Source organism: Ambystoma mexicanum, chromosome 13 (assembly GCF_040938575.1).
Source record: "Ambystoma mexicanum isolate Mex_15411 chromosome 13, UKY_AmexF1_1, whole genome shotgun sequence".
NCBI classification, from domain to species: Eukaryota; Metazoa; Chordata; class Amphibia; order Caudata; family Ambystomatidae; genus Ambystoma; species Ambystoma mexicanum.
The window spans coordinates 826,298,109-826,442,287 of NC_090938.1; positions in this window are offsets into that span (position 1 = coordinate 826,298,109).

The following is a 144,179-nucleotide window of genomic DNA, read 5'->3' on the forward strand; positions in this document are numbered from 1 at the left end:
CAGGTTTGATCCCGGGTCTGTGCTTCGAAACCTGTGGGTATTAAGCACGTTATAAATAACCAATTACAATTATAATTACAAGCGTCGGGTTTCACAAGCTTCCGTTTGGGGAGTTGGCAGTGATTCAGTCTCCTTACTCAGAACTTGGGATTCGCAGCCCTCCTGGTTTCGGTGGCGTTCCACGGGCTCTCCGACCTACCACATATGGGAGGTGGTCCAGCGGCTCCTCTCCTCCAGGTTAGGGTCTCTGCCTTTTTAGGCCTCTCCTGGTAACGAGAAACACCAGACGATTGGCCCTCTGGGTCAAACCTCTAGGAGGGGCCAGCAGCACAACTAAGCACAGTTGAAGGTCCCCCTACATTATCATTATATTCAGTCCTCATAGCCACTGAAACTACTTGGGACACGTACACTAAGGGAGATGGTGTAGATGTGTGTAGTGGGGAGGCTGTGTCCCCTAAGGAGGGGTCACCCCCAGTGAGATTCCGCTCTGTTCCCTAGAGAGTGTTTTGAGTGTTGGGTTCACCTTCCTAGTCTCAAAGGGTGCGGCTCCCCCTAGGGGAGAAAGAAGGAATTCCGTGGATTATTCACAATGCATGCAGTGTAGTAGCACCACCCACGCGGCAGAGCACTGCTAACACAAGGAAAAAGCGCAGGTGTTCAGAAGCAGGACCTGTTTGATAAGCTAAGTGGACATGCTAAGGCGTGAATTTGCCAAATCGAACATGCTATTTCTTGTGTCCCTGGATGATATAAACCAAAGCATGGCTGTTTTCCATGATTTTCGCATTCAGCGCGTGCTTTCATCCTGTACTGGCGTACTGATCCTTCCTTGGCCTTCTCGCCCACTCCTGTATCCCTCACATCACGGGGGAACCCCAGAGCAAGTGGGGGCCCCTGATGCTGGCCACTCACACAGAATGCACTGCAGGGGCCCCACCATTTCTACAGTCTGGCCATTTACATCGTTTTCAGCACGTGCTTTAGGACCTTTTTCCTAAAGGAATTCGAGCTTTCTTCCATAAAAATGAAAGTGAGCCTGAATTGCCTTAGAAAGAGCCCCAAAACAAGTGCGACCCCTCAACAATAATGAGAGGGGGTTAATATTTGAAACCAGGACTGCAAGAAGACCCCAAAGCACCAGCATGTAAAGGTGAGTAAAAAAAGTGTTTGTATCTATGTATGTAGTAACAAAAAAAAAAGGGTTTGTATGCGTACACATGCATTTTATAATGCAATTCAAGCTGAGTGTGTGTGTATGTGTTAGTGATTCTCTGTGTGTGAGCTGGTCGGGCTGTGAGTGTGTGTGTCCTGTCTCTCCCTCTGCCCCTCTCTCTTTTCATGTCCTATCACACTTACCACGTTCTGTCCTTGAACTGTAACACTCTTCCATATTCTCTCCTTCTGCTGTCACACTCTCCTTCTCCCTGCGCTCACATGCTCCCTGTGCTGTCACACTCTGTTGCACTCTTTTCTTGCACTGTCAGTCTCTCTCTCCTTGCACTGACACATTCTCCCATACTCTCTCCTTGAACTGTCCCTTCATCTCACTCTCCTCGCATTTTCTGCATCTCATGAGTGATGACAAACGCCACGAGGGGATTCAGTTATGCAGTGCGAACTATGCCAGTAGTTTAACTCACTCGCCCACAGACCCGTTTCTTGGGGTGAGTGGGAGGGCGACTGCCTGGAGAACCAAACTAAATAGTTTGTGGGGAGGGTGGGCGCAGGAAGCGACCCACACAGGCAGGTGTCTCGGAGCTCGCTGGAGAAAAAGTTAAGCATTCCCTGGTTACAAACAAAGGAATGCATATTCTGCAGCAGCCTCGGAGAGGCTCTGGAGACACACTCTCTGTGCCCCTTGCCTTTTGTGTTGACAGAGCCTTTCAAGTGGGGCACTTTATAAGTGATGGCTCACTTCCAAACCATTGTTTTTACACAGTATGTGCTTAACATGTCAGTGTTAAGAACGGAACATGGGGCATTTTTGTTCTTGAGGATTGCACAAAGCATCAGTCAGCTGTCCAAACCTAGACATACTTCCAAGATAATTAATGTGCTACACAGAAAAAGTGTTAAACTATGTTTTTCATTTTCAATTTTTTTTTTTGACACACCAAAACTTTTTTTGGTGTGTTTCGTGGTAAAAGACGCCATGAAAAAACATCCCGCGATGAAAGGACGTCGTACCATCTATGTGGTCCTCTATGTAACGGCACATACGACTGTTTTTGTCTGATGTGTCACAGTTAGAAATTGGAAGCTAAAGCATGGAAGTGAATCGAACAAGGGGTTTGGCTGGCTCTGCACCAAGAGGTCAAGGCCACCTTGGGCCTGAATGTGCATACAATGGTTACAGAAGTGTGAAAGAACAGAACTCCTGTCTTAAGTGAGGATCGAGAACATTGAAGACATAAGAGGTTCATCATTAAATAGTATTTTTAAATGCAGCAAGACTCGAAAACATGGTCTGTAGTCACGTGGTTGGATGAGAATAGATACTAAGACAAGCTGTATCGAAACCGAGAAGACAGAGTATGCTGTACTGTTACGCTCACCTGGCTCCCACAAAGGCGTCGATCTGAACTGGACAGCTGCGGTCTCCACCAACATGACGCGTAGGGCCGAGATGATGGACTGGACTGGCCCACCTAACTTTGTTTGCTTGGCCCATAGGAATATTCTTCTGCAAATGGAGAAAGGGAGTTAACCACCCGTGGAGTTGAGCGTAAATCCCCCCACCCCCGTTGTTCTCCCCACTGATCACATTTGATGTCCCCTCTTATAGTCTCACCTGATGGTTTGAAAAGAGGAGCTCTCCATCTTGCATTGAGTGCAGGGGCGCATAGATTAACCAGTTGCTTCACTGGCTCGAAGGAATTGGTGAGTTCCAGAACAATATTGACTCTGAGATTCCTGGCAAGACGCCGTAAGTGGTGGTCGGTCAAAATACCGAAAATAAAATCTCGAACTGCAAAAATCTCGAATACAAAATCTCGAAAAACAAAAATATCGAATTATTTATTTATTTATTTATATGTGTTTTTGGGGTCAGGTAAGTAAAAAAAAGGGTTAAAATAAAAAAAAAATAGAAAAAGGGGGGTTGGGGGGAACCCCCCATTTCGAGAAAAAAAACGTCATAAAAAACAATTCGATATTTTTTTTTTCGGCCTTTTGTTTTCGAGATTTTTGGTTTCGAGATTTTTTTATTCGGTATTATCACTATAAACCACCGTAAGTATGTAGTTCGTAAGAGTTCAAATGCCTGACTTTTACTCTTCTCCGATTTCTTGCAGGTTGCAGCTTGACCCTAGTGAAGAGTTCCTCGTGACAACCGGTAATATTCTGGTAAGGATTTGTATTATCCACACAGTTCGATAAAATAATGTCAATATGTAACCTGTTGCTTTCTCCCTTGTTCAGGCGCTGAAAGTATGAAGACTCGGGGAATAATGCCTCCGGCGGTAAAAGCAGGTAAGTCTATTGTGGTGAAGAGGGTTCCCCTTGTTAGTCCCTTTGTTTCAACTTGCTGTCTTTTTGTTTCCCCTTAGGGGCCGGGGTTTGGCGAAGATGCAGTGGAAGCTGCGCCGACCCTTGAAGAGGAATAGTACCCCCGGTGGTAAAATCAGGTAAGTCTGTGGGGGGTAACTAATATTGCCTCTGTGTATTCCCTTGGCTCACCTTGCTGTTCTTTTCTTTTCCTTAGGTGCCGGAGTGCAGTGAAACATGCAGGATGATGCAGTGGAATGTGAAGATGCTGTGAAGGCCGGTGAGTTCAGCGCGGCGGCTGCAGCAGACGAGGCGACGCGCATAAAATAACTTCTTTCTTCCAGCTCGAAGACGCAATGGATCGGAAATTCAGGTAAGGATCAAAGGTATTGCTCTTGTTCTAACCTTTTCTCCTTCTTTCTCCCTTTTTCTAGGAGCTGCAAACTCGAGGTGGGCGTGGCAGAAGGCTGGATGCAGACTTGCAGGCACGGTGAGCGTTACGCTGCTGGATGCAGAATAAAGCGAAGCGTGTGCTGCTCTTTGGGCGTGGTTTAAATAGCCTCCAAAGTAGTCCCAGGCAAGTATTCCTCCCCAGCCCCACCCGAGTAAAAAATTAGTCCCTAAGTAAAGTAGTCCCTTCCAAGCCTCGTTTGGCTTGGAGCTCTTGCAGCATGGTCTGCATCAGGTAAGTTTGCAGCATGGTCTGCATCAGGTAAGTTTTAATCTATGAGCCTGGCGCCTATGGCACCAGGACTGACTCTCCATATGAGCCCGGCGCCACAGGCGCCAGGACTGGACCCAAATAGCCCCTAGCAGGGGTTGTTGGGCTTGCTTGGGATGACTTGATGCCTGCTTCCGGGGTTGCTGGGCTTGGTCTGGGTCCCTGGGGGTAGGCATCATGACAGCACTCCCCCCCAAGGCCCCTCCTAAAGTCGTTCTTCCCTGTGGTTTTGGTTTGTCTGGGAAATTTCAGTGGAATTTTTTCACCTATCGGGGTGCATGAACATGGTCACTAGGTTCCCATGACCTTTCCTATGGTCCGTAACCTTTCCAGTCGATTAAATAAAAAAGTTTTGACTTTATCAGCTTGGAGTCCAGGATGTTCTTAACTTCAAATTGGGGTTCTCCGTCTACAAGGATGGGGTCTGGTGGCTTGGTTAGTCTTGTCCCTGGCTGTACTGGCTTCAAAAGTGACACATGAAAGACGGGGTGAATTTGCATATTAGCAGGTAAATCCAACTTGACAGCCACCGGGTTGATAATGGCCTTAATAGAGTAAGGTCCCAAATATCTGGGGTTAAAGGTCCGTGTTCCCTTTAGAGGTATATGTTTTGTGGCTAACCATATTTGGTCCCCTATCTGGTATTGTGGAGTATCACTTCTATGACGATCAGCATCTTTCTTGTATTTTTCTTTCGCCTTTTTTAAATATGTAGTTGCTTCCTTAAAGGCTTGTGTAAACGTAACGTGCAGATGGTCCACTGCAGGCATTTCTAAGTGTTGGGGTGAGTCAAGGTCTGAGGTTCGAGGATGGTGCCCATATAAGATATAAAAGGGGCTTTGTCCAGTTCCAGAGTGTACTGAATTATTGTATGCATATTCGGCGATCCAAAGAATGTCTTTCTAATTACTCTCAGTCTGATGTAACATACAATGCAGGTATTGTTCGAGAGTCTGGTTGGTCCTCTCCGTTTGACCATCGGTCTGGGGGTGGTGACTGGTCGATAACCTCACATCGATTTGCGCCAATTGACAGCATTTTTTCAAAAAATGTGAAATGAATTGACTGTCCCGGGCAGAGACGAATACGGACGGAAATCCGTGTATGCGAACATTGTTTTCGAGGACCTCCTTGGCCAGCATTGAAGCTGAAGGTAATCCCTTTAAAGGAATAAAGTGGTCCATCTTGGAAAAAAGATCCACAGTAACTAGAATGGTGTTAAATCCATTGCAAGTGGGTAGATCAGTAATAAAATCTAACGATAAGGTGGGCCATGGTGTAGGCGGAATGTCTAAAGGTTGTAAGAGTCCAGCTGGTTTTTTCTTTTGACTTTTGTTTTGGGCACAAATGCTGGAAGACATCACAAATGATTTAATATCCTTTCGCCAGGTGGGCCACCAGAATTGTCTTTTAATTTTAGCTTTGGTTTTTGCAATACCTGGGTGCCCCTCCATTAGGGTATCATGATAACGGGAAATGACTAGCTCTTGTAGTTCTTTGTGTGGCAGAAATAGCCGCCCTTGGTAATGAGGCAGATCATTGGTGACAGAGTAGTCCGGGCCTTTCTTTACCCAGTCCTGCAGGGCTGTAGGATCAAAGAGTTGCTGGATCTTTACCTGAATGTCCTCTAGTGTCTGTAGAGTAGTCATGCCAAGAATCCTTTGATCGGAAATTATAGGTACTGGTTCTGGGTTCACTTCGGCCTCTCCCATCCCTACTAGGGATAAGGCGTCTGCCTTACCATTCTTACAACCTGGTCGATAGGTTATCACGAAATCGAACTCGACAAAGAACAATGCCCATCGGAGTTGACGTGACGATTGGGCCTTGGCTGTCTTTAAATACTGTAAGTTTCGGTGATCACAGTAATGGTATGCCTGGCACCGAGAAGATAGTGCCGCCAAGCCTTGAAGGTGGATTTAATGGCTAATAACTCCTTATCGGTAACCGCATAGTTTAACTCGGGTGCTGAGAACTTTCTGGACCAAAATGCTACTGGGTGAAGCTGGCCAGTTTCAGGGTCCTTTTGAGACAGGACAGCTCCCATGGCTAGACTGGATGCATCAGTTTCCACTATGTATGGAAGTTCAGGGCGCGGGTGCTTTAATACAGGTGCAGACGTGAATTTCGCTTTCAGCTCTTGGAAGGCATTTTCAGCTTCTTCAGTCCACATAAAGCGTTTATTTTTTCGCAAGAGTGCTGTGATGGGATGTACAACATGTGAAAAATCTGGGATGAATCTGCGGTAGATATTGGCAAAGCCGAGCATGCTGTGTACTCCTTTAACTGAACTTGGTGATGGCCACTTAAGGATTGCGTCCACCTTTCGTGAGTCCATTCGGACTCCCTTTGGGGTCAGGATAAATCCCAGGAATTCAACTTCTGTGGCATGAAAAACGCATTTTTCCAGCTTTGCATACAGTTTGTGCTGGCGCAAATTCTCAACGACTGCTCGGACGTGCTTCACATGGTCAGATTCTGAAGATGAGTATACTAGAATATCATCCATATATACGACAACACAAACGTCAATGAGTTCACGAAGGACATCGTTCATGAAGTATTGGAAGGCTGCTGGTGCATTGCACAACCCGAAAGGCATCACCTGGTATTCGAATAACCCATACTTAGTGCGGAAAGCAGTCTTCCATTTGTCGCCCTCTTTTACACGTACCAGATGGTATGCCCCCCGGAGATCTAATTTAGTGTATTTGCAAGCGTCCTTCACTTGGTCTAGTAGTTCAGGGATCAGAGGCAATGGGTATCGGTTCTTAACAGTTATCTGGTTCAATGCGTGGTAGTTTATGCACGTTCTGAGGTCACCTTCCTTTTTGGGCACGAAGAACAAAGCTGAAGATGCAGGGGACTTGGATGGGCGAATAAAGCCATTGGCAAGGTACTGGTCTAAGTATTGTCATAGGTGAAGGTTCTCTGGTTCCGCAAGGGCATAGATCCTGCTACAAGGGGGTTGTGCACAGGGTATGAGATTGATTTGACAATCGTACGATCTGTGAGGAGGTAAGGTGTTTGCCTGTTCTTTTTGGAAGACATCCTGGAATTCTTGGTATTCAGGAGGTAGTTGCATGACTGCTGTGGTTACTGTGGCCAGGCCTGCGTTCAGATTTTTCTTTGGGTAACAGGTTTGTGCACAATCCGGGAAGGTTATTCTCTTCTCTTGCCAGTCAATACAAGGATTATGTGTTTCGAACCAAGGTATCCCTAGTATTATTTGGAACTGTGGGGCTTTGATTAGATCAAACACAATAGTCTCTCGATGCCCATCCTGACCCAATAGTGTCATCTCTGCGGTGGAATGAGTTACAGGCCCAGAGGCAATTTCAGTTCCATCAACTGTGGTGATGACATCTGAGGTGGTTTTTCGGCAGAGAGGTAGATTCATCCTGGAAGCCAATTCGTAGTCCACATAGTTTCCTATGGCCCGCTATCAATGTATGCCCTTACTGCGTGCATACGCGATGGCTGGCCTGGATATACGAGGACCATTGGTATGATGAAATGCGAGGTCTGAGTATCCTTCTTCAAGCTCGGCAAGCGGACCTCTACGCTTGTCGGGCATGGTCGTTTCCCGAGTCTGACTCCATATGGTTTTTATCAGCAGCTCCTACCACCTTCTTGGGTGGTTTTACAGGGCAATCCCGTAGAAAATGCCCAAAAGTTCCACAATATAGACACAATTGCATTTGCCTTCTCCTTTCTCTTTCCTTCTGGGTTAAGGGTCCTTTAGCCCCTCCAATTTGCATGGGTTCTGAAGCATCTGCTCCTTTGGGGTTAGCGTGGGTTTTGACCAACACCCGATTCTCAAACTTGGCTCGATCAGCCTTTCTGTTCTGAAGTCTGTGATCTAACTGGACCACTAAGTCTATATATTCGGCGCAGTCTTGAGGTGGGTTCACGACTTGAGCCAAGACATCCTTGAGTTCTCCTCGAAGCCCTCGATGAAATAACGTGATTCGTTTTACCTCAGGCCATCCAGTTTCCACTATCAACCTATTGAAGGTCGCGATGTAGGATAGAAGGTCCTGGTTACCCTGTCGTAGGGACAAAAGTTTGTTATCCAGGGCCTGTCCTTGGGTGTGCCTGGGCAAATAGTCTTTCCATGCTCGTTTAAAAGCCCTGAAAATCCCGAAGAATTGGGTCATCCTGAGTAACAAGTGGAATTGACCAATCAGCTGCACTACCGCTGAGATATGACAATACAAAGACTACCTTGGCTTGATCGTTTGGGAAGGATCCAGGTCTGCATAAAAAGTGCAAGTGGCATTGGTTCATAAACACAGTGAACCTTTTGGGATCTCCGGCAAAGTGTTCGGTGGAGATAATGGAATATTTCCTGGTAGGTTTATTTGCACAGGGTTGCTTGATAACACGGGAGCTGTATTCCCCCCAGAACCAGGTAGGGGTGCTTGTCCAGCCTGGCTTTGCAATGGTTGCCTAGCAAGGTCATCAGTTCGCTCTTTTGACAAAATCAGTTCTCTCCTAAGAGCATTGGTTTCTTGGCGGGCAGAATGCACTTCAGCCCTCAGTTCCCCTAGTAATTGGGCCAATTGGTCAGTCTCTGAGGTATCCATAACGCCCGGGTGGGAATTTGTAGGTAGGCTTTGCGTTCTGTTACGCTCACCTGGCTCCCACAGAGGCATTGATCTGAACTGGACAGCTGCGGTCTCCACCAACATGACGCGTAGGGCCGAGATGATGTACTGGACTGGCCCACCTAGCTTCGTTTGCTTGGCCCGTAGGAATATTCTTCTGCAAATGGAGAAAGGGAATTAACCACCCGTGGAGTTGAGCATAAATCCATCCACCCCCGTTGTTCTCCCCACTGATCACCTTTGATGTCCCCTCTTATAGTCTCAGCTGATGGTTTGAAAAGATGAGCTCCCCATCCTGCATTGAGCGCAGGTGTGCATAGATTAACCAGTTGCTTCACTGGCTCGAAGGAATTAGTGAGTTCCAGAACAATATTGGCTCCGAGATTCCCGGCAAGACGCCGTAAGTATGTGGTTCGTAAGAGTTCAAATGCCTGACTTTCACTCTTGTCCGATTCCTTGCAGGTTGCAGCTTGACCCTAGTGAAGAGTTCCTCGTGGCATCCGGTAATATTCTGGTAAGGATTTGTATTATCCAACACAGTTCGATAAAATAATGTCAATATGTAACCTGTTGCGTTCTCCCTTATTCAGGCGCTGAGAGAAAGTATGAAGTCTCGGGGATTAATGCCTCCGGCGTTAAAAGCAGGTAAGTCTATTGTGGTGAAGAGTGTTCCCCTTGTTAGTCCCTTTGTTTCACCTTGCTGTCCTTTTGTTTCCCCTTAGGGGCCGGGGTTTGGCGAAGATGCAGTGGAAGCTGCGCCGACCCGTGAAGAGGAATAGTACCCCCGGTGGTAAAATCAGGTAAGTCTATGGGGGGTAACTAATATTCTTCTGTGTGTTCCCTTGGCTCACCTTGCTGTTCTTGTCTTCCCCTTAGGTGCCGGAGTGCGGTGGGAACATGCAGAAGGATGTGGTGGAATGTGAAGATGCTGTGAAGGCCGGTGAGTTCAGCGCGACGCTGCAGCAGGCGAGGCGACGAGCATAAAATAACTTCTTCCTTCCAGCTCGAAGACGCGATGGATCGGGAATTCAGGTAACGATCAAAGGTATTGCTCTTGTTCTGACCTTTTCTCCTTCTTTCTCCCTTTTTCTAGGAGCTCCAAACTCAAGGCAGGCGTGGCAGAATACTGGATGCAGACTTGCAGGCACAATGAGCGTTACGCTGCTGGATGCAGAATAATGTGAAGCATGTGCTGCTCTTCGGGCGTGGTTTAAATAGCCTCCAAAGTAGTCCCAGGTAAGTATTCCTCCCCAGCCCCACCCGAGTAAAAAAATAGTATAGTCCCTAGGTAAAATAGTCCCTTCCAAGCCTCTTTTGGCTTGGAGCTCTTGCAGCATGGTCTGCATCAGGTAAGTTTTAATCTATGAGCCTGGCGCCTATGGCGCCAGGACGGACTTTCCATATGAGCCTGGCGCCATACGCGCCAGGACTGCACCCAAATAGCCCCTAGCAGGGGTTGTTGGGCTTGCTTGGGATGACTTGATGCCTGCTCCGGGGTTGCTGGGCTTGGTCTGGGTCCCCGGGGGTAGGCATCATGACATATACTCCCTCATATTCTCCAGCAGAGAACATTTTCAAGGCTACTTTCAAAGCTTAATTGACTGGCGGACTGTAAGGGTGTTGATAGATGACAGGGCTAATTGGTGGAAAGCTATGGTTATGACCAGTCCACTAGCACCTGGATGTTAGCATGCGTGGTGCTTGCATAGGTGGAATATTACAGATGGGTACAAGGGTGCCAACCAATTATAGAGGGCCATGTAATAGAGAGCCAACAGGATGTTGTGTATTTGATGACGTATGAAGAAACCTGCACTGAGGAAGGGCTTAGTTGCTCCACCTGATGTTAGAGGCCCAATCACTTTCCGGACCAGTTTGGAACGTATACCTAGATGTTCCTTGTAAGCCGATCACCATTCCAAATAGGTTTTTTTAGTTTGCAACGTAGGTATAAAAGTTTTTTTTAAATGTGTTGCTTTGAGTGTGAAGAACGAGCAGAGGTGTTGATGTTCGTTGTAACTCCCTGTTTTAAATAATTTATATTAAAACAGAGGCACTTTGCCAACTTCCTAGCCCTAACAAAAACTTGGCTTCATGAGGCGTCCGGACCTCATTTATCGTTAGCCATCCCGGACAAATACTCTATCCTCAGAGCTGATAGACCTAACACTAGAGGTGGAGGTGTAGCGATCATTTCCAAAGCCTCCCTAGACCTCAGATTAGCTTCTACAGTCTCACTCACATCCTGCGAGATACTCACAGCCAAACTACAAACATCCCCCACAACCACGATCACCCTCCACCTCATATACAGACCCCCAGGTACCCCCGGAGTCTTTGAAGAAGACATCACATCTATCATCACTGAAAACTCCAAACCATCAGCACAAATCATGATCCTCGGGGACTTCAACCTCGGTTACCAGGACCCTCACGATGCACATGCTGCATCCCTAGCCAACGTCCTAACAGATCATAACTTCACACAACTCATTGTACTACCCACCCACCTAAAGGGCAGAACCCTCGACTGGGTAGCAACTTACAATTGCAATACAACCTGCAATGAGCCCCAACCTCTGGCATGGACTGACCACCACATGATTCCTCTTGCGATCAACACTAAGCAGATACTGCCCAATAGATACTCCCTGGCACCAGCCTGTCCCACTAGGAATAAATGCAACATCACTGCTGAATCCCTACTACCACTGATCCTACCCACCCTCAATGCTCTCCCTACCAATGCTGACTTAAACCTGCTGGTCGACACCTTCAATAATTCCATGGCTAGAACAGTGGATACCGTTGCCCCCCTGAAGCTACGAAAAGACAAACCCAAAGCTCATCTGAACTCGTGGTACAGCCCTGAGCTCAAATCACTCAGAAAAAAGAAAGCCAAGGCACAACACACCTGGAAAACTAACCCCACCGCGGAAAATAAATCCAACCTCACTAACCTATCCTCACTGTACAAAAACGAGATAATTTGCACCAAAAAAGAGGTATACAACACCAGGATTGCTCAGGCAGGATCCTCCACCAAAGAATTATTTCAAATTCTAAAGGAACTAGAAAACCCTATTCCACCCCCAGGCACCTGCTTGAAAGACACATCCTGGTGCCACCAGCATCCAAAACGCCCTCAACAACAAAATCTCAGGACTCCAAACCAAAATTGAGGACAAGCGCCAACAACTCTCCAATAGAAATATCACCAACCCCAGCCCACCTATGCCCGAACACCAATTTGGCCTTCACGTTTAAGAAAGTTACCACTACGGAAGTTCAAAAAATCATCGCATCCTTAAAACCTTCAAACTGCAAAGGAGACAGCTGCCCCGCCCAGATCATAAAAGATGCAGCTAGAGAGCTTTCCCCCTTCATCACCAAACTAATTAACCTATCCTTCACCAATAATTCCATACCCAGCAACCTAAAACAATCATGGGTTCTCACACTTTTGAAAAAACAATCCCTTGATCCAGTCATACCCACCAACTACAGGCCCATCACCACAGTCCCATTTATCCTAAAAATCCTGGACAGAGTCGCCTACATCCAAATTCAGGAATACCTGGAATCCAACCAATTACTAGGAATACGTCAATCTGGCTTCAGACCTCAACACGGAACAGAAACTGCCCTTGTTGATCTCAAAAGCCAGATTGATGAAATTAAAGATAAAGGCAATGCCACAATTCTACTCCTCCTAGACCTCTCAGAGGCCTTTGACCTGGTCAGCCACAAAATCCTCTGCAGTCACCTAGCCACCGCAGCCCACTTCTCCCCTTTTGCCATCACATGGATACAAGCCTTCCTGGCAAACAGAACCATGCGGGTGTTCTCAACAACATTTGCAGCAGATCCCATCCCCATCACATGCGGAGTCCCACAGGGATCCTGTGTATCACCCACTTTGTACAATATATTTACAAAGCCTCTATTTGACCAACTGGACCATCTGGGTGTCACCTACACAAACCACGCAGATGACACAGGCGATTACCAAGCAGACGTCGCCCGGATCAACGAAATATTCTCCATCATTCAGGCTTGGATGGCCTCACATAGCCTCTGCCTGAACGATGAGAAGACAGAGCTCCTTATCGTTGGCTCCCCTAACACCCTAACCAAACTCAATCCCAGCTACAATAACATCACGATCGATGGTCACACCATCCCTATTGCCAAAAGCGTGAAAACTCTCGGCTTCTATCTGGATGCCAACACCAACCTTTCCAAACAAACCAATATGATCGCCTCAGCCTCTGCCTACACCGGCAAGCTCATTAGGGCCAGCAGACCTTTCCTATCACCCAACAGCTGCCTCGCCAGAGCCCTCATACAATCCAGAATGGACTACTGCAACAGCCTGTACCTAGGTGCCAACCAATCCATACTCAACAAACTACAAGTACTACAGAATAACGCTCTGCGCGCAGCCCTCAACATTCCCAGACGAGAGCATATTTCCACTACTAGGAAAGCCTGCAAATGGCTCTCCATATGCCAGAAAATTGATTTAAAAAGAATCTGCCTCACGTACAAGTTCCTCAAGCACCTAGCACCATCATATCTAGCTAACAAATTTACCATGAAACCAGCACCAGAACCACCAGATCCTCCAACACTCTATGCTTGACAGTGCCCAGATTCCACCTAAAAAGATCTGGAGGGGCCAGCTTCACAGTACTTGCCTCCCAACTCTGGAACACCCTACCTCTCAACATGAAAACTATCGAGTCCTTCCAGATCTTCAGGAAGCAGGTCATCAGTTGGCTCCTAAACAAAGAGTAGCTTCACTAACACCCATCCTCACACCCCTGCTCGGTAATTGCCTCATGTATTGTATAAGACTGCACATGGAAACTGTATATTGATAATTGTATGCTATTCAAACTGTAAACTGTACTCCATTTTGTTATATATGTATTATAAGTATGTATGTACGAAGTATGCAACTCCAAGATACTTCTCAAAGTTGTAACCATCTTCTTAAGCGCCCTTCTACCCCTTGGTCTGGAGCGCTATACAAATAAAATAAACAAACAAACAAACAAACAAACAAAACTTCCTGAGTCAGTTTGATTATTGATGTTTGAGTGTATTCTGTATCTCCATCCGTCTCTAAGTATTGCTATCGCGCCTTAAAGGGCTGGGTCGCATATCCCAGTTCATGTGCATTACAGATGCCTGGATATATGCATAAATATGCCACTGTGCTTTGAATATTTTCAGCTCCACAGTGTTTTGCATAAGTTGTTTTCTCACATGCTGCATGTCTCATTAAATGTCCCGATATAGAATCACAGTCGTTCATCTATAACATGCAATTTGAAGTTGAATACTCTCCAAATCTTTATCAATTGGATTAATTTATCAAATAGTGTTATATTGCAATACATTTATGAGTTATAAACACAATCGTCAGAAATACATCTCTGGCTGTTGGCATCAGCTTGGACTTGTGGGCAGATCACCGACCCCTAGGCCTGTGTGCTTATTAGTGTCACATCAAGGGTTAACCTCCTATGTAGAAGTAGACTCCCGGGGTGGCACTGCAGCTGAGAACACTTGTGGCATGAAATTGCCTAAATCCCAGCCACACTTTGATTTGTTTTCTGCAGCTGCTGTCACCAAGAGATCCCTCGTTCTTTCATGCCCACCTTACAGCAAGAGCAGGTGGGCTACTGCTGCACGGTGTGCTGGGGGGCCTGGCCGCTGCTCATGTCATGCCCCCCATCACTACCAGTGTTCTTTCCACTGCCATTATTCTTCATGCACATTCCCCCAATCACCGAGCATTGCATTCCATAAGTGCCTAGGTCTGGACTGAGGGTAGTGCCTATGGAGCGCATGCGATGGGTCCTGTGCAAAGCACTTCAAGAGACTCAGTCCATGAGGGGAACGGAATGGTTGTTATTTAAACTCTGTGAGCCATTTAGGGAAACAGGGTGATGTCCTCTGCTCAAGCCTCACATTCAACGGCTGATGCGGTTGAAATTAATATATACGCTGCATATTTTGCAGAGATCTTAGTGTTAGGGTGAGTGCTGTGACAAATGATTGAGCAGAGAGCTCAGTGTGCAGCACATGCTCAGGAGGGTTTCATAACTGAATCACTATTACAGATATATCTAAAAAATAAAATTCTGTGAATATTCTTATCTTACTAAAATACTCTTTGATTCTATGCAAAATGACAGACAACCACATTGGTGCTATTTGTCCCCTTTCTACCAGAAGATTTATTTACAGATTGAGGGTGATTTATTGACTCACTGATTGTATTGTCTGTTCACTGAGTGTGAGAGCGATTAATGAGCAAACCCCAATGAAATTAATTTGCAATCTGCAGACTGGATGAACACATACCAAATGAGACCACTTTGAGTGGCCTACAGTACATGGTGTATAGTTTAGGTCAGGCAGTGCCCCCTTTAGGCCATACACATCACTAGGCGATGCCCAACACTCAGGCCATGCCTCCTTGATAGAACCACCCTTTGCTTTCTCATCCCACTTAAAACACTGCCTCACTGCTATGTTCACTGTCACACAACTTCAGAGAGAGGAGTATATGCCTGTTAGTGTATAGCGTAGAGTGGTAATAGAGAGGGGCTTGTATTTTTTGCTTTCTCCTCCACCCTCCCTCGCTCTATGCATGCTGCCGCCTGATCTAGTGCAGGCAGACGCATATGGTCCTTTTTTGTTGTTGTCTCCCATTCAGCTATCTCACCACCCACCCTGACACCCCCATAACACACACATCACCGCCCTGCCACTTCACCAACACCACCAGTTCACCTTCCCACACTCTACCACCAATAACACTTCCTCACCAACTGTTTGGTATTGGACATGCCTTGACGACCATTATAGACAACTTTTCATATGGACACTTGTGAAAATTATGACGCCAGGCAGACAAGACTCCAACGGGAGTTTATTAATTAAGACAAGCGTGACAGCAGGCACCTAACCGAGCGGCAGCTCCAACTGAACTGAGACTCCTGCACCAGTCCAGGCACATCAAATCAAACATTCCTAGAACCCTATGACTCATAATAGAGTTGCTCTGTACGAAATACACACCACACAGTACTCTCGGGAATCCACATACACGAATATGTAAACACATAATAGTGCTGTGCACTTTGCCCATCACAACAACACTCCAGCCCATCACACATTTCGGAACATGAGGTTCAAATCTACAAGAGATCTTTTGATAGTGCATGCATGTGATGGCCACTTTCTACATGATTTATGGTGTTCGTTGCTTTCAACCCCAACTGGACATTTCGCTAATCGGGACATCGACCAACATTCTCCTCCCTCCATAATAACCACATTGCCCCTTATAGCAGATATCTTTTTAGGACCAATATATCTGCTTTCCATATACTTGGACGCAAGTCTGGGATTCTTAATGAGTACCAGATCCCCACTTTCCAAGTGTTCACCTTGGTCTTCATGTCCTCATCAAACCTCCCTTTGTACACATCCTGTGCCTCCTTGATGAGCGTCATGATTTTTCCACGGTCAACATTGGCACTTTTAGCCAAGTCCAGCCAACCTGGACAAAACTTTGTGCCAGGTTGTCTTCCTTTAAAGACATGAATGGAGAAATGTTTGTAACTGAGTGTGGAGTAGTACAATAGTTCCATATCATTTCCTTCAAAATACAAGACCATTTCAAACCTGAAGCCATAGCTGGTTGTAGACCACCCTTTACACACCTATTAGCTCTCTCCACAAGGCCATTAGCCCTGGGGTGATACAAAGCTGTTTTAATGTGCTTGATGCAGAATATTTTCAAATAATTTAGCATTTTCTCAGAACAAAATTGCACCCCATTATCAGTGACCAACTCTGCCGGGAAACCCTCTCTGTAAAACACTTCTTCGAAAAATAGCACCATTTCAGCAGTGGTAGCCTCACGCAGAGGCTTCCATTCAATCCATTTGGAATGGTAATCTACTAACACTACGAAATATTTGTATGCATCACCAAGATTCTGCATTGGCCCAATCAGATCAACCGCAACTTTTTGCAAGGGCTCACTAGGTACTTTGACAGGCGTAATTGGCGCTTCTCTAACAATCCTGGTCTTTTCACTTTTCTCACACTCTCTACAGCCTCTGACACACTTTTCTGCATCACTATCAATCCCCGGCCACCAAAAAGATTGCAGCAAGTACCTCTTCGTTCCCCCCATACCTAGATGTCCCTGATGCGCTATGTTTACTAAATGAGATCTAACCCCACTGGGGGGTACTATCCTGCTTCCTTTCCTGAGTTTGCACCCATACTCGGACAAACTTAACTCATCCCTCACCACAAAAAACCTCTCATATTCCTTCCCAATCACATTCTTGTGAGGCCATCCTTCTTTAGTCCACACCTTGACTTGTTTCAATATCGAGTCCTCCTCATCAGCACTTACCCATCTCTCTTTATCAATGGCATCATATTCAATCTCAGCAATACTAAAGTTTATATATTCCGGCATCTCACCACTTTCACCATCTCTTACCAGCAACCTAGACAAACAATCCGCAACCACATTCTCTCTCCTAGGAATGTAGCACACTCTGAAGTTATAGCTCATGAGTTCCACCATCCACCTCAAAATCCTAGGAGACCATTTGGCCCACTCAGAACTATTCATCATTTGAACCAAGGGCTTGTGATCTGTTCTGACAAGGAAAGCACGACCCCACCAAAAGAATCTAAAGTGTGTGATGGCGCATAAGACGGCCAAAGCCTCTCTTTCGATAACAGAATAATTCCTTTCTGCTCCTCTGAGTGGCCTGGAGGCAAATGCAATGACATGTTCAATCTTACCTGAATCAAACTGAGTCAAGGTAGCTCCCAATCCATACTTGCATCAACTGAAAGCAGGGTCTTCCTACCTGATATAAATCCCCCTAATGACGGTGCCTTGACAATCCCTTCCTTGATCTGCTGAAATGCCTCTTGACACTCTTTGGACCACTCGTACCTCACCCCTTTCTTTAATAAATCTCTCAAAGGGGATGAGATGGATGCAAGTCCACCCACAAATTTATGGTAATATTCAGCTAATTCCATGAAAGAACGTAATTGATCCTTGTCCTGAGGCTGGGGAGCATTACTGATACTTTCCACTGGCAACCTCTTGGGAGAAATGCCTTCTTTAGAAATCCTGTGTCCCAGGTATTCCACTTCCCCAACAGCTATCCTACATCTGCTCCTCTGGACTGTCAACCCCGCTTCTCTTAGCTTACATAACACAGCCCTAAGTGCCTTGTCATGCTCTGACTCATCACTCGCAAATATCAAAATATCATCTTGAAATACTGTTACGTTTTCCAGACCCTTAAACACCTCCTCCATCACCTTTTGGACCACGGAAGCAGCTGAAGCTAACCCAAAGGGCATGCAATTGTATTTGAACGTGCCTTCGGGTGTGATAAAGGCTGTAAGGTGTTGTGACTCTCTGGACAGAGGAACCTGGTGATAGGCAGCAGAGAGGTCAATGACCGAAAACACTTTGGGCTCACCAAGGGTGGATAGTGTTTCTGAAATATTGGGCAAAGGATGCCTTTCCACTAATATATTATGATTAAGACTCCGTAGGTCTACACACAACCTCAATTTCCCATTGTTTTTAGCCATAAGCACTATAGGTGACAACCACTCCGTAGCCGCCACAGGCTCAATCACACCTTTGCAAACTAAATCATCCAGTTCACTGCGCAGTTGCGCTCTCATGTTTAACGACACTTGCCTCACTTTATGATCAATAGGTTGGGCATCCCTCTTCAGTTTTATATGATGCTCAAAATGCCTGAGCATGCCCAGGTTTTCAGAGAAAACCTCTGGAAACTCCTTGCACCATACATCATAAATCTCCCCAATAGTAACGGGTTCAAGAGCACTGGCCTGCACCCTGACTCTCACATTTTTCTGTTCCTCCCAACCCAATAGGGAGGCACCCTTCTTTGCAACCAGAATGTTAGACTTGCATTCCTTCCCCTTATATGCAACTCTTGCAGAAAATTGACCCAGAATCTCAATTGGAGACTCTCCATAACCACAGGGTTGAATGTCAGGTGGGTTCAGAATTGTTTCATCCCTCTTCAGGGTTCTCTTCAAGGTGTCTTTCGATATGATGGTCCAGGGAGAGCATGTGTCTACTTTCATAACTATTTCTTGACCATCAATCATGAACACATCCACCGGCCCCTTCTTCTCTCCTCCAATGGTTGATACTTGAAACACATGCCTGGGACTTGAGTCCTGTGCAGTGGACACTTCCTGTATATTGTAACTCAAACGAACACTTTCCTCGTTATCGTTCCTGGATTCCAGGAGATTTATCGATGAGCCACTGCAAACATTAGCAAAGTGTCCCTTGCCTCTGCACTTGAAGCATTCAGCAAATTTCGCCGGGCAAGAAGGGTAATTTGATCCATGTCTGAAACTGCCACATCTGGTACATTTCATGCTCGACGCTCCCTTTCGGTTCATGTTGACACTCGGCTTCCTCTTTTGATCAACAGCACACACGGTTTGGGCACTTTGTCAACTCTCAGTTCCTTAACATATTTTGACGTTTGCTCTATACTACTGGCTAAATTCACAGCCTCCTCCAGCTTCATGTCCTTGGTTAGCAACTTTTCTTGGATTCTGACATTGTTCGTACACCTCACCAGCTGATCCCTGATGAGTGAGTCAGAGAGGTGTTTGAATTCGCAAGAGTGACTTAGAGTCCTCAAGGAGGCTATGTATGATTCTAATGACTCTGATGGCTCCTGCACACGCTGGAAGAACCTGTGCCTCTCAAAAGTCACATTCTTTCTCGGTTCAAAGTGATTCTCCAATTGTTTGAGCGCGAAATTATACTCATCCACATCTTCGGCTTCAGCGCTATGACCTCTGCTTAGTCCATTAAACACAGAGCGCCCTTCTATTCCCAAATTATGAAGCAACAATGCCTTTTTTCGAGCCGCACTGAACCTCTCTCCACCCATCGCTACCAAGTAGCTCTCGAATATGTTCTTCCACCTGTCCCACCTGATGGAGGGACGGCCAGGCTCGTTCAGGAAAGGCACAGGTGGGGGTATCGTTTCCACCATGTCGCGGCAGACAACAGAGGCTAACTGTGTGAGGCAACAGTGTAGAGAATGGAGCCTTCAATAGATTGCAGGGTCCTTCAGTAATTCATTGAGAGTGCGTCATAATGCCCCTTCAGGAAGGCAGGGAGATTTCAATGGAAGGGTGTTGCTCGGCAACCTAATAACAGTGTCAGAATGGAAGAGGAGCTCTTTCCACGTCAGAGGGACACATCCACTTCCTCACAGGTGCGCGAGCTCAGGAGACTGCAGGCGCGTGGATTAGCTTGCGTTCAGTCTCGAGCATGGCTGCAACAACGTTGCAAGCACGCGCTGAATTGGGAAGCGCAGCGCAAAGGCACACCAGGCCCCCACCCTCCAGGGTACGCCTCCTGACCTTGTCTTGATCCTGCTTCCACTGGGACTCGATCCGCTCTGCCTGCTGTCACGCACGGAAGCAGGATGAACAGGCGTTGATCCGACGCAGCCCCGGCAGGGGAAAGAAAACGAGCCAGTAGCACGACAATCCTGGTCGCCAATGTGAAAATAATGACGCCAGGCAGACAAGACTCCAACGGGAGTTTATTAATTAAGACAAGCGTGACAGCAGGCACCTAACCGAGCGGCAGCTCCAACTGAACTGTGACTCCCGCACCGGTCCAGGCACATCAAATCCAAACATTCCTAGAACACTATGACTCATAATAGAGTTGCTCTGTAAGAAATACACACCACACAGTACTCTCGTGAATCAACATACAAGAATATGTAAACACATAATAGTGCTGTGCACTTTGCCCATCACAACAACACTCCAGCCCATCACACATTTCGGAACATGAGGTTCAAATCTACAAGAGATCTTTTGATAGTGCATGCATGTGATGGCCACTTTCTACATGATTTAAGGTGTGTGCAGTGCCCGGGAGGGACCATGATCCTCTGATATCCACATCAATCCTCGACCATAATCATACATTTGAATCTCGGGTGGTCCCTGATCAATTTCATCTCAGCCGGAGGAATCCGATTAAATGGGCAAATATTGACAAGAACATGTTGGAAGGATGTAATCAGTGCAACCTGCCTTGCCAGCTGCAGTACAGATCTGGTGCCAACACAAGCCTTCAATGGTATATTAGAAATCGCTAGAAAACTTTTAATATCTTTTGCCTCACACCCTCAGGTGGAGAAATATTGTCACCCCTAAAAACAAAAGTCTCCTTCCGTGTGTAACTCATTACACACATCCTCACTGTTTCCCAAACCGTGCCTTTACATACACACTCAATCTTCAACTCGCCATCCAATTCCTCCTTCGATCCCTCATCGTAGCAGTGCACCACTCCTCCATGTTCACTTTATCTCGTCCAACATCCAGTAATTGATCATCATTCTCGTGACAGCCAATCAGCTGCAATCCGCAAGTATGTGATGCCAAAAAGTCCTTGATGATGTTGTGTCTTAAATGAGGCTTTGCTTGTCACCATAGTCTAATCCCAAATGTGAAAAATGTGATGCTAATTAGCTCGCTTACGTAATCCAGTCCTAATTCTTGATGAATGAAATAAGTCAGAGCGCTTTTAGCATCTCCAAAAAGATGTTGCAGGAAGTTATTTTCCTTAGTCGGAATTACTGACGCTGGGGAAAATACCCACATCTCGGCCCCATGGACACCAATTGCTATGGGTCTGGCCCTATAGATAGTGAGGACCATATCAGTAGTTAGACCTCCCATGTCTCTGCCTAACTTGCTGATTGTGCCACTGGCCTGTGCAAATGTTAGTGTCGCACCATTGGTGTGATCGTTCCAGGTAACTCCACGAATAAATACTCTGCCAAGATAAACATATTCTGAGGCCCTTCTAAAATGCCTGGTTGGTTACTACTAGATGGACCCACACACATACGGTTAGATGTGTCCACATTCAGCGACAGATCTCTCCGGCGGCGGCCCGTGTATCACATATACCCAGCAATGAGTTTCTGGAGATCTCATGGGATACGGGCCAGTCAAACAACGTCGTCTCCGTAAGAGAGGACACCTATATTTCCTCCCACAATTCTAGGCATGTCCTCTGAGATGTTATTTAGCTCGAATGCTAGGGTAGCAACATAGAGATGAAATAATAACAGTGCCAGCAAGAAGCCTTGCCGCACCCCAAGGGATACACTGAAGGGCGGTGTGACGTTGCCCTGACTGTCCAATCTCACCACTGTTTTTAAGATAATTGTGCAGGGAGAGGAACAGGCTTAGAAGGGGTGCAGGCAAGGCCAAAGAGCATAGTGAGTTCCACAGCTTATGACAGGTTACCTGGTCGAAGCGTAACTCAGGGCCATAAACCCCAAGTAAATTGGACTTCCGTAACCTCGAACATACTTGTCCAGTGTCAACTCGAGGTTAAGGCCTGCTCGACCGCTCCTACTCCTGCTCTCAACACACATTATTCTTCAGGTAAAATGTTATTGGTTGATGGCCTTTAAATTATAGGATAATAGGCTACCTTAGCTAGCCATTTCACTGAAGAATCAATCAACGATATTGGGCGATACCAACTTGGGTTAAGCCTGTCGCCTTTTTTTAAAAAAGAATGGTCTTATTCTTGATCCTTTGCCACTGCAGCATTGAACATTTTGGTGAAGACCAGCATCCAGATCTCATGATTTAGTCAGAAAACGTCCAGTGCAATCTCCTCCGCCCTGGAGGTTTCCCAGAGGGAGTATGGAACCATGCGTTCCCGAGTTCTTCTGCCTCGAGTTACTGTGGGGGTAACTTCAAGGCAACGTTCCCCTGCACGCGGAGTTTGCCAACATTAAGTTGCCACCATCACTAGCATCTTTGTACAGCTTTGTGAAAGGGTTAACCCAGGTTGCGGACAAAGGACATACGTTCCATTCCTTGGGGGCGCTCGATATCCCCTAGGCGCGATCTCCCAATATTCACCGTTCTTACCATTTTCTGCAGCTGCTTCCAGCCGCTGCCATGACTTTTGCTTCCAAAGGTCTTTGGTTTTTCTTAGTGTACATTTGTATAACTGTTTCTGCTTACCCAGACTAGCTTTTTGTTGGCTTGGATCCTTAATATGTTCAGAAGCCTGGACTGTATTTTTTCTGCCTTCCCGATGAGTTATTATAAGCTTGGCAGGGCCTAATGGTGGAGGACCAATGCAGCCTAGCGATTTCTAATATACAATTAAAGGCTTGTGTTGGCACCAGATCTGTACTGCAGCTGGCAAGGCAGGTTGCACTGATTACATCCTTCCAACATGTTCTTGTCAATATTTGCCCATTTAATCGGATTCCTCCGGCTGAGATGAAATTGATCAGGGACCACCCGAGATTCAAATGTATGATTATGGTCGAGGATTGCTGTGGATATCAGAGGATCATGGTCCCTCCCGGGCACTGCACACACCCTAAATCATGTAGAAAGTGGCCATCACATGTAGATTTGTACCTTGTGTGTGAATGGCTGGAGTGTCCGATGGGGACATCTCATATTAAGGGCAAGGTCCACTCCGACACACTAGGAACAATCAGCGAGCCTTAAATTAAAATCACCCCAATGATTAACAAGGGGGTGGTCACTGTAGTTCGTTACGTGATTGCCCCCAAGCTTGTCAAGGGCTTTCAATGGAACCTCAGTATCAGGGTTCATGATTAATCCTTGTGATGCGTTGTACAAGTTTAGGATTGACACAGACTTTTCTGTACCAATGCTAACGAGGACCCTCAACACCTTACAGGAAATCATTTGAGGGCAACGGGTGATGACTAGGTTGGCATTCATGCAAGTATTCCTACTACTGTCACTGTTTAGGGCCGGGTCATAAGGCCTGTGATAATGAATGAACTTAAGTAGCGTTAACTCCCAGGACTCCTGGAATATTACTACATGGAAGGAGGGTATAAGGCAATAGACCCAGCAGTACCCCTGAGCTGGCATTTAGGCCTGCTACCTTACAGGAGACTATTCTTGAGACCCTCGTGCGGGGCTGACCAGTACTAGAAGAGATTTTCTTTCTCGAGTAGAGTGACCAGGTACATGCCCCATAGGTTTCTTGTGGCATACATTTCATTGGCAGTACTAGAGTCCCCCCAACCCCTCTGGTAGATGAAAACATTTGCATTTTGTTGACTGGGTCCCTTGCCCGCACAGACAGTTCCAGTCTCAGAGGGCCATTCTGAGCCCTCTCAAGGGCAACGAGAGTCATACCCATTATCTCCAGGGAGCCTAAAGAGGCCACTGGACCCGTGCTTGCTGCAGGCACCGTGTGATTGCTTTCCCGTGGGGTATTTCCTCCCTTAATCAGCGCAAGGGCTGGCAAAATGCCAGTGCTCCTGAAGATAGCACTGCTAAGTAAACCTCTGTGCCCCGGTCAGACAACCTCTCGCTGACCTCAAAAACCTATCGTGAATGCTTGCATCCTACACTAAAACCAACGAAACACATACAGTCTGACAATATGCGTAATCGGGGTAACATCTGAGCTGAGTTCCCAATAATCCTCAGTTGCTCTGGAAGCACTTTTTCAAGTCTCGTTCTATAGGCGTTCCTGTTGCCATGGAAGCATCCTTTCAAAGCACCAATAAGATGTTCTGGTCTCCAGCTTCCGGTTGGATCTCATTGGGTGCTTGTGCTGGAGTCCAGCGGCCAGCAGGTGGCACCCTCCTGGGACGCCATGTTGGTGCAGGGTGCACATGATAAAAAGACTTCCATACAGCAGAGCGAAGAGAAGGGCTGCTGTTATCTTCCTACAAGCAACACTTTGCAGGCATATTTGGAATGACTTCCTAAGTAGAGGCCATGTTTTTATCACATTCTTAGCTATGAAGCTAAAATGCCTTAAATAACCGCACAGGCCAAAACTATTGCCTTTGCCAATCCTTGCATCATTCTATTGTTTTATGCAATGTTCAGGATAAGGGTGGCCTCGTTAATCCAGCGAGCCCATCTATTGCACCCTGTCAGGACCTGGCACTGCACCGCGGCACTGGTGAACTAACGGTGGCAGCACTCAGCAAGTATCCGGAGCAGCACTTTCAGCTTTGATATGATATGATATGGCATTTATAACGCACCTATACACAAGTGTTTCAAGGCGCGACGAGGCAAGGGAGGGGCGCAAAGTGAGGACAGACAACGATCCTACTAGGCCAAGTGACATTGGGATTGTGCAAGTGCAGGGGAGGGGCAGAAGGGGAGAAGTGCGAGGGGGAGGCAGGAGGGGAAGTGCAGTCATAGGGTAACAGTAAATAAATAAAAAACAATAAATAAGAACAACAATAAGAAGTGCGGCCAGCTGGTAAGTGCAGACATCAGATGTCAAGTGCTGGTAGGGGGGTGTAGGGATACAGAAACAGCCCCAAGTGCAAGGGTTGCCAGGGGGCAGTGCAGGTGTGCAACTGGCAGGGAGGGGACCGGGGTCCGAGAACAGAGGGTAGCCAGGTGATCAGTGCCGTTTCGACCAGTAGTACAGCAGGGGAGAGGAGAGAAAGCAGAAGCAAATAGGAAGGTCTCAGGGACGTCATTTCACCAAAATGCCAGGGGTAGCAGAAGTGACATCACACAACCTTTGACCCCTGATAACATTACAGGAAGTGATGTCATTTGACCCCGCCCTGAAGTGATATCGCGGGAAGCAATGGAACACGACCTTTCACCCGTTGACAAAACAGGAAGTGGCATCACATAGCATTGTACATGACGAAAAATATTGCTACGATATCACTATAATGTGATGTACATTTCATATAAGAATGGATCGCCATATATATCTATTTATTTATTTATTAATGTGTTAACAGCTTAACATAAGCTTTTCACATATAAATCAATAAAACATTTTATAGAATAAAATTCTATTTACATAAAACAAGGATAATATCATTAATCCGTATCTAGTAATAATATAATTTATGTAGAATAGACGTTCAAGCTATATTTTAAGACTTGGGTGTCAATATCTCTTGTAAACCCTAACTAATACTAACAGCCATGTGACTAGTTGTATTCACAAAAATAAAAATAAATAAAATATCTCTATATAGCTATTTCTAGTAATTTTTCAATTGTTAGCCATACGTTATATACAGCAATATAGAGCTTCATTCCTGAGACATTGAGCGCCCTAAGCCAAAAATCTTCGCTGCAGATATGGTCCAAATGATGGACAAAGTCCCCGTAACAAATTGCATAGGTTTTTTGCATGGCCGAGCATCTAGTTAATACATGTTTTCCTGATTCAATCGCCATATTATTCTTGCATAACCGGCAGGATCGTTCTATCCTGGTGAGATTACTCATAATCCCGCTGATAGCCAATACCGGCAATTGGTCCATCCGCAGTAATAAAATAAATCGTCTTAATCGCGGAGAAGGTCACAAAGAAAGATATGGAACCGGTTTCTTGAAAATGTATCTCGTATGCTGGACAAATTTATATCGTTTCAGCTCTTCCAAGTGTGCATAGTTTTCAATCCAATCGTATAATTCTGATTTTTTAGATAAAGCAAACAAGGTAGAAGTTCGAATGCTGTTGTGCCTATTTGACCAACTAATCTTTTCCAGATATTCCTCCATTTGTTTCTTCATGAGAGGGAATGAAGACGATTTGTTTATTTCATTATGCAATGTGTTCAGGAGAGGATTTTCTGCAACTGGTGACATCTTTAAGTATAGTTCAGCTCTTTTTCTGAGACCTTGTGCTTTTAAAGATATCAGGCCCAATTCAAGTCTTAAGATAGCCATTGGTATACAGTTTGGGAGGCCAAGTATTTTCTTCCAGAATTTCCCTTCTAATATCTGGAGCCACCCCAAATCCATGAGCTGCAGGGCTTCCAATCCATAAATAATCATAGGGGTTAATACCTGTAGATACAATTGTCGTGCAGCCCAGACTGTGTATCCACAGTGAGAAGTGGAAAAACGATATATTAAAGCACTAATTTGTGCCGCTCTCGTAATTTGAACTTGCTTGCACATCGCATAATGACCCTTTGGTTCTATTTCAATTCCCAGATATCTATAGAAGGGAGTATATTGAATTCTGGACCCTTGTATTTGTAGACTCACTCTGGCGATTTTCTTGTTGTTGATGACCATCATCTGGGTTTTGTCTAGGTTAATAGTAAGGCCATTCCTATTGGCATAGCTCCATAATGCTTCTGCAGAATTTCGAAGACCTTTGATAGTATGGTCCATAATAACTATATCATCAGCATAGGCTAGAACTGCACAGTGAGCAGGGCCAATCTTAGGTGGACAATTGTTGACTTCAGATAAGGCTTTAGGGATGTCATGTATTGTTAATATCAGTGTGTATAGGCCCATATTACCAAAATACTGTGAATGCAAGCAGACGTCCATGACCAAATGATAATGATGTGTTATTATATAGCACTTACGCTTAAGCGCTTTATATAGAAAAAATATACACCCAATATCACCCAACCTGTGTTGGTACTCATTTATCGACCTCACAAGGATCAAAGGCTGAGTTGAGGGGTTCAAGAACAGACTAAATCAGTGACTCACCCTCTGAAGTGTGCCTGAAATAAACCTTTACTGAGTCTAGAAATTATTGTATAGAATTCCAGAAAGACACATTATTTGGTATTCCTATTCTTTCTTATTTAGGGTCAGTGCTGAAAGTGTTAGACTTGTGGCACTCCAGTTCTTATTTTACTTCTTTTTTTTAGGAGGCCTGAACAAGAAAGCCAGCCACTCCAGAAGTAAAGAGCCACATGGTGCTGGCCACAGCCCAGGAGCTTGCATTACAAAAACAAAAACAAAAAAGATGTTTTTTTTGAGGTCGCAAGGGAGACCTCAGTGGTCGCATTGCGACCTCTGGTGACCCCTAAATGATGTCCCTGGAAGGTCTTGAGGTGCTTCCGAAACCGTAGATGGTTCTCCTCAATTTTCAGATAGGCAAGGAGGCTGTTCCAGAGGGAGGCACCAGCCGAAGAAAGAGATCTACCACCAACTCGTTGCCCGGAGAAGCAACTGCCCCTGAGGGAGTTGGAGGCGGATGAGCAAAGAGATCGAGAAGGAAGATATTTAGGAAGAGAGAGTTGAATGTATTTAGGACCCAGAAGTCCTTGTGGACAATGCAGAGGGCTTTGAACTTCATCCTCACAGCCACTGGGAAGCAGTGCAGAGATTTCAGTCTTGGGGAGATACGATCCCAGGGCTTGAGGCCAAGGACAAGTCTTGCAGTCCTCTTTTGGATGGGTTGCAGGGGGCGGAGAGTAGAGGCAGGCACATTTAGAAAGAGGCAGTTGCAGTAGTCCAGCCTAGAGAGAACCAGTGCTCTGGAGACAGTGAGCCTCTGGGGAAGCAGAGGAAAGGAAGAATGCCTCTGAGGAGGTCCAGCTGGTAGTGTGACTTCTAAGAGATGTCAGAGATGTGAGGAGAGAAGGAGAGTGTGGAGTTGAAGATGACCCTGAGGTTTTAAGCCTCACAGGTGGGAGCAGGAAGAGGGCTAACAGAGTCCAGCCAGAGAGTGACAGGAAAGGAGGGATTGGATGTGTCGATGAGGAGAATCTCAGTCTTACTGGCATTGAGGCAGAGATCATTGGTGGCACACCACTCCTGGGTAGAAGACAGACAGTCAGAGATGAGAGAAGGAGAAGAGGTGGCTGAAGGGAGTCTGAAAATGAGCTGAGTGTCATCCGCATAGCACTGAAAGTTGGGGTAGAGAACGGCAATACGGTGGGCAAGAAGTGCCAGGTATTGGTTGAACAGCCAGGGAGAGAGGTTAGACCCCTGGGGGACACCACAGGTAGAGATAAAGATAGAGGTGAGGAAGGACCCAAGTTGGGCCTTGGAGGGTCGATCGGAGAGGAAAGAAGTCAGCCAAGCCAGAGCCTGACCAGGGATACCCATGCTATCATGGAGACGGTTGAGCAGGATGGCATGGTTGACCATGTCAAAGGTAGAAGGGAGATCAAGTAAGATAAGGACACAAGGGGTGTTGGAATCAAGGTTGGAGAGCAGGTCTTCACGGATGTTCAGGAGAGAAGTTTCCATGCTTCTGGCCGCTCTGAAGCCAGACTGATGGCCGTGGAGACAACCAACATATTCAGTGTGGAGATTGAGCTGAGAGATGGACAGCTTTTCCAGAAGTTTGTCAAGGAAGGGAGTGATGGAGATTGGGCGATAGTTAGCCGGGCAGGACGGGTCGGTAGAGGTTTACATAAGAAGAGGGTACACAAGGGAGTTGTTCAGGGGGATTCACTTTCAATTCTTCTGTGAGGGGATTCACTTTCAATTTTTCTGTGGAGAGAACATGGTGTTAATTATTGGGAGCGGCTCAACACGGTCTAATAAATACATGATGACCATCATTTAGTCAATGTTACTTCCTCCCGGATGTATCACCCAGATTCGTTTCTTATTTTCTTATTTTTCATATCCCAAATCATTTCAACAAAAACATGATTCACAACTTTAGGCACTTTTTCAGCACTTTCTCAAGACTGCAATACAAAAAATGAAACATTCTAATAATAATGGTGAAAGGAGTCAAGTCATCAAAAGCAAACTTGTATTCATTGTGGACATATTAAATGCCAGCCACTGGCTGCTGATTGGCTGTAAGATCAATGTGTGCCCATCAGAGTATCAATGGCACGGCACAGTATAGAGGAGCAGCTGTGTGCCTCTGCTAGAGATCCCGCCCCCCTACCTCCCGTGTATTGGAGACATGAAATCGTGCCATGCCTAACACCGGCCAAAATACCAATACTGCAGCGAATGTTTGAAAGAAGATACCCATTGAGAGAACCCTACTGAATGTATCCTCGACGTGATTCTGCACGAGGAAAATCCTGAAGGAGTGTGAAAAGAAGCTAACCAATGAATTAATGACGTCATTAGAAGTGTGGACGGCGTCTCGAGATACTGGCTAAAGAGGATGTATAGATCGGGAAGAAACTAATGGTGAAGTAAAGAATCGAGTGACTTTCACAATATAGAAAAGGAAAATTACACGTGCACGAAGTGCTGCAGAAAATCAACCGTTCAATAAATGTACAGATGCTGAAATGCAAGATAGATTTAGTCATCATAGAAGCTGGCTATACGTAGTGAATAGAAAACAGGCGAAGCCGCTATTGTATGGAAAGTGGAAATTGGTATCATGGATTTAGTAAGCCAGAACCCTTGAAGCAGGAATAGAAATCTGTGTCGCACCAAGAATAATAGGCCCGTGAAGCTGAAGGGCAAGGCTGTCTGGCCTGGAGACAAGATTCAAGAAGCAAGGTCAGCTCTCTATTCTGAAGAAGAACGAGTGTGCAGAGGATGAACCTTCTCGCATTAACGTGTGAGATAGAACACAAAGGATGCCAAACTTTAATCCATTTAGAGCATCTAAAAGCTGCAAAATGGATCGAATTGTGGTCTCCTGTCATGTGAGCCAAAGATGGAAATAGAGCTTGGACTTGGACATCTTTGGACATCCCGACACGATATCGAGCATTCCCAAAGAATTGGATATTCTGCAAGGCCAAGTACAAAGACAATGGCATGGGTGATGAGAGATGCTGGGCTAATTGGGTGGTGAGGTAGCTTCATGTCCTATCTCTCTGCACCTGGGTCTGGGCTTACGTGCTGCAAAATGAACCGAATGTTCCAGACATAGCACAAGCGTGCCAACCAATTATGTAAATCCATATAACGAAGACCTTTTAGTTCAAAGACCAATGAGAAACTGCGTGCCTAATGTTTCGGAAATTGCATGTTTTTTAAAGGTAGGCATACATTGTCCACCTGATAATGGACAGGCAGTAACAATCCTAGCTCCTATGGAAAAGTATTCTTAGATGTCTACCTTAACCAATCCCGACCACTACAGGTTTTTTCAGTATTGCCACGTAGTATGACATCACTCTGACACAGTTTTTGGTATATAATCTATATTTTGTGTGAAGATCATTGAGAGACTGAGCATACGTCCATTGACATTCATTGTAACTCCCTGTTTTGGATAATTGTTCATAAAGCAACACTTGGCCATCTTCCTGATTTGGTTCAATTATTCTGTGTGATCCCACCCATTACATGCACGTTCCTAGAGGGTCATATGCGCACGCATTCCCTGTTAAAAAGATAATTTCAGAAGAAATAGTCTTTTTAATTAATACTCAGCAATACAGCAGCTACAGATTTATTGTATACTACCTTTGTTCAAGACAGATATATGTCTCTGAAAAACATGTAACATAAGAAACATATCCCTCTATTTCTATTTTTGAAACCTCCTCTTTGTTTGTTCAAATAATGATTGAACTCCACATTGACCTTTTGCTAAGTTTACTAAATTAATAAAGCATGTTCGATTCATTATGTTCTGCTCACCATTAAACATGATGCCGGCTGAACAGCTGTGCTATCTCACCATCTTCACATGGTGTAACTTGCTAGATGTGCTTCACCATTTAATTATATGACTTACAAACAACATATTATAGTATGAACATTTATATCAAATACATCTACACTTTGCCTTTGACAACGTATCCAGAGCAGCAAGCCCCGGGATCGTATCTCTCCAGCCCTAATATCTCTGCACTGGCTCGCTCTGGCTGCAGGGATCAAGTTCAAGACCCCCTAACCACTTAGGGACTGTATCTGCAACCCTACAGTTCCCTGACTCTCTGCACTGGCTCGCTCTGGCTGCAGGGATCAAGTTCAAGACCCCCTAACCACTTAGGGACTGTATCTGCAACCCTACAGTTCCCTGACTCTCTGCACTGGCTCGCTCTGGCTGCAGGGATCAAGTTCAAGACCCCCTAACCACTTAGGGACTGTATCTGCAACCCTACAGTTCCCTGACTCTCTGCACTGGCTCGCTCTGGCTGCAGGGATCAAGTTCAAGACCCCCTAACCACTTAGGGACTGTATCTGCAACCCTACAGTTCCCTGACTCTCTGCACTTGAGAGCCACCTTCTGGCTGCACTTACTAGTTACTTGCACTCTCACCCCCATCTTTTTTCCCCTCTCTTCCCCCACACTGGCACGATCTGAATGACACAAGGCCTAGTAAGATCATTGTTTTGTCCTCCCTCTGTCTCCCTTTCCTTGTCTTGTCAGGCCTAGAAACACTTGTATACAGGCGCGGTATAAAGGCCACATCACATCATATCATATCATATCATATCATATGAAATAAATGAATATGTTCATAAACCTAATTCACAGCGCCTCGTTTCTGTCTTTCTTGCCCTATCTTTGACGAAGCCTGTGGCGGGTCGCTGCCATCTACCCTTGTGCTTTCATCCAGTGCCACCTAGGTTTGGGTCGGTGATTAGATGCTGCGCCTCCTTAATGATCATTTTTATGATGGATACCTGTGATTAGCTCCTTGTCATGTCCAGATAACCCAGACTGGTGACACCTTTAACACTGCAGCCCCACTAGTAACATGAACGCTACTTTTTCCATCATTCCTTTTTTGCATTGCCAGTTGTTCTCTACTGTCCTCACTGCCGGCCATGCTGGATAAGTGACTCTTCTCTAGATCAGAATCAACGCCCATTTAGACATGTAATTCACGCCTTACGAGTGGAGGACACGTGGTGGTCCCAGCACTCAAAGAGAGTGCCAGACTGACCAAGCTAATGAACACCTATAGACTGTGTCATTCCTGTGCCACATCTCACCTATACCAATAACAATGAAATGCCTAACAACGGAGCATGAATGTATTTGGCAGGCTTATAAAACATATAGGGTCTCGGGTTTGAGTGGCTGGCAGTGCAAGTGAAGGTGGCCAAACCTGGCAAGAAAGGGTTATGCTAGGTTTAAAGCCACATTATGCGCCACAGCCGATTTCAAAATTGTTTGCAGTTGGAGTGATATAATGTGATATGATGTGGGATATATAACACGCCTGTACACGAGTGTGTCCATGTCTGCACTAGGTGTCTAGTGCAGACATGGAACAGGGTGTCTGTTTCCTCTAGGTGCGCCCGCTCCGTCTGAAGAAGGCAAATGGTATTACGCCAGCATGACCAGTCCAGGTTGCTGTGAAGTAATTGGATTCCTTTTGCAGCGGCCTGGTAACACTGGGTGCTTTCCACATGAATCCATTGCAAATGGCCCCCACGAGTGTACATGGTGGGAGGCATTTGAACTAAAACAAGTGTTGCAGTCATTCTGCCTGTTTCAACAGAGTGTATGTACTTCATAGCGCAAATTATGTCAATTGTAAAGAAAGGGCAGAATTGGATGAAAGTGCAATGTATTTCATCCTCTCCTAACAATTGTGACTTTTGGTAGAGCGTGTGTCATGCTGACTGAGGCAGTGTCTCGTTTCTGAAAAATTACATTTAATTTCAGAACATCTAACAATATAAAAAAAAGGCCAGATGTATGTTTGTCTGATGAAGTCACAGCTCTGCCTGCTCCCACCACTAGAGGGAGCTGTTGCCTTAGAATATAAAGAGACAATGGCAATTTGCATAGCCTTGCCTGTTCCCACCCCTAGAGGGAGCTGTTGCCTTAGGATACACAGAGACAATGCCAATCCACATAGCTTGGTCTGCTGTCACCACTAGAGGGAGCTGTTGCCTAAAGATATACAGAAACAACGCCAATTTGCATAGCTTCACCTCTTGTCGCCATCAGGGGGAGGTGTTGCTTTAGTATATATAGAGACAGTGCCAATTCACATAGCTTCTGCTCTTGTCGCCGCCAGAGGGAGCTGTTGCTTTAATATATATAGAGACAATGCGAATTTGCTTAGCATTGCCTGTTGTCGCCGCTAGAGAGAGCTGTTGGCTTATGATTTATAGAAACAATGCCAATTTCCATAGCTCTGTCTGCTGTCACAGCTAGAGGGAGCAGTTGCCACAGGATACATTGAAACAACGCCAATTCACATAGCTTCACCTGTTGTCACCACTAGAGGGAGCTGTCGCCTTAGGATATACAGAGACAATGCCAATACGTATAGCTTTGCCTGCTGACACCACTAGAGGGAGCTGTTGCCTTAGGTGGATATATAGAAACAATACCAATTCGCATATCTCCACCTGTTGTCACCACTAGAGGGAGCTGTTGCTTTAGGATATATAGAGACAATGCCAATTCCCATAGCTTCGCCCGTGTCACCGCTGGGGGGAGCTGTTGCTTTAGGATATATAGAGACAATGCCAATTTGCATAGCTTCGCCCTTGTCACTGCTGGGGGGAGCTGTTGCGTTAGGATACACAGAGACAATGCCAATACGTATAGCTTCGCCTGCTGTCACCGCTAGAGGGAGCTGTTGCCTTAGTATATACAGTGGTCCTACTGTGTTAATGAAAACCCTGAATATCTCTTAATGTGTAATCTCTGCGAATTTTTCACAGATCTTAATGATGAAAAGCAGAAAATGGTTCAGGGATTCTCTCTCCAGGCCCCAGGCTGGACACGTTCCGGTGCCATTCATTACCTTTTCAGCGTACTCACAGAACGCAGCGAGAAAGCTACAAATACGATAGCATATATTGTGGATGTGGATAATGTATTTAATTGGTATTTTATAACGCGCCTAATACCGTACTTGAGTTTGGTTTCTAAGCACGGATCCAGGATTGAAATCTCTATTGCTCTGTGCAGAATTGCTTCGAAGAACAGTGCTTTTCCCCTGTGCTATCCGCCGTTCACAGTCACCAAGAAGGTGTCCCTATCCAGACAGACTGACCTTATAAGTGAGTATGGTTTTCAAGTAGTGCTTCTATTAGAGAGAAAACATATGCGTGGCTGTGGTGTGCAATATATCAAGGTTCCAGGCACAGAGTCCCAGTCTGCCCCAGTCTGTACTCTGTTTTCTTTACGTGAGGAGCTGCGGCAACAGTGTTACTTGTCCTGTCCTGTTTCTACTTCCACACCAATATAAACAGCTTTCCCGCGCGGAGTCCCAGTCTGCCCCAGTCCACCGCGGGTCGCAGCGGCGAGCAATGGCTGACTCACCCAAGACTGACCCCCTGAACGCGGCATAAGACGCTGCAACAGCGCCGCATGATCAATCCTTGAACCGCAGCAAAATCGTCAGGAGAAAGTCATGGCAATGTAAGCAAACAAACTGCTACTCTGCCGTTGCTTAAATCAGTCAACACTCCTGCAACATCTTCTTTACGCTCTCCCTTAACGCTGATGACAAATCTTGTGACTTGCGATCAAGAGCGTAATATTGAAACTAATAACCTTCATTTGCGTGTCCCTGTGACACACGCAACACATGCTCTCTTTGACTGATCTTGAACCAGTATCTGCCCGGATTCTTGGCGAGCTAAGCAAGCCGGCAAGCGCCGACACCTCAGATGTTTATTTCCCGCCTTTTGACATTACCGACGCTGATTTAATGGGCGTTCCGAACATCGATGACTTGACTTGCTCGAGAACCCGGAATTCTCCAATCTGCATTGGTGGAAGCGACCCCTCTGAACTCGGGAGACTTGTGCAGCCGGTGATCTCTGAGAGCCCTAGTTTGAAGATTCCACCAAATGTTCCAAAAACAGGGACTTCTCTCGAAACGGACGTTCCTGATATTTCGGCTAATTCGAATACTGGGCACATGGCATGACCTCTGAGTCTGCCAACCTGCTCATGACTTCAGCCCCACTGCTGTCTGTCTGTCTGTCACCCAGCACAGAATGTTTGCCCATACGGCCACGGAGGCGGCTGACAATAAAACAATAAACGGATGTCTCCATGGAACCCATTACTTCAACGCATCAAGCCGGTGAGACGGACATTGCCTCTTTGCACACAACCAATGGTCGCTGACCCTGGGCGTGGCTGCCTGTGATTCTATTCCACTCCTGATTGAGTCACAAAATGCTTCCTCTTCGGTTTCTCCAAAGAGCACGACACAGATAGTGGGCCTCCAGTTTTCCCTGGATGCCAAGCAGTGGAGGAAAATAACTCGGAGCAACCAATAAAGTGGGTCGTGCCGTGCCCACCCATTGCATCCAACATTGTTCCTTCTAAACTCAAAAACGGCCATCTGCCAATGCCGGCCAGCCTGCTCCTGTTATTGTCGCCTCTCAAATGACCAGATTTCACAAAAGACAATGCAAGCACTCCGCTTATGAGTGGTCCCAAAGCGGCTCACAAAAGACTCGGGTCCCTCAACTTGCAAGGTCTAACGCCTGCAACACTTGCATCAAATGAAGGTCATATTGACATTTCTGTTGTGGACCCCGAACGGCCATCCAATGCATGCTCAAGGTCTAGCCTTTCTGATGCAGCGTCTAATTAGGTTCACAATAATGTTCTTGCTGCTTCGTCCCTAGCCATGATTCCTTTTGTAAAACTTTACGAATCATTAAATCAGGCCATTCATGACCAAGGTGCCATGTTGTTAAATCTGTTCGCGAAAATTGATCAAATTGACAAATTTAACTGTTTTCTTCAACATCAGATTCAAACCGAAGCTGACCTAACAGTACAGTGGCAGCAGCGGATGTGTGATCTAGCCGCAGGTCATCATTGTCAAAATGACAAGCTAGCCGAAGGCCTGCTTGACGCAGTTAAGTGGATGCATCATAACACCAGAATTGTGTCCAATGTGAACGTTGGCACCAATGAACGACCAGGATTTTCAGGCGATCTTAATTTAGCCACTTGTGTACCTGTGTCGACTCCGACCATAAACGCGTTCACACATGAAGCTGAGTCCAATCAAAGTCAGACTATCAAGCTATCAACTATGCCTCAGCCTATTCTTGCAAACCATGCCCTTGTGAAACCAACAACTCTTACACAGGTGGCTAAATGTGGTGAATCATCAACTATTTCAATTGCAAATGAAAATAATGTTGCTGGATCGGCCGTTGGTGAAGGTGAAGTCCTTATCGATTCTCAAGCCTCTACTCAGGCTCCCATGGATAGACCTGAGAATCATTTCACCTCCTTTGGTATCTTTACTGGTGCTGCAAAACCAGCCACAAGCATCGAGACTGTCAAGTTCGAAGTTGCCACAAAGGCACCGGTTGAAAAAGTGCTTCCAAAAAGACCATCTAATAGAAGCAAGATCTCAGGGCATTCAATAGCCAAACAATTCATCCGGAATCTCTCATCGCCTCCTAAAATCAGTCTGTTTAATCAAACTGGCAACACAAATCCTACAATCACAGTCTCGGCTGCCAATGATGCACCAACATCAACTACCGCGAAGGGCAAGCCAAAACCTCCAAACAAAAGAAGACGAATAATCTCTGAAGAAGAATCGACTTCCTCAACATCTTCTTCTTCCCCCATCAACCTTTGCGGTCTGTCAACCTATTTGCATCATGACAAATCATTAGGTGGCAACAGTGCACCGACAGACCTCAGCCATCATGTACCAGCTCTACAAACCTTGTTCAATCAGCTGCCAAACAAGGCTAAACCACAAATCCTGAAGCTCAGAACTGACACGGCAGCTGGAAAAAAAGCTGTGGTGGCCAACAGAGACACAATGCCTCAAGCTGTCTCAAGTTTAAATCCCAAATTGACTACTAAACAGCAAAACTACTGTGTACACTTTAAATCAAGGGTCCACTGGAATAAGAACCAACTCTCATTTGGAAATTACGCCTTCAAAACATTCAAGCCAATGACAATGAAGTCAACTTAAACCGGACTAACGTAATGAAGTTATTCAAGTGTGTGCCGTCACTTCGCACCATCAACTCTGACATCAAGATTGTTGAATATGCCACTGAAAAATCATCAGATCAAGTTTTACTGTATATTCAGTCTGCCAGAGTTCGTAACACGATCTTGAAGGCTGCCGATGACCTACTCTTTTTTGGTTTTAAAACTATGCTCGAACCAGATCGTGACAGTACGTGATTAACAAATCAGTCCTCAAAAGTGACTGAAAACTTAACTGTCGAACACAGACCTTCATCATTAAGGAAAGCATTGAACTGCTCTCAGAATGTGCTCCAAACTCAGATAAACCAAGTTTACCCGCCCCCAACCAAAGACCATCGCAGGGGGCGATGGCCACAACATTAGCCATGATTGGAGGTGCAGGAATGCCAGTGTAGAATCCTATCATGGAACACACGTGGCTTCAGGCACCTATTCAACGATTTTGAGGCTTCTCTAGATGATGTACTTGTAATCTGTCTTCAGGAAACATGGCTATGTGAAACCTCAATGTGTAATGACTTCACTACCTTTCTCAATCCAGCAGTAAAAAATCCCAAGGTCGCCCACACTCAGGCTTATTAACAATGATACAAATAACTCAATGGTGCTCATTTCTAGCTTCAGGGAATCTGAATCCTTTTGGTCAAGGTACAATCATATATACCAACGATGACGGAATACAAAACCGGAAACACTTATTGATTATAAATGGATATTGGAACCCTGTGAAAATCAGCACTAAGAAATGTGTAAATTCTATCATGCAGCTAATTGATCAAGCAACTTTAGCCTATAACAACTTATCAGTTATCTGCTGTGCCGACTTAAACTGTTCCTGGTTCCACTGTGACATTGACCCTCATATCTATAGGCGCATTCCAAATCATGCAGTCTCGGTCAGAGGACAGATGTGGGCCACAGTGATGTCAACTCGTAACGGCACGATGCTGAATGGGAATGTGAAAGGCAACGTGCCACCACAGGCTACTTGGCATCATGACGAGAGCCAGAGCATACTTTTTTTTTTATAACATATTTTATTGGTATTTAAAAAAAAATAAACAGTTAAACAGACAATACATGCACACTGTTGGTAAGGGTCAATGGCTGTCTCTGATCGATTTACACTTCTATTGCAAATTGGGTCAATTTATCTCAACCCGGGAACAACATTTAGTTTCTCTATTTTGCGGGCACCATGGGTATCAGGGGGGGGCGCCTTGGCATATCGCAATGACCATTTATCCTGCGTTAGCCCTCATTGGGCGTGTTCCCATTTCTGCCATACTTTTATCGCTTTAGCCGGGCATCCTCTGGCTGAGTATACCCTGTGTTCCATCGCGACACAAATGTCCACATCTGTCCTCCATTGTTCATAGCTCGGTGTTTGATCCGATCCCCATTTTTGGGCAATGTTCCTTTTCAGAAGTGCGGTAGTGGTGAACAAAAGCAGTTTTTCATATCTAGATAAATCAAGTTCATCATCCATTCCCAGTAGTAATAACTTAGGGGCCGATTCATGGAACAAACGTGCGCCGAAAATCTACGCGCAAGCAGGCGCAAGTGGAAAAAAAGAGGCGCACGCGCACGCGTGCGATTCATGGAAGTCCCTGCGCGTGTCTTCCTCGGGATGTGCGCCAAACCCGTGCATGGCGCACACGTCACTGCAACATCGCGAAAGGCGTGCGCGACGCGCACAGTGAAAGCGCACAACCGCAGCGCACACACCAGAAAGTGGGCGGGACATGGGGCGTAACGCGCGGAATGGGGAACAACACGCGAAAATAAGGGCGTAACTGGGGATGTACTGCAGGGAAGCAGACGGAACGCCCACACGCACTCGAACCACACGTATTCATGGAATCGAATAGGGCAAAGCCACGCACAGCCAAAGACACGCACAAGCTGAAACATGGCCGCCACACGAAGGCAGGCGGTAGAGTCCCAGCGCATCAAAAAAGTGGCGCGCGGGAAGTTAAATACGCGATTGAGCGGGGTACGTGGATTTCAGGGGTGCGCGAGAAATTCTACACGCGATTGGCCTGGGTACGTGTATTACAGGGGTGCGCGAGAAAATCTACACGCGATTGGCCTGGGTACGTGGATTTCAGGGGTGCGCGAGAAAATCTACACGCGATTGGCCTGGGTACGTGGATTTCAGGGGTGCGCGAGAAATGCTACACGCGATTGGCCTGGGTACGTGTATTACAGGGATGCGCGAGAAAATCTACATGCGATTGGCCTGAGTACGTGGATTTCAGGGGTGCGCGAGAAATGCTACACGCGATTGGCCTGGGTACGTGTTTACAGGGGTGCGCGAGAAAATCTACGCGCGATTGGCCTGGGTACGTGTATTACAGGGGTGCGCGAGAAATGCTACACGCGATTGGCCTGGGTACGTGGATTTCAGGGGTGCGCGAGAAAATCTACACGCGATTGGCCTGGGTACGTGTATTACAGGGGTGCGCGAGAAAATCTACACACGATTGGCCTGGGTACGTGGATTTCAGGGATGCGCGAGAAATGCTACACGCGATTGGCCTGGGTACGTGGATTTCAGGGGTGCGCGAGAAAATCTACACACGATTGGCCTGGGTACGGGGTACGTGTATTACAGGGGTGCGCGAGAAATCCTACACGCGATTGGGCCTGTGCGAGTGGGGCAGTGTATTACTTGGGTGTGCGGGAAGTTGAAGAGGTGAATTGCCAGTGTGGGTCCTCCCAGGTCTCCCCTCTACCCCCTCCATGACCTCTGCAGGCAGCCCACACCACAGGGGACTACCCTGCACCCCTGGTCATGTCCCGCAGGCAGCCCATCCACCATGGGCATGCCCCCCAGCCAAGCCACATGTCCCCTTGCACCCGCACCCCCCAGCACCGTGGGGCACCTGCCAGCAGGCCCCCAACCATGTCCCACTCATGTCCCCTTGCACCCCCAGCCCCGAGTCACCAGGGGCAGCCTCCACCAGGCCCCCACCCATGTCTCACACCACTCCCACCCCTCCAGTCACCAGGGGCAGCCTCCACCAGGCCCCCACCCATGTCTCCCACCACCCCCACCCCCCAGTCACCAGGGGCAGCCTCCACAAGGCCCCCACCCATGTCTCACACCACCCCCACCACCCAGTCACCAGGGGCAGCCTCCACAAGGCCCCCACCCATGTCTCACACCACCCCCACCCCTCCAGTCACCAGGGGCAGCCTCCACCAGGCCCCCATCCATGTCTCCCACCACCCCACCCCTCCAGTCACCAGGGGCAGCCTCCAAAAGGCCCCCACCCATGTCTCCCACCACCCCCACCCCTCCAGTCACCAGGGGCAGCCTCCACCAGGCCCCCACCCATGTCTCCCACCACCCCCTCCTCTCCAGTCACCAGGGGCAGCCTCCACAAGGCCCCCACCCATGTCTCCCACCACCCCCACCCCTCCAGTCACCAGGGGCAGCCTCCACCAGGCCCCCACCCATGTCTCCCACCACCCCCACCCCTCCAGTCACCAGGGGCAGCCTCCACCAGGCCCCCACCCATGTCTCCCACCACCCCCACCCCTCCAGTCACCAGGGGCAGCCTCCACCAGGCCCCCAACCATGTCTCCCACCACCCCCACCCCCCAGCAGGCCCCCACTCATGTCCCCCTGCACCCCCACCCCCCAGCACTGTGGGGCACCTGCCAGCAGGCCCCCAACCATGTCCCACTCATGTCCCCTTGCACCCCCACCCCCCAGTCACCAGGGGCACCTGCCAGCAGGCCCCCAACCATGTCCCACTCATGTCCCCTTGCAACCCCACCCCCAGCACTGTGGGGCACCTGCCAGCAGGCCCCCAACCATGTCCCACTCATGTCCCCTTGCACCCCCACCCCCCAGTCACCAGGGGCACCTGCCAGCAGGCCCCCAAACCATGTCCCACTCATGTCCCCTTGCACCCCCACCCCCCAGCACTGTGGGGCACCTGCCAGCAGGCCCCCAACCATGTCCCACTCATGTCCCCTTGCACCCCCACCCCCCAGTCACCAGGGGCAGCCTCCACCAGGCCCCCACCCATGTCTCACACCACCCCCACCCCTCCAGTCACCAGGGGCAGCCTCCACCAGGCCCCCACCCATGTCTCCCACCACCCCCACCCCCCTGTCACCAGGGGCAGCCTCCACAAGGCCCCCACCCATGTCTCACACCACCCCCACCACCCAGTCACCAGGGGCAGCCTCCACAAGGCCCCCACCCATGTCTCACACCACCCCCACCCCTCCAGTCACCAGGGGCAGCCTCCACCAGGCCCCCACCCATGTCTCCCACCACCCCCACCCCTCCAGTCACCAGGGGCAGCCTCCACCAGGCCCCCACCCATGTCTCCCACCACCCCCACCCCTCCAGTCACCAGGGGCAGCCTCCACCAGGCCCCCAACCATGTCTCACACCACCCCCACCCCTCCAGTCACCAGAGGCAGACTCCACCAGGCCCCCAACCATGTCTCCCACCACCCCCACCCCCCAGCAGGCCCCCACTCATGTCCCCCTGCACCCCCACCCCCCAGCACTGTGGGGCACCTGCCAGCAGGCCCCCAACCATGTCCCACTCATGTCCCCTTGCACCCCCACCCCCCAGCACTGTGGGGCACCTGCCAGCAGGCCCCCAACCATGTCCCCTTGCACCCCCACTCCCCAGCAGGCCCCCACTCATGTCCCCCTGCACCCCCACCCCCCAGTACTGTGGGGCACCTGCCAGCAGGCCCCCAACCATGTCCCACTCATGTCCCCTTGCACCCCCACCCCCCAGCACTGTGGGGCACTTGCCAGCAGGCCCCCAACCATGTCCCCTTGCACCCCCACCCCCCAGCAGGCCCCCACTCATGTCCCCCTGCACCCCCACCCTCCAGCACTGTGGGGCACCTGCCAGCAGGCCCCCAACCATGTCCCACTCATGTCCCCTTGCACCCCCACCCCCTAGCAGGCCCCCACTCATGTCCCCTTGCACCCCCACCCCCCAGCACTGTGGGGCACCTGCCAGCAGGCCCCCAACCATGTCCCCTTGCACCCCCACCCCCCAGCAGGCCCCCACTCATGTCCCCCTGCACCCCCACCCCCCAGCACTGTGGGGCACCTGCCAGCAGGCCCCCAACCATGTCCCCTTGCACCCCCCACCCCCCAGCAGGCCCCCACTCATGCCCCCCTGCACCCCCACCCCCCAGCACTGTGGGGCACCTGCCAGCAGGCCCCCAACCATGTCCCCTTGCACCCCCACCCCCAGCAGGCCCCCACTCATGTCCCCCTGCACCCCCACCCCCCAGCACTGTGGGGCACCTGCCAGCAGGCCCCCAACCATGTCCCACTCATGTCCCCTTGCACCCCCACCCCCCAGCAGGCCCCCACTCATGTCCCCCTGCACCCCCACCCCCCAGCACTGTGGGGCACCTGCCAGCAGGCCCCCAACCATGTCCCCTTGCACCCCCACCCCCCAGCAGGCCCCCACTCATGTCCCCCTGCCCCCAGGTCCTGACGAAACGCAATCATGGCAGTAATGGGCAGCATACCCAACACAAACACCCAGCCAAGGATTGCATCCACCCACATAGTAGATGCAATTACATGATACAACCCCAATGGCAAGTATGTAAATGAACACATGTCCCTCACACACACATACACAATGGGTGCAAGTGAATGTCAAAACCCATATCATGACATGCATGAAACCAATGAGAAAATACCACAAATGTAAGTAATAAATAGATGTATTAAAGATGAAAATGAAGTAAAGAAATAAAACACACAACAATGGGGATGACAAAACAAATGGTCCATGTCCGAGAACTAATAGAAAAAATCAAAAAACAAAGGAATCCAAAAACTAATGTAGTCCAAAGAAAAATAATGGGGGGAAAAAATAAGGAAAAACCATTGCCTCATGGTGAACACAAATATAAATCCAACAAATGTTTTCCAAACATCAAACTATGTACAAGAACATCCCAGGGTCCATGAGCCCAACATCATAAATTAAACCTACTACTACTAACTAATAATAAAAATATATACAGAAAAGTGGCCATTGTCCGAGCGGTCCAAAAAAAAGTTAAAAAATAAAGGAAACCTAACACTAACTAACTAAAGAACTATATACAATGGCAGCGGGCAAGTCCTGCGGCTCACTCTGTGATGTTGCCGGCCAGGGCATCCTCGAACTCCATGTCGATGTCCCGGAGGCGGGACTCTGTCCTGGCCCCGAGGTCTCGCAGGGACAACCCCGTGTCCACCTCAAACTCCCTGCGAGCTTCCTCGAGGCACTCAGCCTGCCTCAACGCCCGACGCATGGAGAACTCCGCCCTGACCATGGTGAGCCGCTCCTCTTCCGCCCGCTGCCGCTCCGCACCTATCCGCTGGACCAACTGCTCCCACACGGAAGACACTGCCATCCCAGGGTTCTCCTGCCCTCCGGCCGATGCCTGCCCCTCTGATCTTGATGGCCCCGAGCCATGATGCCTCCCACGTCGAGCCTGCTGCTGCCTCCGACGCCACTGCCTCTGCCAGCACGACGGCATCCAGGCTGATGGAATCCACCGATGCCGTCGTGCACGTGCCCTGCCAGATGATGCCGGCACATCCTCCATCTGCAGGGGGACAGTTGCTGGTGTGTCCACCCCTGCTGGACCTTCGACTCCCGACTGTGGCAGGGATGGGGTCCCCACTGAGCTGGCTGTGTTGGTCGGGGCAGGTCCACAGGGGGCCCTGGTGGCATCTGGGCCGGAAGACGGCATGGAGCATGACTGGCGCATAGCCACCACAGAGGAGGAGAGGGTCGCCAGAAGGCCACACACATGTAGGAAACCCCGACCATGGCGGCTCCCAAATGGTTCACGTACGCACGGTGCTCTTCGTGATGATGTGCATGCTCCTCCCGGGAAGCATGCACCTCATCACGAATGCCAGCCGTGCGCAACGCGACACCAATCAGGACCCTCTCCACACGGCCAGGGGTCCCCTCGTCCGCAGGTAGAGGAGTGTCAGATGACATGGACATCTCCCCTACCTGCGGACGGGCCTGGGATGGGGCATCCCTGCTGGTGCATGGTGGTGCAGTCACAGTGTCAGGGACAGTGACATGCACAGGCACCTCCACGGCGACCTGTGCTGCCTCCTGCCCCTGGCCCTGGACTGCACCATTTGCACCAGGCCCCATGTGTGGCTCAGTAGCGGCCTCCTCCCCCTCTGTGGAAACCACCAACCTGGATGTCTCCATGCCGTCTTCCGCCGGTGCAAGCCCCTGTGGGGGCTCACCCACCCCTTCCGCTGCAGCCGTGGTGGCATCCCCGCCGCTCTGCTCCACAGCGCCTTCTCCGCCCTCTTCTTCACTTGCCACTGTGTAGAGGGAGACATAGAACACAAGCATCAGGGTACTGTACAATGGTCCCCTAGACAGGAAGCAACAGCAGATGAGTGGCACTGTCATACATCACTTCCATCATGTCCCTCCACAACACATGGGTCAGTGCAGGCAAAACACATACAGTAACAGGCATGGCGCATGCCATGGACATTGGCATACATGACCAGGGGACTCATGATTCATACAATGTTGGTTTTAAACTCACATGCATCATGGGTCTTGCCATCACATGCACACACCTCACCGTAGTTCCATCCATCTGGCCTCGTACACCACAGACGCAGTGGATACAAGGATGACTAGGCTGCATCAGTGAATCTGAACATTGTCACAGACATGTGTCATGCATCCATGGCAGTTACAAGTCACAGACACACAGGTCAGACACACACACATGGACACCATACGTGTACATGGGACCAGCACCCATCCCTCACCCCCACCCATGTCCAGGAACAGAGACTGCCATGCTTCCATGTGTCCATTCCGCACAGAGCCCCCCATGTTGCAATAGAACACATGCACCAACCATGTGGTTCACACATCACTGTACTCACATGCCTGACCATGATGTCCCTGCACACACACATACGTACATGGCCTATGTCACACATACAGGCAGGTATCAGACAACCAGCACACTGCAACATGCCCTGTCTCACACAGTAATGCTTGACCACTTACCGGCCAACTCCAGATCGGTCTGCCTCCGAAGGATCTGGGCGTGGAGCGCTGGGTCTACGCGTTCCAGGACCCTCATCTGGATGTCACTCAGGCGTGCCCGGCCCCCCTCCGCGAGGCGCCGGGCCTTATTGAGGGTCCTGGACCTCAAGTCCTCCCAGCGCTTCTTGATGTGCTTGATGTCGCGGGTTGCCACCCCCTCCGCGTTGATGGCAACCACTACATCGTCCCAGATCCTCTCCCGTCCTTCCTTGTTGGCGCGTGGTCTTCCGAAGAGGGCATCATAATGCCCCAGGACATGCTCCACCAGGACACCAACTTCCTTCTCACTGAAGCTGGTGGCCCTCTGCCTCTCTGGCTGGGGGTCGCCACTGGTCTCAGATGGTGCTTGCCCCGACATGGCGACCCCCGAGGCAGGCGTGGGTGGGCAACTGGGTCCTGGGGCTGGGCTGTGGAGCGATGGTATCCCAGTCGGGAGTCTACTGTTCCAGCAGGGGTCGACACAGCAACTGGACCCCTGCAGATGGCTGATGTGCAGGCACCAAATGGCAGGGTACGGTGGCAGCAGGCAGGCAGGCAGGCAGGCAGGCAGGCAGCAGCAGATGGCACGTGGGAGGCTGCTCGGGGCACTGGGGGGCAGTGATTCGGCCTTCAGGGCAGGAGCGTGGTCTTCCGTGTGTATTCGCATGGCCAGCTTGATACGGAGTGATTTGGCACGTGAAAAATCTGCACGTCAGCGTGTAATTCGAGGAAAGGCCCTTAGCGCGTAAGCGCGTCTGCACGCATACGCATTTTCATTGGACCAAAGGCCCTCAGCGCGTGAGCGCGTCTGTGACGTGTCGTGCGAGGGTGTATCCCTCATTGCACGTGATGACAGAACACACGTGGATTTCAACCAATCGCGTGTGAAAGTTCACGGCACCCCGGAACACACGTACCCAGGCCAATCGCGTGTAGATTTTCTCGCGCACCCCTGTAATACACGTACCCAGGCCAATCGCTTGTGGAACTACCCACGCACCTGGAAACACACGTACCCAGGCTAATCGCGCGTGTAATGCGCGTAATCGCGCGTGAAAAACTGCACGTCCGCATGTGATGTGACGCGCGCGTGCGTTTCCCTCAGCACGGGTTAAAGGTGAGCGGGCCCAGCAGTTCGCTGTACGTGCCTTCCGTGGAGACCGACGTGTGTTGCTGCTTCCAGTTGTTTCGCGCGCCATCTACTTCACAGCTCTCAAGGACGTATCTCTTCTTTTGGCGGGGGTATTGGCTACGCGTGTTTTTCTGCATCGCGCTAGTCAGACGGTGAGTCGCAAACGCTCCTTTTCCCACTGCGGGTGCCCCTGTGTATTGCACCCATTTTCGATGTCATCGTAGCCTGCGTGTCCCACGCGTACGCGTTATTCGTGTTACTGGGTGCCACCGCGTACTGCGGGAGGTTAAATCCACGCACGTAGGCTGCAGGGTTGCGTGCACGGTTTTACTGCAGTTTTGGGGTGCCTGAGCGTTGCGTGACCCGTCACCACATCACCGGGGTCACATACAGCCTTGCAGGTGCAGGGGGGCTGTTAACATCTTGCTTCCCACCCCCTTCACCCCAATTGCCCAGGTCAATTGTGCTGTACACCTCCCATTGGCACCACTCCATCTGTGCCAGCACTATTACATCTGTGCCATGGTTGGGAGGCCACCAAAGGTGAGGGGCGCCTCAGCTGGGCGTACTCCTCGTGGCGGGCGTGGTCGGGGACGTGGCCGTGGTGACCAGGGAGTAGGGGGACTCCAGGGTGTCCAGGGCAGCCACAGAGGGGGAAGAGGCAGGGGTGCGCCACTTGAGCACAATGTTGTGCCATGTGTTGGTGCAGCCATGCCACCACCCCCTGTGGTTCCGGGGGATTCAGCTCCTGCATCTGGCACTGGCACCCGTATGACCCGGCAGTCTGTTCCATCGACTGCCACGGGCCCAAGGGTAGCGGTAGCTGCAGGTGCAGCTGTGGACACCGCCACCCAGGCTCAGGGTCTGCCAGCGCAGGCTGCGTTGGCACTTGAAGAGCCCTTGGTAGATCTCCAACAGGCCAGGGGGGAAACCATAGGGGCACGCAGGGCTGCTCAGACCAAGACACGTGTCCCTGGGGCAGTCATGTCATCTGCTGCCCCGAACAGCCGGGTGTTGGCAAGTGCAGGGGCAGATGCACCCAACAGCACCCCGGTTGTGAGTCTGCCAACCAGGACCGTTGCGGTCAATGACCCTGCCACAGCTGATGTTGCTGCGCAGGGTCCATTAGTGGGCACCCAGCTGCCACTGACACAAGTCAGGCCTTTGGTCATCCCTCCACCTGCCACTCCCTCGGCTCAATCCACCGAACCCACTGGCCATACTGGTCAGGGCGGCATTAGCCAGCCAGGGTCTGCGCCACAGTCCAAGAGGAGGAAGGTTGCACCTGCAGCACAGGCTGGGACCCCACACACAGCCACAACCTCCTGCACGTCGAGGAAGAAGCCTTTCTGTAAGCAGGAACTGGACTTCCTTGTGGACTACGTGCGGGGACACAGCTGTGACATGCTAGTGGGTGCCAATAGTCAGACTACGGTTGCCCAACGTGACACCCACTGGAAGCATGTTGCGGAACATGTCAGTTCATTCGGCCATGAGGTGCGCACGGCGCAGGAGTGCAAAAAGCGCTGGAATGACATCAAGCGCAGCACTAAGGCTAAGCGTGCCTCAAATTACAACTTGACTCTGGTGACTGGCGGTGGGCCTGCACCAGAGGAGGAAGAACTCACTCCGCATGAGGCTCTCGTTGCGGAGTTCATACCACCAGAATTGGTCGAAGGTGTGGGAGAGATGCTGGACTTTGATGCCCAGTCCAGTGAGTGTTGATGCGTAGTTGTTGAGGACGTGTGTGTTTCACTTGTGGGATGTGTTGTGCATGATTGCTGCTACATGTGACGTGTACATGGTTCTGATGTGTAAATAATGCAATGCTACCGTCATGCATGTCTCCTCTGCCTGCATGCGGGACTCCATGTGGGCATGCTCCCTTGCCCCTCCTCCGCCACTCTGCACCCCAGTTCCACCTTTGCACTGGTCTGCTACATTCTTGCCAATGTGTAGTTTCTTGTTCATGTGTCCTGTGTAGATGCTAACTTCCAGCTTATAAACTGCCTGACATATGCCGTGTGGTACAGCCTTAGTACTCGATGCAGGGTATCCCACTTGTACTGTGCATGGGTCAGATGTCCCGCAGGGACATGAGTGCCCATTCATGCTCCATGTGCATTGCACGCATGCCCCTATGTGTCCTTGACTGGATGATCACTGTAATATGAGTCCTTGGTTACATACATTGCCTGCCATATTATCGGCCTCCCCATGTCAACTGTGGCTCAGTCCTGCGTTGCACACATGTTTAGGCTCTGACAATCTGTGTGGCTCACAGGCCTCAGCCTGTTCAATGGCCAATGACTCTGTCCAACTCTTGTCGTGTCTTCTTCACACGTGGCTGGCCTCTGGATCTTCCATCATGTGTCCTGCCCACTGTCCCAGCATCATTTGCAGTGTTGTAATTTGAATCACATTAAGCTGTTGATGCCAGTCAACACTGCTTGTCAATACACAGGTGTATGGGCAGCCTTTTGATACCATGCTAGGCATCCCTGCTTTGGTACTGGGGTGGAGGGGTGCTTGGCTGCTAGACATGGTACACATTGAATACACAATGCACGTGATGTCTGAATTTGACATTGCACTGCCTTCACATTTCCTGGCACACACCATGGAGTGCTTGTATATGTAGGTAGTGAGTGGCGTACACATTTTCAGCACTGCATAGACCCACTTCCATGCAAACTGCCACCTTTCAACAGGTCTGATCACAGTAGCTATTCAAAGTAGACCCAGCATGCATGCCAGGTCATATGTTGTGTGTCACATGTCTGCCGGATGCCTTTGCTGTCGGTGTGTGTGTGTGTTGTGTGCTTCTGACATGTGTAGTGACCTTTTCCTCTCTATTTTTCAGGTGATGACGCAATGGATGCAGAGGATGGTGTTGTCATGCCAGACACAGGGTTGGTAAGACCACATCAACCCGGCACTAGTGGGGGTCGTGGGGTGGTAGGCCACGAAAACCCCCAAGTGCTGCAGTCCATCCTGTCTCTGGCTGCCTATGAGTCCAGCCTTGATGACGACTCTGACGTCCATGTTGAGTTGGATGAGCATCAAGTCCATGTGTCAGGGGTGAGTGATTCTGATGTGGACACTCCTCTGTCTGCGACACCTGCACTGAGGGATCAGACAGTCTTGGTTCCTCCGCCCGTGGTGGATCGGGACGCAGGGTCACCCTCCACACCAGTCACTGATGTGCCTGGGACATCACGTCGACGGGGGCATGTAGTCGTGCAGCCGCAGGATGTGCCAACACAGCGAGGACCTCCGGTCCTTGGGTCCCGCAGGGGTCAAGCCCGGCAACGCGGTCGCCGCGTGCAACCGCAGTATACTGAGTGGGAGCAAGACATGACTGCCAATTCCGAACGGCAGGGGGCAGCAATGGAGAACATCGCTGACAGCATGGAGCGTGTGGCCCGATCTGTGCTCCCCCCTGCTAGGCAGGTGCTTCTCCAGCAGCAGGCGGCACGGACCACGGCCCGCTCGCTCAGGCTGGGCATGGCGGCCTCAGACAGGGCACGCCAGGCTGAAATGTCGTCTCTGCGTCAAGCAATTGCTGCTCACGCAGAGGCGCACATGGATGCCCTGAGGGAGGAGTATGCCTCCCTCAGATCCACTCTGGGTGTCCTTATGATGTCCCAGAGGCAGCAGGCAGAGGAGAGGTTTGCACAGCTTGAGCGCACCATCTCGGCTGAGCTACAGGCTTGCCGGTAGGTGCAGCGGTTGTCCAGCCAGGCCTTGCAGGAGGAACTCCGTGTTACACGTGCTACCTTGCAAGAGGAAGCACGTGTATCACGTGAGGTTCTGCATGCAGACCTATGTAACATCGCCACACAGAACCAGGCTCACCTGTCCGGCAGACTTGCTGCCGACGAGGGGCAAGCTGCGGCTAGGCGTGGCCAGGCTATCTCCCACATAGGTCGTGCTGTGCAGGCGTTGAGCCCATGGAGGTATTTTTTTTTGGCTCAGCATCATCGCATGTGGATGTTGAGCAGCACCCTGTACCTCCCCCCTCCTGGGTGCCTCCCCTCCCCCCCGGGTCGTATGTGGCCATTTTTGATTTTTCGTTTAGTTTAGTTAGTTAAGTTTCTGTTTGATAGTTAGTTTAAATAGGTAATGTAGGTTTTCCATAGTTAGTGTAATTAGTTAATAGTTGAGTTAGTTTAAAATTTGTAGTCTATTGTGCTTTCATGTGACAGTGCGGTGCCTTGTGGTTTTTGAAGGCATCCACTGTCTGTTCCAGCTGGGCCCTTCATGGTTGTCTTGTGTATGTGTTTGCTGCTTGGGTTCCTTGACTCACATATGCCACTCCTGCCTCCCTTATCCATGGGCTCGCAAGGATGGTTCGGTGTTACAGAATTTTACACAAGGGCTTTGGACTGTCATATCTGTGGCATGTCTGGTGCTTTGTGACTTGTGTTGACACCCCTAGTGGGGATGATTTAGGTGTAATTGTCCACTGTTCAGCTTTTGCTAGATGGGGTGTGTCATGATTAATGTGGACATTGATTGCTATGCATTGTGTATTATGTCTCATTTCTTACCTGTACACGTGCCTGTTGCAATTCATGCTGTAGATAGTGTTCCACACTTTGGAAGTCAAAGACGGACTGATGGTGTGATTTGTGATGTGACTCTCTGACATGGTCAAGTAATGAGATGCCTGATGAGACACACACAGATCACTTTGATGCATTAATCATTTGTTTCATGCACTTTCTGCAGGGGGATGAGGCACCAGAGCACCTTTGCCAGCAGACATGGCCCATTGGACGACAGATTTCCTGACCCGTTTGTTGGTGCCCACATGCACATGTGTGCACGAGCAGAGCCACAGTGATTGCAGACCCACATCCTAGAACTGCTGACATGTTCCAAGGAACTCCAGGCAAGGTGAGCATCACAGGGGGGCCACGACACAGCAAAGCTTGCACCAGGCGAGTTGCACATGCAGGCTTAGTCACAGCACTGAGGGTGAGCTTAGACGAATATTGGTGTTGAAGCACACAATGCAGCTCAGATGTGTTTGTGGACTGATGGCTGTTGATAGTAGGGTTGTCTGGGACACATGCAGGGGCAGTGGCACATACCCTGCGGTACACCAAGGTTCATTGAGGCACTTGTATCAACCATGTAGCCTTCCGAGACATGGAAAGGGACAGCTCACAGGGACATACAGCAAGGGACATACTTGGGTGCAGTGCATGTCTATTCCACGTACTTCATGATAAATGCACTGCCAACTTTGTTTTGGTCATGGTGGTACGCAACTTGCTCTGTAGTCATGGCTTGCCATATGGGTCTGTCTGCTTACCCAGGGAACATTGCATGTTGTGTGAATTGTGACACATTGGTGTTCCATTTGCCACGCACCCACCAGCGCCTGACTTACTGCATTGACTGTGTATGACCCGTCACAGGGGTGATGTTATATATGGGTACGAAGCATCGAGCATAGATTGTCTGTTTGTAGAGTAGTTTGTTGCTATGGGGCATGTTTGGTGTTGTGTTTTCGTGTAATTGGCACATACAGGTTGTTGACTGTGTCTCTCTTTGCAGCATTGGAGTGCTCCTGTAACCGGCCCTGAGAGTGCGCAGGCAGGAGGCCAGCACTCAAAACCAGAGCTAAGTGTCTTGTTGTTTTCCTTACAAACTGCCCTGCATAGGCTTGCTGGGGAGTGTACTGATGCATGGATGTATGTGTGGTCCTATTTGGTATGTTTTTTTCCCTATTCACCCGTGATCCTATGCAATTATGAAACCTGTACCCTCTACCCGGTGTTCCTGCTTCCCGTGCCTATCCAAGCAACGTTCCCTGACCCTCTTTCCCCACTGGGGTTGCGGATGCCTGTGTAAGCCCCGAACTTGCAGGCGCCAAAACCCTAGAGGGGGTGGTTGGTTCGTACCACTCCTGAGCCTGGACTGCAGAAGGCCATGACAATGATGTCCAAGTTTGTTTGGATTGTGTATGTGTTCATGCAGGTTGTAAATTTTCGTGCATTCCCTAGTTTCATGTGTCATTCCTCCTCCCCTCACCTGCCACTCATTCCAGTCATCCAGTGTGTATACTGGAGGGGTGGGGGTGGTGGGAGACATGGGTGGGGGCCTTGTGGAGGCTGCCCCTGGTGACTGGAGGGGTGGGGGTGGTGGGAGACATGGTTGGGGGCCTGCTGGCAGGTGCCCCACAGTGCTGGGTGGTGGGGGTGCAAGGGGACATGTTTGGGGGCCTGCTGGCAGGTGCCCCACAGTGCTGGGGGGTGGGGGTGCAGGGGGACATGAGTGGGGGCCTGCTGGGGGGTGGGGGTGCAAGGGGACATGATTGGGGGCCTGCTGGCAGGTGCCCCACAGTGCTGGGGGGTGGGGGTGCAGGGGGACATGAGTAGGGGCCTGCTGGGGGGTGGGGGTGCAAGGGGACATGAGTGGGACATGGTTTGGGGCCTGCTGGCAGGTGCCCCACAGTGCTGGGGGGTGGGGGTGCAAGGGGACATGGTTGGGGGCCTGCTGGCAGGTGCCCCACAGTGCTGGGGGGTGGGGGTGTAGGGGGACATGAGTGTGGGCCTGCTGGGGGGGTGGGGGTGCAAGGGGACATGGTTGGGGGCCTGCTGGCAGGTGCCCCACAGTGCTGGGGGGTGGGGGTGCAGGGGGACATGAGTGGGGGCCTGCTGGGGGGTGGGGGTGCAAGGGGACATGGTTGGGGGCCTGCTGGCAGGTGCCCCACAGTGCTGGGGGGTAGGGGTGCAGGGGGACATGAGTGGGGGCCTGCTGGGGGGTGGGGGTGCAAGGGGACATGGTTGGGGGCCTGCTGGCAGGTGCCCCACAGTGCTGGGGGGTGGGGGTGCAGGGGGACATGAGTGGGGGCCTGCTGGGGGGTGGGGGTGCAAGGGGACATGGTTGGGGGCCTGCTGGCAGGTGCCCCACAGTGCTGGGGGGTGGGGGTGCAAGGGGACATGAGTGGGGGCCTGCTGGGGGGTGGGGGTGCAAGGGGACATGAGTGGGACATGGTTGGGGGCCTGCTGGCAGGTGCCCCACAGTGCTGGGGGGTGGGGGTGCAGGGGGACATGAGTGGGGGCCTGCTGGGGGGTGGGGGTGCAAGGGGACATGGTTGGGGGCCTGCTGGCAGGTGCCCCACAGTGCTGGGGGGTGGGGGTGCAAGGGGACATGAGTGGGACATGGTTGGGGGCCTGCTGGCAGGTGACCCACAGTGCTGGGGGGTGGGGGTGCAGGGGGACATGAGTGGGGGCCTGCTGGGGGGTGGGGGTGCAAGGGGACATGGTTGGGGGCCTGCTGGCAGGTGCCCCACAGTGCTGGGGGGTGGGGGTGCAAGGGGACATGATTGGGACATGGTTGGGGGCCTGCTGGCAGGTGCCCCACAGTGCTGGGGGGTGGGGGTGCAGGGGGACATGAGTGGGGGCCTGCTGGCAGGTGCCCCACAGTGCTGGGGGGTGGGGGTGCAGGGGGACATGAGTGGGGGCCTGCTGGGGGGTGGGGGTGCAAGGGGACATGGTTGGGGGCCTGCTGGCAGATGCCCCACAGTGCTGGGGGGTGGGGGTGCAGGGGGACATGAGTAGGGGCCTGCTGGGGGGTGGGGGTGCAAGGGGACATGAGTGGGGGCCTGCTGGGGGTGGGGGTGGTGGGAGACATGGGTGGGGGCCTGGTGGAGGCTGCCCCTGGTGACTGGGGGGTGGGGGTGGTGTGAGACATGGGTGGGGGCCTTGTGGAGGCTGCCCCTGGTGACTGGGGGGTGGGGGTGGTGGGAGACATGGGTGGGGGCCTTGTGGAGGCTGCCCCTGGTGACTGGAGGGGTGGGGGTGGTGGGAGACATGGGTGGGGGCCTGGTGGAGGCTGTCCCTGGTGACTGGGGGAGTGGGGGTGGTGGGAGACATGGGTGGGTGCCTTGTGGAGGCTGCCCCTGGTGACTGGGGGGTGGGGGTGGTGGTAGACATGGGTGGGGGCCTGGTGGAGGCTGCCCCTGGAGACTGGGGGAGTGGGGGTGGTGGGAGACATGGGTGTGGGCCTGCTGGCAGGTGCCCCACAGTGCTGGGGGGTGGGGGTGGTGGGAGACATGGGTGGCGGCCTTGTGGAGGCTGCCCCTGGTGACTGGGGGAGTGGGGGTGGTGGGAGACATGGGTGGGGGCCTTGTGGAGGCTGCCCCTGGTGACTGGAGGGGTGGGGGTGGTGGGAGACATGGGTGGGGGCCTGGTGGAGGCTGCCCCTGGTGACTGGGGGGTGGGGGTGGTGGGAGACATGGGTGGGGGCCTGGTGGAGGCTGCCCCTGGTGACTGGGGGAGTGGGGGTGGTGGGAGACATGGGTGGGGGCCTTGTGGAGGCGGCCCCTGGTGACTGGAGGGGTGGGGGTGGTGGGAGACATGGGTGGGGGCCTGGTGGAGGCTGCCCCTGGTGACTGGAGGGGTGGGGGTGCTGGGAGACATGGTTGGGGGCCTTGTGGAGGCTGCCCCTGGTGACTGGGGAGTGGGGGTGGAGGGAGACATGGGTGGGGGCCTTGTGGAGGCTGCCCCTGGTGACTGGGGGGTGGGGGTGGTGGGAGACATGGGTGGGGGCCTTGTGGAGGCTGCCCCTGGTGACTGGGGAGTGGGGGTGGTGGGAGACATGGCTGGGGGCCTGGTGGAGGCTGCCCCTGGTGACTGGGGGGTGGGGGTGGTGGGAGACATGGTTGGGGGCCTGCTGGCAGGTGCCCCACAGTGCTGGGGGGTGGGGGTGGTGGGAGACATGGGTGGGGGCCTTGTGGAGGCTGCCCCTGGTGACTGGAGGGGTGGGGGTGGTGGGAGACATGGGTGGGGGCCTGGTGGAGGCTTCCCCTGGTGACTGGAGGGGTGGGGGTGCAAGGGGACATGAGTGGACATGGTTGGGGGCCTGCTGGCAGGTGCCCCACGGTGCTGGGGGCTGGGGGTGCAAGGGGACATGTGGCTTGGCTGGGGGGCATGCCCATGGTGGATGGGCTGCCTGCGGGACATGACCAGGGGTGCAGGGTAGTCCCCTGTGGTGTGGGCTGCCTGCAGAGGTCGTGGAGGGGGTAGAGGGGAGACCTGGGAGGACCCACACTGGCAATTCACCTCTTCAACTTCCCGCACACCTACGTAATACACTGCCCCACTCGCACAGGCCCAATCGCGTGTAGGATTTCTCGCGCACCCCTGAAATCCACGTACCCAGCCCAATCGCGTGTAGATTTTCTTGCGCACCCCTGAAATCCACGTACCCAGGCCAATCGCGTGTAGAATTTCTCGCGCACCCCTGAAATCCACGTACCCAGCCCAATCGCGTGTAGATTTTCTCGCGCACCCCTGAAATCCACGTACCCAGGCCAATCGTGTGTAGAATTTCTCGCGCACCCCTGAAATCCACGTACCCAGGCCAATCGCGTGTAGAATTTCTCGCGCACCCCTGAAATCCACGTACCCAGCCCAATCGCGTGTAGATTTTCTCGCGCACCCCTGAAATCCACGTACCCCGGCCAATCGCGTGTAGAATTTCTCGCGCACCCCTGAAATCCACGTACCCAGCCCAATCGCGTGTAGAATTTCTCGCGCACCCCTGAAATCCACGTACCCAGCCCAATCGCGTGTAGATTTTCTCGCGCACCCCTGAAATCCACGTACCCAGCCCAATCGCGTGTAGATTTTCTCGCGCACCCCTGAAATCCACGTACCCAGGCCAATCGCGTGTAGAATTTCTCGCGCACCCCTGAAATCCACGTACCCAGCCCAATCGCGTGTGGAATTTCTCGCGCACCCCTGAAATCCACGTACCCAGGCCAATCGCGTGTAGATTTTCTCGCGCACCCCTGAAATCCACGTACCCAGGCCAATCGCGTGTAGAATTTCTCGCGCACCCCTGAAATCCACGTACCCAGCCCAATCGCGTGTAGATTTTCTCGCGCACCCCTGAAATCCACGTACCCAGCCCAATCGCGTGTAGATTTTCTCGCGCACCCCTGTAATACACATACCCAGGCCAATCGCGTGTAGATTTTCTCGCGCACCCCTGAAATCCACGTACCCAGCCCAATCGCGTGTAGATTTTCTCGCGCACCCCTGTAATACACGTACCCAGGCCTATCGCGTGTGGGGACACCCGCACACCCCTGAAATACACGCTCCCCGCTCTGCGTTTGCTGCTGCCCTTTGCGCTGGATTGGGGATTTTGATGGCTTTTTCCTGCGCAAGGGGCGTTCTTGGGGGCGTAACTGACGCTGCTGCAGGGTCGCTGCGCCACTCTGCGCCACGGCTGGTTGTGGATGTTGGAATCCATGAATACGCTGTGCGCCTGAATGTGTTTCGGCGCACGCGGCTGGCGCAGACTACCGCATGCGCACACTGTGCGCCAGCCGTGTGTGCCACTTGTGCGCCGAATTCTATGAATTGGCCCCTTAGGGTCTCTAGGAATTGTTTTACCCATGACCCTGGAGCGTTCCGCACAACATGCCTCCCAGAGTAGTTGGATGAATGTGCAATCCCACAGGATGTGGAAGAAAGTGCCTTCTTCTGTTTTGCATCGTAGGCAATTTGGGTCATTTATCCTTCCCCATTTGTATAGGGCCACCCTAGGATAGTATACTCTGTGTAGTATCTTCAACTGAATCAGCCTAAGCCTTGATGATATGGCTATCTCCCTGGGGAACATTAATGCCTTAACCCATTTCTCCGGTAGTATAGCACCCACTTCCGACTCCCATTTGGTCCGCAATGACAGCAGATCTGGTGTGCCAAAGGAGCTTATGGCACTGTACAAAACTGATGTCACCTTATGGGTGATTCGTTCCGGGAATACATTTCTTTCGATGGGGTGAATTCCGGCAGAGAGATCACTTCGGGGAGGATGTTTTGCAATGCGTGTTGTAGTTGGGTATAGTGATAAAGTTCAGTTTGGGGAAGTCCGAAGCGGAGTGCCAGCTCCGTGAATGGGAATATAATGTCTTCTTTCACAACATCGCCCAATGTGAGCGATCCATGCCGAGACCAAATCGGCCATTTGGGGAGCGTGTATACACCGGGAAGGTTTCTATTATTCCACAGAGGTTGTGCCTGTGATAGTTTGTCGCCCCATCCCACAAATTTATGTGCATCTGTCCAGATTTGTGTTATCTGTGCTCGCATGTTGGGAGTGGTTGTACGGGCTCTTTTCTTGTAGAGGTATTGCATAATGGATTTCTCGGGAGTGTCGACTTCTATAGATCTATTATGTGGCGCAGCTGTGTCCCTGTGTAATTGGTCATTCACTTTCATCAATTGGCTGGCCCAATAGTACGTCTGCATTCGGGGTAGCCCTATTCCGCCCTCCCAAACGGATCCTTGGAGCGTGGCGAGTGCTATGCGCGGTTGACTGTCACTCCATAGCAATTTTCGGAGTGTTTGATCTATTTTCCTGAATATGTTTGGGGGAATATATAGTGGGGCGTTCTGTAAAATATATAGGAGTCGGGGCAGGGACATCATTTTGAAGAGCGCAGCTCTACCTAGTAGTGTCAGAGGAAGGGATGACCAGTGTCGGGTGTCCTCCGCAAATATTGTCATAGCTGGGTAGATTTCTGGGAACATAATCGTTCAAATTGTTTGTTATTAATATGCCTAGATATTTGAATTGTTCCCTTTCCACCTGGTAGGGACATTGGGGCAGGATCGGTTCTTCCTCTTGTCTAAGAGGGAACAGAGTAGATTTAGTCCAGTTTACCCTTAGGCCGCTGAAGGAGCCGTATTTCTGGAGTAAGTCGGTCACTATGGGGCAGGATCTGACCGGATCATTCAGGTATACCAACAAGTCGTCTGCATATAGGGACACTTTGTCCTCCCAGGCTTCTGACCATCGGAATCCCTTCCATGTTTCGTTGGTTCTTAGCAGTATTGCGAGCGGTTCGATTGCTATTGCAAATATCATAGCTGACAGTGGGCATCCTTGTCTGGTTCCTTTACCGATTTCAAAGGGGTTTGATACGTGGCCATTTACTTTTGTGACGGCTAGTGGAGATTTATACAGTAATTTAACCCAACTCATAAATTGGGGCCCGAATCCCATTCTATGCATTATTTCCCAGACCGCCTCCCACCTGACCGAATCAAAGGCCTTCTCAAAGTCCACCGCCAACAGGGCTAATGGGCCCCGGATAGTAGTCGCATTTTCTATCGCTGTGAATAATCAATGTATGTTCATCCGCGTGGATCTTTGCGGCATGAAGCCACATTGATCTGGATGGATTAAGGAGGGTATGACTTGCTGGAGTCTATTGGCTAATGTTTTCGCTAGGATTTTGGTTTCGGTGTTGATGAGGGAAATGGGTCTATACGAGCTGCAACAATCTGGGGGTTTGTCAGTTTTAGGTATTACCACTATGGTGGCTTGTCTCAGGTCTTGTGGGAGGAACCCTATGCTGCGAGAGTTTTCATACATTTTCAGTAAGTGTGGTGTAATTACGTTTGTGCCTATTTTTTTCCACACCTCAACGGGGAAACCGTTGGGTCCCGGGGTTTTCCCGGGTTGGAGGTCCGCTATGGCTGCGGACAGTTCATCCTCCGTCATGTCAGTTTCTAGCAGGGCTCTTTGATCGGGTGTCAAAGAGGGGAGGGTAATTTCGGAAATGGCCGTGATATCAATGGGGGAGGTTGGTGCTTTATAAAGTTCCCTATAATAAGCTGCAAACCCTTCTGCTATGTCTCGGTCCACTGTTATTAATGTATCCTCCTGTGATCTAATTGCTCTGACATGTCGGAGCCCCTCATCTCGCTTTTCCAGCCATGCCAGCATTCTGCCCGCCTTATCCCCGGTCTCGTACACTCTGGCACGCATCGCTGCGTGTGCCTGTTTGGCATTGTCCAGGGCGACGTTCTGTAGCTGTTTCTGCGCTAGTTGTAACTTGCAGTGAGATACTGGGAGGCCCTGGGATAGATGAGCTACTTCTGCCCCTTGCACTCGCACTTCGGCTGCCCGGATTGCTGCGATCTGCTTCCTCTTATGGGCTGTGATCCGGGAGATGAGTTCCCCCCTCAGTACTGGTTTATATGCCTCCCACAGTGTTACAGGGCTATCCACGGAGGTTGTATTCAATTCAAAGTATGATTCTGTCGTATTTTTGACATGCTCCACTAAATTGGGGAAGCCCAGGTAGTAGTTATTTAGCCTCCATGTAGGCGGGGGGACCGGTCTGTGGGTATTAAGCTCTAACATGAGCGGGGAGTGGTCTGATATACCTCTGGGTAGAAGGTGCGCATCAATTGCTAGATGTAGTTCGGAAGCCGGGAGAAAGAAATAATCGAGCCTGGATAGTGAGGCATGTGCTCGGGAGAGAAAAGAGTATTCTCTTGTGTCGGGGTGTAAATGTCTCCACACATCCTTTAGGCCCATTGCGTTAACAAATGTGGCCAATTTGGTGTGCGTGGAGGGATTTCTCGAACGGATATGCGTACGGTCAAGTTCCAAATTCATGACGTCATTGAAGTCTCCCCCCACCACTACAAAATTCGAGGAATCTGCCGCTATCATAGGCGTTATATCATTAAGTAGTGCGGTAAGCAGGGTAGTCGCTTGTGTATCAGGATCAATACTCCTCTGGCTCCCATGGAGAAACCTGAGTGTAGCGCAATGCGGTAATTGGTTCGCTTAAAGAGATTACAGTTTGTGCCCGCCAAGTGTGTTTCGGTTAAGAAGGCCACATCGGGCGCATATCGATTCAGATATTGTAGTACAAGGCGCCTCTTAATGCTGCTGCCCAGCCCATTCACATTCCAAGTCATTATCTTAATGGATTTGGTCTTACTTTCGTTGGTGTATTCTGTCATGGTGGTTGGGAATTGGGTGTGCCGAGTTGTGCTGTAAGTGTCCCTGGATGGTGACCTCTATCTGCCCGATGGGAGCCAGACCCCAGCCCAAAGCGTGCATCATTCCTAAAACAGTGAACTAAACAAACAAATTCTGTCATGAGAACAAAGTCCCCTACCCCCTCCCCATACTCCACCCCAACTTGAAGTACCTGTCGCCCGAACATTAGTCCGAGCTTGACCAGGGTCTGCTCAGACTGAACAATTGCATCAATCCTAAAACAGTGAACTAAACAAACAAATTCTGTAGTCAATACATTTGGTGTCTTTCGCTATCTCAGCGATCTGAATGCTACGTGGGACAGTCGTATAACTTGTTCGTGTTTCTCTCGCTGTTATTTTGACGCCTTTCTTATCACTTTTGTCAGGGGAGGCCTGTTTGAGCCACCGTTTCTTTGTTTTGTGTGGGAAATCTGACGGTGTGTTGTTAATAGGTATCTTAGTTTTAAGGTTCGTTGCAGATTTCGGAGGTTATGTTGCTGTCTACATATGCCTATTCGCCTCAATCGGCTTCTCTTGGCGGTCGTTCGTCTTGGTCTTGCGGTAGTTGTGCATTCGGGAGTCTGTCAGGGCATGGTCTGATCCGTTCACGTTCCCTTCTGTTTAATGGGCCCCAGTCTCCCTCCAGGTTATTCTCTGCCCAATTCCTCGCATCTTTTGGATCGTTAAAGTGCACAGTTATGCCGTTATGATAAATTTTCAGCTGTGCCGGGAACAGGAGGCCATATTTGACGTTTTGTATCTGTAGTCTTTTCTTAAGATGAACAAAGGATTGGCGTGCTCTTTGCACTTCCCTGGTGAAGTCCGGGAAGAAGGCAATTTTGGAGCCGTTATAGGTCATGGAGCCTTTGGATCTTGCCATTTGCAGTACTGTGTCGCGGTCCCTGTAATTTAGGATTTTGGCAATCACTGTGCGGGGTGGGGCCCCAGGCGTTGGTCTGCCTGTTGGGACTCGATGGGCCCGTTCAATGCAAAAGAGTTTTGAGAACTTCTTCGGGGCGTATAGATCCATGAGCAATTGTTCAAGGAATAGTTCCATGGAGGGGCCTTCACTTTTCTCAGGTAGCCCCAAAATTTGTATATTATTTCGCCTAGAGCATCCCTCCCCCTCCTCCACTTGTTCTTCTAGAGTTTTAACACGTTGCAATACTCTGGTCATCTGTTGACTTAAGTTTCGGAGGCCATCTTCCGTGTTAGATATGCGAGTTTCCGCCTCTGCCGTGAGAGACGTTAGTTTCTGCAAAACATGGCGTAGGAGGGACACTTCTGTGCTGATGCCATCTATTTTAATCTCCATGGAGGTTCTGGAATTGGCTATGGCATTCATGATGTCTTTAAGAGAGGGTTTGGGTTCCTCATCTTCGGTAGATATGGTTTTCTCCTGTGTCGGCTCTATGGCCAGTGTGGGCACTGCATATTGCTCCATTTTGCTTTGTGTCGTGCCTCTTCTGCCCTTGTCTTTACCCATATCCGTTTCTGTCCTTGATCCAGCACTTGGTGAGGGATCGTCTGCCACTTTCAGTGTCTCCCTTGTTTTAAATGTGTTATATGTTAACCGGGACACAGATTTGACTTCTCTGGGTTGTTGTTCAAGGAAGGGGTGATTCACATCCGTGGTGCCCTCAGCACACTTTGATAGTTCAGTTATTGAAGGGGGCGATTTTCCCTTCCCTGTCCCCCACTTTCCTCCCTCCTCAGTGGGGTCGCCCACTTGCCTTGAGGGTTTCCTTTTCTCCCCCTATATGTAGAGGTTGTAAGCTTGTGCCCAACAGAGTTATGTTGGCCCATTCAACTCGGGTCTTCTTTCCGTGTATCTGGGGTGGTTTGCCAATTTTTGTTGTTTTATGAAATTACCTCTGTGGTTTGCCACACTCCTTGAGGGGGGGTCTCAATGTTAATGTGCCGCCTAGTTTCCCTCCCTAGAGACGAGGGCCTCTGGTTATTATGCCGGATCCAGGCAACAAGGATCTTTGTTGCACTCTCCTGCACTATGAGGGTGATGTTTTGTCTTGCTCCGCCTGAGCGCTGCCTCCGTGTGTTTATGGCACTTCAAGCGCCCTTCTCGGGCGAAATTTCGTCCTTTGAGGGGGTGTAGGTGGGACCCAGCAGCGGTTCCTTGCACGCAGTGAGAATCGGGGGACACGTCCCCTCAGGAGGGTCTCTGTCGAGAGGTGTCACGGAGGTTTGCTGGCGGAGAGCGGGCAAGCGGGAAGGGACCTCCGGGTAGCCCGCTCAAAATCGCCGCCTCCCACACACCCTTCTCCTTACCGCCTCGCGTGCCTGGTTACGCAATTTTCGGTCCTCTACATCGACGCCCGCCGCTCTGGAGCGGCAGGCGCTCAACGCAGAGCGGAGTGCCTGCGGCCACGCAGCACGCCTGGGCTCGAGGATGGTGCTGGCGTACTTGTGGAGAGAGTCGCCAGAGGGGGAGGGAAAGACCGCGTCCTCGTAGTGGGGCTCAGTCTTGTGAGCCTCGGCGCCGAGGACCGCCCGCTCAGTGCCGGTGTCTTTATGCCTCCGGGCGGGGCCACGGCTTTCCCGTTGGGTGTTCTCCATCTCTCGTGGGCCGCTACTCCTCGCGCTGGGAATGATCAGTGGGCTATTCCATGCCGCCGTCGGCCATCTTTAATTGTTTTCGGCGGCAGCCGCACTCCCTCCTCTCCCGCTGCAGCTATCTCCGCTTCTGTTCTCTGTTACAGTTTCGGAGTTGCTGCAGTGCGTTGCGCTGTGTTTCCCCCAACTTTTCGTTGTTTTTGCAAGGGTGCTTCAAGTCGAATTCCCCCAGGATTTACCAGGATATATTGGCGGCGCCCAGAGGGCTCACGTCTTCATCGACTGCTCGCTGGCCATGTCCCCAAGCCAGAGAATACTTGACTATATCTGTGTTTCTCGTAATTTCGAAGAAAAGGTTATGGACCTTCAAATCCAATGGACTAAGTATAGTGACCCCAACCTCCTGTGACTGCGTTGCCTGTTGGAATGGGCCCCTTTTGCTTCAAGTTACCATCAGCCAGTCACACCAACGCTGGTGGAAATCGGCTCAGACTCAACGCTATGCAAATCCAGACTCTTGATTCCAGGTTCATAAACTCTGACCATAGTCAGGGAGCAGACTACATACCCCGGCTTTCCGTTCACATTATTCGTCCAGACCCTTTTCGACAACCTGCGCATTCCCATAAGCATTCATATAGTAATGTCATCCCCGATGCAAAAAAAGCACTGAGAAACAGGAAAGATGCGTATGAAACAGTCAAGAGCAGAAGGACACACTATCACAACTGGGCCAAATCTCACACCATCATAATCGATCAAGACCGTGCCAAACTAATGATGAAACTATTGGTATTAAAAAACACAAGAGAAATTTGGCAGATCTTGAGCGCCAGTCACTCTAATTGTCCTTCTGTCATTGCCAACATGACACGATCTCAGGCATTGACTGGGCAAGGCCTTTCACCACAGTGTTCATGAACCCTCAAGCAGAGCCCCCTGTGACAATTAACTCGGACGGCGTCCCTTGGGCAGTGGAAAAGTCGTCAGAAGAGATTGAACTAGTCATCCATGGCTTAAAAAAACTCACGTGCCGCTGGCCCAGACCTGATAACGAATGTTATGCTTAAAAAACACCCGAAAGACTGGGCTTTCTTCATTGAAAAGGAGAGTTATCTGACTCTATAAAAACAGCTAAGGGCATCACACAAGGGTGCCCACTGGCCGCTGACTTGTTTAAAATATTTGTGGCCGACTTGCCAGCACATCTCGACCTAGTGCAATGTTTTCTCCCAAAAATAAACAACACGCCAGTAAAATGCATCATTTATGCAGACGATCTGGTCCTGATGGACCGCACTCTGATCGGACTCCATCGTTTGCTCAAGAAGCTACATGAGTGTCTAGCTGAAAAATGACCTTTCAATAAACACATCTAAAACTAAAATTCGGACAATTGGCAGCTTGGTCACAATGAAGGACAAATCTTTTAGGTGGTCGCTAGCCGGAGAAATCCTTAGCTCAGTGACCTCCATAAAGTACTTAGGGATCCAATTCAACAACTCTATTTGTGAGCATCACTGGATCGTTGAGCTAAAAACCCGGATGACAAGGCTTGCCTTGCAAGGCGCCAAGATCAATAAAGATTATGGGAAGTTTACCTTGGCTCCCGTCCTGACTTTCTACCTTCAAAAGGTAGTTCCAGTTATCGTTTTCGGTGCAGAGGCTGGTTGGAATATAAAAGAACATGTCTGGCAGATGCTGGAGGGTTGGTTTTGGCGCTACGTGCTGATATTGCCACAGTCCACTTCCATGACAATGCTAAGATATGAACTGTCATTGAATTCTCTTCACACCAGAGTTGTGTGGACATCATTTACCGTATTGCGAAAAATGCTTCTGTCCATGCCGACCCCTGCTTATCAGATCTTTGCAAGTAAGAATAATGGTACTCAACCTAGTCTATTAAAAACGTGGGCTAAACAACTACTTGCAATTCTGACTGCTGCCGACATCAACCACCTTGAACTGTTAAACCGGCCACAATGCGCAAAGAAGGTGTTTGAGTCTTGGCCATGGATAATTAACCAACAAAGACATGCAAGCCTGCACTCTGCCATCTCTTTGGGCTTCAGCCCAAAAAAACGAAATGTGCAACCTCGATATCTACTTCACTGCCACTCACGCCATCACCGAGAACAATTTCTAAAATTTCGAATTAACTCATTGAGAACGAAAGAAACTCTTTGGCAAAGACGCGATAAAGCAGTGAATGATAAACATCTGCTGGTTTTTTTGGATCAATATTGAATCTTCCAAACATCTAATAATTGGCTGAGAACGAACTCGTAGCCAACATACCCTGCATCTAGGGAACTTTCCACATTGTGATGAAGACATGGAAGCCTGGTGGTCTCAGATCATCGCAGGGAATAACATTAAACTCTGCTGTGCAGTGGTAGACTATGTGGACATCATATTGAAAACTGAAGTTTGATGAATATTTATTTCACTGATGATACCTGAAATCTACTCAACTTAACATGAACAGGTGTCAATCCATATAGTCTAGCCTTTGCTGTACTTGGAAAATCTGAAATATTAATGTGTCTGGTTATTGGACAAACAGGCTACATTTTGTTTTTTTAAACAAAAGTTTGAACCTTTTGATTTTAACCGCAGTTTTTCAATAAAATAAAAAGAATATATATATCAAGGTTTGCTATTATTATAGCGGGAGCAATGGTATAGCACGAGTGAGGCTTTTCTGAAGATCATACCCTGAGAACAAAATCACTCTGAAGGGCTGACAATTCTGAAAGGTTTAGAGACTGGCAATTTTGACAAATTAGGCAATACAAGATTAAATGAGAAGCCTTGGATCACACATTGGTTAAGAGGTGAAACTGTGCACACACTCAGCAATGTCTGCCCTTTAACACTTTATTTTCTAGCACTGACAACAAACTAAAATGATCACATTTTATAGAACGCACTTGAAAAGCATATAAATCACATTGATTGATTGATATTTTATTTCTATCACGCTCGTACACAAGTGTTTCAGCACGCGGCAAGGGAGGGGAGCAGGGGAGAACAAAACAGCGATCTTACTAGGCCCAGTGACATGGAGAATGCGCAAGTGCATGGGAGAGGGGGAGGGGAAAAGTGCATGGGAGGGGGGAGAGGTGGAAAGTGCGAAGCAGAGGAGAAACAGATAAATAGCAATACATAAATAATAAAGGCAACAAACAGTGGTAGTGCAGCCAGCAATTTGCAAGTGCTAGGTTTAAGGCAGCAGACAGGGTAGGTCTGATAAGTGTAGGAAGAAAAAGGGGGGGCTGGATGGGTACAGAAATAGACCCCAGTGCAAGGGGTGGCCTGGAGGCAGTGTGGGGGGGTGGCAGGGTGAGCAGGTACCTGGGCCCAAAAGGACAGAGGGTGGCCAGGTGCACGGTGCCAAGAGAGAACAGATCAGCAGGGGAGAGGGGGAGCGAAGGCAGAAGAAACGTGGAAGGTTTTGAGGTGCATCCAGAACCGGAGATGGTTCTCCTCAAGTTTAAGAGTGGCAGGGAGGCTGTTCCAGAGGGAGGCCCCAGCCGAAGACAGAGATCTACCCTCAGCTCATTTCTTTGAAAAACGACTGACGCTGAGGGAGTTGGAGGTAGAGGAGCGAAGAGCTTGAGAGTAGAGGTATTTACGGAGGGATAGCTGAAGGTATTTTGGACCCAGGCCCCAGAAAGCCTTGTGGACAAAGCAGAGGGTTTTGAATTTAGTCCTTGCATCCACTGGGAGCCAGTGGAGAGATTTCAGAGCTGGAGAGATACGATCCCAGGGCTTGAGGCCAAGGACAAGTCTCGCAGTCCTGTTCTGGATTAGTTGCAGAGGGCGGAGAGTAGAGGCAGGTAGATTTAGAAAGAGGCTGTTACAATAGTCCAAGCTAGAGAGAACCAGAGCTTGGGATACCATAAGCTTCTGGGGGAAGGAGAGGAAAGGCAGAGTACCTCTGAGGAGGTGCAGTCAGAAATTTGACTCTTTAGAAACCTCAAAGATGTGGGCAGAGAAGGAAAGGGTGGAGTCAAAGATGACCCTAAGGTTCTTAGCCTCGCAGGTGGGGGTAGGAGGAGGGCCAAGGGAGGCCGGCCAGAGAGTGAGGGGAAAGGATGGTGAAGGTGTGCGATGAGGAGGATCTCCGTCTTGCTGGCATTCAGACAAAGATCAATGGCGGCCCACCAATCTTGGATGGCAGTTAGGCAATCAAAGATGAGAGAGGGAGAGGAGGTGGCAGAGGGAGCCTGAAAATGAGTTGAGTGTCGTCAGCGTAGCACTGGAAATTTGAGCAGAAAGTGGCAATGCAGTGGGCGAGAGTTGCCAGGTATTGGTTGAAAAGCCAGGGCGAGAGGTTAGACCCCTGGGGAACACCACAGGTAGAACTGGTAGAGAGGAAGATAGATGAAAGGAAGGACCCAAGTTGGACCTGGGAGGGTCGATCTGGGAGGAAGGACATGACACAACATGACAATTAAAAAAGTATAAGTTACAGAGGCATATTATGCAAAATGGGAATGATTCTAGCTTCATTGTTTCCATCCTCCAGTGCAGTATATACGTGCCAGCATACTAACCAATGTGATTTCAAAAGATTTCATCTGGGCTTCTCTTTTGTATTGTAAAGCTCTAAATACACGTAAAACACAGGCCTGTGAGATAATTTAGAAACGTGCAGAACAACCTTTGAATTGTACATAAAAACAAACCGTTTCTGTGTCACAGAAGCAGACTTAAAAATATGTCAGCCCAAGGCCTGCAATATCCTGTCTGCTTTTTTCTGTCTAGAGCCCCCTTCCACTCAAATGGCCTCCAAAGAAAGGAAGATTAGGTCATGGGCTAAACAATAACAGCAGAAAGAGAGAAGCACACCGTTTCACATAGGACAGCACTGTCAGTGATAGAGGGGGATTTGCACCAGATCACTGTATCATCTGCTGGCAAAGTCAGGATACAAGCATGAACACTTTGGTTCCACAGTCTTGCATTTGGACCCATAATCACACGTTATGCTCATCATTGGGGGTGACTGCCTAGGTTTTACAACTCCCCATTTCTACACCTTCACCATATTGACGCTATATTAGTTTCGATCGTATCCACTATCTGGTGGAGGTGCGTTAGTGATGATAACACCTGTTTGGAATTATAACATCTCGTTCCTTGGCACATTACAGGAGCAATATCGGATGAACACAGCACCAAGGAACAGATTGAACTTCAACCAAACCAGCAACCAAACAAACTGGGCATTGTACGGACACATCCAGTATTACAGTGGCGTTCTGAGAACAAACCAGGGAGTCCCCGGAAGTCGCCCCCCTCCCAAATGGGTGAAGAAGGACTGAGCCAGGAAACCCAAAGGCCCCAACATCTGCATAAAACGGGGACACCTATCAGGGAGGCGGGACAACCACAGAACTCTCAGTATTCAGTAAGGCACTTGGGAAAGGGCCCAGAACTCCCGGTGTCTTGTCGTCAGAAGGATCAAACATTTTATTCGTATTCTATTTTGTTTTATTACACGCCAATAACTCCACACGCATCAGGACGTGAGTGACCGGAACACTCCAGACACAAGCATGAAGCACAGGACAACACCTAATACATTGTCATTATCTATTGGTTATTCAAATAAGTGGGTTTTCAAACTTCTTTGAAAGGATAACATTTTAGTTTCAAGGCACAGTTTTGGTGGAAGGGTGTTCCATGCCAAAGAGGCTGTATAAGAGAAGGATTTGCCATTAGGTTTCATGGGACTGCTAGATCGACAAGGCTACAAGGAGCACATCGCCGCGCACAATATTGGTGGTGCCTGCCTAAGGCCTGCCTGCATGCCCCTGTGCCACACCACAGTCTCAGCAGTGCTACACCACCGCATGTCCTCCCGCCGCAGACAGTGGCAATAACACCCATCGTGCTACGTACAAAGTAAATATACGTGCAGGTGTATCAACTCCAGCCATAGGGAAAGCTGAGCCGGCCTTGCCGGGACGTGTTGTAATCTTGCATGTGAAGAACAATCTCTGAAACGAGTGTGTAACCGACTGAGCTATCTTCTAAGCCATCAGAGCACTCAGATTTATCAGCATGAATTTCAGCTTTGGCTGTTTCACGTGATCCATGTGATCCCCACAGAAAGGTCAGAATGCTACAGGAGTCGCACCGTAGTGAACACACATGCTCTGTAAACCACAGTGGACACACAAGGCGATATATGATGAATTGACCAGAGCAGCATGTACTTGTCAACAACAGGCAGGCAATAGTTTAGAGCCCCAGTAGCACACCACAAAATATCCTATTGTGTGGTATTTAAGTTTGGTGATCAGACAGCCTTCTGTGGTCCCCTTCCAAGGTGGGAGCCCGGGCTAAAGGCCCATTTTGCTCGCCCATGAAGGCGGCTCTGCTAGAAAAGGCAGAAAAGTGTGTTGGGATTTGCAGCCCACCCTGGGTGAGGGCACAGGGCATCGTACTTGGGGATTACTTTTTTAAGTAGAAATGTTAGAACAAAAAAGGGAAACATTTGTGTATTCAGGCCAAGCGGTAGCTTGAAGTCCAGGTGGCATGTACTTGGCAGCATGATGGCATAGAGAAGCGACTGCACGTCAGTGCCTCTGTGTGGGAGGAGAGAGAGTAAAACAGGCAATTTCAGCTAAGAAGCTACACATGCCGCAGCCCCAGTGAAGTGTGCATTGCTGCGATGCAGATTCATTTAGAAGCATAGATTGTGCTCCATGTGAGAAAAGTGGCTTTGTCTCTTAGGGCCGCACTATGCTATACACACCTTTATCAACCTAAGACCGAGAGCTCTCAAGGATGCAGGCAACCACATACGTATTTCACCCTCATTCAGGATCATATATCTGGGGCAGTCTGACATCCGTGTGAGTAGAGCATTGGGGCATGTTTTCCAAACACCATCAAAGTTATGGCGGGTTTATACAATGTGTGCTAAACTCCACCCTTTAGACCTGAAATGTGAACATAGAATCTGCCATTGTAGATGCGGTCACAGAGGGCTGGCCAGTGACAGCGTTGCACTGGCTCTGAGGTCCTGCAGGGATGTCGTCTGCCTCCCACACACCGATATCTAGAGTTTATTAAGAGGACAGCATGGCAAGCAGAACCACATGAGGACATTGAAAAGGTGCCAACTTCTTTATGGACTATAGGCCCCTAGGACATACGTCTGTTGAAGGGGGTGGGAGAAGTGAAGATTAAGCTGAAACCAGGAGCAATCTTACCTTAAAAGGCAGACAAGGGCATTTTTAAGAATATATCAGCTGTGATGGAACAGGGCATCTTGGTGACATCTTTGTGGCATTTAATTCAGGACATGAGGACAATTAACCAGATTCTAGAGGCAGAGTTTCCTCTAGTTCCAAATCCTGAAATGATTTTATGTAGTATTCCCCCAGTGGCATGACATTTTATGGTGATTCACTTGAAAAATGCATTTTTCTCAGTCCGGTTGCACAAGGATTCCCAAGATCTTACGTCATTTACGTTCTGTCATACTAAACAGAAATGCACAAGTTTGCCCCAAGGGTACTGTGAGTCTCAATCGATCTTTAATAGGGTCCTGCAGATGGACCTATTGATATCGATATTGATATTTTATTTCTATCGCGTTCATACACAAGTGTTTCAGAGCGCGACAAGGGAAGGGGAACAGGGGAGAAAAAAACAACAATCTTACTAGGCCCAGTGACATTGAGAACGCGCAAGTGCAGGGTAGAGGGGGGAGGGGGAGAAGTGCATGGAAAGGGGAACAAAAGGAGAGTGCAGAGCGAGAAGGAAAAAAGAAAATAATAATAATAAAATAATAAATAAAAAGGCAACAAACAATGGGAGTGCAGCCAGCAAGTGGCAAGTGCTGGGTTTATGGCAGCAGGCCGGGTAGGTCTGAAAGTGCAGGAAGAAAAGGGGAGGGCTGTATGGGTACAGATACAGACTCCAGTGCAAGGGGTGGCCCGGAGGCAGTGCGTGAGGGTGGCAAGATGAGCAGGTACCTGGGCCCAGAGGACAGAGGGTGGCCAGGTGCATGGTGCCGAGGGAGAGTAGAATCAACAGGGGAGAGGGGAGAAGGCAGAAGCAAAGAGGAAGGTTTTAAGGTGCTTCCGGAACCGGAGATGGTTCTCCTCAAGTTTTAGAGTTGCAGGGAGGCTGTTCCAGAGGGAGGCCCCAGCCAAAGTCAGAGATCTACCTCCAGCTCGTTTCTTTGAGTAACGACTGACCCTGAGGGAGTTAGAGGTAGAGGAGCAATATTGATTTGCCAAGCATTGTGCTGCAGTACATAGATATTTTAGTCTGTAGCACAACAGAAGAGGAGTGCATGCAAGACTCAATTCAATTAATGATTATTCTAGCAGATAAAGGGTACAAAGTGAATAAAGAGAAATTGCAATATTGTCAGGAAGAGGTGTTATCCATAGGTCAGTTAATTTCGCATGATGGAAAGAAAGTTACACCTGAAAAAGCTGAGGGAAATATGAAAACACCAAAAGCACACATGATAAAGCAAATGCAACAGTTTCTGTGACTCAGTATTTATGTCACAGCATGGGTATTTGACTATAGTTATGTACGAGACCCCTTTTGCAGGCTCTGAAGAAAGCACAGGTGAATAATAAAAAAAAAATATGGACTGAGGAAATGGAGGAAGGGTTTGATGCATTTAAAAAAGCAATTTGTACAGCTCCAGTTTTAGGAATTCCCAATTATTCTGAGGAGTTCTTCCTGTTTTCACACATGAATGGAACAGTTATGACAGTGGTTCTCATGCAGAGAACCACATTAAGGTACAAGCCCCTAGCATAGTATAGTTGGATTCTAGACCCAGTTATGAGAGGGCACATTCCTTGTGAACAATCGCTGTTACAGCCGCATTCACTATTGAGAAGTCCACAAGCATAGTGATGGTGTGTTCCATGACTTTATTTGTTGAACATGCATTATGTGCTGTTCTGGAGAAACCTAAGGGTACATTGATGTCTCAAAGAGCCTCTGCTTATTAGGGGGTGATATTGAATCCAGCTATCAAATACTCAGGTGTAAAATAGTGAATCCTGCCACGTTTGTGGCCGAACCATTGGCAGCAGACGAGCAATTGCAGGATTGCTAAAATTACAAGGAAATCTATGCTGAGATCCGGAGGGTAAAGGAAAACTCTCTAGCAGCGGGAAAGGTTCTTTTTATTGACAGGTATTCAAAAATTGATCAATCTGATGGAGAAAGACATTCAGGCTCAGCTGTGGTACGGCACAGAGCTAATGGGGAATTTGAAGTTGTAGCAAGTGCGAGACTACCGTCTCATTTTTCAGCACAGGCTGCAGAGTTGGTGGTGCTTATTGTTGCACTCGAGAATCATGCAGGGCAGGATGTGACAGTGTACAGTGACTCCACCTACGTGATGTTTACTATGCACACAGGGCTAGCACGTTAGAAAAGGAGGGGCTGCCTCCGAGCAGACGGCACTCCAGTGCAACACACAGCATTACTGGACAGGTTTATCAAGGCACTACAACTCCCAGTAGCCATCGCAATAGTTGAGTATGCAGCACATACTAAGAGAACTGACTTTATTTAATGCAGAAACCAAGCCGTGGATGAAGAGGCCAAAAAGGTTGCATATTCATCTGATATTTCCAGTTTTTATATTCCTGATGTGAAAGGAAAAATGGTCACAATTATTATTGTGAATGAAGGATGTAATCATTTGTCAATAATGGAATTGATGGAAGTTCAAGGTGGGGCTCCACAGGAAGGTAAAACAGTGTTGGACATGGAGGGCATATTCTTTACCACCTTCTGAAGCATTGTGGTGACAGGACAGCACTGGTCAACTGGTGATGCCTGTAGCCTTGTTAAGGGTGGTGTTTGAACAGCTACACTACTCTGCTCATGTAACTAGGGAGAGCCTCACAGCGTCTATTGCAGAGGACCGGTTCGTACCAAAACTGTTAGAACACATTGCTGTTTATGTAGTAAATTGCATTGTATGTCAAAAATGTACTGCAGGGGACACACAGCGAACAGTCAGAGGAATGATTCCTACACCAAATGGTCCTTTTCAGCGTTTGCATATTGACTATGTTGACATGCTGCAAGTATGTAATAGATACAGGTATATGACAGTGGTAGTGTGCCCCTTTTTTAGATGGATTGAAGCTGGTCCATGCACACATCCTGATGCCACTTGTGCAGCCAAGCTTTTAGTTCGAGAAGAATTTCCTAGATGGGAGTATGTGAGGTGCTGAGATCTGACAATGGACTCCATTTTGTGAACGAGGTATTCAAACAGATTAGCCTATTGCTTAGTATTAAACATAGGTTTTCTTCTGCATATCACCTGCAAGTGAACGGTTTATTTGAGAGACGTAATGGTCTTCTCAAGGAAAGGATAGCACCGCTGAAATTGACACTGAAGAAGGGCTGGCTGCATTGCCTACTCCTTGCATTATACGCATTGAGAAATCAGCCCGGGTCAGAACACCACCTCACGCCCCACAAGCTAGTTACAGGGAGGCAGATGAGAATGCCTCTGACTCCTCAATCGAGGAATAGAAGTGATGCCCATTCAACTGCAAAATCGCTAGGAAATGAGTTAAATGCGTACGTAACATGTATGACCGCTAGTATCTGTGTAATTTCAGGCCAACCCAAGCAGAAATGGTGTCGGTCTCAGGACACAGATGAAGACAAAACAGCAACCAGACTTGAAAATGTATGTGTTCCTAAACATTTTTCTGGAGACTTGGTTTTCATTTAGAATGTCGCTAGAAAGTGGCATGAGCCTAGGTTTAGTGGTACTTACATTGTGGAAGACATTACTCCTTCAGCAGTTAAAGTTCAATGAAGGTTAGCTTGGATTCACCTGGGAGATGTAAAAGTCTACATTGATGAGGCCATCAGACCCACCCCATTCGGAAGCAAGTCAAGAAGAAGTTCAGCGCGTACAGACTCGATTGATGATGAGGAAGAAGGATGCAAAGACTATCCAATAGATAGACACAAGTTTACATTTGGACTGTGTGTCTCCTAAAACACTCATTATAGATATTATAGCAGAAAGTGAGAAAGTTACTGTTCTTGAGCCACAGGAGCCTGGACTTTAGGAAATACTGAAGTAAATGAAAAATGCCCGATATGGACTTCCTTTTCAATGGCTGTAAAAGGGAGCAGTTCCCTGATTCATTTCTCACTGAATTTCTCTTTGGACGCGTAAATGGTATTGTCTGATGTTGATGTTCACAGATGACTTCTTGCTGTCTTCATTTTTATACTCCACGCTTACCCTACTCTTGTTGGGCACATCACTGATGTGTGTACTTTTATCCAAGATCCTAAACATGGCCCATCGATTAGACGATTATTGGCGGTAATAATAGAACAAACCAGACAGCTACCTGAGCAGTTAGCGAGATTGCCTGATTAAAGATGTTTTTCCTGCTTTAGAAATTAATCACAGGCATGATGTGGTCTATTGAACATATTGCAATTCCAGAGAGTGAACAGAGTCAATGACATTTGGAGAGACATTGATGGTGGGGTGTGATGTATTGGTGCATAATATATGCCTGTTCAGCATCCATTATTGATTTTCTTTTCCTATTGATCCACACTGTTTACATTGTAGACACCAAAAGGGAAGGAGTGCCCTTAATCCTTCCCACCCCACTGACCTATACAGAGTTAGAGGTTATAAGGAAGCCAAGGCCATATGTGATTGTCCCTACACCAGTGGCACACAAAAGGTCACCTATCTCTCTGACAAGTGTGCCTATGATTCCCCCAGTAGGAATAATGCATACTGATGTATTAAATGAGATGATTATGAGAGCTCGCCTGGCAAGAAAGAGACGTAAGCGAAGTGCAAGGGAGGATGATTATGAATTAAATGATTATTTGGACAGTACATCACATTTGGAAACATCTTGTGGTATCAGCACATGAAAGAAGTAGGACAGGGAACTTCTAAGGAGGATTACTATGTATGTGCCCTCCTGCCTTATGCTATGGGAAAATCTAAGATATGCATAGCTATAGAGATAGACATCCAAACAGCTCATTGCCTGACTCACCTTGCACTCTGTCATACAAGAGGTCAATTCCAAATTCCAAGGTCAAATGGCATCATTGGTGAGGGTGACAGAATGGTCAGCATCAGAAGAAGATGATTATGTTCAAGATTTGAAGACAAGAGAAAGAGCACACACCAGGAATCATGTGATAAGATACTAACAGCCTGGCATGAAGAGAGCTGGAATTAGTCGGGAGATAAACAGGAAGCTCAACTGCCAAGGAAACACTGATGAAGACGTTTGAAGCTGCAAGGAAAGAGGTCATATTGGAATCTGGGGGACAGTACTTTCTCCAGATGGCTGAGAAGAAGGTGTAGTCATATGCAGAGCTGTGGCAGTAACTGTTCATCATAAACCCGTTATCGAATGAGTGGAAAAAGGATGCAAACCTCTCTGTTCGAGGCTTGCAAAGTTACTGACGTGGGTTGAAGACAAAGGAGACCCATTGCAGATAGTACCTTTGGCAAGTGCAGAGCTGTACTTCAGAAACAATGGCACAAGAAAAGTTGGAGAGAATCAGAAGTGTGGTTGAATCTTGGTTGTGCCAGGAATGAAAGACAGGACAGAGGTGATAATGGATCACTACTGGGCCTGTGGATCTCGAGCTTACATGAAGCTGCCCAGAAATTAGGGAGGTCTATGGGCCTCATTACACGGACGGTGGTAATCACGGCGCTATTAGCGCCATGGTTGCCGCCGGTATTTTACCGAGTCTGCCTTGGTGAATGGGAAAATTACCGCCCCATTCCAAGGTTGGTGAGGTGGTAATTCCCCATTCACCAAGGCCCTTCCCCATTCCCATTTGAGCCCTCAGAGGGCTCAATGGGAATGGGGAAGGAGCAAATAATGGTACCACTATTAGCCGACACCGTTATTTGCCATGAAGTCCCTCAGCGGGTCCCTTTCTTAATGTGTGGTCTGGCCACACATTAAGGAGAGGACCCGCTGAGGGACCTCGTAGTATGGCGCTAAGGGATTACCGGCAGCGGTGCCCTTACCGGTGCCCTTACCGGTGCCCTTACCGGTGCCGGTAATCCCTTAGCGCTATCCGTGTAATGAGGCCCTATGTTCTCTTGGGATTCTCCATGTTCCAGCGTTGGTGATTCCAAAAAGTGACTGGAACATTGGTGAATGTCCAAAAGCAGATGCTCACCTGAGGAAGAAGTGATCTATTAAGCTCCTGAATCAAATGAAGAGAGAAAATTACTTTTCAGCTAAATCAATAGAAGTGTTTGATTCCATTCCATATGAGCACAGATTGTTCAGCAAGACTGCTTCAGTTTTCACTATTATTTTTATGCCTGAGATCCAGACAACGGCAAAAGCCAAGTGGTTGATGCCAGGGGGAGCTTCTGCAGAAGATCAACCCCACCATAAAAGAATTCAATGCTATCAAGGAGGAGCTAAGAGCCATACGCCTGATGACTCTTCAGAACAGATATGTCTTGGATATGATTACACCTATGGATGGAGGTGTTTGTGCCAAAACCGTAGAATCATGTTGCACATTCATACCTTCTCAAAACAAAGAGAATGGCACCTTCACAGAGGCCATAATGATGCTGACAAACTTGCACGTCAAGATAGAAGATGAAGTGGAAGACATTGCTGATGACAGCTGGTTTACATCAATCTTTTCATGGGCCCACAATGGATGGCGAACATTTTCAAGTTCCTTGGAGCCCTGCTGGCAATGGTCATGTTTGGATTTTGTGTGATCAGGATAAGAATCAAACAATGCAAGAAGACTGCAAAGAAAGCAGTAGGAATGAAGATTGTGATTGATGTTGAATCAGGGTTGAAACCCAAAGAGCTGACAGACAAAGAAATTAGAGACTACATAAAGGCCAGTATTCATGCACCTGAGGGAACAAAGTATATGTATCTGAAGAACCACAAGAAGTATGTGGGAATGTGGATTTCATGCAGCCCGAATGGACAATGCAGTCTTATGACCTGGAGTGTTGATGAACATGTGAAATCAGCAGAATGATTGTAGGGAGTCATAAAGGTATGGACTCCAAAGAAACACTTCTTCAGACGAGGATGTATAGATGTGAAGAGTGATGAGAGCGTGGTCGATGAATCGCCCAGATTGGGGAGTGTAGAGGGTTGAGCCAAATACCCCTACCAGTAGCTCCACCCCCATGTTGCCTATATGCATTCACAAAGAAATAATGGTGTTTTGGAAAAAAAAAACCCGGAAGACGTGTGAAAATGAATGGGAAGTAAGCAGAATTGACACGCCCAGAAAAGACACAAATGAAGAACTATAAACATTCTATGGGATCTAAGGATGAAGTACCGAAGTAACGCAACATTTTGGGATCCGAATGAAGATTGCTCGTGCAAAGAAACACTGAAGAAAATGCAAAAGTCATTTTACAATTGTACAGATGCTGTAACGCAAATAGACAAAGTAATCCTGAGGCTAGCTACGTAGTAAATAGATTGTGGTGATGCCCCCATGCATATTCATAGGAATGTATAGAATCCGGATGTTCCACAATGCACTTTAGCAAACTTGAACCCCGTGAATGGAAAGGGCTTGAAGTGTGGTGCAGTTGAAAACAGCTGACTGCGAAGGAGGATTCAAGAAAGGCTGGCTGGCCCAGCATCAAGAGTCAGGACCACCGTGAGCCTGGTTATCTGTCAAGAAGCCACAATGAAGCCGAGAAAGAAGCAAACTCCTGTTGAGGTGTAATGGAAACCCATTGAAGATGCCACAAGTTCATCATGTATTTTATGCAACAAAGAGCTCAAAAACGTTGTCTCCAGTCACATGGTCAGATGGAAATAGACTGTGGGTTCACACATCGAAACAAGAAGATAAGACCATGCCACACTCTCTTTTATTCTCAGGCATAGTGAGCCTCTACAAGGCTGAGTTGAAAGCCTCAATTGAATGGCAGACTGTAGGCGCGATGATGGATGAGTGCTAATCGGGTGGGAGGCAAGACCAGGCCAAACCCCCCAGCACCTGGAGTTCCAGTTGTATGCTGCCAGCAAGTGGAATATTCCAGAAGGGTACAAGCATGCCAACCAATTATAGAGAGCCACGTATTTAGGTGCCCTATAGTTTGTAAAGCCAATAGGGTGTTGTGTATTCGTATGACATGGAAGATGACTTGGGGTGGGCTTAGTTGTCCACCTGATCTTAGACCCAATCACAACTCCTGTCAGTATGGAACGTATACCTAGATGTTCCTTTTAAGCCTATCATATCCCTTAGTAGGTTTTCTTAGTTTGCCATATAGGATGACGTCAGTAGTGATTCATTTTTAATATAAGAATGCTGTTTTTTCATGTGATGCTTTGAGAGAAATCGAGCGAACGTCCGTCCGTTGATGTCCGTTGTAACTCCCTGTTTTAGATAATTGTTAATAAAACCGTACAGTGTTTTGCCAACTTCCTGAGTCGGTCTGATTATTTATGTATGAGTACGTTCTGCATCCCCATCCATCTCTAAGTATTGCTACCTTGTCTTAAAGGGCTCCAGGTCCCAGGGTTCAGTTCCATAAAGATTCTAATGTTCACGTGGATCTTGAAGGTGCCCTCTCTAATAAAATCTCCACAGCTAACGGTTTAGGGCTGTATTTTGGCCCCCTGCCTGTTTAACTTTTATGTCTCTGATTTTTTGCCGAAATTGGCAGGTTGGCCATCTGCTGGCTGGCCTACGCTGATGATTTTATCTGAACGGATTGTGCAGGTGCAGGTCTTTTGAGTAGTTTGGATGCATGTGATAAGTTTAGTTTAGTTTAGTTTCGTTTATTCATTTATAATGCACACCAGACCCTAAGGTATCAGGACGCAACAGTGCAGATAATGCAAAGCTTGATTAACAGGTTACATAGGTGGCAGAAGAATATGAAACAATATGACACATGGTGGGATATGCAATGTGTACAGGTACAGTAATTGCAGTGTAGTGCACGATACAGGCAAAGCAAAGTATATATATATATATATATATATATATATATATATATATATATATATATATATATAAAATATGCAGTTATTAGCAAATATAAAGCAAAGATACAGCAGTGATGCCGGACTATGGCCCTGGCTAAAGGATACCTAAGAGTAGGCAGTTAGATGTCATATAAATGCAGATAAATGTACAAGTGTGAATTATTTGAAGATAAACTCATGTAAAACAAAAATACTATCGATTACAAAAGGGGGAAGGAAAATAGCTAATAGGTGCACATTGAAGGATATGTCTCTGAGAAGAGATTTTATTTATTTGTGATTTCCAATTACGAGTAAACTCAATAAAGTATTCAGAGAAAACCCCTTGATGGGAAAGACAGAGACTAAGACTAGTAGATTCTCTTGCCTCCACCGGATCAGGTATTTCACTGGGAAAGTTTTTTTCGAAACCTCACACATGGAACTGAATGATTCCAAGAGTGGGCTCTGGATTACTTGGAAAGGCTAGAGAGTATTTTATGGTTCAGGGCATTGGGGATCCCAAATGCAGAACCCGACGGCAACGATTAAGTTTGAATTGGGAATCAATGAGATCTAGAGGTACATGGCATCTTCTCTTACTACACTGCACATGTTGATGTCCGCCAGTGGAAACTCTTTATCAAGACATTGGATTCATAATGAAAGACGTAAAGGTCATATCCAGGTTTGCTATGCGGGGCAAGGTTATTCTCTTTTCTGACATAATAGAAGATGTCGTCAAGGTTAAAAGATTATTATTTAAGAATGATTGGTGCAATACGACAGACTAGTCTAAAACATCTAGAAGGTGAACACAAACAACAGGGTATATCTGTGGAACATTTCAGGATCTTTCCATGTCCGAGTATTAGAAGGGACTTTCACCACTTTAGATGGATTCCTATCACACAGGGGAAATATTGTTAAGAAGGGGAAAAATATCTGAGGACTATTCATTTTGTAGATTCTGTAAAAAGACAGGGACCTTAAAAACTACTAAACACTTATTGGTGTACTGTCCAAGTTTGAAGATCAAGAGATCGTTGTATTAAAAACAATGATTTGCACAGTGTGAACAGATGGAGTGTGATATTCTTTGGCTCATTGTATAGGAGGTTACCCTGTTTTTATTGTAGTTGAGGTTGTGAGTTTTTTTTTAATAGTTTAGACCTGGTAAAAATTAAGGTAGCAGATGTATACAATAATTCTCTTTGAAATGTATGAATTATCTGAGGCCTGGAATAATGAATTGTTTTTATTTTTATTTTAGATCTTTAATTGTGAGAAAGGAAATGTATGTTGTTATATGTTTAAGAGTCTTTTTTCTTTCTCTTTGTTTTCTTTTGTATTTTTTAAGTGTGTTATCGTTAAGTTTGAATATGCTTTAAATCAATGAACACTAAAACAAAACAATGTATATATATATATATATATATATATTCACAACAAAAAAAATGTGTTGAGGGGACTTTATGATTAAGTTGCCCTAAAAACCGAAAAACCTGTAAAAGTCACTACAAAAAAAAACTTTGTTGAGGCGCCATTTTGTTTAATTTGCCCTACGAAAGACCTGTGCACTTCACTAAAGAAAAATGTTCGCCCTCCCCATTGTGGTTCAAATTAAAATCGAAAAACCCCTGAAATTCGCCAGTTATGGCAGACTGAGACCCCTTACTTGCCATCGCCACTGGGCACTGCTACCACTAACACCCAGAACATGAAAGCTGTCCTCTGAAATGCCACTGATGACATCACTGACGACATCACATGTTTAGGCTATTTGTTTTCGTTGCCTGCCAAATATATATATGTACTTTCAGTAAAAAAACTTTGTTAAAGGGATGTTATACTTCACAGGGAAACCAAAAAACACTGCACCTTCCCCCATTATGGTAAGATAAGCAACCATAACTGCCAGCACCACTGTGCACTGCTAACACTAACACCCAGGACAAGAAAGATGACAACACAAATGTCATTGATGACGTGTTAGCATGCATCTTCCAAAATTAGCAAGTGCTGCTCACTTCAAAATGGCAAACCCTTTAAGCCTTGAGGTACCCTCTGAGGCTTGATGTACCCTCTGAGCCTTGATGCGCCCGCTGAGCCTTGATGTGCCCTCTGAGACATGACGTACCCTCTCAGCCTTGATATGCCCGCTGAGCCTTGATGAACCCTCTGAGGCATGATGTACCCTCTGAGGCTTGATGAACCCTCTGAGCCTTGATGTACCCTCTGAGCCTTGATGCACCCTCTGAGGTGATGACGTACCCTCTGAACCTTGACGTATCCTCTGAGGAATGACGTACCCTCTGAGGCTTGATTTACCCTCTGAGTCTTGATGCACCCTCTGAGGCTTGACGTACCCTCTGAGCCTTGATGAACCCCCTGAGCCTTGATGTACCCTCTGAGACATGACATACCCTCTGAGCCTTGACATACCCTCTGAGGAATGACGTACCCTCTGAGGATTGATGTACCCTCTGAGGCTTGATTTACCCTCTGAGTCTTGATGCACCCTCTGAGGCTTGATGTACCCTCTCAGCCTTGATATGCCCGCTGAGCCTTGACGTACCCTCTGAGCCTTGATGAACCCCGTGTGCCTTGATGCGCCCGCTGAGCCTTGATGTGCCCTCTGAGACATGACGTACCCTCTCAGCCTTCATATGCCCGCTGAGCCTTGATGAACCCTCTGAGGCATGATGTACCCTCTGAGCCTTGATGAACCCTCTGAGCCTTGATGTACCCTCTGAGGTGATGACGTACCCTCTGAGCCTTGACATACCCTATGAGCCTTGATGTGCCCTCTGAGACATGACGTACCCTCTGAGCCTTGACGTATCCTCTGAGGAATGACGTACCCTCTGAGGCTTGATTTACCCTCTGAGGATTGATGTACCCTCTGAGGCTTGATTTACCCTCTGAGTCTTGATGCACCCTCTGAGGCTTGACGTATCCTCTGAGGAATGACGTACCCTCTGAGGCTTGATTTACCCTCTGAGGATTGATGTACCCTCTGAGGCTTGATTTACCCTCTGAGTCTTGATGCACCCTCTGAGGCTTGATGTACCCTCTGAGCCTTAATGTACCCTCTGAGCCTTGATGTACCCTCTGAGGATTGATGTACCCTCTAAGCCTTGAAGTACCCTCTGAGGCTTGATTGGTGGGGGTGGGCAGGCCAAATCTCTATTGCAGGGACGGGAGTAGCATGGGGGAACAGGGTATCCTATTGTCGAATACATCAAAGACAACTCAGTAGGTTAGGCAACTGTTGCTGATGTTTAGACCTTCCCTTAAATTATATGGCTTTTTTCCTATGTCCTATTCTTGCTGCAAAATGTGCCATGAATTGTGTTTCGACATGTGAATAGGTGTGGCTCCCTCGCTTCACTTAGTGTGGGAATTTCTGACCCTGTAACGAAAATCAAAAACTTTAATTCATAATAAGCTCACATATATAAAAGTCAAATATGCAAATTTAGTTCAATCGACTATTCCTCTTAGAAGAAAGTACACAAGACAATTGAGCATTTGCCTTTCAAAACATTAATCAACATGGGAAAAAATACCAGAGAGAGGAGATTTTATTATAACTACACTGGCAAAGTATAAAAGGAGCCCACCTTTTAAACGCAACAAATTATGATGAAATATTGAATTACATATTCCCTGGAAAACAATATACAAGTAAGAGATGTGTGCTTTGATAACACTCTTATGTAGACTGTGGGGAAGCATCTGCACTGGGAACATGACAACCTGGGGTGAAAAACTAGTAGGCAAACACTTGAGCAAGCAAATGAATGCCGGCCTCAAATACACCCAAAGGAGGTTTAGTCTGCCCTCTGAATAAAGTGGCCAGGTGCTGTCCACCCACATGTTTCCCTGACTTTTGGCCTGAAATTCAGCACAGGGCAGAGTTTGGGAAAATAACCCCTCCAGTCTCCAGGACTGCAACCTCTCTTGATACATGTGGAACAAATATTCATGACTCACTAGCCCTCGCATCCTTTCCCCCTCTAATGCCCACTTCTAGCTTTCAAAAATATTCTATTTTATGAAGATGAGTTGAAAAGTACACAAAACATAGTAAAGTACTCACACAAATAAATAAATATGCTAGGCAAAACGTGTACAATTGTGGCATTGTTCCCCCCACTTAGAATAGGGCTGGGGCCTGGTCCCTTCAGAGTAATACAGGGGCCAGACCACCACCCTACCATTCCCCCAGCACCCCTTGCCAGCATTTGCCCTCGGGCTCCCTTCCCTGTCCTAGCCCTAACCTGGCAACCCTGTCCACTGTACTCATCCTCCCTTCCCCCTCTCTCTCTCTCCTAACACTTGCCGTTTTAGCCCCCCCAGCACTTGCTTTTCCCCTTCCCTTAAGGCACCCCACTGCTGCACTTTTCCCCTGCCCCCCCTGCACTTACCACATTGTCTTGCACTTGCACCGTAGGATTGTCACCTTGTCTTGTGGTGCCTGGAAACACTTGTGTATAGGCACCATACAAATTACAGTAAATAAATAAATAAATTGAAGACTACAAATACCAGAATGCAATTCAGCAGACTGCAAACATATTACCTGTAGTTTTTGAAAATGTACTTTCAAGCCGCAAAGATTCATCGTAAAAGGTGATGTGTGAAAAGGTGACCTGTTTGTATTTCAATGTTTAACAAAGACCTGTTCCATATGTAATGTGAGAACAATTGCACATTCTAAAAAATAAGACATGATTTTTGTGGTGTTATGAACTTGTGAAAATAAGGCAGATAGTTTAAAATGGTTTCATGTCATATATGTCATGGGGGAGGGGGTGCAGATTAATGCAGCCAACTGGTATTTTGTGTCTGTTTTCAAAATAAAAATGCCCCTCTCCAGTTCTTAACACGGAAAAGTTAAGAATGTATTTCCCAAAAACATGGTCTCTTAAAAGAACCAGTGCATGTACATTGCTCCAGCCTTTAAATCCTTTGCTAGAAGCAAGACACTGATACGCAGTACTTACAGGGCCCACAGAGTCTGATGGGGCGATGGAAAGGGGTTCTGGGAGGGGCTGCTGGGAGGGTGCGCTGGGAGGGGGAGCAGCAGGAGGTTGAGAGGTGACACGTTGCCTCACTCGGACTCACAGAAAAGCGGGCCTTGTACATGGAAGCAGCACAGGCCCCCTTTACAATAATCAGACCTTCCAGGATTTTGCGGCATGAAATGGCAAATTTTGCGGCACAAACCTTTATTAATTGTGGCATTTTTGCAGGACATTTTGTATTAACTGGAGGGTGTAAGATTGCCACATTGCAGGAAATAGGCAGAGTGCAAGGCTACAAGAGAGCCAGAGTATCATTATTATGTATCTTTTGTATTAATTTAATAGGAAGAGTCCCACATGTCTCTGGCTTGGCAGAACAGTGTCTGATTTGGCTACATTTCTGGTTTAATGTTCATGCCTATTTAATAGTATTAACTAAATCTCAGATTTCTGGCCCACCGCATCACTGCTTCCTCTGCTCTCTTGTGCAGCGCTTCCTCCTCTGACCCACTGCTATCCCTCGGCTTTCTTGCCTATCACTTCACATCTCACCCATCATTCTCCCTCTCTCTCATAGTTTAACCATTTTTTAGTATTTTATAAATGTAGATTTTGACCCAGTTCCTCAAATAATGGGGCATTTAAAAAAAGAACGGAGGATATGCTATTTTTAGACAACCCATTTTTGGAAATGAGCAGGTCACCTTATTCTCAAAGGTGACCGGCGCATTTCCACAGGCTTGAGCTGTAGCGCAAATTGTGCGCTGGACAGCTGCCTTGAATGGTGCTCTGGGTTGTTTGACCGAAGTGTAATTATTTGCGGCGGAATTGACCATAGTCAATTTTGCTGCGAATTGATTTGCACTTCAGCCAAACAACCCAAAATGTACCTTTCACCACCACCCCACCCCCTCCCCTACTTAACTGCTTGGTCACTGCCATTTCCCCTGCAACCCTGCGGTGCCAGATCCGTCCCTCTAACGCGGGTCGGATCCGACTCCTCAGGGTCCCTTTTTCGTTATTTTCTTTTTTTTCTGTCCCCGCCTCCAATTTTGAGGAAAAAGGGGAAAACACTTCTGCAACCACCCTAGACCAAAAATACTGAACATGGGGAGCGGGTGACACCCCCGCAACACATGTTCAGTATTTATAAAAATCGATCGAATAATACTGGACGAAATAGGTCAAATTGTAACATTCGATAGATTTTTGTAATCAAAATGAGCAGTACTTTGAATAGAATCGCTCTCCCGACCGTGTTCTGCAAGCTCCCAGCACCTTTCACAGGGACAGGCCCTCCAGGTGCCTGCCACTGTAAAATGCGACCTAAAAATGCATTTTTATTCTGTTTGAGGAACAGAAATGCAAGCGACTCAGCAGCGGTTCATATCTTAAAAGAAATGCATGACAGAGTCAGGAAAGGCCCTGTCATGCAGTGGCAGCCCCACATCCCGTGCGCATAGGGTTGCCTACAATTTCTGCACATTTAAAAGTGCATCTTGCTTGGTAATGAGGGATGCGCTTTTAAATTGACAGACACGCCACTTTATTTGATGTAGGAGGTGAAAAAGGCCATCTGAATGGGCGCGCAAATATAAAATGTGCCCATTCATGTGTCCCTTGTGAATTGGGCTGCACTTTTTTGGGGCGCAAGTGATTTCATTTCTTGTGTTAAAATAAATAAAAAGTTGAGAACCTGGCACCCTGAGTATTATTTTTTTTAAAACATTAATTTTTGCAGATTACTTTAAAAAAAAAGTAAAAAAAAAAATGTTTTTTAAAGATGCTGTTTTTGCACAAAACGGCAGTTTTTGCGGCATTTTGCACAAAACGGCAGTTTTTGCGGCATTTTGGGGGATTGCAAAATCACTATAAACTGGAGGGTCTGAATAATATTAGTACAGTGGAGGCAGGCACTGGTGGCAGCGGGGCCCCCCTGACAGTGGTGCCCTGGGTCCCCGCACAGACTGTCCATGCCTAGGGCCGGCACTGCTTAGGTGACCTGCACGTACTGGCTAATCTGCAAGTGTGATCTTTCATTACACTCACCTGGATAACTCACACAAATGCTCACTCCTGCCCTTTCTCATCCAGCAAACAGGCAGGGAGACCAGGACTGCGCAGAAGCAGCATATGGGGAAGTTTGTCAAGCAGCGCAGGCGCATCCTGGTGGCCTCATGGTAACACACTCTGATGCTGAAGTCAAAGCAGGTGCTCTCTGTAGGGCAAGTATTCGGGGGTTCTGAGACTGTCCTCGGTCCTCAGTCACTGCATCTTTACACTCTGCTATGTCTGTATCCAACCAGTGTGTGTCCTCAATCCCCATAAGCAATCACTGCAGGCTGGGAATCCCCATAAGCAATCACTGTGGGCTGGGAATCCCCATAAGCAATCACTGTGGGATGGGAATCCCCATAAGCAATCATTGCAGGCTGGGAATCCCCATAAGCAATCACTGTGGGCTGGGAATCCCCATAAGCAATCACTGTGGGATGGGAATCCCCATAAGCAATCATTGCAGGCTGGGAATCCCCATAAGCAATCACTGCGGGCTGGGAATCCCCATAAGCAATCACTGCAGGCTGGGAATCCCCATAAGTAATCACTGCAGGCTGGGAATCACCATAAGCAATCATAGCAGGCTGGGAATCACCATAAGCAATCATTGCAGGCTGGGAATCCCCATAAGCAATCACTGTGGGCTGGGAATCCCCATAAGCAATCACTGTGGGCTGGGAATCCCCATAAGCAATCATTGCGGGCTGGGAATCACCATAAGCAATCATAGCAGGCTGGGAATCTCCATAAGCAATCACTGCGGGCTGGGAATCCCCATAAGCAATCACTGTGGGATGGGAATCCCCATAAGCAATCATTGCAGGCTGGGAATCCCCATAAGCAATCACTGCGGGCTGGGAATCCCCATAAGCAATCACTGCAGGCTGGGAATCACCATAAGCAATCATTGCAGGCTGGGAATCCCCATAAGCAATCACTGTGGGCTGGGAATCCCCATAAGCAATCATTGCGGGCTGGGAATCACCATAAGCCATCATTGCGGGCTGAGAATCACCATAAGCAATCACTGCGGGCTGGGAATCCCCATAAGCAATCACTGCGGGCTGGGAATCCCCATAAGCAATCATAGCATGCTGGGAATCCCCATAAGCAATCATTGCTGGCTGGGAATCACCATAAGCAATCACTGTGGGCTGGGAATCACCATAAGCAATCACTGTGGGCTGGGAATCCCCATAAGCAATCACTGTGGGCTGGGAATCCCCATAAGCAATCATTGCGGGCTGGGAATCACCATAAGCCATCATTGCGGGCTGAGAATCACCATAAGCAATCATAGCAGGCTGGGAATCCCCATAAGCAATCATTGCTGGCTGGGAATCACCATAAGCAATCATAGCAGGCTGGGAATCCCCATAAGCAATCATTGCTGGCTGGGAATCACCATAAGCAATCACTGTGGGCTGGGAATCACCATAAGCAATCACTGTGGGCTGGGAATCCCCATAAGCAATCATTGCGTGCTGGGAATCTCCATAAGCAATCATAGCAGGCTGGGAATCCCCATAAGCAATCACTGTGGGCTGGGAATCCCCATAAGCAATCATTGCGTGCTGGGAATCTCCATAAGCAATCATAGCAGGCTGGGAATCCCCATAAGCAATCATAGCAGGCTGGGAATCTCCATAAGCAATCATTGCTGGCTGGGAATCACCATAAGCAATCACTGTGGGCTGGGAATCACCATAAGCAATCACTGTGGGCTGGGAATCCCCATAAGCAATCATTGCGTGCTGGGAATCTCCATAAGCAATCACTGCGGGCTGGGAATCTCCATAAGCAATCATAGCAGGCTGGGAATCCCCATAAGCAATCACTGTGGGCTGGAAATCATCATAAGCAATCGCTGCAGGCTGGGAATCACCATAAGCAATCATTGCGGGCTGGGAATCACCATAAGCAATCATTGTGAGCTGGGAATCCCTATAAGCAATCATTGCAGGCATTGCGGGCTGGGGAAGTGTACTGGTCCGATAGAGATGCCTTGACAGCGTCCTGCTGTGCAGCAAGGAGCTCTTTCAATAGTGCAATCCCTTCTGCTGTGACATCAGCTTTCCAAAGGTTGCAGACTAACTCAGAGTCAGAGTGTGTGCTATGAGTTACATAATCAGAGTGTGTGCTGGGAGGAGTTACAGAATCAGAGTGTGTGTTATGAGTTACAGAATCAGAGTGTGTGCTAGGAGTTACAGTATCAGAGTTTGTGCTATGAATACAGAATCAAAGTCTGTGCTATGAGTTACAGAATCAGAGTGTGAGCTAGGACTTACAGATCCAGAGTGTGTGCTATGAGTTACAGAATCAGAGTGTGTGCTATGAGTTACATAATCAGAGTGTGCACTAGGAGTTACAGAATCAGAGTGTGGGCTATGAGTTACAGAATCCGAGTCTGTGCTATGAGTTACAGAATCAGAGTGTGAGCTAGGATTTACAGATCCAGAGTGTGTGCTATGAGTTACAGAATCAGAGTGTGTGCTATGAGTTACATAATCAGAGTGTGCACTAGGAGTTACAGAATCAGGGTGTGGGCTATGAGTTACAGAATCCGAGTGTGTGCTATGAGTTACATAAATAGAGCGTGTGCTATGGGTTACAGAATCAGAGTGTGGGCTAGGAGGGGTTACAGAATCAGAGTGTGGGCTAGGAGGGGTTACAGAATCAGAGTGTGGGCTAGGAGGGGTTACAGAATCAGAGTGTGTGCTAGGAGGGGTTACAGAATCAGAGTGTGTGCTAGTAGGGGTTACAGAATCAGAGTGTGTGCTAGGAGGGGTTACAGAATCAGAGTGTGGGCTAGGAGGGGTTACAGAATCAGAGTGTGGGCTAGGAGTTACACTCACATGTTTACTGCCTGCATTTTCTTTCACCACATTCTTCCTCACGGAATGCAAGGGGTGATGACCCCATTTACCCCTTCCCACTCCCTCACCAGACCCCACCCCAACCAATATTTTCCGACCCCAACCCACCATCTACCCTTTTTGTGGTAAAAGGCGGTGGCAAAAATTAAAGTGTTCGACCAAAATCAATAAGCCCCAAAAAACGTAGAGTAGGAGAGCAGATCAGGGAGTCTGTTTTATTTTTTTAATTTTTTTTAATTATTTGATTTAATTGTAATACAATTTTTACAAAACCAACCATCAAAGTTTCCATTTCCCTTTTCATTGTATCCAATGTCTTAGAATATCTTAAGATGACTCACGGCCTAGCTTCGCCTAGCGTCCATTGACATGCTCAAGTACCTTTTTTGCCCATGTTTCGCTCTTGTACAAGTCCAAGCTGTTTGAAAAATAGTACCACCACCGCTGCTCATTCAGTTTTCTTCCCCTCACCACTCGTCTTCGTCGACTGTAGTTGATTTCCCCAGGAATTTCATTAAGTAGATTTCCTGTGCTTCTTGCGTGCCGCTGCATATCAACAAAAGATGTCGGATTGATTCCACCCGTTTGATGTCACAGTATCGGCACGTTTTCGAGGAGGATTCACCTCTAATGGACAAGATCTCTTTAATCTTTAGAAGATTTAGTCAAATTCTCAGGAAGGTGTGGCACAGATGCTTGCCAGGGCATTTTTCTAGGTAGCCTCTCACCTCGTTGATTCTTTTAGGGGCGAGGGGGAAATTGTTGGTTAATTTCTAAGACGTTGCTTTTTCTTGTGTTCCTATCCAATTCCACTCGTTTTTTGGCCACCTTCATTGGATTTTGTAATACTGTATCCCGTGTCAGAGCTACCTCGTCAAGGAGGTTTACACAACCTTCGGCCCAAGTTGCTAGGGTTTTGTTTTTTCCTCGACCCAGTTTGTTACTCAAAATTTCAAAGATAGGGGCTGAAGAGCATCATGGTGTTCCTCGTCACTATCCCCTTAAAAAAAGATAGACATAGTTCTTGTCTGATTAAGCAAATCGGGACTGACAGTGGCAGGCCCAGCACTTTCTTCCAAAATAGGCCTTCAAGTCTTTCCCAAAGTTGGCTCAGAATTTGTGGCATAGCTTCTGTTCCATAAGTTATGCACATGACAACCTTAGCCTTGAAAAAAGACAGGACCGGAATCAGGGATATGATATGACATGATATGATATGGCATTTGTAACGCGCCTATACACAAGTGTTTCAAGGGGTATCGTCTGAACTTCCTATCGACCACCCTTGCTTGAGACGCCAAAGTCTTTATTTTGACTAGAAGGAATTCCTGCATTGGTAGTTTGATGCTGCTGTTACTTAGTGTAACTCCCAGGTATTTTGAAGCTCTTCACAATTTAGATTTTCTCTTTCTCCACATACAATTTCCCTTTGTTTGCTGTCCTGGTTGTTGTTTCAAATGCCATGATCTTGGTTTTGCTCTTGTTTAGTTCAAGGTGGTTCTTCTCCAGATATTCAAGCAAGCTGCTCAATTATCTTTGCAGGCCCACCACTGTTTGGTCTAACAGAATGATGTCATCCACGTACAAGATTCTCTGGATTTCCATTCCTCCTAGAGTTGGGGGGAAGCACCTGGTGGTAACAAACTCCTCTTCCAGGTTGGCTAGGTACACGTTGTATAGAGCCGGAGCAAGCGGACAGCCCTGCTTTACTCCCCGGGAAGTACACTTTTTCTTTGATAGGGCCCCTTCCCTGTTCAGTTGAACTCTCATAGTAGTATCCTCGTACAAGGCCCTGATTGGCGCCAGTATCTAATCAGGTTATTTCTTGTGTGTTAGTTTCGTCCCTATCCGCTCTCGGTTCACTCGGTGAAAGGCCTGTACGAGGTCTACAAAGGCCATAGAGATTTGGGGGCCTCCTTGTTGAACTTTGTCCTTAAGGGAACATAATAAGAGGATGTTCGCTCTAGTGCCGATGTTTCTGACAAAGCCTGTCTGGAACTGGTCTGTGTACATATATTCTTTGAGCCAGCCCTTCAGTCTGTACAAAGCGCATGAGCCAAAAACCTTTCCTATGACGTCCAGGAGTGCTATGGAGCAGTAGTTCCTTGGATCTTCTTTAGCTCCTTTTTTAAAGATGGGGACAACGTTTGATGTCTTCCATGAGGGAGGGACCTTGTTACTTGAATTGCAATTCTGAAAGATCTGACCAATGAGAGGGGCTCAGATATCTATGTTTGTCTTCAAGTCAATGTTAGTAATACCATCTGGGCCCGGAGCTGTAGAGTTTTTAGTTTTTTAATTTTCTATTTAATTGACTCAGTATCACAGGGGATTTCACATGCTGCCACTCTTTGCTGGGGAGTGTTGAAAGTCTGACCTTTGAGGATTTTGTATAATTTCTCGAAGAGTTCCACCCAATGCTCTTCACTCACATTGTTCTGTAAGTCGTCTTTAATCTTTGACGATGTCGAGTGAATTAGTGACCAAAAATCTTTGCTGCTTTTCGTTGCAATCGTTCGCAACATTTGTTCTGCATCCTGTTGAAGAAGACTTGCACGATGACGTCTCACCCAGTTTTTATATTGGCGTTGTGCTTGATGATACCTGTTAGTCAACATGATAGAATTTGAATTGTTCACCATCCGTTGAAGGTTTCTCAGGAATGCTCTTTGCACAACCAACTCTCTGTTGTAACTGTGTTTGTGCGGTTTGCGGTTTGGCTCCCCTTGTGCCTTTATTGGACAACATACTTCAAGTAAATGCACATAATCAACAGTTGTAGGTTCACTTGCCTTTCCTGTGGATTTCTTAGAGTTGTGTTTGTAGGACTTTGTAATATTGCTTATGCTTTGGGCCATTAGCTTTAAGCGATTTACTCTGGTGCTTGTTCCTAGCCCCTGTGCCATGTATTCTCGCACCGGTCTTTGTCGGTGCCATGTAGTTAACAATATGATGTAGTCACTATTTTCAGTTTCTTCCACATTAAGCGATTTTATCAGACTCTGTAGGTTCCTAGATACAATTGTGTGATCAATAGTCCCTTTTTGATTGCTGCTTTGCCACTTGGGGCTTTCCTTGTTCTTCTTGGATCTCAACCAATTGAGATTATGTCGATCTCATTTCTGCATTAGGTTTACCCATCTCTTACCTCTCTCCCCTGCAACCGTGGTTGTCAGGTGTGTTAGATTATCACCCTCCTCCCCTGTGCAGTTTAGATCACCATTTATTATGATATGATTCTCTTGGTGGTTTACACGCTCTTCTTCCAGCAGATTGTCGATGCCCTCTAGATATTTATCGGTTTCGATCTCCGCTGGGTTCCAGTACGTATTAATGATCAAGATGTTCTGTTGGAGTTTCTTGTCCTTTGTTCTATCAATTTGCCTACTCGGGTGGCCTGGATGAAGGGAGACAGGTATAATTCTGCCTGACATTCCAAGCCGCTTCCCAAACTTACTGCTGTCAGGAGGCCAGCCCTCATCTGCCCAGCGCCTCCTTTCTGCGTTGGGGTAAAAGTTAGAACATATCCATCTAGGTGTGGCTTCGACACCAACCATGTCTCCTGCAAACAGAGGATATCAAATTTTCCCAAATTAACATCAGATCGTGCCATCAAGTGGATGAACCCTTGGGTGTTCCATGAGCCCATGATCAAGTGATTTTACTCCTCCAGCTGGACCCTTGAGGGTTTTCTGTCCACTAGTTGCTAGATCTTACTTGAGTATTTTTGCGTTTTGGACACCCAAGTCCATTTCTGCTGTGTGGAAAGACTTCTTTCCTCTTTGCCACTCTTGTGTCTTGTGTTTCGCCTGGGACTTTGATCTATTGTGATCCTTATTTTTTCCCGAGGGCCTTTGGGCCATCTTTCCGTTTTACTTGGCGATTTAACCTCGAGAGCTCTCTTGTTTTCTGGGAATGGAGCAGCCCCCAAGACTCCATTCTATGGGCCTTTTGTTTACCCTGCTGCCGATGGCCGTGCTGTTCTGCTGTGGGTTTGTTTTTTCTACTCTGTCGGTGAATCTCCTCAACTCTTGTGTACCTCTTGTGTCCGCTCATCACTGTCTCGTTGTTTTGGTATGATCCCCTCCTTCATTTCCTTCAAATCATAACCCATAGACTGCAGGTTGTGTGACTCCTTCTTTAAGATGTTACTCACAATTAAGGATGCTATGTGTGAGTAAACCCGGTCCATCCGTCCTTTCTCGCAGGGCTCCATGATTTTTAAATCTTGTGAGGTCAATCGCCGTAAGTTTGGAACCTGGTTGGAGATGCAAAGTGTTGAGTTCCTGCTTAACGTAAAACCGCCTGATTTTTCTTTTGTTCTCTCCAATTTGAAGATGCAGCAATTACTCTTGATCCGTTTGTTCTCAAATCTCCCAGTCCTTTCCTCAACTGTGTCGCTCATGACTCTGCCACTCTTCCGTTCTCTTACTTTACTTCGCTGACTGCGACTGGGAAGATTCTCAGACTTTTTCTTATCCTCATTCTTCTTAAGCAAGTGCCTGTATCTTACTTGGATTGCCCTGTTTTTATGCTTTTCTGAGGGTGGGTTATTCTCAATTCTTTTCTTTAAAGTTTTTTAAGAGGGGAGCTCCTGAGTCTTCCGTTTCTCTTCCATGGTGCTGAACGAGTCAACGCTGTTCTCTCGTCCTCTCTCTTGTCCTTTAAGTTTAATTCATTCACTCGGGCGTGTCTTGTCACGCCATCCTTTCGTGCTCTTTCTGTGGGCAGAGGTATATCAGATTCAGAATCTTCAACCCTGTATGTACTTAAATTCATTAAGTCCTCCAGAGAGTTAACCTCTTCCCCCACTTTCTCTTCTTCTGCGAATTTCCTTTTTCTTGTTGCACTATTGTTCGGTGGTATTCCCCTGACAATGTTGCTGTCCATGATCTTTCACTTAGCCACTGCGATGCGTCGAGCTTGGTCTTGTGGGGTCAGTATTTGTAAGACCACTCGCTCGACATCTCCTTTATCCGGGCACTGCCCTACTATTGGAGCTAACTCATCTGAGGCTTTGGGTTTTCTGGAAAAAAAGCTTCTTTCTGTTTATTGTTTGAGGGTTTTCCTTGAGATTTGTTTCCCAGTTCATTGTTAGTTGTCACTGTGGTTATTTCTAAGCAGTCCATGTTAATGCAGCCATTGTCCTTCACAGTCGCGTTTTTCCCGGCGTCTTTTAGCTCGCTGCTTTTAGTTGCATGATTATTATTTGTCTGAGTTCCTTGTGTCTTTCCCTCCAAATCCATTGCGCACGATGTACCCTGCTCGCTCGCATTCTCTTTCCTCACTTCTCTGATCAGTAGCTGTTTTTCGAGGTATGTAAGCTTCGTATGCATTAGCGCCAGGATTGTAGATTGATCTCTCACTGACTCATTCAGGGCTTCATATAATTTGCTAAAGGGGGCAAGTGCAATCGTCACCGTTGACATTATTGCCATTAGATCTGGTTTCTTTTGTGGTGTTTCCCTTAGACCCCTTTGTAGTGAGTCTCTTCCTCTTGTAGACCAGCTCGGAGGGGTGCGCATCTCCAGTGAGCTTGTAGGTTTCCCATAACTTTCAAATGCTGGTTGGCTGCTCATTAGTTCTTTGGCAACATTCAAGGGTTCCTCACCCTTAGAGGGGCTCCTTGAAACCTTCTGGGGGTCAAAATGAATGTGGGCAGCTGCTTCCCCTTGAGGGTGGCCAAGCATCTGCCCGCCATCAATCTCCCCGCCCTCTCCCTCAGGTGATGGGACTCCTATTGACTTGCCAACGTTCGAGTTTTTATCCTTTGCCTCCTGTCCTGTTGCTTGGGCTGGTGGGGATAAGTGAGGCATGTCAGAAGGGAGTTTGGGTTTCCCAAAATGCCATCTCACAGGCGTTTCTGAAGGTGGTGGATTAGCTGGTGGTACCAGTACTGGCACCCTCACCCTGGGGGAGTTTTAGTTATTTCCTCTGGCAGGATGGATTCCTCAACTGCCACCCAACTTTCTAACAGCTCGCCGTGCGTGATTTCTTTAAGGGTCAAGTCCATGCTTACTCCCTTTTTTTTTTGTTGTTTAAATTGCAACAGGGTTATGAGTCTTTATGTTGTTTGACTTGTTCTTATGGCTTGTGCCCCGGTGGTAGGGTTTCGTTTGGTGTTTGCCTGCCTTCATTTTCTTTTGCTTTGTGGCGGTCATTGCACGTTCTTTCCTTTTTAGTGTTTTTTTTCCCCTCAGCATTTAGGTGTGCCCAGCAGGTGTCAGTATCTTCTCTCGAGGGTTCGGCCACTTTGGGCTCCACCACCTTTCCCTCTGCAGCCACACACTGTGCATTTCCTTCCTCCTCCTCTGCCGCTGGCTGCTCCCCCGCTGCCAGCTGGACATTACAGAAAGGCCTAAGCTTTGTTCCAACACATAACAGCACACTATTTGAGTCCAAAATAGAACTTTATAAACTTATCAGAAAGATGAAGCTGAAGGTATTCTTTAATGAGCTGGAAGAAGCAGAACTGGAGGAACTCAGAAGTAAAAGTACCTTTATTCCTCCAATAAGTATACCGTCCATTGAAATCTTCCAAAAACAGGTCACAAGAGACTTTGAAAAACTTAAGTTTAAAGGCCATTCCCCACGAAATATGAAACCCCATGAACTGAAATTGATACGCGATCTATATGGAGATCCATCGATCACAATAAGGGCTGCGGACAAAGGGGGAGGCCTAGTACTTCTTAACACAAGAGAATATGAAGAAGAATGTGAAGGACAATTGAGTGATGCCAATACATATGCCAAATTGACACATGATCCAACACCTGAGATAAAGGAAATCTTGAAGTCTGTGCTAGATAAGGCGGAAGAGTTGGAATGGATTAATCATCATACCAAGACATTTTTGACCAATCCACACCCCAGAATACCACACTTCTACACACTCCCTAAGGTGCATAAAGATCCGGTGAAACCCCCTGGGAGACCCATGTAGCAGGGATGAACAGTATACTAGAACCTTTAGGCAAATACGTGGATTATTTTTTACAACCGCTTATTCAAAAAACCAATACATACATTAAGGACTCTACCCATTTCTTACAACTTTTGAATTCTACTCCATTTAACGGTAACAACATCTGTTTCACAATCGACGTCAAGAGCCTTTACACATCGATCCCCCACAATTTAGGAAGTGAGGCGGTGGAGTGGATGTTACTCAATGCAGAAGAGATACCAGCCCAAAAGGAGTTCATAATGGCTCTCCTCGAGTTCATAAGTGATTACTCTTACTTCTGATATAAAGATGATTACTACCTCCAAGTAGCTGGGACAGCCATGGGAGCCACCATAGCTCCCTCCCATGCTAATTCTTTCATGCACAAATTTGAATCTGAGAACATACTACAGATTGAACACTGGCATTCCAAATTAGGTCTTTGGATTAGGTATATTGGCGATATATTTGGAATATGGAAAGACACAGAAGAAGAATTGCTCAATTTCTTTACATACCTCAACAGCATAGATGCCTGTATTCAATTTACTCAAGAACATTCTCTCACGAATATCCACTTTTTGGATGTAGACATTAAAATCACCACTATGGGATATCAAACCACCATATTTCGGAAACCAATGGATCGGAACAACTTATTACAACGCCTGAGCTTCCATCAATCTGGCCTTATAAAAAACCTTCCATACAGCCAAATGTTGAGGGTGAAAAGATTGGTAAGTGACCCAGAAGACTGCCAGATGGCCATCCAAGAAATGGGCAAGAAATTCTTAGACAGAGGATATTCGGAAGAAAAGATAAGCACAGCTCAAGCTCGTGTAGACACCCAGAAAAGAGAAGACTTACTGAAAGTCAAGACAAAGCAGGATCAAGCTCCACCACTCGTCTTTGTTTCCAAATATTCAGGTCAAAGTAATCGCATCAAATGCATTATTAAGAAACATTGGAGCACACTACTTTGTGATCATCGAGTGGAACACTTGTTTAAGGAAGCTCCTACATTTGCTTACCAGCGGAGCCGAAACTTAAAAGACAGATTAGTCAAAACGAAACCAGCGCTGAAGAAAAAACTCACAGAAAAAATTGGGACATTCCCTTGTTTGAATTGTAGCAATTGTGGCTATGTAACTGAAGGGGAAACAATTAAACATCCCCATACAGCGGAGACAATCAGACTCAAGAATTTCGCTACATGTGATTCCTTCAATGTAATTTATGCCATTAAATGTCCTTGTGGACTGTACTATGTGGGTCAGACACTAGGAGTAGCCAAAACTAGATGGAATTAACACAGATCATGCATAAGGAACCACAATCCGAACTCAGCGGTATCAAGACATTGGGATGAGAGGAAACATAACTTGGCCCAGATCTGTTTTGTAATTTTAGAAGTGGTTTCTAAAAGCGATACGCATGAGAATTTCCAAAGGAAGATGGACCAGAGAGAAACCTTCTGGATTGACCGCCTTGGCTCCCTTACTCCAAAGGGACTCAATGAAGAAATAAACTACATGTGCTTTCTGCAGAACCATTCGGAGTAATTGAATTAACTAAGCAATATTGTTGACATTCTTTCATGCAAATGTGGACCCTCTGTTCCTTGTTTCTAGGGCTCCCTGTTATATGCCTGCTGTGTATTTACCTTAATTGTGTTGCAACTTTTGAACTTTCTGATTCAGCATTGTTACCTCTGTCACTATGGAGGCGCACGTTGTAAACATCATTTACTTCACTTCCACAGATTTTTATCCACTTGTTGGCCCATTTTAGATCTAAGTAAAACACATTAGCTTAATGTAAAATTGGTAATATCTATCTGCTTTTCCAGATAGTATTTGCATTTACTTAACATTCTCGTAATGGGGCAGACTTAGTTTTGGTCGCTGTACCTAGTGTACACAATGTGACAGCAACTTGTCTCCCTTTCACAATATAGCGCACATACCCCAGGTACCCTTATTTGTTCTAACAGGGCCTATTATACTAAAAACGCTATCATTGCCACTACAATGACACTAGATATCACCATTTGAATTACCCCAATGCGTGTATCCCTTAGAAAATGCATTTGAAACTATTCGCGTACGTGTTTGTCTCTGAACACGAATCAGTTGCTAACAGTCCATGCAGGCAAGAGACGCGAAGGCTTCATCCAAACGCCAGTTACCATGGAGACTTCCCCGCCCCAGGGCTTCCACCCGGGGATGGGGCGCGAGGCGTACGTGCTCCTACCGGACTGTTACGCCTCGCACCGTCTCCATGGAAACGTTTAAAACAAAAGTAATTGCGAGCGCGAGCGCATTAGATGCAGCTCTCTCGACACACACGTCTTTGAAGCTGCTTGGTAAGCACAGCTATCCACAGCGTTAAATAAGCTTTATCCTTTGATGTCCGCGAAGGCTACTTAGAGTTACATCTATTCTTTTCTTGTAGATTTACTCGTTGTGCAACTGTACAACTTCACGATCCTAACGTTTCTTGGCATGACTAAGGTATGACTTGCCTTTCAAGGCTGAAATATAAACAGAACAGGCACAATCATAACAGTAAACTAATTAGTATGCGTTTTTGTTTCATTCTCCCCATTATCTATATATGCGGATGTGGTACACAAACCGGTATGTGCTTTTGTAAATACTTTTCCAATTTGATTGCTATGTGTGTATTGTGATACGTTCTGTTAATGATGTTACTATATAAGTCATGTAATATCAGTTTTGCTATAATACCGCCCTGAAGAAGGTTTTAACCGAAATGCATTGGCACCAGAGTATTATGGGCAATCTCAGATGAACACTCATTGTGTGATTCACAAAGATATACTGTAACAGCAGATACTTCAGGAATGTGCATTAAACATTTCCTGCTATGAAACTTATTACTTTTTGAGAATTTTTTTGACTAACATTTTTGATATACTCTACAGTGAATCTAAGATAAGCAACCTAATTGGGGCTACCTGAGAAGCACCTTTCCTAACAGAGTGTAGTCACTCTGTTTTTTGGGGATTTTGTGTTTGAATAGGTCCTAGTGCTACAGGACCTTTTATGGACTGGCTGCTCCAGGCAACAATATTTTTTGAATATACTTCACATTTTTTTTCATCATCGAATGCAACTACTAAAAAGACTGAATTCATAAGTGGTGCCCTCCTCTCACTTCATTCATAGCTGGACAATCTGAGACACATCCTCCTCCTCCGTCACCTCGTCCTTCTCCCCGTCAATGATGGTTCTCGGGCTCTCCCTCTCCTCCCCCCATCCAACTCGAGGGCACTCCTCAAGCTCCCCTCCCATCTCCGCTTCCTGTGTCAGGCTCACGTCCTCACCGCTCCCAGCTGTGTGGACTTTGATCGCCACAGTCTCAGTTTGGAGCAGCTGCAGAGTGGCGCGTGGCAAAACCAGGGGTAGAGTGCCCACCGTCGCTGGCTCCTCAAGCGATCCCAGAACCGTGGCAGCCAACGATCCCTGGGGCAGCATCTCCTCGGGCAACCCAGCCCTCAGCTGCACTGGCAAGGCAAGAGGAACCGCGTGTTGGGTTTTTTCTTTCTCCATGTGAGCTGGCGCTAACTGTCCAGTACTTTCAAGGCGGCCATTGTCCTTGTCGCAGCGCGCTGCTGTTGGAACCTTCAGCGACCCTGCTGATTCAATTTCTGCTTCTTTAGCTTCTGTAGCACAGTGCTCCTCCTGCCCCCCCTCCACCACCGTCGCCTCCTTCCCCTCCCTCTGCAGAGGAGACGTGGGGACTCCCTGGAAGTCAAATTCGGGGCGCAACTGAAGTGGGATAGTCGAGAAAACCGGGGGGCACTGGCAACAGACTTGGCAGGTGAATGCATAGGGTTAATGTTTATGGGCTCTAATGCTGGCACGCACGGCAGTCTGTTTCTTGATGTCGAGGAGGGAGGTGCGGAGGGAGGTGCGGCAGGAGCAGCCCCTAGGCCTTCTCACATCTTCCTCTTACCTCCTAGCAAAGCCAGCTCCTCTGGTCCCACCGGGTCCCTCTTCTCTTTCTCCTGTGGGGAAACTCCATCTCAATGAGGTCGGGCACTTCTCAAGCGGCGCTCCTCCGGCTCTTCCGCCACTGTCCTGCCTGTCATGACTGCAGGACTGCTCCACTCAGCAACCACTCTGCGGCCGCCCTGCGGTCCAACTGGGTTTTTATGGCTTACTCCTCCCAGTCAGCCAACAGCATAGACGGAGTAAAGAGACGCTGTACAGGAACAGACAGGTAAGGGAGTAACTGCAGGACTGCTCCACTCAGCAACCACTCTTGTGCAATGCTGCATGGGCATCCCACAAGCGAGGCAGGGTAACTGCTGTTACCATCGGCAGCTGGGAAAGGGGCAGCCCCAACCTTCTCTGTGCCTGCTCCTCTCCTCCCCCCAGCTACAGAGACACGCAGTCTTGGCAGCACAAAGCCACGGAAGGGTAAGGTGCGAACAGTCATCGCGCCCTTCCTCCAAACAGCAAGGTGCTAAGCGCCATAAGGAAAACAACCATCAGGCAGGGCCCAGGTTCACAAGATCTGCCCCCACCAGGGGGCCAGACAGTCGGCTATCCGGCCGGGGGCTGCGACAACAGCAGCCCCCACCACATACACAACAAAGACCCAGGGCCTCGCTGGGTCCTATAAATAAGAGCAGCATGCTCAGAGTAAACACAATCCGTTTGTGGACCCTGAACGGGGACCCAAACAAACAGGAGGTTCACTGTTTACTCAGTGTCTTCCAAATCTTCTTGCTTCTTTACCACAGAACCCGCCCACCCCACAAAAAGGGGAGAAGAACAAAAAGAAGTACAGGGCACTGTACGGTGCCCACAACAAGTCGTGGGACACAAGAAGGCGGCACGGGTCCGAGGGGGTAACCTCAGGACCCGGTGCCCAAAAGTATGATACCATCATGATATGTGATATTGTTATTGCCATAACCCATATCTGTACAATAAAATCGTAAGGCCTTTTATTGCCAACACTTGATACAAGTTGTGAGCCTATCATTTTGGTTGAGAGTTTGGGGTTTGGCCATTACTAATGCATGCATATGGGTCCAGCAGTTATGTCTTATAACTACCCTCTAATTCCGTGCACCACAATGTGAAGTGCTTATGACCTGGTAACCTTACAAAAAAGGTAGACATCGAATTACCTGCGAGCGGTTTGAAGGTTTATTCTGTTGAAACCCTGTTGGTAAGATCGTGGCGTGATGAGAAGAGCCACCTTCTTCATTCTCTGATTGTCCAGGTGTCGTCCAGCTGTTGTCGACTCACTCCTGCACCTCCTGTGACTGTGTCGGAAAGATTTGCACAAGGAAGATGGTGTTACGACCTGTTTCAGTGGAATCGGGCATTCGTCAGGACCACGCTGCCTGTTTTACTTCTGCCAATTCTCGGAGCGTGTTTTGGGCTCTTAGACATATTCACCACCTGTAGAGAAGATGAAAAAACAGGCGGCAGGACACGGAAGCTACATCCGTGTTCCTTGCATCTGGACCCATTCCATGCATGTTACCCTATATATCCCTGCAGGGCTGTGTTTGCTTATTTCAAGTTGTCGCTTTCACGGGCGTCTTTCTCCCAGATCAAAGGCCGGTTGAGTGATTGATATGTTTCCGTGCAATGTGACTAGAAACCCGTGCAAACGATGCGCAAACACGAGTTGTTGCTCGGGTTATTGTCAGACCTTCATTTAAAGCATCACACAGATGCTTGCGCCCTGTTGCCTCCGGGCCTAATGCCTCGCGCCTTATAAATAAAACAAATACAAATTCCCCTGTTTTACACCTCATGGGGTGGGGGGGGGGGCGGGAGCTGGGCCGTCATTTCTGGCCTAGTGCGCCTGCGATGATCAGGGGTGGGGGGCAGGTGGGGCATATTAGCTCCTCGTCTCAGCATAAGGGCCCTGCACAGGTCAAGCTGCAGGTCACAGGTCATGCCATCCCACTGCACGTTTAGTCTTGCAGTATAAGGATTCCCTCACAGCCAACAGATATTCCGATAAAGGGACGCGTCCTAAATTCAGATACCCCCAGCAGCATGGCGAGGCGAGGGGTGCGCCGTGCCTCTTCTTCACAGCCTCGCCGAGCAGGTCATGCCGCATTGCTGCCAAGTAGAGCGGGAAATCGCAGAATCCCGCGCCAGCCTCTTCCATGGAAGGAACCAGCACAGAAGCTGGGTCTTAGGGCGCGATTCTCGGAATAATTGCCCGGTTCAGAGTGGCTTGGCACCGCCGACACAAACCCTGATTCATGGAACTGTGCAAAGTCTATTTTCGCAGTGCAAAGTCCGGGCAAAATACACTTTGCACAGTTCCATGAATCAGGAATTTTGTGGGCAGTGCAAAGTCGCTTTTCAGCAGTGCAAAGTCTCTTTGTACCGGCAATTATTCCACGAATCAGGCCCTCAGAGTCGCCATCACTAAACTAACTCCCACTTAAGCAAACAGGCCTGCAGGCTGATGCCCCCCGAGAGCCCATGACAGGCAGCTTCTGAGTGTGTGTACTCACGCACCACATGAGGTCAGACATTCCATGTGCAGTGATGCCGACCATGCTATACTGAGGAGTATCCTGAGTGCTCTGGAAGTTACATGTTACATGTGAAATTCTAAGTTCCCTGGTAGGTAGGCCTGTGTGCTACATGTTATTCCATGTGCAGTGATGCCGATCATGCTATGCTGAGGAGTATCCTGAGTGCTCTGGACATTACATGTTACATGTGACATTCTAAGTTCCCTGGTATGTAGTCCTGCGTGCTACATGTTATACCATGTGCAGTGATGCCGATCATGCTATTCTGAGGAGTATCCTGAGTGCTCTGGACATTACATGTTACATGTGACATTCTAAGTTCCCTGGTATGTAGTCCTGCGTGCTACATGTTATACCATGTGCAGTGATGCCGACCATGCTATGCTGAGGAGTATCCTGACTGCTCTGGACATTACATGTTACATGTGACATTCTAAGTTCCCTGGTATGTAGTCCTGTGTGCTATATGTTATACCATGTGCAGTGATACCGATCATGCTATGCTGAGAAGTATCCTGAGTGCTCTGGACATTACATGTTACATGTGACATTCTAAGTTCCCTGGTATGTAGTCCTGCGTGCTACATTTTATACCATGTGCAGTGATGGCGATCATGCTATGCTGAGGAGTATCCTGAGTGCTCTGGACATTACATGTTACATGTGACATTCTAAGTTCCCTGGTATGTAGTCCTGCGTGCTACATGTTATACCATGTGCAGTGATGCCGACCATGCTATGCTGAGGAGTATCCTGAGTGCTCTGGACATTACATGTTACATGTGACATTCTAAGTTCCCTGGTATGTAGTCCTGCGTGCTACATTTTATACCATGTGCAGTGATGCCGACCATGCTATGCTGAGGAGTATCCTGACTGCTCTGGACATTACATGTTACATGTGACATTCTAAGTTCCCTGGTATGTAGTCCTGCGTGCTACATGTTATACCATGTGCAGTGATGCCGACCATGCTATGCTGAGGAGTATCCTGAGTGCTCTGGACATTACATGCTACATGTGACATTCTAAGTTCCCTGGTATGTAGGCCTGCGTGCTACATGTTATACCATGTGCAGTGATGCCGATCATGCTATGCTGAGGAGTATCCTGAGTGCTCTGGACATTACATGTTACATGTGACATTCTAAGTTCCCTGGTATGTAGTCCTGCGTGCTACATGTTATACCATGTGCAGTGATGCCGATCATGCTATGCTGAGGAGTATCCTGAGTGCTCTGGACATTACATGTTACAGGTGACATTCTAAGTTCCGTGGTATGTAGGCCTGCGTGCTACATGTTATACCATGTGCAGTGATGCCGATCATGCTATGCTGAGGAGTATCCTGAGTGCTCTGGACATTACATGTTACATGTGACATTCTAAGTTCCCTGGTATGTAGTCCTGCGTGCTACATGTTATACCATGTGCAGTGATGCCGATCATGCTATGCTGAGGAGTATCCTGAGTGCTCTGGATACATTCTAAGTTCCCTGGTATGTAGGCCTGTGTGCTACATGTTATACCATGTGCAGTGATGCTGATCATGCTATGCTGAGGAGTATCCTGAGTGCTCTGGAAGTTACATGTTACATGTGACATTCTAAGTTCCCTGGTATGTAGGCCTGTGTGGTACATGTTATTCCATGTGCAGTGATGCCGATCATGCAATGCTGAGGAGTATCCTGAGTGCTCTGGACATTACATGTTACATGTGACATTCTAAGTTCCCTGGTATGTAGGCCTGTGTGCTACATGTTATACCATGTGCAGTGATGCCGAACATGCTATGCTGAGGAGTATCCTGAGTGCTCTGGACATTACATGTTACATGTGACATTCTAAGTTCCCTGGTATGTAGTCCTGCGTGCTACATGTTATACCATGTGCAGTGATGCTGATCATGCTATGCTGAGGAGTATCCTGAGTGCTCTGGACATTACATGTTACATGTGACATTCTAAGTTCCCTGGTATGTAGTCCTGCGTGCTACATGTTATACCATGTGCAGTGATGCCGACCATGCTATGCTGAGGAGTATCCTGAGTGCTCTGGACATTACATGCTACATGTGACATTCTAAGTTCCCTGGTCTGTAGGCCTGCGTGCTACATGTTATACCATGTGCAGTGATGCCGACCATGCTATGCTGAGGAGTATCCTGAGTGCTCTGGACATTACATGTTACATGTGACATTCTAAGTTCCCTGGTATGTAGGCCTGCGTGCTACATGTTATACCATGTGCAGTGATGCCGATCATGCTATGCTGAGGAGTATCCTGAGTGCTCTGGACATTACATGTTACATGTGGCATTCTAAGTTCCCTGGTATGTAGTCCTGCGTGCTACATGTTATACCACGTGCAGTGATGCCGATCATGCTATGCTGGGGGGTGTTCTGGACATTACATGTTACATGTGACATTCTAAGTTCCCTGGTATGTAGTCCTGCGTGCTACATGTTATACCACGTGCAGTGATGCTGATCATGCTATGCTGAGGAGTATCCTGAGTGCTCTGGACATTACATGTTACATGTGACATTCTAAGTTCCCTGGTATGTAGTCCTCCGTGCTACATGTTATACCATGTGCAGTGATGCCGATCATGCTATGCTGAGGAGTATCCTGAGTGCTCTGGACATTACATGTTACATGTGACATTCTAAGTTCCCTGGTATGTAGTCCTGCGTGCTACATGTTATACCATGTGCAGTGATGCCGATCATGCTATGCTGAGGAGTATCCTGAGTGCTCTGGACTTTACATGTTACATGTGACATTCTAAGATCCCTGGTATGTAGTCCTGCATGCTACATGTTATACCATGTGCAGTGATGCCGATCATGCTATGCTGAGGAGTATCCTGAGTGCTCTGGACATTACATGTTACATGTGACATTCTAAGTTCCCTGGTATGTAGGCCTGCGTGCTACATGTTATACCATGTGCAGTGATGCCGATCATGCTATGCTGAGGAGTATCCTGAGTGCTTTGGACATTACATGGTACATGTGACATTCTAAGTTCCCTGGTATGTAGTCCTGCATGCTACATGTTATACCATGTGCAGTGATGCCGATCATGCTATGCTGGGGAGTATCCTGAATGCTCTGGACATTACATGTTACATGTGACATTCTAAGTTCCCTGGTATGTAGTCCTGCGTGCTACATGTTATACCATGTGCAGTGATGCCGATCATGCTATGCTGAGGAGTATCCTAGGTGCTCTGGACATTACATGTTACATGTGACATTCTAAGTTCCCCCGGTATGTAGTCCTGCGTGCTACATGTTATACCATGTGCAGTGATGCCGATCATGCTATGCTGAGGAGTATCCTGAGTGCTCTGGACATTACATGTTACATGTGACATTCTAAGTTCCCCCGGTATGTAGGCCTGCGTGGTACATGTTATTCCATGTGCAGTGATGCCGATCATGCTATGCTGAGGAGTATCCTGAGTGCTCTGGACATTACATGTTACATGTGACATTCTAAGTTCCCTGGCATGTAGGCCTGCGTGGTACATGTTATTCCATGTGCAGTGATGCCGATCATGCTATGCTGAGGAGTATCCTGAGTGCTCTGGACATTACATGTTACATGTGACATTCTAAGTTCCCTGGTATGTAGGCCTGTGTGCTACATGTTATACCATGTGCAGTGATGCCGATCATGCTATGCTGAGGAGTATCCTGAGTGCTCTGGACATTACATGTTACATGTGACATTCTAAGTTCCCTGGTATGTAGTCCTGCGTGCTACATGTTATACCATGTGCAGTGATGCCGATCATGCTATGCTGAGGAGTATCCTGAGTGCTCTGGACATAACATGTTACATGTGACATTCTAAGTTCCCTGGTATGTAGTCCTGCATGCTACATGTTATACCATGTGCAGTGATGCCGATCATGCTATGCTGAGGAGTATCCTGAGTGCTCTGGACATTACATGTTACATGTGACATTCTAAGTTCCCTGGTATGTAGGCCTGTGTGGTACATGTTATTCCATGTGCAGTGATGCCGATCATGCAATGCTGAGGAGTATCCTGAGTGCTCTGGACATTACATGTTACATGTAACATTCTAAGTTCCCTGGTATGTAGGCCTGTGTGCTACATGTTATACCATGTGCAGTGATGCCGATCATGCTATGCTGAGGAGTATCCTGAGTGCTCTGGACATTACATGTTACATGTGACATTCTAAGTTCCCTGGTATGTAGTCCTGCGTGCTACATGTTATACCATTTGCAGTGATGCTGATCATGCTATGCTGAGGAGTATCCTGAGTGCTCTGGACATTACATGTTACATGTGACATTCTAAGTTCCCTGGTATGTAGTCCTGCGTGCTACATGTTATACCATGTGCAGTGATGCCGACCATGCTATGCTGAGGAGTATCCTGAGTGCTCTGGACATTACATGCTACATGTGACATTCTAAGTTCCCTGGTCTGTAGGCCTGCGTGCTACATGTTATACCATGTGCAGTGATGCCGACCATGCTATGCTGAGGAGTATCCTGAGTGTTCTGGACATTACATGTTACATGTGACATTCTAAGTTCCCTGGTATGTAGGCCTGCGTGCTACATGTTATACCATGTGCAGTGATGCCGATCATGCTATGCTGAGGAGTATCCTGAGTGCTCTGGACATTACATGTTACATGTGGCATTCTAAGTTCCCTGGTATGTAGTCCTGCGTGCTACATGTTATACCACGTGCAGTGATGCCGATCATGCTATGCTGGGGAGTGTTCTGGACATTACATGTTACATGTGACATTCTAAGTTCCCTGGTATGTAGTCCTGCGTGCTACATGTTATACCACGTGCAGTGATGCTGATCATGCTATGCTGAGGAGTATCCTGAGTGCTCTGGACATTACATGTTACATGTGACATTCTAAGTTCCCTGGTATGTAGTCCTCCGTGCTACATGTTATACCATGTGCAGTGATGCCGATCATGCTATGCTGAGGAGTATCCTGAGTGCTCTGGACATTACATGTTACATGTGACATTCTAAGTTCCCTGGTATGTAGTCCTGCGTGCTACATGTTATACCATGTGCAGTGATGCCGATCATGCTATGCTGAGGAGTATCCTGAGTGCTCTGGACTTTACATGTTACATGTGACATTCTAAGATCCCTGGTATGTAGTCCTGCGTGCTACATGTTATACCATGTGCAGTGATGCCGATCATGCTATTCTGAGGAGTATCCTGAGTGCTCTGGACATTACATGTTACATGTGACATTCTAAGTTCCCTGGTATGTAGGCCTGCGTGCTACATGTTATACCATGTGCAGTGATGCCGATCATGCTATGCTGAGGAGTATCCTGAGTGCTTTGGACATTACATGTTACATGTGACATTCTAAGTTCCCTGGTATGTAGTCCTGCATGCTACATGTTATACCATGTGCAGTGATGCCGATCATGCTATGCTGGGGAGTATCCTGAATGCTCTGGACATTACATGTTACATGTGACATTCTAAGTTCCCTGGTATGTAGTCCTGCGTGCTACATGTTATACCATGTGCAGTGATGCCGATCATGCTATGCTGAGGAGTATCCTAGGTGCTCTGGACATTACATGTTACATGTGACATTCTAAGTTCCCCCCGTATGTAGTCCTGTGTGCTACATGTTATACCATGTGCAGTGATGCCGATCATGCTATGCTGAGGAGTATCCTGAGTGCTCTGGACATTACATGTTACATGTGACATTCTAAGTTCCCCCGGTATGTAGGCCTGCGTGGTACATGTTATTCCATGTGCAGTGATGCCGATCATGCTATGCTGAGGAGTATCCTGAGTGCTCTGGACATTACATGTTACATGTGACATTCTAAGTTCCCTGGCATGTAGGCCTGCGTGGTACATGTTATTCCATGTGCAGTGATGCCGATCATGCTATGCTGAGGAGTATCCTGAGTGCTCTGGACATTACATGTTACATGTGACATTCTAAGTTCCCTGGTATGTAGGCCTGTGTGCTACATGTTATACCATGTGCAGTGATGCCGATCATGCTATGCTGAGGAGTATCCTGAGTGCTCTGGACATTACATGTTACATGTGACATTCTAAGTTCCCTGGTATGTAGTCCTGCGTGCTACATGTTATACCATGTGCAGTGATGCCGATCATGCTATGCTGAGGAGTATCCTGAGTGCTCTGGACATAACATGTTACATGTGACATTCTAAGTTCCCTGGTATGTAGTCCTGCGTGCTACATGTTATACCATGTGCAGTGATGCCGATCATGCTATGCTGAGGAGTATCCTGAGTGCTCTGGACATTACATGTTACATGTGACATTCTAAGTTCCCTGGTATGTAGTCCTGCGTGCTACATGTTATACCATGTGCAGTGATGCTGACCATGCTATGCGGAGCAGTATCCTGAGTGCTCTGGACATTACATGCTACATGTGACATTCTAAGTTCCCTGGTATGTAGGCCTGCGTGCTACATGTTATACCATGTGCAGTGATGCCGATCATGCTATGCTGAGGAGTATCCTGAGTGCTCTGGACATTACATGTTACATGTGACATTCTAAGTTCCCTGGTATGTAGGCCTGCGTGCTACATGTTATACCATGTGCAGTGATGCCGATCATGCTATGCTGAGGAGTATCCTGAGTGCTCTGGACATTACATGTTACATGTGACATTCTAAGTTCCCTGGTATATAGGCCGGCGTGCTACATGTTATACCATGTGCAGTGATGCCGATCATGCTATGCTGAGGAGTATCCTGAGTGCTCTGGACATTACATGTTACATGTGACATTCTAAGTTCCCTGATATGTAGCCCTGCGTGCTACATGTTATACCATGTGCAGTGATGCCGATCATGCTATGCTGAGGAGTATCCTGAGTGCTCTGGACATTACATGTTACATGTGACATTCTAAGTTCCCTGGTATGTAGTCCTGCGTGCTACATGTTATACCATGTGCAGTGATGCCGATCATGCTATGCTGAGGAGTATCCTGAGTGCTCTGGACATTACATGTTACATGTGACATTCTAAGTTCCCTGGTATGTAGTCCTGCGTGCTACATGTTATACCATGTGCAGTGATGCCGATCATGCTATGCTGAGGAGTATCCTGAGTGCTCTGGACTTTACATGTTACATGTGACATTCTAAGTTCCCTGGTATGTAGTCCTGCGTGCTACATGTTATACCATGTGCAGTGATGCCGATCATGCTATGCTGAGGAGTATCCTGAGTGCTCTGGACATTACATTTTACATGTGACATTCTAAGTTCCCTGGTATGTAGGCCTGCGTGCTACATGTTATACCATGTGCAGTGATGCCGATCATGCTATGCTGAGGAGTATCCTGAGTGCTCTGGACATTACATGTTACATGTGACATTCTAAGTTCCCCCGGTATGTAGGCCTGCGTGGTACATGTTATTCCATGTGCAGTGATGCCGATCATGCTATGCTGAGGAGTATCCTGAGTGCTCTGGACATTACATGTTACATGTGACATTCTACGTTCCCCCGGTATGTAGGCCTGCGTGGTACATGTTATTCCATGTGCAGTGATGCCAATCATGCTATGCTGAGGAGTATCCTGAGTGCTCTGGACATTACATGTTACATGTGACATTCTAAGTTCCCTGGCATGTAGGCCTGCGTGGTACATGTTATTCCATGTGCAGTGATGCCGATCATGCTATGCTGAGGAGTATCCTGAGTGCTCTGGACATTACATGTTACATGTGACATTCTAAGTTCCCTGGTATGTAGTCCTGCGTGCTACATGTTATACCATGTGCAGTGATGCCGATCATGCTATGCTGAGGAGTATCCTGAGTGCTCTGGACATAACATGTTACATGTGACATTCTAAGTTCCCTGGTATGTAGTCCTGCGTGCTACATGTTATACCATGTGCAGTGATGCCGACCATGCTATGCGGAGCAGTATCCTGAGTGCTCTGGACATTACATGTTACATGTGACATTCTAAGTTCCCTGGTATGTAGTCCTGCGTGCTACATGTTATACCATGTGCAGTCATGCCGACCATGCTATGCGGAGCAGTATCCTGAGTGCTCTGGACATTACATGCTACATGTGACATTCTAAGATCCCTGGTATGTAGGCCTGCGTGCTACATGTTATACCATGTGCAGTGATGCCGATCATGCTATGCTGAGGAGTATCCTGAGTGCTCTGGACATTACATGTTACATGTGACATTCTAAGTTCCCTGGTATGTAGGCCTGCGTGCTACATGTTATACCATGTGCAGTGATGCCGATCATGCTATGCTGAGGAGTATCCTGAGTGCTCTGGACATTACATGTTACATGTGACATTCTAAGTTCCCTGGTATGTAGGCCTGCGTGCTACATGTTATACCATGTGCAGTGATGCCGATCATGCTATGCTGAGGAGTATCCTGAGTGCTCTGGACATTACATGTTACATGTGACATTCTAAGTTCCCTGGTATGTAGTCCTGCGTGCTACATGTTATACCATGTGCAGTGATGCCGATCATGCTATGCTGAGGAGTATCCTGAGTGCTCTGGACATTACATGTTACATGTGACATTCTAAGTTCCCTGGTATGTAGTCCTGCGTGCTACATGTTATACCATGTGCAGTGATGCCGATCATGCTATGCTGAGGAGTATCCTGAGTGCTCTGGACATTACATGTGACATGTGACATTCTAAGTTCCCTGGTATGTAGTCCTGCGTGCTACATGTTATACCATGTGCAGTGATGCCGATCATGCTATGCTGAGGAGTATCCTGAGTGCTCTGGACATTACATGTTACATGTGACATTCTAAGTTCCCTGGTATGTAGTCCTGCGTGCTACATGTTATACCATGTGCAGTGATGCCGATCATGCTATGCTGAGGAGTATCCTGAGTGCTCTGGACATTACATGTTACATGTGACATTCTAAGTTCCCTGGTATGTAGTCCTGCGTGCTACATGTTATACCATGTGCAGTGATGCCGACCATGCTATGCTGAGGAGTATCCTCAGTGCTCTGGACATTACATGTTACATGTGACATTCTAAGTTCCCTGGTATGTAGGCCTGCGTGCTACATTTTATACCATGTGCAGTGATGCCGACCATGCTATGCTGAGGAGTATCCTGAGTGCTCTGGACATTACATGTTACATGTGACATTCTAAGTTCCCTGGTATGTAGGCCTGCGTGCTACATGTTATACCATGTGCAGTGATGCCGATCATGCTATGCTGAGGAGTATCCTGAGTGCTCTGGACATTACATGTTACATGTGACATTCTAAGTTCCCTGGTATGTAGGCCTGCGTGCTACATGTTATACCATGTGCAGTGATGCCGATCATGCTATGCTGAGGAGTATCCTGAGTGCTCTGGACATTACATGTTACATGTGACATTCTATGTTCCCTGGTATGTAGTCCTGCGTGCTACATGTTATACCATGTGCAGTGATGCCGATCATGCTATGCTGAGGAGTATCCTGAGTGCTCTGGACATTACATGTTACATGTGACATTCTAAGTTCCCTGGTATGTAGTCCTGCGTGCTACATGTTATACCATGTGCAGTGATGCCGATCATGCTATGCTGAGGAGTATCCTGAGTGCTCTGGACATTACATGTTACATGTGACATTCTAAATTCCCTGGTATGTAGTCCTGCGTGCTACATGTTATACCATGTGCAGTGATGCCGATCATGCTATGCTGAGGAGTATCCTGAGTGCTCTGGACATTACATGTTACATGTGACATTCTAAGTTCCCTGGTATGTAGGCCTGCGTGCTACATGTTATACCATGTGCAGTGATGCCGATCATGCTATGCTGAGGAGTATCCTGAGTGCTCTGGACATTACATGTTACATGTGACATTCTAAGTTCCCTGGTATGTAGGCCTGCGTGCTACATGTTATACCATGTGCAGTGATGCCGATCATGCTATGCTGATGAGTATCCTGAGTGCTCTGGACATTACATGTTACATTTGACATTCTAAGTTCCCTGGTATGTAGGCCTGCGTGCTACATGTTATACCATGTGCAGTGATGCCGATCATGCTATGCTGAGGAGTATCCTGAGTGCTCTGGACATTACATGTTACATGTGACATTCTAAGTTCCCTGGTATGTAGTCCAGCGTGCTACATGTTATGCCATGTGCAGTGATGCCGATCATGCTATGCTGAGGAGTATCCTGAGTGCTCTGGTCATTACATGTTACATGTGACATTCTAAGTTCCCTGGTATGTAGTCCTGCGTGCTACATGTTATGCCATGTGCAGTGATGCCGATCATGCTATGCTGAGGAGTATCCTGAGTGCTCTGGACATTACATGTTACATGTGACATTCTAAGTTCCCTGGTATGTAGTCCTGCGTGCTACATGTTATACCATGTGCAGTGATGCCTATCATGCTATGCTGAGGAGTATCCTGAGTGCTCTGGACATTACATGTTACATGTGACATTCTAAGTTCCCTGGTATGTAGTCCTGCGTGCTACATGTTATACCATGTGCAGTGATGCCGATCATGCTATGCTGGGGAGTATCCTGAGTGCCTTGGACATTACATGTTACATGTGACATTCTAAGTTCCCTGGTATGTAGGCCTGCGTGCTACATGTTATACCATGTGCAGTGATGCCGATCATGCTATGCTGAGGAGTATCCTGAGTGCTCTGGACATTACATGTTACATGTGACATTCTAAGTTCCCTGGTATGTAGGCCTGCGTGCTACATGTTATACCATGTGCAGTGATGCCGATCATGCTATGCTGAGGAGTATCCTGAGTGCTCTGGACATTACATGTTACATGTGACATTCTAAGTTCCCTGGTATGTATTCCTGCTTGCTACATGTTATACCATGTGCAGTGATGCCGATCATGATATGCTGAGGAGTATCCTGAGTGCTCTGGACATTACATGTTACATATGACATTCTAAGTTCCCTGGTATGTAGTCCTGCGTGCTACATGTTATGCCATGTGCAGTGATGCCGATCATGCTATGCTGAGGAGTATCCTGAGTGCTCTGGACATTACATGTTACATGTGACATTCTAAGTTCCCTGGTATGTAGTCCTGCGTGCTACATGTTATACCATGTGCAGTGATGCCTATCATGCTATGCTGGGGAGTATCCTGAGTGCTCTGGACATTACATGTTACATGTGACATTCTAAGTTCCCTGGTATGTAGTCCTGCGTGCTACATGTTATACCATGTGCAGTGATGCCGATCATGCTATGCTGGGGAGTATCCTGAGTGCCTTGGACATTACATGTTACATGTGACATTCTAAGTTCCCTGGTATGTAGGCCTGCGTGCTACATGTTATACCATGTGCAGTGATGCCGATCATGCTATGCTGAGGAGTATCCTGAGTGCTCTGGACATTACATGTTACATGTGACATTCTAAGTTCCCTGGTATGTAGGCCTGCGTGCTACATGTTATACCATGTGCAGTGATGCCGATCATGCTATGCTGAGGAGTATCCTGTGTGCTCTGGACATTACATGTTACATGTGACATTCTAAGTTCCCTGGTATGTAGGCCTGCGTGCTACATGTTATACCATGTGCAGTGATGCCGATCATGCTATGCTGAGGAGTATCCTGAGTGCTCTGGACATTACATGTTACATGTGACATTCTAAGTTCCCTGGTATGTAGTCCTGCGTGCTACATGTTATACCATGTGCAGTGATGCCGATCATGCTATGCTGAGGAGTATCCTGAGTGCTCTGGACATTACATGTTACATGTGACATTCTAAGTTCCCTGGTATGTAGGCCTGCGTGCTACATGTTATAGCATGTGCAGTGATTCCGATCATGCTATGCTGAGGAGTATCCTGAGTGCTCTGGACATTACATGTTACATGTGACATTCTAAGTTCCCTGGTATGTAGTCCTGCGTGCTACATGTTATACCATGTGCAGTGATGCCGGTCATGCTATGCTGAGGAGTATCCTGAGTGCTCTGGACATTACATGTTACATGTGACATTCTAAGTTCCCTGGTATGTAGTCCTGCGTGCTACATGTTATACCATGTGCAGTGATGCCGACCATGCTATGCTGGGGAGTATCCTGAGTGCCTTGGACATTACATGTTACATGTGACATTCTAAGTTCCCTGGTATGTAGGCCTGCGTGCTACATGTTATACCATGTGCAGTGATGCCGGTCATGCTATGCTGAGGAGTATCCTGAGTGCTCTGGACATTACATGTTACATGTGACATTCTAAGTTCCCTGGTATGTAGTCCTGCGTGCTACATGTGTGACAGTTTAATTGCCTGGTCTCCCTTTTCTCCCCCTTCTGTCGAACTCTCCTCACCTGAACCGCCGGAATCGCTGTCTGGGTCCTGCAGACGCCGTCAAAGTAGATAATCCTTCTCCTTTTTTCGATGAGCTTGCTTGTCACGGAGGGAGGCCACCGTGATCGCTGAAGAGAACAGCTGTCCGAGGACCTCCCTTCCGGAACCAAGCCGAAAATAGGGGAAAAAACCCTGAATGGGGAAAAAACCCTTGGACTCCTCTGGTCTGTAGCACGGAAGGTGTAGTTCCAGCAGAAAGTAGACTTTCAGATGGGTCGGAGGAAAATAGTAGACTGTATCCGTAAGTGTGACTGAAGGCAACACAGCAGCGGAACCGGGGAGTCCTGTCGTGGGATCCGGAACACCCACCAGCCAAGGCCACCAGCGGAGTGAGGACCGGAGGAGAGGAAGCAAAGGAGAAAAGCGCCAGGCAAGTAGCGGAGAGAGAAAAAGAAAAGCGCAGGGAAAAAGGGCGGCGCCTATCCGCGGGGACGGGGCCGCAAGAGAAGAGGAACAGAAACCGTCGAAGCGCGGCGGCAGCAGAGAAAATTGGAGGAGAGAGAAAGCAAGAAGAACACTCGCTGGAGGGCACGAGTGAATGGAGCCTGAACAGAGCGAGGCAGGAGCGAAGAAACCCTGAAGAGCGAGAGTTTCCAAAGGATAGTTGCAACGCATGGACCGCTGGGCCAGGAGAGAAGATATACTCCCAGCGGCCCCGCGCTACAAGGAGAAAACAGTAACGCACACAAAGGAGGGACTAGTACCTCCCGTACCTGCGTCCCAAAACCCAGCGTGGAAGAAACCTCCAGTCGGAACGCCTGCGGGTGACAGTATGCCCCCTTCCAGTCCGCACCACCCCAGGCTTCCCCGGGTGCAGGCGGTGGAATCTGGCGAGTAAGCGAGGAGCATGCACCTGAGAAGCAGGTTCCCAAGAGTCCTCTGACTCCGGATAACCCTTCCAGGATAAAAGGTATTCCAACCTCCCTCGGTAGAACCTAGAGTCTCGAATGTTGGAGACCTCAAATTCTGCTTGATTGGGTGTCTGTGAGGGAGTGTGTCTGGGCACTGGTCTGTGATGAGAATCGGAATAGAAAGGTTTAAGGAGAGACAAATGAAATACAGGGTGAATGCGATTTAGAGAAGGAGGCAGCCGAAGACGGTAAGCCACAGGATTGATTTTGAGAAGAATGGGAAAGGGACCTAGAAAGCGAGGGGAGAGTTTAGAGGGCCTTATCCATCTGGGTAAAAACCGAGTGGACAACCACACCTTATCGCCTGGCTTCCAATCTGGACATTCTTTGCGGTGTTTATCTGCTCCGATCTTCGATCGTCTCCTGCTGTTCTCTAAACTCCGCAATGCCGTGGCATGGGCCTCCTTGATCTGATCCAATACCTCTTCGGCTGCTGGGGAGTTGGTGAAACTGGGAACCTCCGGAAGAATGGACTTAGGATGGACCCCATAAGTACAAAAGAATTGCGAGAGACCAATGGCAGCATGCCTGGTATTGTTATACGAGAATTCTGCAGTAGGCAGTAGAGAAACCCAATTGTCTTGATGCTGAGTGACATAACATCTCAGATATAGTTCGAGAGTAGCGTTCAGACGTTCCGTCATCCCGTTGGATTGAGGATGGAATCCCGAAGAGAGTGCTCTCTCAATCCCCAATCGGTTACACAGGGCTGTCCAGAATCTGGAGGTGTACTGACTACCCCGATCAGAGATGATCTTGTTAGGTAAACCGTGAAGTCTGAAGATGTCTCGTGCAAACACCTCAGCCATCCTGGTGGCTGCAGGAACACCAGAAAGAGGAGAGAAATGTGCCATCCTGGAGAACGCATCTACCGTGACCATGATGCAGGTATAGGATTCGGATACCGGTAGGTCTACAATGAAATCCGTAGAAACCAACCCCCAGGGGCGAGTAGGCATCTCAATTTGGGTGAGTAATCCCAACGGTGTCCCTGTAGGATATTTAGACCAAGCACAAATAGGACAGGTCTTCACAAAGTCCAGGGTATCTCTTCTCACTGTGGGCCAGGAAAAACTCCTCGAGATGAGCTCCAGGGTGTTGATTCCCCCGCGGTGACCTGCAAGGTGAGAAGTGTGACACCAATCCAGAATCTTCTTCCGCAGCATGCCTTCCGGGACATACAGTCGTTTCTTGAAAAACAGCCAGCCGTCCTTCTCCTGGTAAGGAGAGTCGGAGTGTAGCGGTAATTGGGGAATTTCCTGAACCACAGCGGCTTTAACCTCTTGTAGAAAAGAGCTAACAAGGGCCAATATCCGGTTGCGATTGAAACATGGGTTCAGCGGATAACGAAGCCCTTTCCTTGCTGGAGTCCTTGCGGGATAGGGCGTCTGACAGACGGTTTAGTGACCCAGGAATGTAACAAATCTGGTAATCATATTGCGAGAAAAGATAGGCCCAACGTGCTTGCCTGGAATTAGAACACTCCATTTCCTGGAGGGCTTTCAGGTTCTTGTGATCAGTCCTGATAAGGAAGGGATGTCGGGCCCCCATGAGCAGATGGCGCCATTTGTCGCAAGTCAATTTCATTGCTAACAGCTCCTTTTCTAGGACAGAATAATTCAATTGATTGGGTGAGAGTGTCTTGGATAAGTAAGCTACCGGATGTTCCACTCCACCGACAGCCTGAAGTAGTACCGCTCCGATGGCAATTGCAGAGGCATCGGTTTCCAGGATGAAGGGCTGACTTTGGTCCGGGTGTCGGAGAATCGGAGCTGAGCAGAAGAGATGTTTGAGCAACTTGAAACTGTTATCGGTTGACCAGCGGAACGGAGAGGCCTCCTTCTTGAGTAGGCGAGTGATGGGGTACACCACCTCCGAGAAGTTGGGGATGAACCTTCGGTAACAGTTGGAGAGTCCCAGGAACCTCTGCACCTCTCGGACAGAAGTGGGGGCGGGCCATTCGAGAATGGCCAGAACCTTCCTTTGATCCATGTCTATCCCTTCTTCTGATAATCTGTACCCCAGATACTGCACAGAAGGTACCGCAAATTTGCACTTCTCAGCTTTAACCAATAGCTCGTTCTTCTGTAGACGTTCAAGAACTTGAGTGACATGAACGATGTGTTCCTGTAAGTTCGAGGAGTAGACCAAGATATCATCCAAATAAATGATGACGGAAGTGGAAAGCATGTCGGAAAACATTCTGTCCATAAATCTTTGGAACGCTGCAGGAGCGTTAACCAGTCCGAATGGCATCACCTTATACTCGTACAGGCCGAATGGAGTGCGGAATGGCGTCTTCCATTCGTCACCCTTGGAGATTCTGAGCAGATGGTATGCGTTTCTGAGGTCGAGTTTGGTAAAAATTCTGGCTCCTTGTACAGCCTCGATGATATCGGAGATCAATGGCATGGGATAACGATCTCGGATAGTTACCTTATTTAGGCCTCTGTAGTCTATACAGGGTCTAAGTTCAGTGGAATCCCTTTTCTTGATGAAAAATAAGGGAGCCCCTGCAGGGGATTTCGAAGGCGGAATCAGCCCATTCGTCATATTTGTGTCCAAATAGTTCCGTAACACAAGCTTCTCCGTAAGTGTTAAAGAGAACATTCTGCCGAAGGGAACTAGTGCATTGGGTACCAGATCTATGGTACAGTCCTCGGGCCGGTGGGGTGGCAGTTTGGAGTGAAGGCTTTCTTGGAACACTTCGGAGTATTTCAAACAAAAATTGGGTAGTGCAAGAACCCCCACACAGTTGGAAGTGTGAGCCGTAATAGATTGAAGGCCCTTCTGACTCTTCGGTGGAAGACAGTGTTTGGTGCAGTATGCAGAACAGAAACTCAGCTGGTTATTTGTCCAATCGATTTGGGGATTGTGTCTGCGAAGCCATGTGATTCCCAAAATTATTGGAAAATGTGCAGCCCGGATGATGTCGAACCTTATCACTTCTGAGTGCTGAAAAACTGTTAAGGATAGCTCTTCAGTGGTATGGGTGATGAGTCCGGATGATAGTGGAGAGCCGTCAACTCCTTCTATCTTCTGACCTTCCTTCCGGGGTATCCTGCGTAGACCGACCTTATCGGCCCATAGGGTATCAACGAAATTTCCTGCTGCTCCGCAGTCCAATAATGCGAGAGTCTCCACCTTCTATCATGATGATAGCTGAAACTACCATGAGTCTGGAATCTTCCTTGGAGTCAGAAGAAGAAACTGTTAGAGAAACATAGGGACGAGTAGACAGAACTGGAAACCCCCGGACACTAGTCCCTATTGATGCCGAGGGTGATCGTTTCCCTGCCTCTTGTTAGGCAGTTCTGTGCAGTCTTTTAGAAGGTGTTGATCCGACCCACAGTAAGCGCAAAGTCCTTTTTCTCTTCTTCGCCATCTTTCGGCAGCAGTCAGAGGTGCTCTTGTGGAGCCAATCTGCATCGGTTCCTCTGAAGCGGCAGCGGGAGAACGACTAGGGGGAGAGTATGTCTGAGAATCCGGGAGGAATCCTGAGCCTCGTTGTTTGTGTCTTTCCATCTTCCTTTCCTGTACGCGATACTCAATATGTAGTGCAGCAGTTAGCAGGTCAGGGAAAGTAGGTGAGCGAGCAGATCTGGCTAACTCATCCTAAATCTCCTCTTTTAGACCCCTCCTGAAAATGGCATACTGTGCCGGTTCTGGCCAGCCTGCGCCAGAGGTTACTGTTTTGAAAGCAGAGAGATACGACAGGACGTCCAAAGAACCTTGTTTTAGATCCAACAACTCTTCAGAAGCAGTAAATGACAACTCGGGGCGTTCGAAAGTCTGTCTCAGAGAATTTTGGAACGCTGCGTAATCTTGGAGAATGGCATTGTTGCTTGTGACTAGGGGAGTGGCCCAGGTCAGAGTGTTGCCTGTCATGTTCGAGATTAGGAAGCCGACCTTCGCTTGGTCTGTAGAGAAAGTGCGGGGTCGGAAAGTAAAGTAGACGGTACACGCCTCTAGGAACTCCTTCACTTTCTTGGGGGCACCATCAAATTTTCCCGAGGATAGTGTTGTAGGCGGTAGTTCTGGAGGGGGAGGTTCCCGGGCGGATACCATTTGTCTAAGGAGGGCGTTCTCAGCTTTGACTCCCTGAGGTTCCTGAGACATAGCTTGAATTGCCTTCCAAAGTTCTTGCACTTGCCCTTCGGCTGACATGGTGTCTTTCTTTGGCGTTGCAATCTGTGACAGTTTAATTGCCTGGTCTCCCTTTTCTCCCCCTTCTGTCGAACTCTCCTCACCTGAACCGCCGGAATCGCTGTTGGGGTCCTGCAGACGCCATCGAAGTAGATAATCCTTCTCCTTTTTCCGATGAGCTTGCTTGTCACGGAGGGAGGCCACCGTGACCGCTGAAGAGAACAGCTCTCCGAGGACCTCCCTTCCGGAACCAAGCCGAAAATAGGGGAAAACACCCTGAATGGGGAAAAAACCCTTGGACTCCTCTGGTCTGTAGCACGGAAGGTGTAGTTCCAGCAGAAAGTAGACTTTCAGATGGGTCGGAGGAAAATAGTAGACTGTATCCGTAAGTGTGACTGAAGGCAACACAGCAGCGGAACCGGGGAGTCCTGTCGTGGGATCCGGAACACCCACCAGCCAAGGCCACCAGCGGGGTGAGGACCGGAGGAGAGGAAGCAAAGGAGAAAAGCGCCAGGCAAGTAGCAGAGAGAGAAAAAGAAAAGCGCAGGGAAAAAGGGCAGCACCTATCCGCGGGGACGGGGCCGCAAGAGAAGAGAAACAGAAACCGCCGAAGCGCGGCGGCAGCAGAGAAAACTGGAGGAGAGAGAAAGCAAGAAGAACACTCGCTGGAGGGCGCGAGTGAATGGAGCCTGAACCGAGCGAGGCAGGAGCGAAGAAACCCGGAAGAGCGAGAGCTTCCAAAGGATAGTTGCAACGCAGGGACTGCTGGGCCGGGAGAGAAGATATACTCCCAGCGGCCCCGCGCTACAAGGAGAAAACAGTAACGGACACAAAGGAGGGACTAGTACCGCCCGTACCTGCGTCCCAAAACCCAGCGTGGAAGAAACCGCCAGTCGGAACGCCTGCGGGTGACAACATGTTATACCATGTGCAGTGATGCCGACCATGCTATGCTGAGGAGTATCCCGAGTGCTCTGGACATTACATGTTACATGTGACATTCTAAGTTCCCTGGTATGTAGTCCTGCGTGCTACATGTTATACCATGTGCAGTGATGCCGACCATGCTATGCTGAGGAGTATCCTGAGTGCTCTGGACATTACATGTTACATGTGACATTCTAAGTTCCCTGGTATGTAGTCCTGCGTGCTACATGTTATACCATGTGCAGTGATGCCGACCATGCTATGCTGAGGAGTATCCTGAGCACTCTGGAAGTTACATGCTACATGTGACATTCTAAGTTCCCTGGTATGTAGTCCTGCGTGCTACATGTTATACCATGTGCAGTGATGCCGACCATGCTATGCTGAGGAGTATCCTGAGTGCTCTGGACATTACATGTTACATGTGACATTCTAAGTTCCCTGGTATGTAGTCCTGCGTGCTACATGTTATACCATGTGCAGTGATGCCGACCATGCTATGCTGAGGAGTATCCTGAGTGCTCTGGACATTACATGTTACATGTGACATTCTAAGTTCCCTGGTATGTAGTCCTGCGTGCTACATGTTATACCATGTGCAGTGATGCCGACCATGCTATGCTGAGGAGTATCCTGAGTGCTCTGGACATTACATGTTACATGTGACATTCTAAGTTCCCTGGTATGTAGTCCTGTGTGCTACATGTTATACCATGTGCAGTGATGCCGATCATGCTATGACGAGGTGTATCCTGAGTGCTCTGGACATTACATGCTACATGTGACATTCTAAGTTCCCTGGTATGTAGTCCTGCGTGCTACATGTTATACCATGTGCAGTGATGCTGATCATGCTATACTGAGGAGTATCCTGAGCGCTCTGGACATTACATGTTACATGTGACATTCTAAGTTCCCTGGTATGTAGGCCTACGTGCTACATGCTATACCATGTGCAGTGATGCCGATCATGCTATTCTGAGGAGTATCCTGAGTGCTCTGGACATTACATGTTACATGTGACATTCTAAGTTCCCTGGTATGTAGGCCTGTGTGCTACATGTTATACCATGTGCAGTGATGCCGATCATGCTATGCTGAGGAGTATCCTGAGTGCTCTGGACATTACATGTTACATGTGACATTCTAAGTTCCCTGGTATGTAGTCCTGCGTGCTACATGTTATACCATGTGCAGTGATGCCGATCATGCTATGCTGGGGAGTTTCCTGAGTGCTCTGGACATTACATGTTACATGTGACATTCTAAGTTCCCTGGTATGCAGTCCTGCGTGCTACATGTTATACCATGTGCAGTGATGCCGATCATGCTATGCTGAGGAGTATCCTGAGTGCTCTGGACATTACATGTTACATGTGACATTCTAAGTTCCCTGGTATGTAGTCCTGCGTGCTACATGGTATACCATGTGCAGTGATGCAGATCATGCTATGCTGAGGAGTATCCTGAGTGCTCTGGACATTACATGTTACATGTGACATTCTAAGTTCCCTGGTATGTAGTCCTGCGTGCTACATGTTATACCATGTGCAGTGATGCCGATCATGCTATACTGAGGAGTATCCTGAGCACTCTGGAAGTTACATGCTACATGTGACATTCTAAGTTACCTGGTATGTAGGCCTGTGTGCTACATGTTATACCATGTGCAGTGATGCCGATCATGCCATACTGAGGAGTATCCTGAGCACTCTGGAAGTTACATGCTACATGTGACATTCTAAGTTCCCTGGTATGTAGGCCGGTGTGCTACATGTTATACCATGTGCAGTGATGCCGATCATGCTATACTGAGGAGTATCCTGAGCACTCTGGAAGTTACATGCTACATGTGATATTCCAAGTTCCCTGGTATGTAGGCCTGCATGCTACATGTTATACCATGTGCAGTGATGCCGATCATGCTATACTGAGGAGTATCCTGAGCGCTCTGGAAGTTACATGCTACATGTGACATTCTAAGTTCCCTGGTATGTAGGCCTGCGTGCTACATGTTATACCATGTGCAGTGATGCCGATCATGCTATGCTGAGGAGTATCCTGAGCGCTCTGGAAGTTACATGCTACTTGTGACATTCTAAGTTCCCTGGTATGTAGGCCTGTGTGCTACATGTTATACCATGTGCAGTGATGCCGATCATGCTATGCTGAGGAGTATCCTGAGTGCTCTGGACATTACATGTTACATGTGACATTCTAAGTTCCCTGGTATGTAGTCCTGCGTGCTACATGTTATACCATGTGCAGTGATGCTGATCATGCTATACTGAGGAGTATCCTGAGCGCTCTGGAAGTTACATGCTACATGTGACATTCTAAGTTTCCTGGTATGTAGTCCTGCGTGCTACATGTTATACCATGTGTAGTGATGCCGATCATGCTATACTGAGGAGTATCCTGAGTGCTCTGGACATTACATGTTACATGTGACATTCTAAGTTCCCTGGTATGTAGTCCTGCGTGCTACATGTTATACCATGTGCAGTGATGCCGATCATGCTATACTGAGGAGTATCCTGAGCGCTCTGGAAGTTACATGCTACATGTGACATTTTAAGTTCCCTGGTATGTAGGCCTGCGTGCTACATGTTATACCATGTGCAGTGATGCCGATCATGCTATACTGAGGAGTATCCTGAGCGCTCTGGACATTACATGTTACATGTGACATTCTAAGTTCCCTGGTATGTAGTCCTGCGTGCTACATGTTATACCATGTGCAGTGATGCCGATCATGCTATACTGAGGAGTATCCTGAGCGCTCTGGAAGTTACATGCTACATGTGACATTTTAAGTTCCCTGGTATGTAGGCCTGCGTGCTACATGTTATACCATGTGCAGTGATGCCGATCATGCTATACTGAGGAGTATCCTGAGTGCTCTGGGCATTACATGTTACATGTGACATTCTAAGTTCCCTGGTATGTAGGCCTGCGTGCTACATGTTATACCACGTGCAGTGATGCCGATCATGCTATACTGAGGAGTATCCTGAGCGCTCTGGACATTACATGCTACATGTGACATTCTAAGTTCTCTGGTATGTAATCGTGTGTGCTATGTGTTATGCTATGGACAATGATCCTGCGTATGCTGTTGAGGCGCTATATGGCCGCCTTATATGTGACAGTCTAAGATATGTCGCACGCTACACGTGATGTGGAATATTGCTTCTCGGACCCGCAGCCCCTGCACAGCGCAGCCCCCCGCACTTGCTGATTCCAGGCGCTAGCGCCGTTGGCCTGCAGGCGCCCTGAGCTCCTGCCTCTCTCTCCCCGTGACAGGTGTGTGCAGAGGCTCTGGGAGCGGCCGCGCCTCTGCTCCGCGGACTCGCAGGGCTCGGAGCTCCGCCACAGGTATGCCACACGCATGGTTACTGTGGGTCATGCATGTTATGAATAGTCCAAGTGAAGGGCCAGGCGGGAGGCGTGGGATGCGATGGGGTAGGGGGGCAGCGTGCGTGCGGGCGTAAAGAGGGGGTCAGTGAGAAGTGCTCCCAGGCTTGCCCTCATGCACCACTAGGCTTTATTCCGGAACAGCTTTTCTTGTGACTGATTACACATGTGTGTAGCCTCCGCCCGACTTACTCCCGAGTCCTCATCTTCTAGGAGCTATGAAAACAGCTTCACAATTCCTGAAGGAAGGGCCCTTGTTCTGCCCCCAGCCAAAAGCACGGGAGTCACAGAGCCTCGTTTGGGAGGGCGAACCAATCAAGGGGGGGTCGTCCCGTCGAGAAAAGTTCTTAAATAATGGGTTAAAAAGCTGCATTTTTCCGGACACTTTCTGTGATAAATTAGGTAAAAATCCACACAGTTTACAATCGGTTTTGTAGGTAAGACATAAAAAGTCAATTAGACCCCAAGCCAACAACACAGGAGCATTTTCACACACATGTTCATATTTGTCCTGGGTGGATAGCTCAGGGGCAACATGCTTTGAAACAAGACGGCGGGTCCGCGCTTAGAAACCTCTGGTTAATAAGTGTGTTATAAATACACAACCAAGAGAATCATTCCTGTAACAGCGCCTCGATGCCCCCGGGCTGTGTGAGCGCTTTATAAATGCAAATAAAGATAACAGATAAAATATAATGGCAGTGCCCCACGCGTGTAAAAACGCATGCTCACACATGTCCATTCCAGTGCACCTATATAAGCCACTATTCCCCCATAGGAACATACTCGTGTTTGCTGTGTCCATACTGCCAGTCAGGATACTATAACAAAGCATGTTTATGCTGCTCTGCCAAATCATGCCAGCATCCCCACCTAAGAACATACTCCAGTTACCTTTGCCCTAATGCCAGTGAAAAGAGCCATGCCACAGTACGAAAACATATGCACAAGACCCCCACTCCCCATATAAACACTCTCATCATGTTGCATTTTCTCCCTAGCAGTAAAAAATGTCATGCAACAGTAAAAAAAAAACATGGCCTTGCATGCTGCACGAATGCCCCCACCCCAATGCAAGAAAATGTGTGTTGCCTTTGGCCTTAACACCAGTAATGAACTGCAATGCCACAGTAGGAACACACGCTCTTGCTGAGTAGATGGTAAGATAGCTCAGTCGGCTGAGCGCATGCTGTTGTAATCTGATTGTGATTCGCAAGTTCAAATCCTAGCACGGCCAACTCTGCCTTTCATCCTTCATTGTGACCTCCCTGATCTCTACCCTCCTCTACGGACCTGCTATTGCAACTTGTTAGCTCTCTCTTACTCTGTACTGTACTGTGTATTCCCTACTCACCAAGTCGTACCAGTACCGTGATACTTACAGGTTTGGATGCTGTCAATAAATGTAATAAATAAATCTAATTAAATGAGTGCAAACTTCAGCTGGTGATACCTTGATATGTTATCTGTACTGCGCTTTGGCTTAAGTGCGATGTGAATTACACAAATCCCCCCATGTAAGAGCATTTATGTACCACTCGTCATGATATACTCCCCCCCATGTAAGAATATTTATTTTGCCTTTGACCTTAACACCAGTAAAATAAAAAGCCAAGTCAAAATAAGGAAACATGCCCTCCCCATGTAAGACCACTCAAGTTGGCTTTGCCCTTAATGCAAGTACAACATTCCATGCCACAGTAAGACCCAACCAGGCCAGCCCCACTGTAGTATTTCCCCAAAGCTCCCTCCAAACCCACCATCACATAAAAACATTCAAGTTGGCTTTCCTTTGCCCTAAAACGGAAGTAAAACATGCCATGCTCTTGTCAATAAATGTTCATGCTCCAATGCCCCTCCCCCGGTCCCAGCGTGCGTACACACAGATGCACACCGATCACAAGTTAGGCAGTAGTCCTTACCACTGCATTTAAGGGTCCGTCCAATCTCGAGTCTGGAGTGTTAGAACCCAGCTGAGAGCTGGGGGTAAACATGCCGGAGAAAGGTACATTTTTGGAGCAATTACCGCCGAACGGGTGGGCGCTAATGCTAAGAAAGATGGCCGCCTAACTCATGATCAGGGACTGTGCATTCATTAACACATGCAGTATACACCATTCCCACTGCATTCATTCATAGGTGTGCACTTGCAGACACCTAGCATACAAACATACACCCACTTACACACTCCCTCGCATGCATGCACGCATGCATACATACAGTCCCTGCATCCACACAAGTACACTTTTTTTTAGTTAATGGTAATTATTGAAAGCATGGGCCATGCAAAAGCTGAGCCAGCAGTTAAGCCTTTACATGCAACATGGGGGCGGGGGGTTTACTGATATCCCCTGGGCAGGCTTTTGTCCTCTGCCTCTACCTTCACGTCAATGCCTGTTTTCTGACCTCGGAGAGCGTATATTTGCTTAAGTAAATACACCGCTCTCCAGGTGAGAAATGTTACAGGTTCTAGTGGTCTAGGCATGACAGCAGAGTGATGCCGGCTGAGTCAAAGTGTGGGGGGCAGGGGGCTTCAGCCCTCCCAAGCCCATGCCTGGCACTGCCCCTGCTAGTGCTACTTGCACTGTGCAAAGATTCTGTAACACATCATTTCCACACACAGGGGCCTCTCGAAATCTCAGGAAAGTGGTTCTATCCCTGGTAAAGCCATGAGAACTCTTCCCCAATATTCCATGAGGGTGCAGGACAAGAAAGAACACGGGGGGCAGCAATTAGTAAGTGTAGCAATGTCGCTGGAGAAAGGAGAGGCACAGGGGGGAGAAAGCAGAGGCACAGGTGGGAGAACAGAGAGGCACAGGCGGGAGAACAGAGAGGCACAGGAGGGAGAAAGCAGAGACACAGGTGGGAGAAAGGAGAGACACAGGTGGAGAAAGGAGAGGCACAGGCGGGACAAAGGAGGGGCACAGGCGGAAGAAAGGAGAGGCACAGGTGGGAGAACAGAGAGGCACAGGAGGGAGAAAGCAGAGACACAGGTGGGAGAAAGGAGAGACACAGGTGGAGAAAGGAGAGGCACAGGTGAGAGAAAGGAGAGGCACAGGTGGGAGAACAGAGAGGCACAGGCAGGAGAACAGAGAGGCACAGGAAGGACAAAGGAGAGTCACAGGGGGGAGAAAGGAAGTAGAGGCACAGGCAGAAGAAAGGAGAGGCACAGGAGGAGAAAGGAGAGACACAGGCGGGAGAAAGGAGAGGCACAGATGGGAGAAAGGAGAGACACAGGGAGAGAAAGGAGAGACACAGGGAGAGAAAGCAGAGGCACAGGGGGAAGAAAGCAGAGGCAAAGGTGGGAGAAAGGAGAGACACAGGGAGATAAAGGAGAGGCACAGGTGGGAGAAAGGAGAGGCACAGGCGGGAGAAAGGAGAGGCACAGGCGGGTGAAAGGAGAGTCATGGGTGGGAGAACAGAGAGGCATGGGTGGGAGAAAGGAGAGGCACGGGTGGGAGAAAGGAGAGACACAGGGGAAGAAAGGAGAGGCACAGGTGGGAGAACAGAGAGGCACAGGCGGGAGAAAGGAGAGGCACGGGTGGGAGAAAAGAGAGGCACAGGCGGGAGAAAGGAGAGGCACAGGTGGGAGAAAGAAGAGACACAGGCAGAAGAAAGGAGGGGCACAGGTGGGAGAAAGGAGAGATACAGGTGGGAGAAAGGAGAGACACAGGCGGGAGAAAGGAGAGGCACAGGGGAAGAAAGGAGAGGCACAGGTGGCAGAAAGGAGGGGCACAAGGGGAGAAAGGAGAGGCACAGGCAGGAGAAAGGAGAGGCACCGGCAGGAGAAAGGAGAGGCACAGGCGGGAGAAAGGAGAGGTACAGGAGGAGAAAGGAGAGACACAGGCAGAAGAAAGGAGGGGCACAGGTGGGAGAAAGGAGAGATACAGGTGGGAGAACAGACAGGCACAGGAGGGACAAAAGAGAGTCACGGGGGGAGAAAGGAAGGAGAGGCACAGGCAGAAGAAAGGAGAGGCACGGAGAGGCACAGGAGGAGAAAGGAGAGACACAGGCGGGAGAAAGGAGAGGCACAGATGGGAGAAAGGAGAGACACAGGGAGAGAAAGGAGAGACACAGGGAGAGAAAGCAGAGGCACAGGGGGAAGAAAGCAGAGGCAAAGGTGGGAGAAAGGAGAGACACAGGGAGATAAAGGAGAGGCACAGGTGGGAGAAAGGAGAGGCACAGGCGGGAGAAAGGAGAGGCACAGGCGGGTGAAAGGAGAGTCATGGGTGGGAGAAAGGAGAGGCACGGGTGGGAGAAAGGAGAGACACAGGGGAAGAAAGGAGAGGCACAGGTGGGAGAACAGAGAGGCACAGGCGGGAGAAAGGAGAGGCACGGGTGGGAGAAAGGAGAGGCACAGGCGGGAGAAAGGAGAGGCACAGGTGGGAGAAAGAAGAGACACAGGCAGAAGAAAGGAGGGGCACAGGTGGGAGAAAGGAGAGATACAGGTGGGAGAAAGGAGAGACACAGGCGGGAGAAAGGAGAGGCACAGGGGAAGAAAGGAGAGGCAGAGGTGGCAGAAAGGAGGGGCACAAGGGGAGAAAGGAGAGGCACAGGCAGGAGAAAGGAGAGGCACCGGCAGGAGAAAGGAGAGGCACAGGCGGGAGAAAGGAGAGGTACAGGAGGAGAAAGGAGAGACACAGGCGGGAGAAAGGAGAGGCACAGATGGCAGAAAGGAGAGACACAGGGAGAGAAAGGAGAGACACAGGGAGAGAAAGGAGAGGCACAGGGGGAAGAAAGCAGAGGCAAAGGTGGGAGAAAGGAGAGGCGCAGGGAGATAAAGAAGAGTCACAGGTGGGAGAAAGGAGAGCCACAGGCGGGAGAAAGGAGATGCACAGCAGGAGAAAGGAGAGGCACAAGGGGAGAAAGGAGAGGCACAGGTGGAAGAAAGGAGAGGCACAGGTGGGAGAACAGTGAGGCACAGGCGGGAGAAAGGAGAAGCGTGGGTGGGAGAACAGAGAGGCACAGGTGGGAGAAAGGAGAGGCACGGGTGGGAGAAAGGAGAGACACGGGGAAGAAAGGAGAAGCACAGATGGGAGAACAGAGAGGCACAGGTGGGAGAAAGGAGAGGCACGGGTGGGAGAAAGGAGAGGCACAGGTGGTAGAAAGGAGAGGCACAGGCGGGAGAATGGAGAGACACAGGCAGAAGAAAGGAGGGGCACAGGTGGGAGAAAGGAGAGACACAGGGGGGAGAAAGGAGAGACACAGGCAGGAGAAAGGAGAGGCACAGGCGGGAGAAAGGAGAGACACGGGGGAGAAAGGAGAGGCACAAGGGGTGAAAGGAGAGGTACAGGTGGGAGAAAGGATATACACAGGCAGGAGAAAAGAGAGGCACAGGCGGGAGAAAGGAGAGGCACAGGCAGGGGAAAGGAGAGGCACAGGGGGAAGGAGAGGCACAGGGAAGAAGGAGAGGCACAGGTGGCAGAAAGGAGAGGCACAGGTGGCAGAAAGGAGAGGCACAGACCGTAGATAGGAGAGGCACAGGCGGGAGAAAGGCGAGGCACAGGCAGAAGAAAGGAGAGGCACATGGGGAGAAAAGAGAGGCACACGCGAGAGAAAGTAGAGGCACAAGCAGGGAAAGAGAGAGGCACAAGCGGGAGAAAGGAGAGGCACAAGCGAGAGAAAGGAGAGGCACAGTCAGGAGAAAGGAGAGGCACAGGCAGGAGAAAGGAGAGGCACTGGGGGAGAAAGGAGAGGCACAAGGAGAGAAAGGAGAGGCACAAGTGGGAGAAATTAGAGGCACAGGCAGGAGAAAAGAGAGGCACAAGTGGAGAAAGGAAAGGCACAGGTGTGAGAAAGGAGAGGCACAGGCAGGAGAAAGGAGAATCACAGGGGGTGAAAGGAGAGGCACAGGCAGGAGAAAGCAAAGGCACAAGCGGGAGAAAGGAGAGGCATAGGGGAGAAAGGATAGGCAGAAGTGGAGAAAGGAGAGGCAGAGCCTGAGAAAGTAGAGGCACAGGTGGCAGAAAGGAGAGGAACAGGGGAGAAAGGATAGGCACAAGGGGAGAAAGGAGAGCCACAAGGGGAGAAAGGAGAGGCAAAGGTGGGAGAAAGGAGAGGCAGAGGGGGAGAAAGGAGAGGCAAAAGTGAGAGAAAGGGCAGACACAAGCAAGGAAACGGAGAGGCACAAGTGGGAGAAAGGAGAGGCACAAGCGAGAGAAAGGAGAGGCAATGGCAGGAGAAAGGAGAGGCACAGGTGGGAGAAAGTAGAGGCACAGGCAGGAGAAACAAGAGGTACAGGTGGGAGAAAGGAGAGGCACAAGGGGAGAAAGGAGAGGCACAGATGGGAGAAAGGAGAGGCACAGGCGGGAGAAAGGAGAGGCACAGGCAGGAGAAAGGAGAGGCACAGGGGGTGAAAATAGAGGCACAAGCAGGAGAAAGTAGAGGCAGATGTTCTTAAGGTTAGCCAGGTTGAGTCAACATACCCCCAAATTTCAGTTGGGGAGTGCTGAAGCGCAGTCAACTCAATGGTGTTACGCCGCTACTTGTGTTTAATGCTTTGATTGCTTATTGGTAATCGTCATTAGTCCTAGCCCTACTCTTCCTCGTCCCACTACTTGTGTATGAGGCACTCTGCCTCATACACAAGTACTGGGATGAGGTAGAGATACATGGAGGTAATGCCTGACTTAGCTCCCTGTAATCCCCATTACTCCTAGTCCCACTCTTCCTCCAGTACTTACCAGTGAGGCAAGGAGCCTCATACACAAGTACTGGCATAAGGTAGAGGTACATGGAGCTAATGCCTGATGTAGCTATCTGTAATCTTCATTACTCCTAGTCTCACTCTTCCTCATCCCAGCAGATACCTATGGGGCAAGGAGCCTCAAACGTAAACTCTGGGAAAAGGAAGAGGGGTGTGAAGGTAATTCTAGGCCAAGGAGCTGATTTTGGAGGTTGCGGTGGGGGTGGGAAGGAGAGGGGATGTGTGGGGGCGGAAGTTTGCAATAAATCATAATGGTTGTCCATGTCCAGGCTAAGCAGGCATGATATGTGGTATTAGTGGCTAGAGAGGCAGTTTGGTGCAGCCAGTCTAGTAATTCCTCAGTTTGGTATGACTTTTTTATAACTGCACATTTCTGATAAAGCAGTCCTGCTAAGTGTAATTACCTGGCTAGAATGACATTTGGGTGCTGAAAGTCTAGCCATTTCTTACTGCGGCATTGTATATCTTTTTTGTCCATCTGTGATAAAATGATGTGATATAAGTAATTTATAAATGCCAGTACACAAGTGTTTCTAGGCGTGACAAGACAAAGGAGGGAAGATAGAGGGAGGACAAGGCAAACGATCTTACTATGCCTTGTGTCATTCAGATTGTGCTAGTGCGAGAACGAGAAATGCAAGGGGAAAGGGAGGGGGGAAGTGCAAGGAAGAGGGGAGGAGAAAACAGGGCAGTAATGGTCTGAGTAAGTGCAGCCAGGGCAGCAAGGGCTCTGGGTAGTGCAAGGGGAACAGGGGACTGTATGGTTACAGTTACAGCCCTTAAGTGTGTGGTAGGCCGGAGGCAGTGCAAGGGTGACTGATCAAGAAAGAGCCTGGACTCAGTGAGACTCTGAGGGTAGCCAAGCAACCAGTCAGTAGAGCAGACAGGTAGGTCAGCAGGGGTGGGAGTGAGAGAAATCAGAGGAGAAGAGGAACGTTTTGAGCGTGTTCCGGAACTTCATGTGGTCTGCTCAAGTTTAAGGGGGTCAGGGAGGCCATCCCAGAAGGAGGCACCTGCATAGGAGAGAGATCTATTCCCCACTCTCTGCCTGGAGAACCGCCTAACCCTTAGAGAGTTGGAGGTAGCTAGGGGAAGGGCTTGAGGAGGAAGGTATTTTGGAAGAAAGCGTTGGATGTAGTGTGGAATCAAAGATGACATCAAGGTTTCTTGCCTCGCAGGAAGGCGAAGGAAGAGGGCCCAAGGTGTGCGACCAGAGTGAGGGAGTGAAAGCAGGGGTGGGGGTCCCAATGAGAAGGATCTCCATCTTAATGGCATTAAGGCAGAGATCATTGGAGGCGCACCAATCCTGAATGTTGGATAGACAGTCACAAATGAGCAAGAGAGGAGAGGAACCTGAAGGAAAGCTGAGTGTTATCTGCATAACACTGCAGGTTAGAGGAGAAGGTAGAGATCAGGTGGGCCAAAGGGACCAAGTATAGGTTGAAAACCCAGGGTTAGAGGATAGTGGCCAGGGGAACGCCACAGATAGAGTGAGAGGTGGCAGAGAGAAAGGGACTAAGTTTGACCTGGGCGGGCAGTCCAAGAAGAAGGAGGTCAGCCACTCCAGGGCCTGATCCATGATGCCCAGGTTGTCACGCAGTCGATTGATCAGGATGGCGTGGTGCCTATGTCAAAAGTAGAGGAAAGATCAAGGCGGATTAGGACAGAAGGAATGCTGGAATCAAGGTTAGAGAGCAAATCTTCAAGGGTGTTCATGAGAGCATTTTCTGTGCCTCTGGTAGCTCTGAAGCAAGACTGATGGTCATGGAGACAACCAACAGATTCAGTGCGGAAAGTAAGGTGTGAGATGGCCAGCTTTTCCATGAGTTTTCCCAGGAAAGGGCTGATGGAGTTTGGGCGATAGTTTGCCAGGCAGATAGGATCGGCAGATGGCTTCTTGAGGAGTGGGTGCAAAAGGCATTTCTTAAGGGGCAAGGGGAATATTCCAGTGGCGAAAGAATGATTACAGAAATCGGCCAAGGCTGGAGCGAGGGTGTCCCTATGATCCTTGATGGTTCTGCAGGACCAGGGGAGCACCTGTTTGGACAACACTTTCATAGATCGGACCTGTCTAGAAACCACTTCAGGTGTTGTCAGAGAGAAAGAGGAGCAAGGAGGAGAAGAGGTAGAGATGGCCAAAGGGGGGCAGAGAGAGGAAGAGGGGGAGGAAGAGGAGATAGTGGACAGGATATCCTGAGTTTAACAGAGAAGTGAGAGGCCGGAGCCGTACAGAGAGCCTGGGAGAGAACAGGAGAGGTGGAGACCGCAACAGGATTGATCAATTCCTTGCAGGTTTTAAAGAGTTTGGCTGTGTTGTTAGAGGCCGCGGAGACACACGCTTGAATGTGTGCTCTCTTCTTGATGAGTGTTATTGCTTCGACTGGCATTTTGGTGCAACCAGTCTAGGTATGTCTAAATGTGGCCTGCATGCTTTACTGTAATGTTATTACGTGTCTACACTGGTCTGCATTGTGCAGCCAGTGGAACATGTTTTCATTGTGGCATGGCATTTATAATAGCAAAGCATTAATGTTCCTGTGCACTGTTGGTGACTTGCATGTATTGGATTGGTGTTACCCTACAAAACAATTGCAAAGACTCTGGCTTTTTAGCCAATTTATCTCAGAAAGTGTGCTGTATACTACATTAAAACAAATATTTATATTTTTTTCCTAGTACAGTGTGTGGCTTTCCCCATCAGCAGCACTTTCGTGCCTATTGTGGAAGCGTGATAATCTAGGCTGGCCCAGAGTGTGGCACGACCTGCAATTTGTTGCCGATTTTGGGGGTGTGGCCTTTAGCATGGCTCGCAGGCAGGCCCCTACATTTTGTGTTATGTCACTGGTTACAGGTGTAGGATGCTAGGAGTGGGTTAATGTTAGGCAGATATTTCTTGATAGGAGCAGGTTGGGGCAGGTAGTCGGACTATATGTAGCATGGTATTAAGGTGTGTTTTTCCTAAACTTCCCTTACCTATCCAATCTCGTTACCTTAACCCTCTTTCGGGTTTCCCTCATTCTCCCTTCCAATCCACAACCTCTGCCTAATCCCTCTTCCCCCCCTTTGGCTGCATCGTGGTTACCTGTACAACTAAAATACAGGAACCCGTGCCAACAACAGTGGGAGGGTCGATTCCATTCGGCTTCTGTGGTTCGAGAGTGAGTGTCAATACCTGTCCCTTTGCTGGTTTTGACATGACCAGAAAACAGGACATTGATGGCCAAACACCAGGAACTTGGTTACCAAACACCGGGTCATTGATGAGCAAACACCAGGGTATTGATGATCAAACACCACGGCATTGATGACCAAACATCAGGGACATTGATTACCAATCATCAGGGCGTTGATAAACGAGCACCAGGCACATTGAAGACGAACCGCAGGACATTGATGACCAAACAGCAAGCACATTGATCATAAACCACTAGAGCATCGATGACCACACACCAGGGAGATTGATGACTAAACATCAGGACATTGATGGGAACACAACAGGTCATTGATGACAAAAGACCTGGTCACTTGTGACCAAACACCATGGGAATTGATGACGGGACAGCAAGCCATTGGTGACCAAACACTAAAGCATTGCTGGCCATACACCAGGGACTTTGATGAACCACAGGCCATCCCCACCCCCTCTGGTCCCCTGTGATGTTTCATTTTGCCACACGTGTTGCCTGTTTTGCTTGATTCTTCTACCCTTCTCCCACTAATCCCCTCCAGGCTACTTCTGCAGGAGTCTGTCCTGATTCATTCTGGTTTTTCCATCACCGTCTTGTGGCCAATGCTGGATTTGACTTTTATGGACTTCACTGATTCACGGTGCGTCACCCTTTCTCATGGTGGCCCTGAATCATGCTGTTCCCATCTTCATCTTGTATCCAGGCTTGCAACATTATGTGTTACTACCGACTTCTGCAATTGTATTTGCTCTCCCCTCTTGCTTCTCCACTCTTTTTGACTGCTTACTCTCTGTTCTCTCCTCCTCTCCCTTTCTCCCTTTTCCTATCTCCTCCCCTCCTCCCCTTACTTTCATCTATGCACTTACTCTATCAGAATTGTCCCTGGACCTAGTATGATAGCAACCTCGTCTGTCTCCTCCCCCCTCCCCTTACTTGTTCCCCCCCGTTCTCCCTTCACCACAATCTGAAATGTCATCAGGCCTAGCACGATAGTCACTTGTTTTGTTCCTCCCTTCCCTTTCTGCACCCCGTTCCGTCACCTTTTGTTTTCTACGGCGCTACTAGAAATGTCGTCAGGCCTAGTATGGTAGTCGCCTGTCTGTTTCCATTTCCTTCCCACTCTCCCCCTCCCTTCCTTATCTATGTCTTAGCTCTTGCACTATCTGAAATGTCGTCAGGCCGAGTACGATAGTTAATTTCACACCCTTACTGTTCATGGCCTGTAAGAATGTCACTGTATTTTCCCTTGTTCCCTCTCTTGTTCCCTCCCTTGCCTTGAAGCGCTTTGAAACACATTGTGTATATGCGCTATATAAATAAACTATCATATCATATCAAACATCAGGGGCATCATACCCAAACACTAGGACATTGATGACCAGCCACCATTCCATTGATGACCATAGACCAGAGAGTTGATGGCCATATACCAGGAATCTATGACCAAACACCAGGGCATTGATGACCAAAGACCAGGGCACAGATATTTAAACAACGGGGCATCGATGATCAAGCACCAGGGGCAGTGATCACGAAACACTAGGGCATTGGTGACCAAATACCAGGAACATTGATGACCAAACACCTGAGCATTGATAATCAAACACCAGAGCCTTGATGAGCAAACACCAGCACATTGTTGAAAAGACACCAGGACATGGATGACATAATACAATGGCATCTGTGACCAAATACTTGGAACATTGATAACAAAACATCTGGGCATCAGTGACCAAATACCAGCGATGTTAATGACCAAAGACCAGTCCATTGATGACCAAAGACCAGTGCATTGATGGCCAACTGTGATTCTGGAAATGCATCGGAGGGACAGGGCCTCCGTATCCTTGTCCTTTACTGCTTTTTATTGGTGTTCTGTCGTGTTTTACGCACAGGAGTTCATGTGGGACTCCTGGTGGTGCAGCTTTCTTTCTTTTGGTTTGGTGAACGGACCCGTGGGATACCCTTATGGCACCCATGGGTGGGGGTACAACCCTGTGCCCCTAGTGTATGTTTTTGGGCACCTGTGGGTGGCCCACAGAGCAGGGTATGGGCTGGTGGCAGCTCCATGCTGAATTTGACAGGTGCGCGGAGTGTACTCCATTTTGGGATACCCCGGCCCTGCCATTGGGTTCAGTTGATTCCTGATGGAAAACAAGATGGCCCCGGTGGCCTCTTGCTTTCTATTACCCATTACCTTGTTTTCCCAAAGTCCTGGGAAGCCCTGACTCTGTCCCTTCCCCCTGACTGGCTGTTGGGTGGAAGTGCCATATATGGTGTTGTTGTGAAGGCCCAGTCAGACTAGCTGGAGCCTTCCCGGTGATGTATGTTGTGGGTACCTCCTGTGGGTGGGACCTGGGTGAATAGAGTGTGTGACGAATATGCATTCTGTGTTGTGGGTGTCTAGTATCTGGTGGTTGACACAATGACTGAGACAACCCTGCCCGAAACCGGTATGAATGCATCTTGGAGTGTTGAATGGCTCAGTACTTGTCCCAATACATATAACTTGTTGTGAGTGTCTGGAGAGAAGTGAATGGCCTGAATACCTCGTGTGCCTGATTGGCTGCCTGCCTGCATGAATGCCCGTAGTCGTGATTGGATGCTTGAGTGTGACCCAGCGGAATGAATGGGAGATCAACAGTATATCTGGCGACCTCTCACTACTAGAATTGGTGTTCAGAAGCTGAAGTCCACTACGACGAGTAACTGGATTAACTGACGCTTGACCTTGAAGCCCTGCTGGACAAGAAGAATTGCTGTTGCTCTCCTTCACAATCTGAAAGCTGCTGTGCCTCCAAGGACTGACCCAGAGAGGACCTGGTAAGGCGCCCTCTTCCCGAGCTACGAGGGACCATCGTGCACAGCTGATCTTTGCTAACGCTCCCTGGTAGACAGACCTACGACCAGCTGCCGACCTGATACGGGGACTGCTGCGGAACTCCAAGGAGAAGCACTCGGACTGTTGTCCGCCACTCTCGACGACCGCCGTGGCCGACCGGAGCCGCCCTGCTCCCGTTTGCCTAAGAACTTCCATTGACCATCGGACGCTCTCGTCTGCATCGTCATTCGCTTGTCTCCCGCTGGAGAAGGCCCGACCATCGACGCGCCGAGGAGCATCCACCGGTGGGTTTCCCGCCACCTACAGACCACAGAGATGCCGACGACTCAACGCCCTTGCTGGGCCACAGTTCTTCCTCATCTCTTTGCGGTCCAGAACTATTGTCACCGAAGTGCCTCGCACACCTCTTCCTTGCTGGACGCCCAGTCGTCGACGAGCACCTCTAGGAACGAAGCGGCCACTTCCCTGCCATAGTTCACCCTGTTCACCGTCGGACGTTCGATGACCCGTGATTCCTGCCTTAAAGGGAGGGCACTCAAGAAGGGCATGCGATTCCTCAACACCGAACGCCAAGTTCCCCGACACCTCTCGACGATCCGTGGCTCCCGCCTGAAAGGGAGGCTCTCAAGAAGGATCGGTCGGCGCATCGTCGGAGAACTCTACTCCACCAGGTACATTGGGGGGTAAAACCTTAATAGGAAGGAGTAAGACTATTGAACATTATATGGACTGGGCTTGTGCTATATATCTTTATTTACAGGTTGCCCAGGTAGGGGGATCTCCACACAGAACTGCGCCCAGTGGTAGGGGTCAGTATTCTGCCTATTGTTTCAACCATCTTATGTTCCTGCCTATCTCTATTGCTGGTTTACTCGTTATTGATCTGTGTGACATTTTAACTGTACAGTTGATGCACTTTAATGAGATTTGATAACATTAGTGGTACCACTCTAGACGTGTATATATTTATCATTATTTACTTCCAAGTACAAATTGCTTTATTGTGATCGTGTACATACCTTTGAATATTAATTATATAAAGACTGTGTTTTCAGTAATACAGTGTGTGGACATTCCTTTGTGGGGGCTTGGGGACTACACTGTACTTAAGAACCAGCCTGCATCACCTCCTGAGAAGCTAGGCCTTGATTGCTCGTCCATCGCTACCGTAATAGAGAATCTTGGCTGGGGTCCTCTGTGCCTCTCCTCTACCATATAGAGAGCGGAAGTACAGACACCTCCTACCAGTCTTTACACTGGTGGCAGTGGTGGGATGCTTATGGTTTTAAGAATCAGTGTATAACCGTGCCACTTACAAAATATCTGCACTTTATTCGATTAAGGTTTGGGTGTGTACAAAATAACTGCATTACAAGCAATGGAGTCTATTGCGAATGGTAAATTGACTCAGATGAGCTTAGAGGCTCCCAGAGTGCTTGTGAAGCCAGGGAGTTAGACTTTGTGGATAAGTCTAGGGCTGAGCTGATAGCTTCCCTGGTGGACTACCAGACCGATGGTGAAACTCTTGATGAGGGGGGGAATGCAACCAATGAGGACTCTGCCCCTGGGGTTTCTACTGAATCTGTTTCTGGGAATGCCGCCATTCCTGCTGCCTCTGTTCCGAACCCCAGCAATTCCTTGGAACTTGAGTTATTAAGGATGAAATTGGCCTTTGAATATCGCAAGTTGGAAATAGATGCTGAGCTTAAGAAAGAGGAGCTGGCGCAACAAGTGGAACTCAAAAATAGGGATCTTGAACTCAAAGACAAGGACACTGAATGTCAGAGAATCCAGCTAGAGAAAGCTTGAGTGGAGACTTCAGCGAAACCCAGTGAGAGTGTCAGGTCCCCAGCAACTAAATTTATGAAGGATTTGGTTGGTGTGTTTTCGGAGGGTTCTGATATCCTCAAATGGATTGAAGCATTTGAAATGGCTTGTTCAATTCATGATGTTGATAAAAGTGATTGGGCTAAGTGTTTGCTAAGCAGAGTGCCTCAAACTGGATATGACTGTATTCTGAAGATGAGTGTGGAAGAACGGGGTCAGTATGAGTGTATGAAATCTGCTTTGATTGCCAAGTTTGGCAAGACGCCTACCCAATACCTTAAAAGGTTCAGGGATTTTAAGAAAAGAGAGAATGTGTCTTGGGTTGACTGGGTGAGTACTGGGCACAAGAATATGATGGGGTGGATTGATGGTTACAAGGTGAAAACCTTTCTTGAATTGTCCCACCTGTTGTTTTTTGAGCATTTTTCTGAAGCCTGTTCACCAGAGCTGCGTCAGTATGCTGCTGACCAGAACATTTTGGATCCCTTCAAGCTGGCTAGGTTGGCTGACAAGTGGGTCTCCCACCGGGTGTCCCCTAAGGACTCCAGTGGGAAGGACAAGGACAAAGAAAAGGGGGTCTCTCAGAAAGCTGAGGAGTCCCAAAAGCAGTCACAGTCGAACAAACCTAAACCCTCCTCTCCTAAGACCCAAAAATCTAGTGGGGATAAGTCATCTGTGGGTGGGAATAAGAGTAGTGGTCCACCTGCTGCAAAGCAGGCTCCCGGTGGTTCCAGTACCGTACCCCGCACTCCCGGCACTTGTTGGGACTGTGGGGCTCTGGATCACAAAAGGGGTGACTCAAAGTGTAAAGGTAAGGCACTCGGAGTACAGGCTGTCAGTCTGACCTACCCTTACCCCATGTCTGAGGTGGAGGCCACGGCCCTCCCCTCCTCTACCGGGATCACTTTTGGTGCTCCTGTAGAGATTTCCTTAGTGTCCCTTCGGGCCTGGGACCAGTATGTGGAAGTACTGGCGACTATCCCACAGAACACCCGTAGATTTTTGAGAAGTGTCCTCCTGAATGGCCAGCCTTCTACTGGTTTGAGAGACACAGGGGTAAGCATGACAGTGGTGGACAGGACCCTGCTCAAGCCAGAGGACTATGTAGGCGCTCCTCTGAGAACCACCAGGTTAGCTGGTGGGCTTCCCAAATTATCGCCTGTAGTCCGAGTCACATTGTAATTGGAGACAAGACAGCAAAGCTTCCTGTCCTGGTTCAGGACAACGTCCCTGCTAACATTCTGTTAGGTAACGATCTAGTCGAGTTGGGTTTGATCACGGATGGTCTTCCCATGACTGCTGCTGCGGTCACTAGGTCCCAGGTGACACCGGGTCTGGCTGTGAGTCAGGTACCCGAGCCGAAGGCGTGGCCTAAGGCACGACGAAGGAAGAGCAAGAAGGCCACCACTGTGGAGGGAGCCCCCTCTCTTCCTGCTGTTCCTACAGCACCCATTGGGATCCATGCTCCGGACGGGCTGGGTCCAGTGGTAAACCCCGTTTCAACTCCTGTGGGAGAAGAGCCAGAAGACTCTCCTGTGGGAGAGGTTCTCAACCCGGAGGATCATCCCGATCTTCAATGCTTGTTGGCTGAAGGGGGAACCTCCCGACAGACTTCTGTAAAGGACAGAGAGAGTGTCCCTCTCTCGAGGGTCTGAGGAAACAGGTCCTGTCCCGGGAACAAGGCAAAGTGCCTAGGACTTTCCGGATTTATTGGGAGGGTGAGCTCCTTGTTAGTGAGCCCACTAAGCCTGAACCTGGTGCCCTTAAGAGGTTGGTGGTACCCCAGGTTTACAGGCCCTTCCTACTGCAGTTGGCATATGAGGTGCCCTTGGCTGGTCATCTTGGTACCAAGAAGACTAAGCAGAGGCTCTCTACCCATTTCTACTGGCCTCGGATGGGAGTAGAAGTGGAGTCCCACTGCAGGACCTGCCCAACTTGTCAGTTGTCTGGCAAGACTGGAGGCAGTGTCATTGCCCCACTGCAGCCATTGCCAGTGGTTGGCACACCGTTTGAGAGGGTGGGCATCGACATCGTCGGTCCCCTTGACCCTCCCACGTCAGGTGGACATCGGTTCATCCTGGTTTTGGTAGATCATGCCACCAGGTACCCTGAGGCTATACCCCTTCGGACTGTTACTGCCAAGGTGGTTGCCAGGGCCCTCCTGGGCATTTTCACCCGCATTGGATTCCCCAAGGAGGTTGTCTTTGACTGAGGATCCAACTTCATGTCTAGTTACATGAAAACCATGTGGAAAGAATGCGGGGTAACCTACAAGTTCTCCACTTCTTACCACTCCCAGACCAATGGTCTGGTTGAGAGATTTAATAAAACTCTCAAGGGCATGCTAGGTGTTTTGGCTGTTTGCTTACCGAGAGGTACCTCAAGAGGGTGTTGGTTTCAGCCCCTTTGAGTTGCTCTTTGGACATCCCGTGAGGGGGCCCCTCGCCTTGATCAGACGAGGCTTGGAAGCCACCCCTCCCGGTCCCGCCAAGCAAGTGGGGGACTATGTGTTAGGCCTCAGACGGAGGATGACATAGATGATGGGTCAAGCAACGGCGAATCTCAAGGCAAGCCAGGAATTGAACAAATACTGGCATGACCTTAAAGCATCGCAAGTGGAGTGGACTCCGGGACAGGAGGTCCTCGTGATGGAGACTACCAAGCCTCGGGCATTGGCAGATAAATAGACTGGACCCTTCCGGATAGTCTCCAAGATGGGCGAGGTTAATTGTCTGGTTGACATGGGAATCCCAGGGGTAGCCCCTCAGGTATTCCATGTTAATAGGCTCAAGCCGTTTCAACAGGCGAGCAGAAGTTTCATGTCTCTTGCTGGCTTCAGAGCAAGAAGAGGATGAGAGTGAGCCCTTTCCTGATTTGCTGCATAGCAACCCTCAGGATGGCTCAGTGGAGGGAGTGCAGCTCTCTCCAGATTTGACAACCGAGCAGCAGAAGGCCTGCAGGACTTTGTGCCAGCAGTATGCCTCTCTGTTTTTCACTGATGCCAGGCCTTACATCGTGGTGTAAGCACGAGATTGACACTGGTGACAGCGTGCCTGTCAAGAGCTGGAGCTACCGAATGTCAGATACGGTTAAGAACCACAACCAGGCTGAGGTCGCCAAGATGTTGGATCTGGGTGTTATTGAACCCTCAACCAGTCCCTGGTCCAGTCCAGTGGTCCTTGTCCCCAAGGCAAGTTCCCAGGCCGGTACCAAGGATTGGAGGTTCTGTGTGGACTACCGAGGAGTCAATACCGTCACCAAAACTGACGCGCACCCCTTGTCCCAGGCTGATGAGCTCGTGGACACCATAGGTGCTGTCAAATTTGTGAGCACCTTTGACCTCACCTCAGGCTATTGGCAAATAGCTCTGACGGACCATGCCAAGGAAAAGATGGCGTTCTCCACAAGAGAGGGATTCTACCAGTTTAGGGTCATGCCTTTTGGGTTAAAGAATGCCCCTGCCACCTTCCAGAGATTGGTCAATCATACTCTCAGTGGGCTGGAAGCCTTTTGTGTGGCTTCTTTAGACGACATTGCCGTCTACAGTGCCACTTGGGAAGAGCACTTGACACATCTGGGTAGAGTGTTGCAGGCCTTAAAAAGGGCTAACTTCACTATCAAGGCCACCAAGTGCCAGATAGCTCAGGGGAAAGTCACATATCTTGGTCATGAGGTAGGAGGGGGTCAAATCCAACCTCTCCCCAGTAAGGTACAAGATGTATAGGACTGGGAGACTCCTACTACTCAAACCCAGGTGAGAGCCTTTTTGGGCCTCACCGGGTACTATCGCAATTTCATGGCGGACTATGGAACCATAGCTGCACCACTGTCAGCTCTGACTTCACCCAAGCAGCCTAGGAAGGTCAATTTGACTGAAGACTGTCAGAGGGCCTTTGATGGCTTGAAAGAAAGTCTGTGTCGGGCACCTGTGTTGTGTGCGCCTGATTACAGCCGACCCTTTACCATCCAGACGGATGCCTGCGACACCGGAATTGGAGCTGTCTTGTCCCAGTTAGATGACAAAGGGAGAAAACATCCTATCATATTCATCAGTAGACAACTCAAGGGTAGAGAACTTAGGTGGGCTACTGTTGAAAAGGAATGTTTTAGTATAGTTTGGAGCCTTAGGCGTTTTAGGCCCTACCTTACGGGGTCTACCTTCAAGGTCCAAACAGATCATAAGCCCCTAAAGTGGCTTATGCAGATGAAGGGTGAGAACCCGAAACTGCTCAGGTGGTCCATTAGCCTGCAAGGGCTAGACTTCACCATAGAGCACAGACCAGGGAAGAGTCACGATAATGCAGATGGCCTTTCCAGAAGGTATGTTGACCGTCTGGATGAGGGTGTCTATCCCGTGGGAGATTAGGCACCCTCCACCTCAGTCTGGGGGGGGGGCGACTGTGATGCTGGAAATGCATCGGAGGGACAGGGCCTCTGTATCCTTGTCCTTTACTGCTTTTTATCGTGTGCTCTGTCGTGTTTTCCACGCAGGAGTTCATGTGGGACTCCTGGCGGTGCAGCTCTCTTTCTTTTGGTGTGATGAACGGACCCGTGGGATACCCTTATGGCACCCATGGGTGGGGGTACAACCCTGTGCCCCTAGTGTATGTTTTTGGGCACCTGTGGGTGGCCCACAGAGCAGGGTATGGGCTGGTGGCAGCTCCATGCTGAATTTTACAGGTGCACGGAGTATCCTCCATTTTGGGATACCCCGGCCCTGCCATTGGGATCAGTTGATTCCTGATGGGAAACAAGATGGCCCCGGTGGCCTCTTGCTTTCTATTACCCATTACCTTGTTTTCCCAAAGACCTGGGAAGCCCTGACTCTGTCCCTTCCCCCTGACTGGCTGTTGGGTGGAAGTGCCATATATGGTGTTGTTGTGAAGGCCTAGTCAGACTAGCTGGAGCCTTCCCGGTGATGTATGTTGTGGGTACCTCCTGTGGGTGGGACCTGGGTGAATAGAGTGTGTGACGAATATGCATTCTGTGTTGTGGGTGTCTAGTATCTGGTGGTTGACACAATGACTGAGACAACCCTGCCCGAAACCGGTATGAATGCAGCTTGGAGTGTTGAATGGCTTGGTACTTGTCCCAATACACATAACTTGTTGTGAGTGTCTG